The following is a 136,417-nucleotide window of genomic DNA, read 5'->3' as shown; positions in this document are numbered from 1 at the left end:
TTTTGCAATACTAATACCAACCTGCTATCAAAAGGTGTGCGGCGCAAGTCGAAATTAATTCTTTTCTAGCTCTGTAAGCCTGATAGCAGCCAATGTGTCTCAGGCAGTACTAAAGCATGCTAAAGCAAGCTCGTTACGGCAGTCAAGCATCCCGGACAACCTGTACTTAACTTCAGCCCGCGACACACTGCGGGCCGGCGAGGCGAACAGCAATTCACCGTGCGCAGCGTAAAATCTCTGTTTCCCACGAGACTGCATATAAACGCTTGTCTGGTCAATCGCTTTGGTATCTACGCGTATTCTGGCAGTGGTGTTAGAGAATCTATTCGGGGCGCTTCTGCTTTTAGAAGCATGGACTATCTGCGGGAGACCGCCGCTTGCCGGCAGCTGTGCGGGCTTCGCAAAATATGCAAGTTTTTCACGAGTTATCACCAACAGGTTGTGATTTCGAAAAGCGCTTAAATTGGACGCGGATTACTTGACTTGCACTTGCATCCTGCTCCCCACGAGACGGCGTAGCGGAGGCTCGCAACACTGTCCCGCGAAAACTACGTTCCCCACGTACTATCACCTTTTGTGAAGCAGCACAAATTCAAGGCGAAAAGTGTCCTTTTAGAGTGTAGTTGCAACTAAAAGACACGCTCTTCTTGGATGACAGATCACGTACCATTCACTCACTTCGTCTCCCTCGTTTACCGGCTTCTGAACACTTAGCTCTTTAACTAACGAAACCTCTGAGCGGGTGATCTGAAGGCGTCACACCAGATGCTCTTCAATGTGTGACCCTAGAAAGTCATTAAAGAGAATCATGTGGAAGACAATCAGAATTTGATCATACCCACGTACGCTTCAGCTGGCCAGAGCCTTCGTTCGCATCAAATCGCCAGTCTGCTTCGCTATCCATGAAGCTGATGTGGCAAGATAAGCTAAAGCTCTACGGCTTAAATTTTGAGTTATGCTAGTAAAAAATTATGGAACCAGATAACGCTGTCCGCTCGCGGGCAAGCTTGATATTTCCTCAGGAAGTGCCCTTCAGGAACTGCCTTCGAAAGTTCCTAGTCGGTGCTCGCGCATTATGATAGCAGTCTAAATCGCTGAAGCGCTGTCTGTTTCACACTGACAAGAGCGCCAACCGTAAAAGCAGAAGCACATACAACGCACGCGCCTAAACTTGGCGGAATAGGTAGAACACGGCTGAAGGTGCTGAAATTGCACGCACCTACGTGTGCCGAACCGCCGAAGTCTTTTGACAAAGGCCGAGTAGCGTGAATCTTAAATTCACGTTTATTCGCTGATAATGCGAAGCCAAGTTGGTGCGCTATAAGTTTTGGTGACACTAGCAAATATGGAAGACCGTAATGGAGAAGCATTCGATATCAACAGGAAGTGAACGCCTTCTAGGACTGATATTTTTAACCATGTTAGCTTCTGGGCATTTTCTCAAGTTCCCTTACAGAAGTGGCATCCTCCCCTATGGGTATTACTCTGATTTTACTTTGACAAAAGAGCTAATTCAACGGTTTCTCACAGAGGGATACCCCATGAAATGTTCGATTTTTTTTTACACGTCTTTATAAATAGACGCCGGAAACGCCCATCAGAAGGTAGAGTACCAGAATTGCATGCTGCCCAAGATATCTCTCTAATTCAATGTGCAGCATCAGAGTTGATTCGATGAAAAATGCACGCAAATGAAACAAATCAGATGAATTAGCAAACGTTCTGACAAAGGCGCAAGACAACTGATGGTGCTTCAGCACTCAGAGACAGACAGGCTACAGCCCTTTGCTCTCGACTCTGAACTTTGCGGTACGGGAGGTAAGGTAGTTCTGTGCGTTCATATCAGAGTTATTTTTTGTGTATGTCCGGTATTTGTAGAAATCTTCAAATGTAGGGTACGGCAGATATAGACTACAAACGCAGAGTTCTAATCAGTATTGGACTCAATCACAGAAACTGGCTTCCAACTCCCCTAACAGCAATGCGCAACGCAGCTTGAGCACGCTTTTAGACACTTCGTGAAGCATAGAGGAAAAGTGTCCGTAGAGCACCTTAGGCCTTGATTTTGAGCGTTCACGGAGGTCAGAGCCTGAGAACAGCTGGAAAGCGGCTGGAGGTTGGAACATTTGAACAGTGCTTACATCAACCAAAACGGTGAAATTTTGAGCCTATTGTTAAATTACTTTTGCCTGTAGCGAATTTTTGCTGCGTACAAGAGTATGGGTGTGCACGTAAGCAGCATCTAAAACTCAGAAAGATGAAGTCTTGTCAGCGAAGCGCGTGTGTTCGATCTTTCTTACACTTACACCCTGTAGAAACGCTTATTTGCAGTTTATAAATGGTAGGAAGAACGAGACCAAAAATGCTATGGGCTGGCAGAAATGGCTGGACGCAACTGAAATAGGGTCATTCAATGCCATACAGGCAAGAAGACAATATGTTAATTACCCCCGGGTGTTTTCGAAAGACGTTTGCAGCGGTGTTGGCCTTGTATTAATGTCGCAGAATCCTACGACTAACTTGTATGAACCAAGGCACGGGGCTAGGAGTAGTGCCCTGAAGAAGTATTTGGAGATGAACATTGAAGTACTCAGCTCATTGTGACCTAGTCTGCTTGTGACGGTGTTGTGAGACGGTTTCGTTTCAGGTACTGTCTTCTGTGAAGCAGGTGGCCCCATTTTGTACTTGCGAAATCATAGAAGAAGAACACTCGCCCAAGCGGTATGCCTATTCCTTTGAAGAAACTTTTAGATTTGTTGTATCATGGAAGAAAGCTTCCATCGAGAATGGCCTGGGCATAGATTCAGCGTCGACACCCGTTCTGTCAGCTTTACCTATGCAGATGAGTACCACCATACATATGAAGAGCTGTTTGCTCCTTTGCGGTAAATCTGCCACTGTGGAACGATCACCCAAAAAAGAAATCGTAGCCGATTACTGCATATCAGCATCGTGGGCCATTCACTAGCATTCAACCTTCAGTAGTGCTTGCATCTGGCGGGCAGTCCCACGGTTCATTTGGACTTAGCAAAAGCCCGAACTCGGCTACAATGCAACTTCACATGCATGCCTTTAGTATTTAGGACATTTCCGTTTTCCTTGGCTTCCACAATGCGTTTCTCCTCAACGAATTCACAGTATAGCACGCTAATTTTGGATCAAAGTTATTTGGGTTGTTTATTTTTTTAATTTTTGCTAGAGCAAAAACCATGGAGTATACGAGCAAACGCAAGGGGCTCCGTCGCGATGTTAGCCTTTATTGGCAAGAGAAATGGTGGCTGTTGCTTGACGGAATGCAGTTACTTGCTATTCTGCTTGCTGCATTTCAAGCATCGCTTCCGTACGGTTGGAATACCTGGGCACAAATGCTTGCACTGTTTCTACTAGACGTACCAACTGTTTTGCGGACTCTCTCCACTACAAACGTACTTGGCCCTTATCCATTAGATGCGTTTACAAGGGGGCTCGTGCTATTGCTGCTCATTTTGCTGGTTCTCGTAGCTGCAGCAGCATGGCCTCGCGCTGTCCATGCTTATGAGCTTTATCAGCGACGCCAGGAGCTAGAAAAAATAAAGAAAGAACAGGAAGCACAAAAACTTCGCAGGCCCTCGCAAGCGCGTCCCTCTGTTACAGCCATGCTAGCGCTTTCTTTTCAACGTGAATCCTCAACGTTCGTTGCACGATGGAAGAAAGCAGCCAGCAAAATCAGGTCTGCAGGCATCACTCTTTTTTATTGTACGCTAGGCGCAGCCACAAAGTTGAGGGCGGCAGTAACCTTATTTCTTCTCCCAGCATTTCTGGCCATTGAAGTACCATTGATCTTTTGTAGTGATCAAGCTGATGTATGCGATTCTACAGGATTGTTAATACTTAGGATAATATCCTTTGTAGGTGTGATCACGCTCTTTTCACACGCTGCTGCTGTGCTGCTGCGTGACGTGAGGGCCACTGCAGTGGCTAGACAAAGTAGGCAGCAAGAAGAATACCTCAAGCAGCGGGAATTGGAGTATCTCCTGTTCATAAACGATGACTGGATGGAGATAAAGGTCTGGCTAGTGTCTTCCTTTAAAGGCGGCCCATTTCGCAGCTACTTTAGGATATGGTTATTGCTTGTAAAAGCAGCTCTGATTGTCTTGTCATCCCTTCTGGGTCAGCGTAGCGACCTTCCACCTAGTGGTCTAGGATGGCTTGTGAGCTTCTTTGTCAAGCCTGCTTCGTCTTCGGTATCTACAGTTACCACGAGCTCACTTGGAGAAGCCATCAGCCAAAACCCATTAGGACAGGAGGCAAGAACGGCAGTAGGTGCGGCGGTGGCACTGCTGTTCTGCTTCTTGTCGATCGTGCGCTCACCATTTAGATGCCGCAGCAGTAACTGTTTGCATTACATTGTATTTCTTCATTTGGGGGGCATCAGCGGTATAGCTTTGGCTGCGGCAGGATCTGGAGCTAAAGCAAATTCATTTCTTCTGTACTCTAATCAGCACCTGCTTCTCGCAGTGGTGCACGCCTGCACAGCGGGACTAATTTTAACGCTGTTTGGTTTCTGCCTGATCCGGTGCTTCGTACCAACGGAAAGCCCCTTACTTCAGCAATATGAATTGATGATCGGCTGCGGCAATGACAGCAACAAAAGCAGCAGAAATATAGCAGGCAGTAAGGTGACAGTCCTTTCTTTCTTCTACAATGTCTGGCTTACGGTCAGTTCTTTGTGGGAGGGTTCCTTACTTCAAAAGTGCTGCGGTGGCAGTCAAGATTTCTGGAGCAGTAGTGGCAGCGATAGCGTGCTCGCAATCGGCGAGAAAGAAATACAGGAAAACGATTATAGCCTTCGGCCCTTTGAGGCTCCTTGGCCTACTAGACGTCAGCATGCTCGTTTCTGGATTCGTGTAGCTCCGAGACTAATAGAGCAGCTTGCTGTTTCAAACCTGTTGGTGCAGCGCTACGCAGTAACAGCGAAACAGTTGTTACCTGTACACTTGGTAAATACAGCATTTAGAGATCTAGAAGCACTTGTTGTACAGCATATTGGAGCAATCGAAGAGAGGGACACAAGACGCAGGAGCAGAAGACGTTGCAGTAAAAAGTCTATCGAAAAACAAGAGCAGTCCTTAGAGCAGTGGCTAGAAGAACTAAGGGCCAAAACGTCGTCAGCAGAGCCAACCGAAGGCGCGGAAGAGTATACTCATAAAATTTCTGACCAAACAACAAAGGAGCCAGTCGGTAGAGCGGAGCGTCCATCACAAGATGAAGGCTATGTTTTCAAGCAACAGCCGCAAGGGAGCGAGGAGAGCTTATGGAGCGTTGACAGCGCCGCAGCAGCAGCAGCAGACAGTGCTGCAGCAGCCATGCCCCACGCTTTGGCATTCCGGCACTTGGAAAGGGCTGCACATCTTTCAACGGTGTTCGGTACCGCAAACCTAAAAGAACTGCAAAACTTGAAGACAATAATCAGAGCCATTGAATGGACAGTTGCAGAAGTGTTTGAGAAAATGTCAGGTGAGAGACACCTGAGCGCACACGTGCGGTTTTACAAAGCAGTGAAGCAATGCCATGCTTAAAGTAACTCATTTCCGCTAGAGACACCTGAGTGCACACGTGGGGTTTTACAAAGCAGTGAAGCAATGCCATGCTAAAAGTAACTCATTCAGCCGCTTCAATGCTTTACCAGAAAGCAGTGTGACGAACTTCAGGAATATATCGAGCAACTCTTAATAGCACAGCTAACATCGAAAGCAGTGTGACGCACTTCAGGAATATATCGAGCAACTCTTTCAGGCAAAGTGCATGTGTAGCTTCTGTGGTTTTCCATGTATCGTCCATGAATGCTGCTGCAAGGATTGCTCAAGGCTAGTCCAGCGGTGTTTGAGTATGTGCCTACGGTGCCTCAGCGATTCGTGCAGCTGTAGCAGCAGAGTCGATATGGCAAGACAGTGCTCCTCCTACCCCAGAAACGCAAGCGCTGCTGCGTGAATTTGCAGCTCATTTAAATAAGCGAAAACGGCAGATGGCTTTGTTACAGCCAGTCAGGGAGAGAATACTTCTAAAGCTTCTTGCTCTTAGGTTTCTTACTGACACTCCCTCACAGCGGAAAAAACGAGAAGAGGAAAAGCGGCAGCAAATGGCACAGCTGTTTGGAGAAGAAAGCAGTATCATATTCTTCGCATCGGAAGATTAGAATTTGAAGACGCCGCCAAATAGGTTGAAGCACTTCTTTGCTACACAGTTCTCAGACAGAGAATTATGTGCACTTCATCGCCTTCGGTAACTCTTGCGAAGCACGCATAAGGGTAGGCACACCTAATACTCCCCCTTCTTTCGACGCTGCAGGGCATTATGTCCTTAGTGCTAGGCAGCCGTTGTATGACGCTGCTGGAAGTCCTACTACAGAGAAAACGCAGGGAAACCAGAGTGAGTCCACCATTCTTGAGATCGCTATTATCCATTAGCGTAAAGACACCACCAGCATACCGAGCAGAAACTCGGATACAAGTATTTTATTTTCCGAGGAAGGTTCCTCTCGGCAAAGTGGCAGACAGGCGCCTTGGCGCCTCTGAATTCTATTTTTGTCTTTTATAAAGTTTCATCATGCTTTAGAATGATCATTCCCTACTCACCTATTCACTTCGACGCCCTCTGTTTAGCCTCATAGTGCCCCCGTGACCTACCACAGAATCACATAGTGACTGTTTCTCGTAAATACAACGATACCAATGTAATGACCACCTATGATAACATGCATCCAATTGACAGACTGAAAAGCGCGAAGGGAAATGTTGCATCTTCATCACGTCACTTATTGAGCGCTACGTTGCTTGGGCTGGACTGACTATTGTTGATTCCTGTCCAGCACACTTTGTCATGTGAAACTCATTCTGGGTCTTCTGCTCATAGCCTGTTCAAAAGCTCATGTTTATTGTACTAGGCATGAGAACTGCGCTAAATAAGCACAGAAACTTCGATCTTCTAGAGTGCGGACCATGGGAAAAAGCCCTGGCTCATAGTAACCGAACTTGCACGCCTTATGCACTGACGCTTGGCCCATGCCTACGGAGCTCCTGCCTATGAAAAGATAGTTAGGTTGCTGGTACTTGCAGCGTCAAACTATATATAGTGGTTTTGTTTGAACCCTAGTCATGCACATGCACTGTGAAGCATAGCTGTGGTATAGACTGTGACTATTAATATCGCATTCCTTTGCGTCACACCCCTGCACTGGCAACGCATGAAGGCACCGCGTGACCTGCATGGTTTATGCACTATCTACATGCCAAAGGGGAAAAACGTGTTGAGCATGGCTGGTTTCCTGTGTATTTGGCTTTTGCCTTTTAGTTGTCTCGGAAGAGCGCCTATCCCTGGCTTTCTTTCGTCTGAAGCACCTTAGCGTACGACGCACGTCAGTCAAAAGTCATGGATGCTGGTTTTTCCGTTGAAATCAATGCGAAAAGCGTTTCAAAGCCTCTGTTTGCGCAGTATGGCACGTTACATTGCACGAATAACCCGTGAGATATTATGCCACTTTGTTCTGGAATCCTCCTTTAAGATACTCTATTTCCACGCTGAGACGAAAAAGCAAGAATAGTTTTCTTTGATTTGATTAGCGTCCTTCAAGGCATGTGGAAGTGTATATGTCTTGCGCATTGCAGAATGCTTATTTCTTTTTTCTGATATTCCGCTCGCGCCTCGGTACGGGCACGCGACCACTCCTGTGGAGGGAAAATAGCAGAGGCTGCCTTTCCAGGAGCGAAAATGTGCAGACAATCAAGTGCGCCACACGTTTTCGGCCGATTTCGTGCTTCCTACTAAGATTCCCCCGAACCTAAAAGCGTTGTGTGACCGAATGCTGCACGCTCAGCCGACCATCAGAGGGTTTTTACCTTCGATGCGTCGTCCTTCAACCATTTCCCTCTTAAGTCAGCGTCACTTGCTTGAAGCTAGAATTCTAGTTTAGGCTCTAAAGCTAATTGATATATGGGTGCCGTTCAATGCTGTTTATAAAGGCTCTAGGAGTCAACCCACGCCAAGAAGGAGTGATCACCGTGTCTTGCTCAACACATTAATGCATCCCAACGAGTTTATATTGATCAAATGCTCGATTACGGAGCTATGCCACAGGTTTGCCAGAGAAAGCTTATTAATTTCCCCCATGATATTGTCCAGTACATTATTGCGTCATAAGTCAGCGATGCTACGGGAAGGAATGTTGCGCATACTCTTAAATCATGGAAACGTTTCACTGTACTTTTTTTCCTTGAATCACATGCCGCGCATAAATGTATCAGCTTGTTAACTGCTTAATTCGTATTGCATGGATAAGACGGCTACGCTGCTCTGTGCACGCAGTTATGAAGCACTATCAAGGCAGGCTGGCTCCCCGTGTGTGGCTTCCAGTGGCCGCACCAGCGGAAGCGCCTGCGTATGAGTCCTTTCTGTATGACTTCATCACAGCTTCAGCAATTTCCGTAATTTAGAAGTGGAAGGCTCGAGTGCTCCTCTAAAGTAGTCTTTCGTAAGTTCCAGTCGACTGACAGCCCCATTGTAGTGCATAGGCACTACAGTAGTTCCCCAGTGAGCGTAAGGTGAGCCTATAGTGACCTATTTCGTGGACACAATGTAATGCAATATTGGTGTTACGTCAGATCAACTAGGCAAGAGAGAGAGCCAACGAGTTATAAGCGTCAGTTGACTAGGAGCACCAATCAGTTAGGAGCGGCAACCGGCTAGGAAAGCCAACTGCCTATCACGGCTTTCAGGTTGACTGAGTCGACGAGATGCCAACCCACCTTGAGAGGTCAGGCGTGGAGGACAGATCCTTTCGAGTCATCTTTTCATGGAAGAATTGACTAGAAACATGACTTGAAGATAATTATGTTGATATAAGGAATGTTCGCGTGATCTGTCTGGATGCTTTTGGAAAGAAACACTTGGGCCTATACGTAGTGGTAGTGGTGAGTCCGCTGCTGCATTACACGGACACAACTATCTGTTTGTTTTCGTTTTGGACATAGCCTAGCAAATAGCACATCAGAGAAACAGTGAAGCCTACAATATGAAAAATCTTGCGCTCAGTATTTATAGGTCAGTTCCTTCATTCTTTTGGGGCCCAACAGTCAATAGTTGACCTAATGAAGAAAAGCGAATAGCTGAGCTGATCAGAATTACACTGTGGTGAAACGTACGCTAGCGCACTAGTGCTGAGGCCTATGTTTCTGGCTTTGCGGGGACCCTGAATCGCGACGGATACACATCAAGGCACCACCAAATTCAGTTTTCTTTACCTTTATGAGTTATCTAATCTTCCTACAAACTAATGCAAATACAAGCAAGAATTAGGAAGGGCCTTTGAGGCTTAGCCAAGCCGAGAGGATGCTGTGGTACTAGAATGTTCTGCGGAGCCAGCCTCAAAAGGTTGCAAAATTTGTTATTAGGGAAGTACTACTAACGAAAGCAAGTCGTTGTTGTAGGCGAGGCCGAAGGCCCTCCCCAAGCAGCTGAGCGTTTCGGTCTGGTAATATTACCGCTGAAGCCGGCTATAGTACACTGCGTTCTCAGCAGCGACTACGATGCTGCATGGCTCACAACTTGGGCGTTCTATGAAACCCTCTCTAATACCGACGCATCGGTCGCATAACGTCTGCCAATTTATTAAAAAGACCGTTTCGTTTCCAGTTCTCAAATGCACATTTCATAAAAGTCGTTCCTCATGGTTCTTGCTGTGTTGGTCCGGTGAGGTTGTGACCCGCACCGGTGCCAGTGTTGTTGGCAGCCCTTTCTAGTTTATACACGTTTTTTAGCTACCAAATTGCTTTTCTACTTCGCTAGTAAGATGTAACAGTGCTCAATCAGCGTCTCAACGTCTTGACCGCTTATAGGTCATCAGTCAGCTATCCTCTATAGGTCACCATCAAGAACTATTGTAGTGCCTGGGCACTACACCGGTTGTGGCATGTACATCAACAGACACAAGTGGGCGCTCAAGGAGAGGAGAGACAGCAACAACGTTAATGAATAAGTTCATTCAAGGGTCTATGCGGTGTTCTGAAAATCTTAGACATGTGTGTATCTTTGTAGGCTGTCAGGGTACCAGTGTACGGACAAGGCTGGGTTTAGCTTACTATTTCCGTCTGAACACAGAGAATGGTCACGAATTATCCCAAAGTGCCTGCAGTAGATTGATGAAACGTGATAGACTGGGGAATGGCAGATTACTTGAGTCTGTTTGTCTCCTTTGCTTCATATACTATTACTCCTTCTACTGCCCGCTGGAAAGACACCCCAAATCGTGAACTCGGGCTTTCCATTTTGAACACAAACATGATCTCTGCTGATTTAAATCGTGCCTCTGCTGTATATAGTCGTGCGTAGAACGCCGTATAGCTACTGTACGGAACGTATATCGAGAAGCTAGAATCAACTAGAAGGATCAAGAACGCTTTGAGGAGAGGCAAACAATATGCAGCTTATGTGAAAGCTTCTATTTCTGTGGGTGACAATGTTGGCAAATGGCGAACAAGTCCGGCACGTAGTTGTTCCCTGGCCTCTAAAATTAATATGCGCTTCAATAGTAACAATAGCTAGTAAGTAGTAATGCGTTCCTTGCACAGACACCTAGCCAGCGCGTTTTCTGCAGCGTCTTCTACCCTCACGTGCAAGAAAATGCAATATAAATTGTTGCTTTGCTTAAAAGTAGTTACATAAGCGAGACCTACGATGTCGACCTTGTGGGCATCAATCCTGTTAAATTTCTGTTTGCAACTGCTTTTTGATCATTTCCTGCCAGAATAGCCTTTGGTTTTTCATACTGAGGTTTATTATGTTCTCTCCGTATCCAGTCGCCTGAAGTTTCTTTATTTAGTGGGGCGCCAGCTTTTTGAAGTACAACTAGTTGCTGGGAAATACTGATTTGCCACAGCTCCAAGAAGAACGTTACAAAGCCCAGCTCGAGCGCTGTATAGACTTAGTCAATACAGGAGGCGATTTTCCTGTAGACGCAGCTCCCTGTTGATAACATGTTAAAAGTAAGGACCCAAATGCTGAGGCTGCTCAACCATGCGAGAGTGTGTTGTGAACAAGTAGACAAAAGACTAGTAAAAGGTAAAAGCCCAACGATATGTTGTAGCCCCATTTGAGGATGGTCGTTAAAACACTTCTGATCTTGGCTATCCGTGCATCTCTTCCTTTGGTTTGAATGTGACCTTCCGGCACGCTGGCCAGGTGATTGACAGCTCAGCCTCTGGTTTTTCAATACGTTAAAATCAAAGGTCTCTTTTTTTCGTAATTCTCTTGCTTGTTTAAACATTTCGCCTTCCCTTTTCTCTCCCAAGGCACAGCCTTTGGGAAGTGAGAGTCTAGCTCTTGCTGTGTGTGCGAATGCCTCGAAATATTTTATTTCCCAGGTCTGCAGAAATTTAGCCCTTAACATAGTGCTTGTTTTGGGAGCGGGAGCACAGAAACATGCAGCCTGTCGTCATACAGCGAAATAATATTTCCCGCGGGCCTGCAGAAACTTAGTCTTCCACAGAGTGCATGTCTCGAAAGCACAGAAAGGTGCACCCTGTCTTGTTCTTGACTGCAACGGCATTCGCACTTATTTTGCAAATGCCCTGCCTTTCCACTCCCAAAATAACACGGGCTTCTGGGGTCATGTGGGTCATACGTGTAATGTTTGCTCGGTTGACTATATCGTCCTATGGAAAGGAAAGTTAAGCGTAGCATCATCTTCTTTCTATATGATCATTTTTGACGCTAAAATGTGACTAAGAATTCAGATTAAACATTCTAAAACATGAAAATTCCATTATGTTACGAGGAGAGCTAAACGGATGCGCACTGGTCAAGGCGTTCGCCCATCTGTGTGCACGTCAGCACCGTTAGGGATCCTTGATGCGCTAATCTGTTACAGATGATCACGGAAGGATTACAGAAAAGATGTCGAGTAACCCTCGGTCTTCGAGCATTGAAGTCCTGTGAAGAGAATTGCTTAGTCTCTTTTGGAGCAGTTACTTTTAGGTCTGGTCTCAAAGCATGCTTTGTTTCTACGAAATGGCCTGGCGAGCGGTGTGCAAGGAAGGTAGAGAGTCCCTTATTTTGGTACTTAGGAGGCTTCATTGCCGCATTATTTACTCATCGGTGATCAACTGAATTCGACGAAAGTTCAGCGGTGATTAGAGCTAAAGAAATCTTGCTTATGTTGTCAAACTCCGTTGGAATAGATGCGCCGTGCCAAATTCTGTTATCAAAACTTCTCATTACTTAGCGTGCTTCGGCATAGAGGGTCATGGTATGCTGCCCCCCGAAAAAAATACATTCACAATTCCAGGATATCACAACAATAAAACTGATGACTTCTCTACCGTGAGCCACGGAACAACATTAAAGACCTTGGGCGCTGCTCAGTCATTGCATCCCTTGCGATTTTAACTGTGAGGGTAGGCGGAGCGAGATCAGTTTTTGTATTGCTTTTAGGGCCGTCTCTGACGATTTCCAGCACAAAGAAGAACCATTGAGAAATCGCCGCTGCACATAGATGTAAAACGAGGACAGTAATGGCAGGCAGTTGTACAGGCAGCCATATTCATTTACTTCACTTAAGAACGTAGGCAGTTTGCTGTCTTGTCACTCTGAGTCAAACTTCCCAAGAATGCTAAGCATGTCGTGAAAAGCCTCTGCTAAGCAAACCCAGTTTGTACACCTTTGCAGGCTATGCCTTTTACAGGTTGAGTCACTCACAATCTTAGATGTCGATGTAGCCTGGGTATGGCTTTCACGTCGTTGGCGGCTCGTCGGACACGAATGAGCTGGCTGTTGACAAGTTGAGACTGCTGGCAGCTTTGAAAGCAACAAACACGAAAGAGGCAGTAATCTAGGAATCGATGTGTTACAATCAAGTGCGACGAGATTGTTGCCAAGAGCGAAACGCGCCGATTCGCTACTGCAAATATATTATATCAAAATATCACCTCTATTTAATCTGATTCATGGTAAGTTCCTCTCAGGATGTGTATCTCTTCGATAAAAAGACTTACTACTCTGTCGTGAGAGGGGTTCAGCCGTCTGTGCCGCCTGCGCATACAGTTTTGACGATTTGTGGTCCCACGAGGATCTACAAGGTCGCAAGGGCTTTACATCCCATTTGGGTTAGCGATGAGAAAGCTCGCAAACCTTAACATCTGCGAATCGTCTCACCGCCCTTGAGGACGGTGGGACGATTCGCAAGACTTTTAGTGCTAGCTGTGGTCACGAAAACATATTTCTAACAGAGTTACTAATCTGCTCAGTGATGTTAGAGTTTCTTTAGCCTGAAGGAATGCCTGGAATAACTCTGTGAACTCTGATATTTGTCTGACTGCGCATCAGCAGCCCCTCTGATACCAGCTAGGATTCTGTACTGCATCTTCGAGCTATTGTGTGGAATCTGGATACTTAGCTTCAGTTGATCGGCAAATGCTTGGATGTTGCCAGCCCCACAGGAGGGCCCCGTTTACACGACGAGCAAATGGTGCCGCATGCTCACTTTGCTCATGAGTCCATCAATTGCCACGACTGGCGTTTTATTCCTGAGAATTGGCTTGGGGGTTTCCCGACACTGCCCGAGTTCCTTTGTCTGGAATTCCCCATCGCGTTCTTTGTGAGATGTGCACTTGACTGCGCAAGTCCGTTCATTTTTTTGTTGACGCAGCGCCTTTACGTCTTCTGAATCAAACCACTGAAGGGCTCGCTGCGAGCGTCTTGCCTTTCGCACTGCGTATTACAGCCCGCAGCACCAAAGATATATCATAACAAATGCTTTGGCCTGAAACTGATATACCAAGCGGTCTGTAAGCAAAATACCACTGGCTATCATCAAATCACCTGTGTGAGTAGGAAGGCCACATATAGGCAAGGTAGCGTTAAGAAATGTGTTGTGCACCAGAGTGCATTCAGCATCTGTTGCTGGGATTGCTGCGAAAAAGAGTCGCAATCATGCTTTTTATGCCCATGCCCAGTGCTGCTCATGCAACCAGCCATGGTTCGCGGGAAAAGACAATGGCGACACAGCGCCTCTTACTCTGCCACAGAGTTTCTCAAGAAAGCGGCTTACGCACTGCGCTGCTGATACCACGTTCAGCGAATGCTCTAGAGTAGTAGTGCTTAAATTGCCCGCAGATATGTCACTGGCTTTGCTCATGGTATGGCGGTAGCGCTAGTCTTACTAATTGGAAGGTGCTCAGGTGCCTTCTCACTTGTTTGTTCTACCGCCATGTGTCTGGTTGAGAAGTTACCATGCAAATGACCGCTCAAGGAACAGAATTTTGCTACTTACTTCCAGAAAGAGACTGTAATAGGGAACGTTGTTTCTCTGTAGATTCCAACAATTCCATTGCATCTTCTCGCGGCTGGAGTGGCGGCCTTCGGCTCGACAAAAATTTCAAACAGAGGCCGAGAGACCACTTAAACCTGGATACATTATATTTTGCAGAAAATGGGTCGCATTATTAGCGTATTTCAGATGAATATTGTAGAGGGGGGGTGCTACAACGAAGAAAGAGCCGCTGCACGTGGATTTACCGGCTCAACTCTAAGCATTTTAGTTTTTTGTCGAATTTCATTTCCACAGCACGATGCCCCTTTTCAGTGTGCATTGAACAAAAGCAACATTGACGACTGCTGGCTGCACTGACACAAGTTCGTACACAGCCAGAGTCGGTGATAATAGCAGGCCTCAGGATTCCTCGTACTTCACGACAAAATACGCCGTTGCAATTTCTGCTGCTGGGGAAAGGTCGCTTGACGACTGCAGCAGGCAGCTCCCGCCCTGATCAATAGCTTCGTCTATGAATGCAAGAACTTGAGCAAGATGCTGCAGGTTATGCTCAGCAGTCTCCTGTTGACGAGGCACAATTGAGAAAAATATTTAGAACTGATCTGTGGACACTAAAGTTATATAAGATAAAGACAGAGCTAAACGCCGACATGGCACGTCGTACAGCGAAATGCTTTCTTGGAGAAGCGGAAGAAACGTTCTTAAGCCATACCGCATCGCGCGTAGCCCTTAGGGGTTGCCACTGAATGCTAAGGCTGCGGAATGGTCGCTCCAGAAGTGAATCTCTTGCCGTCACTATTACCTGAGATGCTTGGAAGGGCTGGTGAATATGCTCATTGATAAAAACAATGTGGGATACTTTATTTGCTCTCAAAAAGCCCCTGTCAACAGCCGCAGAACTTAGAGAAAAGAACAATCCATCCTTCAGTCGGAACGGTCCAGCGAATAGTCCTTCATCTGGAGAGACCGGTTGACCGCATGTGAGAAACTCGCATATATCATCATGCTGCTCATAGCTGTCTAGCCGTTTGTGCATCGCAGGAGTCGTGGTCTGTGGAATCCTGTGCTGTCTACTGTTAATATTCACACAGGACGGCAGCTGCCGCTCCATTTGCTCGATTCGAAAGGCTTCTATTGTCTGCTTCTTCCTGAAGGCGCTTTGACAGACAAACTGGAGAGATTGACCGAGGCGATTCCTAGGTATAAAAGTAGCGTTTACTATGACATGACGAGAGCCCTAGAGACATCCACCTTTTGCTGGACTTCGATTGCGCGAAGCTCCCCAACAAGCAACCTGCTGCGTGAATTCTGGGTTTCAGGTAAAGGCATGCAACCACAGTATTGTGGTCAAGCATTAGCGCCCGGAGTTTCTACTTGGAGCTAATCATCAGAAAGCACCGCCTAACTGGGAACCGAGAGAACAATGCGGAGCAATTCCTGCACCTTAAGGCAAACACCTTTGTAGTGCTCCCTTCTTAGAAAGGTTTCACTGCAGTTGACCGAATACACTGGGAGGCAATGCATGAACTTCACGAGCGCGTGAGTGGCGAATGGCATGCGGTGACCCCCTGAGGGAGAAAGACAAAGGTGGGCAATACTGAATACTAAGTTGTTTTTACACGCATAAAGACGTGTAACTATCTTGGTTCTTGCGTAGGTTCCAACTTATTGAGGATTACTTAAAGTTCTACACCGCTTCAGCAACCTCTGTGTGAGCGAGTAGGGACTGCGTCCTCAGAGATATACTATGAAAATTCTCTTCTACTCCTCTTATGCGGAAGAAATCTCCCTGTAAAATAAACTGTGTGCTAAGTAGAAATTCCAATGTGGCGTGTAAAGACTTCACTGCAGCAGAAGCAGCCCCTCACTCGAGCACTTTCGTCGGGGGCTCTGCAAACTCGGCGAGACAGCTGTGCTTCCTACTCAATTCGCTGGAAAACCTTCTGATCGCTCTCAAAACATTTTCATTTAAATAGGCAAAATGTAGAGTTCGTCGGACATGAAGTTGGTCAGGCGAGCAACCAGTGGCGACGAATGTGTTCCAAGCAGTAATTGACGAAAGACATGTGATGGAAATCACTCCCACACGCTCGAGATCTAACACGATGCATTTCAAATAGCAAAGAAAGCAACGAAGAACTCAAGAATGCACTCGAGTTTTCTGCTGTGGTGCCCCTGACCACGCCCATTGGGCACCGCTGTCTGCAGATCTCATTTGAATCATATCAGGCAGGAACTAACAGATGTTGTCAGTTAGCAGGTTCGGTAGTTGATTGCTCTTCAAAAATGTGGCCAATTAAAGTAAGTTGTCAGGCGTAGGCTGACTCTGGAGGTAGTACATGGGCTGCGGTTGCGGCAGCTAGACATGACTGAGTAAACATGTCGCACATCTCCGCGTGCGGTCATAATATGGAATAGGGGAGCTCCAATTATTCAATTTGTCAACATTACCTGAGCTCCCAATTGGATCCTGCTAAAGTATCTCGACCGACGCTGGGGCATGGTCTAGTTTCAGCAGCCAAAAACGGAGTCGAGGTGGACACTGCACAGTCTCCCCTATGGAAAAGCAGCTTTAGAGCTTGCTGCTACGGAACTTTTGTAGGGAGCATTGCACCCTTTTGCAACAATATGTTTGCCAAACGGTACATGATGAATGCTGCTTCTCTAGAAGGTTCCTGGTGCCAGAGTTTCACGGTGGTAGAGCGACAGATATGATCCTCCCATTTTCTATGCAGAAAGGCACAGCACTCCTTACTGTCCGTGGATGGGTGAAGGTAGATGGGCTTCCACCGATTTGATATCAAGCGATGTAAAGACTGGATGAAGACTCTACTGGAGACCTCACAATCTGAGTTGAACCGAAGCGTAGAGCTACTTAACTGACGAGCAGTGTATACACACCTGTTCCAGTTAGCAGAATTTCGAGCCCCACAGCCTCCACAACGCTGGTTACTGGTGTGTTGAGGTCGACTGCCTTTTGCACAATTGGACCCTTCCAGAATGTCATTTTTCCTCCTCGCGTGACCGCTGCCCACTCCGCCTTTCTAGTTGGGGTCGGTGAAATCGCTAAAATGCAGAACGGCGGAGCGTCATGTTGAATCAGCACATGCAAACATTCAGCATTTTCTGGCTGCCATATTCGCAATGTTCTGTCAAGTGAGCCTGAAAGTGAGCGCACGTAAGATGCACTGCTGAGCCATTCGCGGCAACAGGTCAATAAGCAGCCTCACTTAGCTTTTCAGCTGCTAGATAGAAAGGATATCTGCCTACCTGATACAAGCAAGCTGTCAACAAACTTCAGTGCTGTGACGGAGTCCTGCATTTCGTGAGGAACAGCCCTCGTAGCAGCAAGGTTATGCGTGCCGCACTGCAGTGTGCACTCGAGGAGGCTGGACGTGATTCTCCGCTACAAAAGGGCGAAAAAATCGGGTTCGTTAAATATGGGCGTGAAGCTTGCCTTACAGTGTGGCCACGTAGGCGGCTGGTTGCCAATGGGTTCTCCATGGGATACCTATTTATTTCCTTTCCGTTTCCAGCTGAACACGTCACTCCACAGTAAAAATGATGTCAATTTGCGACAAATCGGTTGATAACAACCACTGAGCTACTAGTGACATGGCTAACGAATTGAAACACATTTACCTGAGAAGAAAAGCCTTTTGGAAGAACAGCTGGCAAGATACAATACCTCTCGGTCAACTTCCCCGCTGACCTTGTACAAATCCTGTTAAAATGCAAGTGTAGAAAAACTGAACGAAATTTCGACGCTCTGAGAGGCACTAGACGCAGCGTATGCATTTTGCAAAGCACCGGGGACGCTGAAACCCTCTTCTCTAGCATGCTGTTACGCGCGCCTGTGGTAGGGAAGTCTACTTTGTTCTTTACAGCGTGTCATCAGGAATCGCACAATCTGCCTCGTCACTATTCTCTCTTCCACTTCGTTGACGAGAAGAAGACAAATGTTTCCGTCATAGCCGCCGGTCAAAACGTAGAATGCTTTGCACTTTATTTGTGGTTGGAGCGCTTCACCCGACTGCCTTTCCTCGCCTTCCAATGTTTGCGCAAAATCAGGCCATGAGTCCATGCAGGCAACTGTGTTCTCATGAAGCGTCCTCCCTGAAAAGCCAAGCAGTTGCGTCGACTTTTAATCTCTAAAATTAAAGCTCACCATAGCACAGTTCGTTTCAGAAGTAAGAAGCATGCCAGCGCGCTCTTCCGTTCCTCGGGCAGAAAGGTAAGCACACTACACAGTTGCTGAATTCAATAGGGCTATCATGTGTGTCACATTCCTGCCTTTTGTATCTAGTACGGGAGTTGAGGTATCGCTGGGAAGCTGCCAGCAACGGACGGATCCATCTTCATGGCCGGTTAAGAGAGCATCAACTCCCGGAAGGTAAGTAAAACTGCCCTTGAAGCACCCACACACTGCAAGACAATCAGTAAAGCGGATGCCAGGGCGATTTAGAGAGCTTTTGCAAAGGCTCGGAGAAAGAGGCGTGGCTTGCCTCGTAACTTCGCTGTATTTGCACTGTATTGTGTTGACGGCGACCTGTCGATGAAGATCCCACCTGAGAGCACTGGCAGGAGCACTAATTTCATCCCTCAATCTATGAAGGGACTTACATGAATGGCTCTTCTGCTAATAGTAGAGAGTCTGGATACAATTGGACTGTGCCAACTGGCCTGTTCCGCTCACTGAACACTTACAGCCGAAACGTTTGATCTGTTGCCAGTGAAAGCAAAAAATGCGTCTCTGCGATGGGTACCCAAAGTAAATGAGACACGGAACCTGAAAGTGCATGCAATGCGGCAAAAGTACGGAGTCTGTGGAAGGAAGAGGCCTTTCCACAGTAAACAGCAGCATGTTTAGCAGTAACACCATCTCCGCAAACGCTGTGATGTGACAGTCACATACCTTCATGTCCGCACATCGCTAAGTTCTCAGTCGTTAGCTTCGCTTGAACGACAAAGAAGGAGTGAGTAGATACGACAACTATTTCCTCGGTTTCTGGCCACATGCCACTTTCATAATTGCAGCGCCAGCATACGCTTTTGCCCAAGAACAAGAGAATAGCACAAAACTGACTTGGAGAGGAGGTTATCGTCTCTTACTTGGGTCAACGGATATGTGAAGAATCCTGTGCTGACAGATTTTCTCTGCGGCAACCCTTTCTTTAGAGTAGATGTTGAAATAGCTAAGGGTGCCTGAGTCGTCCCCAGCAAGGAGGAGGCTTTGCTTAGCATCCCACGCGATAGCAGAAAATGACGCACCTTGAGGGTTTGTCTGCTTCCACCACACCTGCCCTACAAAAGGATCAACAACAGCTAAACCAGCGTCACTTCCTGCAGTGACTACGACAGACTCCAAAGGAAGCGAATAAACAAGTCGAGTGCATAAGGTATGTATATGCATCTTCCGATGAATACGGAAGATTTCGCGGCACCACCCAAGAGGCCGTGTTGCTGTTAACTGGCCCGCAAACAAATCGTCGGACTCTGGCTCTGTGGAGGAGCCACCGCCTTCTAGTAAAAGTAGGTAGCCATCCGTAGACGCAGCGTAAACGCGCACTTTGTCTCCAGCCCATTTTGCCGTTATGCTCCCAAACCAAGAGAGCGACAGTGCCGTAACGCCCTTGTTCCCAGCTGAGCACAAAACTGCAAATAATCTGAAATTTAATTGGATAGCCTGTTCGCTAATCCGAACAGAAGGTGCCAGATATGAGCGGACTGACATGTAGAAGCAGGTCCGCTTTGCATCTTCTGTGCCAACGTGAAAGCAGGTTTCTTTTTCACCGTAACGTCAACATTCCAGAAAAGCAACGAGCCATCCGTTGAGGACGATATCAAGTATGGCATGCACAGGCTTAGAGAAACAACTGTGCCGCCGTGACCTGCAACAATTCTGATGCAGTTCACGCTTTTTCTACTTATGCTCCATATCCGAATTGTCCGATCTGCTGAACCACTGAGAAGCCAAGGGTCTGCAGTCTCACAACTTTTAACAGCCCACTCGCCTTCAGGAAGGCTCCACGAAGCCTCAGGCTCTGTATTTAACACAATCTGCAAGCAGTGCACAGCTCCACTATGCTCGCGAAGCTTCTCCACAGGTAATGACTTTTGTGGGGTGCTGCCGATGCTGGAATGGAAGTAGAGGATCACCCCGGATGCCAAACCGACGAATGCTAGATTTAGCTTAACAGAACACGCAACTGCAGTAATCTCATTTAGCGAGTCGGCTCTAGACCGACTAGTCCTAGGAAGTAAGGCGAAATCCTCGTGAACGAACGTTTTCACCACAGCAAATGAAATTTCGAAGGTATCGTTACGCGGCTTCTCCAGTGTAGCCCCGCTGATGCGTTCAAGGGCTGAATTGCATTCCAGTCTACCTTGTTGCATTGGGAAAGTCGAGCGCCTTGAGCCGGCTCGGTAACGCTGACCGGCGGGCTGCATTCCTTCCCACGTTTCTTGCAGGCGGAAACGAAGGCTCGGGTAGTGGAGCAACAGTAGCCCGGAGGTTTTGACGGCTACAATTATCGTGTTTCTTTCGTCTCTAGGGACGAAAACTTGGCTGCTTGCAGACAATTAGCTCATTTGTGGGAAGGGAAAGGAGCAACAGAATCCAAGACGGCTGAGTCTAAACATTGGCAGCCGCAGTACGAAGCGGCTACTTCCTCTATACGTGATGCGTGAAGCCAGATAGACGGCTTGCAACGCCCCCGCTGCCCTGACAAGATTGTAATGAAGGACTTGTCCAGAAGTCTTTGACGGCGGCATGGGTTTCAACAGCGGGCTGCTTTGAGCATGGAGAATTTCTCACTCAGTGATCCTTTGTGGGATGCAGAGAACGCTGTTATTATGGCAATGAGGGAAGTTCGATGATGGGCAGCTCAAGATTTGCAGTTCCCTCAGGCCACCCGTTCTTTCCCTATACACCGCACCATGACAGGCCATCCAGAATCCTCCCAAATCACTCCAGAAACTGCTAAAAAGTCAGGGACGAGAAATTCTGTAGAGCATGGTGGTTCAGTACGATGCATGGCAGATGCCGGTCTTCCTTGTGGTTAGTGGTGCAGCACCCACAAGGACTGCTTCTTCTCGCTCGCCCAAAGCTTCGGCAAGGCGTACAAATGCAAGTTTTAAAAAGACTGCCACATGATTACTTTATATTAGCAGCAGTGTAGCTTCTCTATGACACTCTTGTACGTTGCACACAGTGTGGCTCCACGAGCCGAACTGTTCGCCGCCGACAAGCAATGCTGTCTGCGCAGCTAGTAGTGCCCCACAATTAGTTCGCTGCTAAACTTGATGCGATCAAATGGACCAAATTTATATATTAATTATGCCGATTCAATGCAACGATGGCGCTCTTAGACTCGCGCTTATTGGTTGTGACATCATCCACCATGACCCTCAATGGAACAGCAAATTACTAGAATAGGGAGATCGTCTGAAATCTCGCAGTACAGATCCATAGCTTGTCCCATATGGCCACAGCTGAGTGATTCAAAAACAAATTTTGTGGAAAGATCGGTAGGAGCGCACTAAGATGCGAGCACTTGAAAGTGAGTTTACCACCTGGGGGGCAAAATGTTTTCTCGCGTTGAAGTGAGGCAGACTGAAGTCGGCAAAACACTGGCATATAATGTCTAGATAGATTTTGATTTTAGGGAACAAAGGGACTCGCATTTTGACTGAACACGCTGGGTAAATGGCAGGCGAATACAGCAAATTCCATTGGCCAGTTTGCTGGACATCGATGAGTCCGACAGTGTCCGCCAACTCGTCTTCAAGAGCACATCCAGAGCACACGATTTTTCTGTGCACATGCCTACAGCGATACTTACAGCAGACCCCATTACTTGTGCTTCTGGCAGGTGCACTGTAACTTCTGTTTCTGGCCGCACCAGTCATGCTAGTGACAGCTCACCCGACGACTCAGCAGTGTGAATGCTTGTTAAATTCCACCTTTGCATTCTTCTTAATGCTTTTTCTTCAGTGCATGGAACTTGACAGCCTCTTCGATTTGCAGATCTTACTCACTAGCTAGCCTGCCCTTGAGCAAGCGTCCCCACATCGTTGCCAACACTGCATGCGAGTCTCACCTGTCTGCCCAATACGGCTAGCCACACCGTCGCAGCTACACTGTTTTGGGAGTTTTTCTACGTTACTTCAGAGAAAACGTCCCTACTGAGAGTCGTAATGCAGTGTCTGTATTACAAATGCCTACAGTTACAGTTACGTATGCCTGTTTAGCGCCTCTCCCGAGTCTGGCCCTTCTATCCTCGTTTGACTGAGTCTGCCATTGCCTATGATTGGCCATGGGCTTACCACACTGAATTCTTTGGGTAAAAATGCACCTGGTATTAGTCGGAGATATTCCCACAGCTCAGTGTTTTGAGAGAGCATATCATAGGCCGCCAGAATTGTGAAAGCACATTGTAGCAAGTTTTGCGGGCTTTGCTATGGAATTAGATCTTTATTGAATGCAACTAACTTCCTAGCGTGCGTGCTTCTCTATAGTTTAATTCCATGTCCGATTGCTTTCTACTTGATCTTCACGAATAAACGCGCCGTTGTCCTAGAAGCCTTACAGAGTTCTGCTTGGAGGATAGGGGCCAGCGGTGAGGAACCGAGTAAAACATTGTCTATTCCACGTGCTAATCTCCGAGCCAGGTGTAGGGATAACGTATTGTCCGCAAGTATTTCTTGCGAATACAATGCTAAATTGAGATGCGAATTTTTTGGAGGGGCCGAATTTGCCCGCGAAAATGAGAAGCATCTCTGCCTGGGCTTTGAGTCAGAGAGAGAAATATTATGGCTTATGGGTACGACAGTGGATGCTTCCATTTTATGAAAAACGCACGCCTTTTTTTTATTAATATTGCAAAGGCTTTGCGTCCTGTCTTGTGAGGCAATCGTTCACTAGAAGGAATGAAACTAATGACGAGGGAATCGAGTGGCCACGTCCACGTGCACAGTTCTCGTCGTGTTATAGCACCAAGCCCTGCTCTGCCTTGTAGCTAATAATATGCAGTTTCCTCAGCTGTGGCTGAGCCAAATTTTCTGGAATGCCGCTGAGGCTATTTCAAGCAAACACCAGTAATGGTGCTCAGCTAGTAGTTAAGCTTCCAGGAAGCCGACTCCCCAGCGACAGCTCTTTCTTGAACAGCGAAGAATTATATTTCTAAAATTGACTCATTCCTCCTAACATGAAGGAATGGTGGTGGCCACCGGAGTAGTTTGTGTGTATGCCTTTGGAGTGGCGCAGTTTTGATTGGGCGCACTTGCCTGAGTGCATACTAACCCTGAGTATGTACTCACGTGAGCTGTGTTAATCTTTTCCGTATCACCATTGAATACAGATGCGTTCAAGTACGCTCTTTGAAGGCAATACCTGCGCCCTCGTTCACGCTTGAGTACCTGTTGGCTTTACCGTTTCAGAGTGATGCTATGATGGCGAAACAAGAGATGCCTCTCCCTGCAGCACACTCCGCCAGATACATCGTATCCAAACAATATAAGCTAGTGACAAAAAACTGGAGGAATGACAATGCGTTTGGGAATCTTGATTGCAACACTAGAGAAGTGGCCGCAAGCCTCTGTAATGGACATTGCAAGCCATTAATGAGCCTGAGTGCACTGCTATTTCCTACAAATCTTGCGATTCTGGGGCACACCCCAGTAGAAAAGAAAGTAGCTGCTGACAGTAAAAAGCTTCGCATCAGTACTCACCTCTTGGGCCGGTGCAGCAGCGTGAATGGCGCTGTTTCCGAGAGGTGACCCGCGGAGCCATATGCAGATGCATCAAGTCGAAGGTTCGTGAACTCTCGATAGCACGCTGGGATAACGTAAGTAAAGCATTGGGTTTTGTTAGATGATTCTCATAAGTTTTGTTCCGGGCTGCCACTCAACATAAGTACAAAGCTAGGCAAGATAATTTCTATCATGCTGAATTCTTGAATTTTTCGGCGATACATTCAGGTGCATAAAGCTGGTGACCTCAAGGAAAACGAAGAGTTCATCCCCGATCACGGCTTAGTGAAAGTGCGGCAGAGGGTCCTGGGTGTGTGATAACGCAGCGTCTATTTCCCTCAATCTTTCAACTTCACTGGGATTTGAGTTGTCAAGCACCGAGGGAGACAACTGCTGCTCTGGAACGCCCACCCACATGCTGTGGCCCTCGAAAAGCGGAAACTGCCTGGTCATAATGTCCCGTTCTGCCAAACAATGTGCATATTCAGGGTCAACGAAGGCATGCATGCATGAAGAGAGCTATAAGGAGACGCTAAACATAATTTCGAGTCCTTATAAGCCATGTGAATATTCAATAGCAGCGAAAAGAGAGTGAGGGCAGCGTTAGCAACGCAGAGTAAGAGAAAAATCTGAAGCTCTGCCAAAAAGTCAAAGATTAAACGCAATAACAGTCTTCCTTAGCATCATTGTTGATGCTGTCTTTATTCCTTCGATGAACAATGCCCGTGCTTAGATCATTCTACAGATTGAGCCTTTGTGACTGCGGCCTTCGTCTAACGGGAAACTTCTTCATCGTTCCGAACTACGTAATTTTTTGACCACACAAGGCAATCGTTTATAGAAGGGCCCCTCATACATATACCTTGAATGGCCAGGACTGACCCACACAATGGACTTTCTTTAATTATTAGGAAGCCCTGGCTAACATTGCTTTTCGCGTTCCTCGTCTCCACCAACGCCATAATCTGCAGATAAGAAAAAGCAATTGATTAACTTTTCTGAATAGCACCCAACCTCTGGGTGCTACTAGAATGCTTTTTAGACACTTCTTAGTCACGCTGCACTTTGCTTGCCAACAACGTTCGCTCGGTAGATCGAAGATGCAACCCAGGGCCTTATTACGTTGAAGTAAGATTGGCAGGCCTTCACAGCACACGAAGTGCTCCAAATGTTCAATAGCTACTTACGCAGAGCAGTAACCAAGCTGAAGGTAACAGCAGCATCAAGCACGAGCAGCAAATAGAGGCTGCAGGCAGAAGCAGGAGCACGCAGCAGGCGTGTCAAGCAGCAAATAACAGCTACAGCAGAAAGCAGCAGTAGTGCACCCAAATGAAGGCCGGTTAGACGTGAAATGATTAGAAGACCTCAAAGAAAAACGGCCCGTTTGATGTCCAGTGTCTTCCATACAAAGTTATCTATGCACTGCAAATAACCAATGTCGCAACTGGATGTGTATGCTCGCACTGAGCTGCCACTTGTGGGTATTCCATACTGCTACGGCATGAAAATTGCTTGTCCGGAGACGATCTGACAACAGGCCTGCCTGTTGATCAGTTGCAACTTTACTATGATGCACGCTGAATAGAGTGAGGATCCCAGGATCGACTGTTCAGGAGTTTGTAGCAGCATGTGTTGCCCAAGAGCCGCTGAGAAGGGTAATCACGCACATTCATTTCCATCATAGCCGGGACTCACCACAAGCGTTCTTTCTAAAAAGCTGCTCCTTTGTTTCACTGGCTACTGAAGCGGTTAGATATCGCATAGCATCTATCCAAAAGCCGCGCTACGCGATTCATTACGCCTAGGTTTCACAGCGCTGTTTGCTGGCAATCCTGTGTGAAGGCCCAAATGGAACTCAAGCCCGGCACATGCACAAGAAACAGATACTTACTATTTTTCAGTGGAAGAAAAAGTTTTCCAGACATGCGTGGCTTCAGCTCTCACTGTGATGGATCGTGCCATGGGGTCACTTCCCGCCAGTCCCACAGGCAGTCTTGCTGCTTTCAAGACTGGTCACTGTGCCATAACACCACGCTACAAAAGCACTACAATTTTCTTGGAACTATATATTCGAGGCTTTTCAAAAAGGAAAGGACCCCTATGGGCTTTATGCATGTTGCTCTTAACACAAAGTTTTCATAAAAGAAGGCCTGAGGTCAGAACGCCGACTTTCCGTATTCCTGAGGATTTGGGGCTGATGCCTGCAGAAATCCTTACAATATCAAATAATTGCCTTTCCGCTCCCTACGCCGAACACACAAGGCCAACGTATTACAGGAGCGGCGACAGACGAGCGCCGAGCAGAGGTGATTTAGAACGCAATGCCGAGCGCTGATTCTGCGCGAAAAAGATGACGGCCGGAGCAGACGGGGAGGGCCATGAAGCTCTTTTAAATGGAGTTGGACAGGGAGAAGATGGGAACGATGCGGCCGACCTTCCTGCCAGCGATGGAGAAGTAATGCCTTCTGCAGCCACGCATGCAGCTGAAGGTAAGAATTACAGAAGAACCGCATGGCGGAATTCCTTGAATATCATCTATAGGATCACCCACAATTGTCACGTGTATGACTTGAATTAGCTGGGATGAAGGCACAAGGCGATGCAGGCTCGGCGTTCAAATTGATGCTGCAGACGAAGGACCACAATTGCATACTAGTTCGGCAGGGCAAGCACATGATTCAACTTTGAAACAGGAAAGAAGCTCAGAAAGAGGAACTGTAGGGCTAATAAGTGACAATGAGGATATTGAGCTCGCCGCCGTGGTTGGAGCAAACGGACAGCAACACGCTGTTCGCGGAGACCAGATTGAAGCTGCTGCTTCTCACAACATGAAGAGGGCAAAATTTGATGGTGTTCTGTCAAGCGAAAAAGCCATGGTTGCAGAAAATGCAGCATCAAAGGGGGAACAATTGCAACTAAGCACACAAGCACAATCACCGCACGGCCCATTGACAACGGCGGCAAAGGAAGAGCAACCACAGGCAGCACATGACATTGAAGGAGAAGCGGGTACTGGCAACACAGAAGACTGTGCACAAAGTGTAGACTCTCGTTGTAGGAAGGATTTGGATCGTTCGCAAGAGTATGCTGTTCCATTCGGTACTACCGCAGGCACCTTTACGAGTTTCAAAAATACCTCCGCTGTAGCGCTTGCATCAGAAGCTGCAGCTGCTTTGCTCTCTGCTGCAACGGAAAACGCTGTCGCAGCAATAGAGACAGGATGGAAGCCAAGTAGAGCACCGGAAGGACTTACATTAACGCCGGACAGACGAACCCAGAATGCTGGCGAGCCATGCAGTGCTTCTGCAAACCCTTCCTCCCTCGAGATTTTTGTGGAGGAGCGACGATTTCCAGATGCAACGAAACTCAACGACTTGCCTGCCGGTCTGCCTAGCGCAGAAAAGGGTGTGCCTGCAAGCGAAGAGGAGAAAGCTGAACTGCCTGCATTTGCTGATGAGGAGAACGTTGCGTTGTACAACGAGATAAGGGAGAAGCAGCAGCTCTTGTCTCAACGAGGGACAGATATCGGGCAGAAAGCTGAGCGGATAATGCTCATGCAGCAACATTTGCAGCAGTTGAAAGTTGAGGCACTAGATCTAGAAAAACTCGCTGCCGCAAAAGAAGCACACATAAGCAGTGACAAACGCATGGAGGGAATAGCGATCCGACAGGCCAGCAAGCTGAAGAGCGAGATACAGCACCAGCAGCAGCACCAACTGCAGCTCCAGGCTCGGCTTACAGGACTTCAGATCGAGATATCTAGAGGCCAGGAACAAATTGATTGCTTCAAGTTGCAAATGAAGTGGAATGAGGAAGAGCTAGCCCAGTGGCGTTCTGCTGCACACCAAAAAGAAGTAAGAAGCACGTCCCCAGGAGAAGCACACTTCTTGTTTTAGACACGGTGACTGGGCACAAGATGATTAGGGAATCGTGCTTCCGACCCCTTGAAAATGAATGATTGCAGTGCAGGGGAATAGTGGCTAGAGCTACACCTCTAGAACAAAGACGCGCTGTGCCCTTTCCAGCCTGCGCAAGCCTCCAACTTTCTAGTTTGTTCCCGTGCAGCTATCGATGAAGCCTTGTGGCTTGCTGCGTTGTGTAACCTTTCCTGGTGCTACTTGCTAAAAATTTGGAGCAAAGACGTTGATTTCTACTGATGGCCTTGAGCTGATCATGCACTGTTCAGGAGGACCTAGCGTGCATAGCCGAATTCAAGAAAAAAGACGATATGAGGGCTGCAAAGCTGATGGCCCAGACGGAAAAGATATCTGTCGAGGTGGCTGAGGCGAAAAAGCGTCTGAAGGAGGAGCAGACTGCCGCCCGTGCGGCAAGGGCAGAATTGCAGCGCTCATTAGAATATTTTGCGGAGCAGCAGAAAGACAGAGCACTTCTGATTGCTCAAGGGTGAGGCGATGGAGCATCTGTATAGGGCCACATTCACTTTCGAGCATCCGTGCAGCGCAATATAATCTGTTTAACAGGCAACAGATCGGGGGAACTGTAAGACATTTTGTTGTAAATTTTGGATTTGTTGCTTTCTTTTTGGGCCAGAGAAGCAACGATGGAAGAGATGTGGAGGAGTGATGCCCGGATTGCACGATCAACGCACTCATTTGAGGAGACTCAAAGAAGGCTGACACAACAGATGGAGAAGCTAAGTAGGATTTACAACTCTGTAACCTTTCCACGCGCCTGCACAGCGTCGTAGGAGTGAGCACGCGATGCCCCCAAATTTGGGGCATCTTTTTTGTATTGCTCGTTGATAACATAACGCTCAGCCTTCATTGCCAACCATGAATTCAATGCTGGTATGTGAGCAGTGGCTGCCAGGGGCTTCGCGACGAGGCAGCAGAACCAGAACAAAAGTCTCCTGGGAGAAGTAACCAGTTTGGAGCAACAGCTGGCATTGTGCAGGTCGAACTATGCAAGCGCAGCGATGGCGGTTGGCCAACTGACGGAAGAGGTTAGCGTTGATAAAGAATACACACATTTCTAGGTACATCCCAGGCTAATTCCCCCCCACAGGTATCCGCTGTCAGGCAGAAAATGAGGGATCGAGTATAGTGTGAACAACCTTCATTTCATCAATAATAGAGTGCTTTGGCAGCCTCTAGATAAAGGCTCTGGCCATGACTTAATGGTTGCTGCCCCAAGGCACTCGTGGCGGACGAACAGAGTTCTGCTATTCTTTGAAAACAAAGCATATGAAGAAACGGACCGTGTATGAGCTGCAATGTAGCAGGAAAGCGAACACTGATTTGGACTTTGTTTCTAGGTCGCCGGCCTGAGAGGGCAACTATCTGCTGCATCAACTAGGGGGAAGACAGCTAAAGTACAACTAGTCGAGCTTCATGAAAGCCTCGCTGATCAAAAGCAGCGCCTAGAAGTTGCGAATAAGAAGAAAGAGGCAGCAGAGAAAAAGTTGGCAAAAGAGCAGGAAAACGTTCGATCTGCTGGGGAGGCAGGGGAGGCCAGAGAGGCTTTTCACGCTCAGGTAGCTGCAAGACTACAGAAGTTGCAGCAGAGGGTCAAGGCAAGCAGAGATACCCATTTTGGAGTTGCGCAGAAGCTTGCGGAGGAGAAGGCAGCACTGAAGATGCAACGAGGTGCCTTGAGCAGCTCCAAAAGCGCTTTGAAAAGTCTCCATGTGAGATTTGGACCGTCTAGCAGATACTCCTTTCTTTAGGACTAGAAAGACGAATCCTTTCTTCTGGGATCGGTAGATTAGCACCCTGATATGCGCAACGCATTTGGCGCACGCGGAAAATATTTGACGGTTGCCTCGTACAAAGATGGTAGTTCTGCAGAGACCTTGTCTGTTTGTACGCATTAGATTCCTATCGCGTGCCGTTGTATGTGCTTAAGAGCCTAGCATGATCTATTTGCAAGCGCTGCTGCCCACTACGCTTCCCGCTTCAGGCCCAGCTCCAGCAGCACGAGGCGGAGAAAAGCAGACAACAAGAATTGCTGTACTCTATCGATTTTCAGTGCCAAGCAATGCAGAGAAAAGTCTCTCGTGTCTCAGGATACAAAACTGCAGCAGAAACCAAAGCTCTACAGAAGCAGATAAAGGAACTGCAAGCTGTAGGGAACCGCCCCATTCAGCATTTGCCCTTTATACCTAGCTCATGGCTGACATGTCTGCTCCTCACGCCACCAGCCCGCCGGAATTGGCTTTTCAGTCATGTGGTGTTTTATAATTAGGAGCTAGCGATTCAGCAAGAAGAACATTCGATGCTTTCCACACAAGTTAGACACCTTGACAGTGAACTAAGGTGGGACTGCTTTGGTCTGGGCAAACTATATTCCACACCACCACAGTTGACGGTGTGCAGCTGGCTACATCGTTTTAGTGTCATTAATCCTACTGGCATTTCGCTCCATGTGGATCTGCCAGGAAAGCGTATCAATCTTTCGCGAAGGCCGATGAGGAGGATAGTCGCTGCGCAAACAGCGTTGGAGACATCCGCCTGGCTTGCGCATCACTTGACCGAGAACTGCAAACTGTTATCAAGGAAAAAGAAGAACTGGTTCTTGCAGAATCTCTGAGGAAGCTTGAGGTGAGGCTACGCTTTGGAGGATAGGCTGTGTAAACAAGCTTTGCAACACGTGATACGACACAGCCAACCATAAAGTGCTCGAATTTTCTGGGATCGAACGTCGGTGGAATGGGGAAACAGAATGACATGCCTTTGCGTGCCTTTTCACTGTTATGTGCTGCCATCGTAAGGTCGCACGGCTTCATGAGGAGCTGCAGGCGTGTGCTGATGAATCTTTAGAAGCCGAAAACAGAAAACTGCAGCAACAACTCCATGGGCAGGAAACCCTCGCTGCAATGGACGCGGAATTAGATGGCGCTAGAGGACAGCTGGTGGGCTGTTAGCGCACAAGCAATCATTAAGCGCGGGGCCAACGAAATTCGGGCCCGTATTCTTCATCATGACAGGCCATTAGTTTGTTTAAGTCAAAACTACTACACGCCCTAAAAAAGGCGTCTCCACTTTAAAGTAAAAACCGCCCTATTGGTTGTAACTGAATAAAAATTTATATTACATTTTCTACCGGTGTATCTATATCAGTTCCGGTCATCTAACTGATCAGCTTTGAACATTTAACTTAGAGCGCATGCAACACTCTCGCCTTTTGCCTGAACAATATTTGTAGATCTGTCAATTCTTTAATTGCTCTTCTCTGCCTAGTGCAGTGACAATCTGATTTCACTGATTTTCTCTCACTGAAGAAAAACATTGCAATGTCCTCAACATCCTCCCCGTGAAACGGCCAGCAGCGACGCTGATCCGTTCCCCTATCACTGCAGTCTTGAATTCCTTCAACATTTCTACGCAGAGAGCAGCTGAGGAGGAGAGGCGGAGAATAGCAAGGGAAGCAGCAGAGCGAAGGTCGAAGATCTCCGCTCTTGAAGCAAGATACGAAAACCTTGTGCAGGTGAATGCGTAGACGGATTTACTTCTGCTACTAATGTGGGTGTTGCTCAATTCATGAAGCAGTACGCAGAGTTGCGCCATAAGATGCTCCACAGTTGGCTTTGTTGACGCCAATATTCTGCCAGCAGCTTCAGCCGACTGAGCACCACCATTAAACTTGTCAACAAATTATGGTATGTTCGTTGTTTGTCTCGACCTCCAGAGCGGCCAAACAACAGATGGTGGAGGCCACTCCCAGGCATACTACGTCATCCGTGTTGGGCAGGTATCTTCAGAAAGCTTTATAGCCCATTGAAGCTTTGCTCAGCTTGCTCACATTAGCCCCAGTAGAATCAGTAACCGGCATACCAGGCCTGGCTTGCTGCCTTGCAGCCGTAGACTCTCAAAGAGAAAAGGAAAAATGTGACTGATTTGGAGATTGTTCTTAGGGCCTTGGTGGCTGTGTACACCGTACAGGAACGCGAGGAATTGCAAAGAAAGGGTGCGGAGTTACACCGCAGGCTGCAGAACGCTACATCCGAGGTACAAGGCCTTGAGGCTTCGCTTAGGGATGTATCTCTCTCTAACGGCCGCCTGCGCACGAAACTCCAACAAGAAAGCAGAATTCTTAGCGTTTTACAGGAGAAGAAAGCGGAAAAAGAGGGAGCTTTGTTCTTCAGGAATCACGTAGTTTTCGCGCAACAGCAGCAGATCGGCGTTCTAAAGGATTCTCTCGAAAGAGAGCAGCGTTGTCTCCACCAGACGAAACAGATACATCAAGGGGTTATCGAAAAATTACGGGTGTGTTATGCTTTCTGGACAAACAGAAACCTGTGATGCCTGGAATAGCGGAAATATTGGCAGTAGCATCCTTGAAATAAGAAGGCGACCCTAAGTCTATGAAGCCATGCAGTAAATACAGCGCTTGTAGCTGGCTGGTGCTGCAGGAAGCAGATGAGAAAATGAGAAGCCTAGAGAAAGAGCGTCTCACTGTTGATGAGAAGCTGAGGCGGTCGCAACAACTGAGGCAGAAGCTGCAGGCTAGCATACAGAAGCGCCGACTAGCCGCCGATAAGACAGACCAATCCACAGATTCGATTCACGGAGGCGAATTTTGCAATGCAGAAATCCACTTTCATGCTGAATGCCTTAAAGGCATGCTGCAGAGCTTATACCGGACCATGGGGTAAGAAAGAGGACTGTGCCTAGCAGACTGGGCAGTGCATGCAATGAGCAACACGGAATGCGCGATGTTCAACAGTTGACGGAATGCTCGACTCACTCATGGAGCGTGCACACAGCTAAAGCGTACGGAGTCCAGCTGGTGCTCTCTACTTTCGCTTAGAGTCATAAGCATGTACCTAGCTCCTCATGCAAAAAGAGATACTCACTGGTTCCATGATGTTTCTGCTGAGTACATCCTGGCTGTAACTTAAAGGACTCTTGCTCGCTTTTCAGACCAGCTCTCAAATCCCAGCCGGAAATATTGGAAACTCTGAAACGGGCTTTAGGCAAGGGTGAGGATAATAAATGGTTTACTACTTGTCGTGACTCAACATTGCACTTTCCGGCTGTTTCACTGCACAACAACATTTAGCATTAGCCCCATTAGCCCCCGCATTTCTTCTCAGCGTCACTAAAAAGCATCAATTCCCCTTCACTTCTAGCGGTATTTCTAAGGTGCCATGCCATGTTCATACATTCGAGTGAGCCACTTGAAACACCACCATGGACGGCAAACGGTTGCACAAGCATAACTGCAAATAGAGAGCCAATAATCTGTGTGGCGAGCTGCAGGGCCCGCAGTTTCTTTTTTGCATCGTTCGCTCCCCGACGAAAAGATTCCATCAAGTGACACCATCTGAGCAACGAAAGGCAAGCAATTGCGTCTGCATTCTGCGGAGAACCTTGGTCACTGCACGAGCACAACTTGTACTGTTTGAGCACAAAAGTTGACCCTCATTCTTTGGTGAATGCAGCCCATATCTTCCTCTCCGCAGTATTCAGTTGGAGTGGCTGTGGTGCGGCACTGAATGCGTGTACTCTTCCGCCTGCATACCACACTGCCTGCCGGCAAGCAGCATTCTCCAATGAACTAAAAGAGCTTTACGCCGTAGGGTGGACGAAACTGTAGGCTTTCCGCCGGTCAATAAAAAGTTGTTTCGGATGGAGGCCTCGCTACTTGAGTAGACAACAGAGCAACCAGCATGCATGCCATCGTATCACCTTGTCGAACTAATGAAATGGGCGAGAGGAAGTCACTGTACCGGTAGTTACGTTAGCGTTGTCCTGGCCAGTAGTGTGAGCCGCTTCAAGTGGTGCTACTGTAGAGACTGTGAAGCGTTTGCCTGACTGCTCTGGCCTTGTTCATGCATGGAGTTCCATTGCCGCGGCACGCGTGTCAGTTTTGTAGGCCCCCAAACCATCAGAGCACAGCTTTGCAATCTACGTTTCTTATACGCTTTGTGAGCTGGCAAGTTTGCTCGTTGATAGAACGAGTTGGCAGCCCTCAGCTCATAGCACTTTGTGGTGAGGCGCTTCTGGAAACCCGAGGCAGCCCTGGATACTCACAGCAGAGAATGCCTACAGCAGTCAAAGAGGGTGTGTGACTGCAAACTCCACAATCCGTTATTCTAAGTGTACAGTGCAAATGTGCCTGCAAAGACCAACTTGGCGGGCGTATACTGTGCAGCAAATTTTTCGGAAACTGAATAATCTGGATGGACCCTAGGACATCTCTACATCTGCCCCTGTTTGTACTGATAGTACTGCGACACGCCGCATTGAGGAAGCAATGCTTTCGATTGAATATCCTGCATAGGAAGGCAGACCAGTAACAATGATTCTGAATTGTTTTTACCGGTCTACCTTCTTGAGTGCAAGCGCGCCGGCGTTCTGACCAGCTGGAAGTATCTGTTGCGTTTCTGACTAGAACACTTCTGAAGGGCACCTTCGAGTGCTGCACTGGACTCTAGCTGCGCGTGACTACACGCCGAAGAGACTAAAATGCACAAGTACTCCTCGGTGGTCTCGAGTGTGGTTAACAGAGGAGCGCAAAAGGTCCAAGGCGAGGCAATTCGAGCATATTTTCTTGCATTCGGTCAACTGACCAAGCCATCGATACAGTATGTAGTGCTTGTTTACCAGAGGTGAATTGAAAGCAAATCAAAGTAAACAGCCTTGATATTTTGCTCATGTGGAGCTGCACTTCATGAAATGCTTAGCCACCTGGCTAAAGTGACCTGCAAGATCAGCACAAAGGGGCTTCACTAAAGTTTTTGGTCTTATGAGGGGATTCTTATGTTTAATCAAACGAGATGAATACTCCACGACACCGCGCACTCGTTGGTAATTCCGCGTGACACGCACGAGACCGTCAGGCTGTCTATTTGAACAATTTAAAGAAGTTTTACAAGAGAAGACTTGAGGGAATTATATTTTCCTGCTAAGAGGTCCGAGCCCAGTGTGTGGTGCTTTTACCAGCCTATTGATGGAGGAATCAGCATTCACTAATATTGCTAGAGGAGGGACACCGTGACATACCTTCCTTGTAGAGTGATGTCTCCTGCATGCATCTTTTCTTGGTAAGCGAATAGACTGCAAACCACTAAGCCTGCCTTCAGCATCCGCTGAACTGGACTGCACAAACAAAGTGCGGGGAAGCAGGGGAATTTGAAGAGCATGCAGGCAGGCACTCCGCAGTGCACTAGCCGATTGCAAGTCCCATAACTGCATAACGGAGAATACAAATTAGCAAATATAGCTCGATGGTCATAGTAGCAGTCAGAATAAGACATCGAGACTGTTAGTTACTACCTACCACGGTGTGAGGTCACCTCCGCTCACTCGCTTGAGAAATTTCCTGTGCTGTTTCCGCGCATTAAAAAGGAATTTCACAAAATTAACGTATAAAATGCTGCCTTTAAAAACAAATTAAGATTTCCAATCAACATTTTACTCGTTTCACCAGTAGGAAGCTGCTTCTGCCGTTCACTGCTAGGGCGTAGGGCCAGGATCTAGTCCAGCTGTTAGAAAGCCACACGTTGAAGATCAGATACTTACCAAAGGAGATAAAGTACCAATGAAATCAACTACTTAACAACTGTGAATTGTGTACGTCTGCTCATCTAGAGTACCCAGTAGACTGGCATACCTTCTTATTCCACGCCTCAGCACGTTCAGACTGCAGTGAACATTGTGCGACGTCCTCATAAATGCCACACAAAACATTCAACTTCTAGTCACGGTACTAAGAATACGCGTGTATACCTGCATCATGCTCAGAGCACCGAGCCAATCACAAGGGGCCTAGAAATCTTGTTGCCCTTGCAGCCCTCACCTAGCCCGAAGTGCTTCTCTTCATACGCAAAACGTGCTTCCGAGTGAGTGCTCGAGCACTGCGGTATTTTTCTGGAATGAAATGCTACGCAACACTCCCATTCAGCAGCAATGACTAATTCCCTCCCCTGCTGGCGGCCTTCTTTGCTGCTGTCATGCGGCTCAAATGCAGAAGCCTTCTCCTGTTTCTCTGACGGCTGCATCTGCGAACTCTCTGGGGAACATCTGCGCGTCACAGACTCCCAGGGACAAACAGAATACATTAAACTTGGCGGTAATCTCGCGACGGACGCCGAAGAACCAACGGGCGCACACCAATGTGTATTTGTGTCTTGCACTAGTTATGATACAAGCAAACTTCTGGCAGTGGGCGCCTCTGGCATCGAGGGAGAGGTCCTGCTCCTTCAGCTCTCTTGCATTCCACCAAAGCGCATTTGGAGGCAGAGAATAACGGCTGCAAGCCCAGTGGAAATCGTTTCTCTCGATTTTTCACCGTGCGGCGGCCGGCTGTTTTGCTTATCGTCGACTTTGGAGCAAGCCAGCGGCCAACAAGGACACGTTATCACAACCCATCATGTCAATGTTCTAAATGCATCAGATGGGTCGATACAGGCTTGCCACACGCTGCAGTGGGACGACTTCGCCTCCTTCCCGAAGAGGGTGCTCGCTGCAAGTGGAACTGCCTTCGCTGTACTTTCAGAGACAAATCTAGCTACCCTGCAGCTGGTTGATAGTCCAGAATGCCGGTTTATTACAAGTGGAAATCTGTTGCCACAAATGTCTGGTGCCGCTGCTGGCTTGGAGAAAAATGTAACACTTTGCGGAGCATGTTGGGTAGCTGCTGGCAAAAAGGAGACTGATGACAACAATTGTAGTAATTTCCTGTTTCTCGCCTTCAGCAACAAGGTATTCCTAGCAATCGGAGTGAGATGTAAAGACCCTGGGGCCCCTTTTCTGGCATGGATCTCTAGTTCACAGGAAAAGTACGTTTCATTAGCAACTGAGAATGAAACAGGCGTGTTATTTGGCTTGACAGACTCGTCTGTCCTCCATACCTACAAAATTAATGAAAGATTAGCAGAAGCCCTTTCACAGAATGCTGAAGTAAGCGAACCGACTCATGGGAGAGTTGAGAAAAACCTAGCTAGTAGCAACACAGGACCCTATAGTTTAGTATTACTCGTTGCAGTGCAGCAAATTCAACTTGTTATCGGCGTTCACAGCTGAAGAAAGCTACCAGACTGTCGTTGTGACAGCATGTGCTAGAATATGTGGGCACGGCTGGAATGCAGGAAAGCAGGGCGAAAGAGCTAAGGTTCCACCTCGCCCAACTACAGCAGGACCACGATACCCCATCTCTAACTGCGGCTAAGGGGAGAAGCCAAATTTCCACCCCTGACAGTGGCAGTTTTGGGCCGCTAGTAGTACTGCAGCATCAAATCAGAATTGAGATTCCGATGTCAAAAGGCTCGCGTGAAGGAACAACTTTAAGCAAGTGAGTTGGCCAAAAGTAGATGCAGCGCACCACTTCATGGCTGGCATTGTCTTTTCCTCCTGGTATCTTTGTCCCTTTGAGCTGGTACTGATAGTGTTCCAGAAGAAACTGTCTCAGATTACGAATCATAGGGCTTATTCGAAAGGAGACGTCCCTTATGTCAATTGGCAGAAAGCTCTTGAACACCGCCTGCTAATCGGGTTTGAGTTGTCGCCTTTGCTAAGTGGCAATCTTAGTGGCCCCCGGTTCTCCTGATTATGGTGCCTCATGAGCTTAGGGCACTGGGGTCCCTCCGACTGCCAAGCAGTCGCAAAAGCGAGTTGGCCCCTCTTCTTATCTCCGATACTGCAGGCTGCGTGTGGAATCTAAGCAAAGAGAGCTGCATACAAGTAAGGCTATTACTATCCACACTTATGCAGCACTTCAATAGCACCAGAAGCTGCTTGCCTGCCGTTTGCTCACCTGCGGACCGATCAGATGCTGGCTATCTCCTTATCATGAAGTAGACGGGTAGATGAGGCAATAAAAATCAAATTTTCGTTTCGTTACTGGCCGTTCGCACACGATTAATTTAATGTTCTGTCTCTTCAGACCGACGTAGACAAAACATGGGGAGATGTTCAAGTAAGCGAGAAAGATCCCGCTGTGGATGATTCGGATGGCGAAGACCGAAAGTGAGGAGACACATGTATTCAACGAAAGCATCATTGCTGTTTGCTAGAACCACAGTAAATAAGACTGATCTGTTGAATGGGATAATTTGCGCCTAATCTGCAGTGATACGGCTTCCATGCTTGCACTTGCCGGCACCTCTTTCGGTGGAGTTGTCGGTTTGACACTCACTGTTGACGGCTGCGCTCCCCATCAAACGCTTCTGCGCCTTACTACTGCTCATGCCTCTGGAAGAATCATGTAAGCAATATCTGGGCAAGGAGACATCCGTACTTCCCAGACACAGAGAGGCTTGCACTTATGCTTGCTGCTGGTGGCCACATCAATGGATCAAGATACACACATCTCATGCATAAATTGTGGGCTCCTTCCATGCACTCCTTGGATATTTGAGGAGCAATAGGGCAAGAACTCATTGTTGTAGTCATACGGTCTATTGAGCGTTCCCACAGAATGCATTTACTTGCAATACAAGGGATGCAAGCGCAACTGTGTGTGATAATGTGGCGTCGTAGGGAGTGGCTGGTTTCTGTGGAGAAAACGGGAAACTGCATGAAAGTTTCCCCAACGCTACAGCACTCCTCCATTATTCAGCAATCCATCAGCTGCCTAGGATACATGATGGATTTTGAGACAGGAAATGAAGGAAACCTAGAGGAGCTGCACGAAAATCAATGCCTTCTGGGCCTTGTTGGTGGGTCTGTCGTCTGGCTGGAAAATGGCAGCACCAGACCAGTCTGCCGGTACGCTCGGTATTATGGTACTACTGCAGCAGATGCTTACGAAACAGTGAATTAATGCCGTTGTATTGAGTATTCCAGGCACATAGAAATGCTTATGCAAGTACAGGACCGAACAAACACAAAAATGAGCAACATGGATCGCCCAGAGTCAACATAATCGCTAGACGTGGAGACAAGCTCCGCTACTTTGCTGGTGCAGGTTTTCAAGTGGTACAATCAAGTGCATTGTAGGGGTCAAGATCAAGGGAATGCCGTCATTGGCTCCTTCATCAAGCTGCATGCACTCTACTGAAGTAGCTGATGGGGGCGGAGATACTGCCTGGGCTGCAGTTTCTTCCAGTGGCGAGGTTGCCTTCTTTCTGGGGCCAGAACGCACTGAAACGAACACCCCTACGACAGTTCTAAAGAGGCTTTTCCTTTCGTCCTGGCTAGACGGGAACACTGCAGACGTATCGCGCATCCTATGTAGCGAAAAAAGGCCTTAAGCGCAGGCTCTGGAACTTCGCATTCGATAGTTACCACCGAAAGCTAGCAGCAGAAAACAATTGTTGTTTGCCTTGCCTGTTTGTCGATTGCAGTCACCGCTAATCAAGGGACATGTGCCTCCCGCTACTCTTCGTATTCCAGAGAATGGAGGCTGCTGGGTAAAAAGGGGAGTTGAAATATGGAGAGAATTTCAGCAGGAACAAGAGCAGCCGACAAGTTTTGCGGGAACCATTATTGGAGTATTTTCTGTTGCATTCTCAACAGCAAGCTTTGGGGCCCCAGTTAGTGGCATCGCCTTGTTCATCCCCCGGGTTGACAGCGAAGAGCTTGCATCATTTCCGCAGGTACGCTTGAGGGAAAATGCATATCATTCGTGCCACTGTGCAACAGTCCCCTGAAAGAAAGTCCCCACAAATAGTACTTTCGGCTTGTTGTCTCTATGGAAGCTGCTACGATTAAAACAACATAAGTGCTATTTTTCACGTATGTTGTTTCAATCGTAGCAACTTCAAGTATGAAACAGTTTTGGCCAGATACTGGCAAGCAACGACACGGGCTGTGCTCAGAGGCTTGGTTTGGGAGTATTTGAAAGGCTCACCGCTGGCGGTTGGATATTTGTGCGCTATTATACCTCTCCATTTTGTTAATTGCAGATTCGCTGCACGCGGCTTAGCATGGCACCACTCTGTATAGCAAGCGAAGGCTCCTTTCTGGCTGCTGGCACTGCATCTGGAGGGGTTGTACTCTTTCACTTGCGAGACGTGTTCGGTGAATCCTGTAGCGGTGCAAGGGCATTCGTGGCTGCTCCAGCTATCACGCCCCTTACATACGTGTCCATTGGCTGCCTTCCGATACAGCGGGTGCGACTGTTGTGCGACATAAGCGAGACAACAAGGGAGCCCGCAAAAGAGAAACATTTTGCTACTGCAGAAAGACCCATTCTGGTGCTTGCGCTTCAAGCGGATGGGCAATTCTTGAGGACGCTGCTTCAACCTGAATTGCTGAGAAGCTCTGCTTCGCGTTCGCTACTAGTAGACAAAAATGCGCAGTACAAAACGCTGGCGAACAAGTGCAACGTTTGTGCAGTAGCCCCGTGTATCACTTCATGGGGAGTTCACCACGCACGATTATCTCTGACCGTCGCAACTGCAAAGGGGCAGGTGGCTGTGGCTACCTTAAGGGAACCAGGCTTGTTCCAGCTTTGGGTGCTTGAGAAGTGCATAGGAAAATTAGAGCCACATGCATGTAGTGACGAGACAGAGCAAGTGACTTCCTTTAGAGTTGAATTTTCTTGGTAAGGTGGCAGCCTTCTGTAGAAGCACTGTCGGCTGTCCTACCCCGTGCCTTACACGGAGCAGATTCACATTTATTTTCGCTACCCAATCCTACATAAATGACAGTACAGCATTACGTGACTCTGAATGCTTGTGCATGCAGTTCAACTTCCTCCAACAGAGCCTCTCCAGAAGGCAAGCTTCTCCAGGATCTCGACGATTTGAAAGAAGCTCATGACGATCCATCTAGTTCACAGTTATTGCCGAAGAAGTCTCGCTTGTATACGTCTCGTCGCTTATCTGCGGCCCCTGATGTGCAAGTACAGATGGAGGCTATTATGCGCGAAAAGCAAGCCATTCAAGAAGAGCTACAGACTTTAGTTGAAAGAGTGACAGTGAGAACACTCCGACATGCATGACAATGGCATTTGCCTCTAGCAACGTCCATCTGCTCTCCCAAAAGGTGTGGAAATGAAACTTTGTTTTGATTTTCCGAGGCGCAAGTATGAACGTGTGGCTGCTTTAGGGCTCGGAGGCTCTTCGCAGTCTGGAAACTGAGGCGGCGAACGTGGACGCCAGTGTCCGCATGATTGTCAACCAACAAGCTATCGCAACTCAAATGGAAAAGCAGCAGCAGCTGCTGCTGCTTCAACACGCATTTTTTGCATTTCACCGCAGCTTGGTGCAGCATTTGCAAGCCTCGATCCTCACTGCTCCCAAGGAGCTCGCTGTTCCTGCGGAGAAACCCGGTAGCGTGATTACTGAGAAGAGCTACCTCCGCTTCCGTCAGCGACCCAGAGATACTATCCTAGAGACAAAGTTTATCTTCTTGAGGAAAGTTTCATGAGCCTAGCTGTCCTCATGAAACGCAGTTTAGGAGCCCTGCATATAGTAGACCAGTGCAGCACAAAACGCTCATACACTGACAGCGCACAAGGAGCCTGCATGGTTGCTATGTTGATGACGCATTTCAGGAAACTACAGCTCAAGGAAGACGAATGGCTAAGACAATTGCTTCCTTCCCATGAATCAATGCTGCAGATGCAACAGGAAGATCTTGCACCTCCTATAGGCGGCTTCGGCAAAAGTGCACAACGCTACTTGGCTTTTTACCATTCATTAGAACAAACTCAAGGTCAGAACCGAATAAACTGCATCGGCTGCGGCTGTGATAAGTGGCTCACCTATGGGAAGAAGCTATTGGGCTCCATTTAGAGGAGCAAAACCCAGGCCAACGCACATCCCGTGCGTTAAAGCGAAAGCCCATGCCTGTTGCCCCAACCGGCGTGCAGACTGTAGCGAGGCTACAAAACCTTCTGTAGAAAGCGCAGTTGCGCCTCAAACGACCCCTGATGGAGCAGGGACAGCGAGCCGCCGGCAAGTGATTTACTCCCAGGAGCCCCTCAAATGTTTAAGCGGGCTATTGAAGATGCCATTTTTGATTGCAACCAATGCCTCACGTCGCATCCAATTCTGGGTTTTGCGCGCGATATTGGCTGAGGTAGGCGAAACGTGCAAAATATTCTAACTCAGCGGAAGCTCTAGATAACAAAATTCGCTACTTTAGCCAATTCAGCGCCTTCGGCGCGCTTGCATTTACGCATGGTAAGAAGAGCTTTGCGAGTGCTTTACTTTCTTCTTGAGATGTACCCATTGAGGTAATGTTCACTAAGACTTGCGCTGCCGGTTACTCAATCACCTGCTTTTGCAGCTCCAAAATTCTTTCAACCGGCGACTAGAGGAGTGTAGTAGCATCGTTCTTCGAAAAATAGACAAAATGCAGCAGTTAGCTACGAAGGCGAGGGAATGCGCAGCCCACATAGGAGAGGCCAATGACCAGTCAGGCCCAGAATTGTCAGTACCCTTGACTGAGGATACAGTAAAGGATCTAGTAAGCGAAAAACGACTTGCTGACTGTGGAGCCGAGCCTATCCCTACATCACATGACCGGAAGTGTAGTTCGTGTTTTCTGCTGAGTATACGCGTCATTATTATCCGGCATTTAGGCAAGCGCACTGGTTGGAGCTCCAAAAACTGCAGATATGCCAGGACTGACGAAAGGAGATCAAGGAACATTGCTGCCTGGTGAAGCAGTCCATCCGACAGACGAAGCTGCCCAGAGAGCTCTTCAAAGAATGATGGGAGGGAAGTTGAAGGCCGAAGACGCACTCAGTGCCCTTGAACTGCAAGCTGACAAATGGTAAGTATTAGAGGCGCTCACAGAAAACAATGTTGCGGCATGAAATAACATAGAAGATAATATGCGCTGTATTCTTGCAAGCCCTTCATGACCAACGAGGTATATCCAACGAAACATTGGCTGAAATTAGATTTGTCCAATTCCACTGCTGCAACAGGGAGGCATGGATGAGAAGTGTTACCCCTGGGGCGATGACAGACGCTCAGGCCGCCAAATATGCAGCTTACCAAGAACAACTGACTGCTCTAAAGGAAAAACAGGGCGCCCTCAAGGAAAAAATTCAAGGAGAGTTAAAAAAAATGAGGTAGGACAGTAAGCCAAAGTGCACACAAATGTCCTTACAGTGACCAAGAAGGAAGAACATCAAACGGTAACATTTTACGGGCTGCGTTTCAACGTTTGGCAATGAGGAAAAACGGTGGACAGAGACAATGTCTCACGCGGGGGATAACCATGCCAGCAGGCAATAAAAATGAAGTAGATTAGGAGGTGGAAGATGCTATTACACATTGCATGGACGTCTGAAAAGCGGCAAGCGACATAGAAAAAGCGTGTTAATTTCCTTTACAGGGACGAGCTTACCTCCACTGCAGCCCAGCTTCGCGCCGACCTTCTCAATCTGAAGGACTGGAAGTAAGACAAAGTTTTGAAGTGCAGATTTGTGCGGCAACACAGCTTTTCAATGAGGCTGGGAACCTCGATGTTACAGAGAAAAACCTCCGCCCTCGGGAGAAAGTAGCCACGTGCACATCGATTTAAATTTGTTTTAGGTGATTCAACAGCCACTGAAAGAAGAGCCCAATTACATGCCTGAGACCAATGTTTCGCACATTAGAAAGGTTTCTTGTCAGGCCAGTAGCGTCGAGGCTTTTTATGCTTCATTCCCGCAACGTGCCATCACCTGGTGGCCTCTCCATCCAACGAAAACAAGCAGTGCTCTAGATTTCCTCTCAGCCAGGCTGTACTGCGGCGCATTCATGTGTTCGCAATAAGCTAGTGCATTGCTATCCTATCCTATTGATTGCACTTGGTAGGCGGGTGTATGAAGAAGAGCTCCTACTCACTGAGTTAGCTAGTGCCCGTCTCACGGACAGCATTGCACAGGAGACCGCAAACGAAACGGCTGAAGCAGAGATTCAGTCAAGGCTTGAGAACTCTACAGCACAGGTACAGCAGCTACATCAAGAGCTTCAAAAGCAGCAGGGTTCATGTTGGCTTCTAGACGATGAGCGCGCCGCAGCACAACACGACCAAAAAACTAAAGGAACTGCACTTCTTGCAGCTCTTGGGCTCGTACATGTTCCATCTGAGACCCTCGCCGCTGTCAATAAGAAGCTTAATGATGCGTGAGGCAGTGGACTTCTAAATTCTATATTTGTATCTCTCAGTCGTTTTTAATTTCTACCTTTCAGCGTCTCCTGTATAGGTTCTAGGGGCTCACTAATAAGAACTGCCCCGGAAGCGAAATGCTCTGTGCGATTCCACTGTAGAGCAGCAATGGATGAAACGCAGCGTCTACGCAAGCCAGCGGAAACACAGGAAGAGCCAGAGCAGGCTCTTCGGAGAGAATGCGCAGCATTGAGTTATCGCCTCGACACTGCAACAGATGCTCTAAAGGTGAGAAGGCGCATGGTATCAGAGTCACATGGTGAAGAGGAGTGGCGTCTCAGGAAAAAGACAGATGTAACCCTGTTAACATGGTGCAGCACCTCATTCATGCCAGCATATTCCTCCGTAGAGTAGATTTCGTTTGTCACAGGCGGAGCTTTCTGCTAGCCCAGATACGTCGCTCTGCAAGGTCTTAGAAGCTTCGCGTGACTCAGTCTTCGCCCAGCAGCGGTTGTTTCTTGCCACGGAGGCTGCAGATGCCGAGCAGCGCAAACTAACTTCAATTAAACAGGTGCGTGACTCCAAAACGGAACAGCGAAGATGATAAAAACAGGTATTTCTAAGTTGAGATTCCTTTCGCAAGCATTAGGTAGAATATCATCTGTTGCAAAATGCGCAAAAATTTGTACCGCAGAGGCTAGAGGAGCACCAGGCAGCAGAAACAGCACTGCGTCTCCAGCTGAACATTTCCTCCGAAGCCCTCGAGCAATCGCGATTAGATGTCGATTTGCTACTGCGAATTAAAAGAGGCACTGTCGGAGAGCTTCCTGATGCAGTTGCACCACTGCATGAGCCGTTTGACTTCTCTGATTCATGCCTTGTTAGCCAGGAAGCAGTAGATGCCTACAAGCAAGATATTATCTCCGGGGGGCGGCAGAAGCTAAAGCTGCTTGAAGCCATGAAAGTCAGGCACAAACCAAACGCTCATTCGTCAGTCGATGGGACTAAGAGATACACATGTGGATCTTTGTGAAGTCGACGCATCATTCTCGTTGGATGCACATTGGTGCAGGCACTCCGCCGGCAAGTAGAGTCTCTGCAATGGCGAACAAGGCTACTGGAACTAGAGGCAATAGATGTGTCTGAGAGAACAAAAGATGTTCATCTACTACGCATTACTAGAAGCATGCAGCGAATTTTGCAAATGCCAGGTAGGCTGCAATGCAAAATTCACGATGGCGGTGTCTTGTGACACAAAAGCTCAGGCTAATGCTCTTGGGTATCACTTGCTAGCTTACACAGCAAGAGAATAGGACAGCAAAGGCTGGTAAACACGACTAATTCAATCGGAAGAATAAAAGTTTTGTTCACAGGAACCTGGTTCAGGTTAGTATATTTGGCTAGGTCAGGATTTCGGCAACGAAACTGCTCAGTGCTTCGGCCAAGCCGTTAGTTTTGCTTATAGGTTTTTTTTTTCTCAGGAGGAAGTATATCAACTGCGCGAGCAAGGAACTCTAATAAAGAGCAAAGCGTGTCTGCAGCTGGCCCAAGTAGCCAAAGCTGGGCTTCTCAGGTGCCTGCTGATGCCCTGAAAGATACCCAAAAAGGTGACAACGAGGTTGAGTCACTGGAAGAGGCGAAGGTGAAGCTGAAGAAAAAGATGGCAGCGGTGCTAGCCGAAATAAAGCAACGGGTACGCCAACAGGCTTAGCTTTTCGCTTTCGTTTTGGATAGCAATGGCACAAATTCGCTTCGTAGTGCTGCCACTGGCCGCAGAAACTGAAGGCGCGTACAGGAGAAGCATGAAATTAAGCGAATTAGACAGTCCATCCGGCCAAGAATAATAAGAAAAATAAATCCTTTCTGGTGCAATGGGCAGCTATTAGGTAACTGCCGCTCTGCAGGAAACCGCTATAAAGCGAATGGAGGGGCAGCTGCAGCGTGTCGAGCAAAACCGAGATTTTAAGCAGCGTGTTGTAGTTCTACGCCGTGCCCAGGATCACCAGTCCAACTTGCGTGAGTCCAACGCGACATTTGCCAGGCTTCAGAAAAACCATTCATTTGTTCAAAGCTACCAGCTGGTCCTGGATTTATCTGCACACAAAATTTGTTGCGTGTTGAGCAGCCTGGGGCCCAACTTTGGCTACAGTGCGTAGTCCATTACTATGCTCAGGCGCTGCCGGAAAAATGCGAGCTCTTACGTGGGAGCCAGCAGACCAAATACGAGTTTTGTCTCGAATGCAAGCTCGAATACTGGAAAAGGAGGAGCTGATAAACTCCCTCAAGGCAGAGCTAAATAGATTAAGGGAACGAAACGTCATATTTTATCAGGATGCACCAGAAATTGGCCCCCTTTCGCATAAACCAGGCCCTGAAAGGTAGACCCCGGGCATAAGAGAGGCAGATGCGAGGGCCTGTGGATCTTTTAGAGCCTTAAGCTCACCTGAAAAACTCCAGGTCCACTATCTGGTGTTATCTCTCACGCTTTTTATTCGCTTGAGAGGGTGCAGCATTCTGCAGCATTGAACTATAACACTGCACAAGAAAAAGGCTCCGCGACCTTATGATGTTGCAAGAAGCAAACGTGCTTCTGTGTAGCGGGCGACTCAACGATATGGGAAAATCCGAGCCCAAAGAAAGCTAGTTGGTATTGTTGAGATGCGTGGAAGCAGCGGAATATGCACTGAAAAGAGCTGCTGAGCATCCAGTCCAGCTTTTGATCCAAAATAATATTAGATTTATTCTGGTCCTTGAGAAGCCCCGGCAATAGCCCTCATTCTGCTAGTGCTATGCTAAAGCGTAGTGTACTCATTTCGAGGCCAATTATGTGCTGTTTTCCTAAATAAGACGATGACCTTGCAATGAACACCGAAGCACGTGCACAAAATAATGAGCTCTGGGGTAAACAACACAGCCAGGAAAACAAAGCCAAAAGTGGCGCAGCTCAGATACCTACAGTGTGAATGCCGACCTCCCTCGAATGCCTTCAAAAGCAAAACAAAGCATGAATAATAATCTTGTGCTACTTACAGCTTGCACCTCGGCGCGCAACAAATATCTTAAACTCTCGTATTCATATACAGCGCCTCTTGCAGCCACGATTCTACAGATATCAAAAAACACGAAGCAGCAAAGGTGGCGTCGACCTTAGGTCACCAAAAGCAGGTGGTTGCTCCAAACACTATGGCTAGCATGCACTTGACTAGTAGACCCAAAGATCCGCAAGCAGACACAAACATTCGGCATAGTGAATCATGCTTCGGGGAGATCTTTAGTACATTGTTCTGGAACTCCCGGCTGAGGCAGCTACGGCAGCTACCCCTGAAAAGTACAGCATGCAACGGGTAAGAACTTACCAGAGAAATAGGAGATGTACGGGCGTTCCTTGAGGAAAGCGAAACTAAGCCGATACTAAATATGGAAAGGGAATACGAACAGCTAGTCCTTATCATCTCTCGGGGAACGTAAACTGCCTTCGCAACTGACATAAAAATTGGAAAAAAATTTGCTCTTGCCAGCTGCCACTGCACTGGCTCCCAACCCGCGCCGTCGCTCTCACTGGAGTAATGATCATGGCATGATGGAGAAGGCTCAGCACGCTAACCGATTCGGAGAATCGTGGCCACCGCGACCTAATCCTAAAGCCGCAATGCTTTCAGTTTGGATTATCTCAAACCATTTACACAAAGGTGCCACACATTGGAAGCCACAGCTCTGCAGTCACACTTGGTCCTTTCCACTGCACAGGGCAAATTCTTTCAAGAGACGGTTGCTCGGACGTGTGGTCCCATCAGGAGTTCTGTGCTGGTGTGCTACCATGTTGCGGTAACATGGCGTCCCGCCCTCGCTCTCACCAGAGGAAATGGAGAGGTCATGATAGAGAAAGCTCAGCACGATATCCAGTTCGGTGAACCGCGGCCACTGCGAGCTAGCCCTAAAGCCCGAGTGCTTCGAGTTCGGATCATGTCTCAGAATTTACATGGAAGTGCTACACTATGGAAGCTACAACTCCGCAGTCATAGTTAGTCCCTTCCATTTCACATGAGAAAACTCTTTCAAAAGTCGGTTGCTCGGAGATGTTGTCCCATCAGAAGCTCTGTGCTGGTATGCTACTATGCTGCGCGAATATGGTAACTTCACGAGCCCCACTTTTCGATCCATCCACATGCAGAGCACATGCCTTGGTACTTCATATGACAAAACGGTTCTTGTAGACAAGTGGGATACTTTGCATTGAGTTCCTGGTATAAGACTGCTCTTCATTGAGACGATCTTAATTCGGTGACCCCAGTCGCTCCATGGTGAGCTGATCTCTTTCTAGCGTAGTCATCCACCTAGCCCCAAGTATACTACTTTAAAACGAGAAGTATGAATTACGTTTACAGAGTAAGCTTTAACATTTTGGGCCACCTGCAGCGCACTTTTTTTTGGAGGCAGCCAGGGAACACTCGCGCACAAGCGTGAGGCCCACACAGTGTGTAAACATTCAGGGCTGGCGGAGTTCTATATTAACCCAATCCAATGGATTTTTACGCAATGAAACTTTTAGAAAGGCTTTTTATTGTGAGTCACAGCAGCTGAATGAGCAGCCCACTGTTATTTGTTATTTGGCAGCAGCGCCCACCCAGGGAGCTCCTCCACCCAGAAACGGACCTGCTATCAGGGAGATTTCCATGTCAAGTTTTATTCTTTTTTCATTAGGTCAACGTTTCTAGCGTTGTTGAGCTTGTCAATGTAGGCCTAGATGGAAATTTAGTGACTTTAGGAGTCGCCCCAGTAGTGTCAGGGGTTCGGGCAGGACCCCACGCAATGAAAATAGTGCTGTTGAATACACTCGCCAAACTTGTGGTATTCACTGTTAAAGCTGATCAAGATATGTAACTCACTTTTCTCACTGTCGTGCTTCGCTTGAGGACTCAGGTGCTGCCTAGTGCTACGTAAAGAAGGCACGTTCCCGCGCCGCAGTTAACCAGAAAAACAGTAAGCTAGTTAAGTCCCATATTAGGACTTGCATCCTTGAGCAACAGGCTTCTCTCGGCTTGCTCCGAGTGCACTTAGCTATCAAAATCCCCATAGGAGGGAATGTCCTAGAACTTTGCCCCCTACAGTATCGAGGAACCCGATGTACACAGTAACTGCTTCCTTGCGTTTTGGTTGTTTTCTAGCCTGCCAATGCAAGAAGCTCCTCCTGCTGCTCCATTGGTGGACGTCAACCAAAATTCGCAAATAATATCCCTGAGTCCTGGCAGTGGTATTTCCAGGAGAACACCACCTGCCACACTTTTTTGTTACCCGCAGTCTGGATGTGAGACCAGGCAACGCTAGGCAGACCTTAAGCCAAATTTGCTGCAGCATCTTTATTGAAGGGTGTCGAAGGCTGGATCAGAATGACGCAGGAAGAGCCTGAGAGTCAGACTTCGGCGCCACTTGAGGATAGGCAAAAGGGCGCAAGCACCCTCAATTGTGTAGCGGAAAATCCTAGAGGAATACCAGAGGAGGGAAGCTTCACTACTCCAGATGACTACTGGTCTTTGGCAGCAACAGAATACCTAGCTCGGTGGCTCATTGCTCAAATTCAGTTGCCTGGCTTCGTGGCAGATGAAGACTGGACACCGGACCACACGAAGGAATTCGCGAAATTTTGCAACTCTAAAGAGCGGCAGCGTTGGTTTTTGTGGATGAGCAGGCGCCCTCGCCCACCTCTTCCTAGAGGTAGCGAGGAAGATGGATCTACGGCTGAAAGGTGGGGTCTCTCGCGGCTTATGTTCAGCGATGAACTTCCTGTACATTGCGCTGGCCCTATGCTGCAGCACGGCGGTGTGCAGCAGGAAAGTGCAAGTGCACTCGTGTTCGTCAGTAAGCGGGATGCTTCAAAGGTGAAACGAGACGCTCCGGAGGAGCAACTGCTATGTGTCTCGTTCCACGGTGGCGTTCTTGAAGGCGTGGTCGCATTTATTCGTGGGGTGTACATACCCGTTCTTGGACAAAATCACGCATGGCCGCAAAGTTTTAAGAAGGAAGTCTTGAAAAGAGTAAGATGAAATACTGGTATCGCACAATGGCTGCAAGCAAATAGTAGGACAAGTATTAATGCATTTGCTGGAAAAATGACAGAATAATGACTTGAATAATGCAAGGAACAAATCACTACATGAGCTGTGCTCGCAGCTGAGTAACTATGTTAGCCGAATGACGGACATAGTTCATCGTGCCCAGGGCTGCGCAACGCTTGTCCTCCCACTTGAAGACCTAACAGATGTCGCTGCATGCCTGCGTGATCGTGACCTTGTTCAACGCCTGGAGGCACTGGCAGCATCGTGGACACGGCAGGTGAAGGAAACATTGGCGCTCCAGGTGCATCTATAGTCAGGTCGTCCCATTAGTGGTTTTCTTTCGCGTAGGCACGCCATATCCCGAGTAGCGTAGTTGCTTGCGCCTTTTAGCTTTCCAAACTCCCAGCTGAGCCTCAGAGAGCGTTCTGTAATCAATCTCCTTTTTCTCAGGAGGGATCAGAGGGAGCGATCGACTCAGGGCATCTCGGGGAAATCCAGAGGTGGACTGAGTATGCACAGAATTTGAGCTCACTCTTAAGACAGTTTCAGGAGCCATCACTCCAATCCGCCCTCAAGATACTCGACGCTGCGAAGTCGGCATACGTCATGCAGTTCCAGTATGTGCCCTGAAGGACCTGCCATTAGCATTCCATTAGAACGATTCTGCAATGCAGCCAACATACGTATGCCGTTATCTTCAAGAATTTTACGTGCTTGTCTCTGCAGAGCTGTCCAACAAGAGGTGCTTGCAGCTGCAAGTCAAGCTGCCGAAAATTTGAAGTTCTTGGAGGTGCTGCGGGGACCATGCCAGGCTTTACGAGAAGCGGAGTCCCACCAAATACCTGCAGCAGCGACGAAGCTGCTCATGGCGGTCCGAATAGTTGCTACACATAGCAAGTATTATACGACTCCAGACAGAATTGGTGGTAACCAGGAAGGCCCTTCTAATTTGCACAACAGAATCCTTTAACTAATCCTGACGCGTTTAGAACTTCGTGATTTACTCTTTGCTAAGGTTGAGGCGCTATAGACTAATAATCTGAAAAAGCTCAGTTCTGTTAGTGCGCCCACCGGCTTTCTTCAGGACTTTTGCGTAACATCGCTGGCGAAGTTATTCGGCGTGGGCAAGCCTCAGTAAATGTCGATTCTATGTGGGTAGGAGACGTGGAAGAGCCAATGAAGAGCCTGCAAAACGCCGTCCAATGCGGCCTTGCTCTCAACAAAATTTTCAGTCACCTCTCTGCATTAATCAAGGCTGAAGGGAGGGCTTCGTGCTGTTGGGAGTTCGCAGATGGCGCTGCATTCGCCGAGGTAAGTTAACTGGCCTCAAGCTCTCCAAAGGGCTGATGCGGCGAGAGTACCGTGAAAGAGATCGCCACATTGTTCGGTGATATTCTGGGCACTTACTGCCTTCTAAATCTGCATTGTAGAACAATGCGGAGGCCCAGCTCAGTGTGCTGACAGGCTGGGTGTTTGCTGCTCTGTGAATCTGCATTGTAGAGCGATGCCTTCGTGCAGCGATGTAGTGACCTTCTAGATGTCTGCCAGGCCCAGCTTCAATTCCATCCCTCTTATCAGGCAAAGCAACAGGAGGAGAGAGACAGCATTCAGGAGGGATATTATAGTGTCGCTCCGCAACAAAATACCCTCTCATGTAACCTCCCATTCTTTGGCGCCTTCCAAACGGAAGCTCTTCGCAGCAGCATACGCGACTTGCAAGAAGCTTTTGGTAAAACCCTTTCAAGGTTGCGTGCAATGGGACGTAACGTCCTTCAAGTGAAGGCTACAAACTGGCACACTGAATACGCTCTTTTCAAAGAACAGGTTAGATAACATCCTATTTTTGACGCTTGGCCTGCGTCTGCGGGCGGGTAGCCGCATTAGTGAGCAGCGGCATGTAGATATGAAGCTAGGCTTGACTGGGAACGACCTTTGATATTTCTGTTACGAAGGGTCTTGTCCCCTCATGCATAATATTAGGTTCGCGACCAGGAATGCATGTACACAAATGTTATTGCGACTGCTTTTAAGAGAGTCGCTACCGTTGAGGAAGCATGTGAGATCTACGACGGGTTCAAACTTCTCGCCAAAAGGCCAAAAGTTCAAAGATTTTTGGAAAAAAAGGCAGGAGACGTATGGAAACTTTTTTCGCAGGCAAGAATTTGCTGCGTTTGTAACTTCGAAATGTTGCCAATCAAATTGCTTGGGGGTTTAGCTTGGTTTACCTGAACAGAAGCGCAATACTGGTTTGGCCACATCGAACTAGTAAACAAGGTTGACTTTTTTCGCCTGCTCTGCTAGTTTATGGATGCGTTCATTGCAGTCATTATTAGCCATCAAAAGACAGTTCGATAATCTGAAGAAATATAGGGCTCCGTTTCTGCTGACTAAGCTACTCCATCCTAGCAAGGCAGGAGCTGCACTTTGGTGCCGAGGAGCAGCTATTCATATCCAGAGACAGCTGCACGCTCTCCGAAGTATAGCTCTACCCGCTGATGGAAAGGAAGCAGAACAAACTCTCGAACTCTTCGAAAATGTAGCGGCGTTGCTGCATGTGCGCATACTCACTGCCGCACGCTAATTATGTGGTTGAGCCGACTTGGGACTAACTGAATACATGCGTTTCATGGAAAGCTGCCTTCTTCAACATAGTTTACTTGTTGAAGCACTGTTGATGGGGCTCTGCAGAATTTTATCGAAAAGTCATTTCAGGAATGGCTACAAGACCTTGATACACTGATGCCCTCCGGTCAGGCCAGTCAAACATCTGACCTCCCACAGTTTGGCTGCGACATATGCATCCTTACCAAATCAAGAGGTCAGTATTTCCACTGCCACAGCGTATTCAGTGCCGCCCAAAAAACGTCCGGATGACCATCCGAAGCGAAACAGCACCGGGTACACGGAGGCATCATCGATGATGCATCCATGTACCACTTGCCTTAGCATTGCTGATGCGTACGGATTCAACAAATTCTGACCTGTGTAATTCTACAGGTGGCTGGCTAGAACTTAATTTTGACAAGCGGCTGCACAGTATCCTGCAAGAAGCTCGATTTTGGCAGATCCTGCAAGACCAAACCATCCGCCTTCCGTTTGCTGTTCTCGAGCTTTTGAGGCATCAGGACCGTTTGTTTCTTCTTCAGCAACATGTTTTAAGAATCGTGAAGGCCTATAATACAATACTTGAAAGTTTAGCGGCAAGCGCTATACTGAAATAAATTGCAAATACGTCATACATTTTTAGTTCCCGATGCTGAAAACTTTCATGGAGCTTCAACGAGCTCATGGATAAGTTATTTAATGAGTGGGATGGAGCAACTTGTGCTTCTTCGGACTTCTGAAGGTCCACTTAATTGGCATTGCATGCTCTCAGCCCGAGGAACGACGATTATTTCAACAACACATTTCTGCGCTCGATAGAAAGATATCCCCGGGAATTCAGAAGCTGACGTGGAATTCTAAGGTAATGACATTTAATTAGGGACACCTACACGCTTCCGAAATGAGTTTGCACGTGTTCCCGCTTCAATGGCCGACAAAACGACATAAGGCAGACGAACAAAGTGCTTTCGTGCTTTCTCGAATAGGGTATCAAGGAGTTTTTCGTGCGTGGCGCCTGGAGGGATTGCCAAGGAGTCTGGGAATCAGTGAACCGATTCCACCATGCAAAGGCGGCGATTACTAGCTTTATAGAGGCAGCAGCCCGTTCCAGGATCATAGAGGTTGACAAAAAGAATACGCGAGAACTTGGAGGGTTCCTTTGCCAACAAGCGGAGACGCAGAGATCTGCTCTACTGACTTTGAGAGACTATCACAGCAGAATCGTGGAGACTATTCAAGCCACTGAAGAGGTGCATTTAGTAAAGTCTGTGATGTGGCGAACTTGTGCAGTGCCGAAGAAGTGGTAAAAGGCCGCATTAGCTCTACTCACTGCTACACTATGATTTAGAACGCCACATAACCTACATCTGCATGTTTCAACCTAGCCTACAGCTGTGTATGACGCGCAGCTATTCAAGGAGCAGAATAAAGACATCCAGAAGGAATGGACCTCATTTGTTGAAAAAATAGACGTTGAATGGAGAGAGGCATTACGAAGAGTTGTTCGATCCTCTTTGCAGGTAAGATGGAGCTTCCGAAAGGCTGCCTTATCTTCGGGCTTACGGCAGACAAACCCACGGCTTCTACGCCATGCACTTAAGCTAAATATCTCCGTACTTTAGTCGCTGAAAAGTAGGGAAAAGGCAGCGAATATGCAGCTCGCAGCAAGGGCTGGTGAAGCAGGTGCTCAACAGACTCAGCAAAAATGCAGTTTGTTTGATTTTTGCCGTAGGAACTTGCGACAGCACTGTACCCGAAGGAAAGCAAGCGTAATTCCATCGATGCATCTCCGCTGTTGAGAGTTTTTGCCGTGCTGCATACCGATAAGGGAGTTGAAGGTGGAAACATAATGGCATTCGACCCACCGATGGAAGAGCTGAAAAAAACAATTATGGGAGTTTGCTTCGATGCGGTTCATGTAATCAGCCAGCTACCCAAGATATGCGAAGCTCTCGAACCAGTGTGAGCGGGGAAAGCTCAAACACAATCAATAGCCCGACAAATAATGCAAACGGAACAAATGCTATTCACATCCGGATATTCCCACTTTTATTTGCTGTGCCTTTACAGAGACTCATGTAAGGCTTCGACTATGCCCTCAACGCCAAACAGGTTGTGTTGTGCCCTAGCCGTTGAAAGCAATATACAAACACTCGAACGATTCATCCACAGCTGCCGTAGTTCGTGTACCGCTGTGTTTCTTCTTGATTGAGAAATTGAGTAGGGCCAAGTTGAATAACTTTTGCATGCGAGTGGAATGAAATCGTTGTTGTTTAACTTTGAGCTCCCCAGCCTCTAGAGTGCGGTACAGGTGAGAAGGAATCGCACACGAAGACCGAAGGCTGGTATCCTGCACTGGCGACAGACGAAGAATGCGAAAAGTTAACATCACAGGTGCCAATTGGAAATGCATAGGAAATGCGTACAGGCTCTTGGAATGCTTGGGTTGGCGTACACAAGGAAGCCTTTCGTTGCGCATCTCTTATTTCAGGTGTCACGCTGTATAGGGAGTGCATCACACAAGCTTCTTGAGCGTTTAAAGTGGTGGAGTACGAATTATTCGTGCCTTCTTGGAGAAACAGCAGAAGCCCTAAGCGTCCTGCTTCACAGCACACAACAGCCATTACACGTAGTCGTTTCCTCAATTCAGGAATACGGAGAGTATCAAAGTGACATACAGCAGGAAGAATCGAAGGTGAGCACGCTAGCAAATGTAGGGCACATATTTATATGCCAGAAAGCGACTGCGTACTCACGCTTCTTGAGTTTCACCAGCCAATATGATTTCTGGAAATACGTGCCGTGTTGTGCACGAATCCGCAGACGGTTATTTGCTTCCTAGAAACCGACTTCACACAATTAAAGCAATCTTTGCTGGGACATTGCTCCATGAAGCAAACAGCCCTGACTGTTTATTTGCATGACAGCGCAAGAAAGGAGCAAAACGCGATCTTCGACTACATTGAGTGTAGGTGGTTATAGAAGCCTGAGATGTTTTGCTACAGCTATAAATGGGAAAAACCTCTCCTCGGAGACTTCTTAATATGTGGATAAGTTAGGTGTTTGCATTTTAGAGCGGAGTGTGTGGTTCAGCGAACACCCAAATTCTGCAGCGAGTTCCTACTAATACTGAAGAGATAAGAAGCCAAGTTGAGCTGTGCAGTCTGTGCAAAGAAAAGTTGCCAGAATTACGCGGCAGAATAAAGCCTCTTCAAGAGCAATTTTCTACTCTTCGAGAGCTTCGAGGTATAAGTTAAGGACATTGAATCAGACACAGAATGCAAATCTTTGAAATTGCTCGGATTCAAATAAAGTCGAATGCCTTGACTACAGTACACAGCTTTCTCTACAGTTTTGCGTATTCTGTAGCTTCGCCACATTCCTCAGCCCTCTCATTGTGCTTTACTGGCTCAACCCTTACTGACACAGATAAAACGTTATTTGCGCTACGCTCAGTTCATGTGCCTGAAGAAGAAGCGGCGAAGCTGGAAAAGCTTGCGCCAGCAATTGACGGCTTCCAGGCAGCACTAGACGCTGCAGAGAGCATGCTTATCCGGTAGGTTTGCCACAAGGTTGAATAGCAGTCCTGCAAAGTTCTGATGAAATGAAAGACGCACGAGCTTCTTGTATATTTTAAGTGTGTATGCATGAGCAAAGTGCTTCTCTGCCCAAACGTATAACGTGTGAAACGATTGATTCTGTTTGAATACGTGCACGGTGTTTTCTTTTTGTCCTTCTTTTCCTACTTTAGGACCAAGAAGGCCATGAAAATTGATGCCGAGATGCTTGTCACCTCCCTAGCTCGCAGGACATCAGACCTCTTTAAACAATTTATGATCTCCGCGCCATTTGACGGATCAAGTTTCAAATTTGAGGCCGCCACAGCATTCGGGATTCTAGAGGGGTTCAAGGCCGACCTGAATAAGCTTGCTGCTTCCAGGGAGGAGCTTTCACCGATTCTTGAGTTTTTCGGGATTGAGTACCACAGCAACCGGGACCTGGAACAGATGGAAAGTGATATCGACAAGTTGTGGGACGTGTGGTCGCTGAAGGTAAGTGCCTTTGCCCTATATTAGGCACACAGTAATTCACTAGCACTACAGGAAAAAAAGCACCTCTACGAAGAATGTAGTTGTGTACTCAAGAGTACGATGCCATGGCATTGTGCTCCTCAGAACGACTGGGACGAAGCATGGGAGTCAATGAGCTCCAAACCCTTTTATTCATTAAATGTTCCGGAGATTTATGCACAAGGCGACGCGTTTTTTAACCGTCTATTTAAAATCAAAGAGGGCAGGGATTGGCCTATTTGGAGAAGGATTCAGCATGAGCTAGAGCAAGTGATACAGGCATTGCCTCTCGTGACCAATCTCTTAGACCCTGTGAGCACTCTGCATAATCAACTTGTTTTTCTTGACACAAGCTGCTTGAGCCATTTTTAAATGTGGGGACCACGTTCCTCTGGGTTCTAGTGCGCAAAAGGTAAACTTCTGAAATAACGTACACAGCAGCAAGTACAGCGCCTAACAAGGGCAAAAATGCATCACTTGTTCAGGCAATTCGAGATCGTCACTGGGATCGGATCAAGGCGGAAGTAGCCGAAGGATTTGACCAGCGTTCGCGGGAGTTCACTTTGAAGTCTGTGTTTCATTTGGAGCTTCTGCGTCGTTCTGGTATGTGTTACGCGCCCCTCCTGTTATTGTAAGCAACGCGCTTGACGCAATTCAACAAATCGCTGGCTTGATGGCACAAGCAAAACCTATGCGTAATCTTTTACAGATTTGGTCTCCCGTTTGACTGAAGAAGCAAGAAAGGAATTCAAGATCGAGGCGGCACTCAATGAAATTATATCTGTGTGGAGCTCATTGGAGCTGAAAATTGTGCCATACAAGACTAACATGCTTCGGGTCGAAACAGACGAAGACCTTCTGTCTACGCTAGAGGAGCATTTGCTGAGCCTTTCAACCATTAAGAACGACCAGTTTCATGTCCCCTTCAAAGATATCGTAACCTATTGGGAGTCTACTCTTTCAGTCATAGCGGAACTTTTGGAGCTGTTGCAACAGGTGCAAAGACAATGGGCGTACCTTGAAAATGTCTTTCGAGGTAGGGGGACAAAAATGGAGCCTTTAAAAGTGCCCTTTGACTCATTGCTGTGGACAAGAAAAGCATTTTTGCCTCTGTGTCTACGAGATGACAGGTTCTGAAGACATCCGCATACTGCTGCCCCAGGAAGCGACGCTATTCGATAGAACAGATAGGCTCTTTTTTTACACGCTGTTGAATTTTCAGCAGGCTTCCACACTGGTCAATGCTTGCAGCCAACCAAACATAAAGGAGGAACTCCGTCTTATGAATGATGATTTAGAAGCTATCCAAAAGTCTCTCGATGATTACCTGGAGAGGAAAAGGTTCGTTTGATGAGATCTGACGCCCTCTGTGCTCATGTTGTTTCTTCGCATAACACACTTTCTAATATTTTTTATTTTCTGTTTTCCAGGGGCTCTTCATATTTTCTTTCACAATGGTTCAGCATGGTGTCTGGATCTTGATTAAGAATTTTCCATGGCACATGTTGCAGTCTATTGTGTCTTTCGTTTGCAGACAGGAATTCCCTCGATTCTATTTCGTTTCTAATTCTGACATGCTTGAAATATTGGGTGATGCGAGGGACCCCGAGAAGGCTCAGAATTACATCAAAAAGTGTTTCCAAGGAATAAAATCCCTTGATCTTGTGGCACCCGGTAGGGCAGTACGGTAGTGCAATCGACCTCAGAAGGCAGCTACAAAGCATTTGCTTCCATTGATCAGGAATGCAAGTCCTTTGTTTTCTACTACACTGAGCGAGGATTCACACGGCCTGTGGAACCACTGCAGGAAGACGTGGAAACAAATGCTGGGAAGCAGATGGCTTTACATCGTGTGAAGGAGAGAGACTCAAGCTTGTTCCAAGACCGATATCTGTTGAAGGGGGTGTAGAACAATGGCTAAACAAGGTACGGGTAATTCTAATAAGTAGCACACATCCAGGGAGGCCTCGCATGATCGGTAATTTTCCACGATTTGTGGAAAATTTCATGGTCCCACTGTGAAAGCTCTGCTCAGCTTACACGCTCAATGCACGACACTTTAAAAAAACAGCTAGTAGCTGTACATCAGCAAAGCATGGCGCATGGAAGCAAGAAGGACAAGTGGATCAAAGATAACTGTTTCCAGCTGGTCATTACGTCTTGCCAAATCACTTGGTGAGACAGCTAACGTGTTGTTTCGAGCACACACATTGCATTTTTAAATATTTACCGTAGCGGTAGATGAGGGCTCAGGGAATTTTCTACTTTTCCTCAAACCTAATTGCTCCATTAGGACCATGGAGACAGAGAGTGCACTCCGCCGGCTCAGCAAGGGCAACAAATTCGCTCTGAAAACTTTAAAGCGCCACCAGTCGAAGCAGTTATTTCATCTGGCAGAGCTTCTGAAGAAAGCAGGAAATGACAGAGACCGAATGAAACTGAAGGCGCTTGTGACTGTTGAAGTGCACAACCGCGACGTGCATGTACGACCTTAACAATTAGATCTTCTAAACCAGTATGATGAGAACTACTTTTTGGTCTACGCAGCGAGCACTGCAGGAGATCTTTTAAATGCTCACTGCTCTGCTGTTCATCCAGGAAAAATTGATTCAAAGCCGTTGTGACAGTGAACACCACTTTTTGTGGACTTCACAACTTAGACTGGAGCTACGGGAGGATATTTCTGAGGCTGAAAGAAGTAAAAGCCTCACGAAACAGGCGCAGATTCTTAGCTTTTTAATGGGGTTAATATGGCCTTGGCTCTGTTTGTTTGACCAGTGACGCATGGTGCACATCGTCGCCAGCGATCTGCATTTTTTCATGCAGGCGGCAATCCGGCATCCTTCAACCAAACAGGCTTTTCGGGCACGCTCCTGTGCCAGGGCCTCCAAACAGAAACAGTGACACCCTACGGCTACGAGTATCAAGGAATTTACAGTCGGCTGGTCATAACCCCTCTCACAGACCAATGCTTTATGGCCCTTACATTCGCCTTACACTGCAGATTGGGCGGATCATGCCAGGGCCCTGCAGGCACCGGTACGCTAATGCTGCAGCATTATAGGATCGGCTGAAAAAACTGCTTGCCACTGCGTCTATTTCTACAGAAAATCGTTAAACTTCTTAAAATGGTTTTCGTGTGCCGAATACTAAATACTAAAAATTCTGTATTTAATTTTGGCTCTTTCTCTCAGGAAAGACTGAAACAGTAAAGGACCTTGGAAAAACACTGGCAAAATTTGTTATTGTTTTCAACTGCTCGGACGCACTTGATTACTTGTCTCTGGGCCGAATCTTTAGTGGGCTGGCCCAAAGCGGCGCTTGGTGCTGCTTTGACGAGTTTAACCGAATAGGCCTGGAGGTTCTCTCCGTAGTTGCACAGCAAATATCGACTATTCAGAACGCGTTAAGGCAAGTGCTTCATGCGACGCAGCTTGAGATACACAATGGCATGTGCGGCGCGTGACCCTCTCGCTATATGGTGTTCTTGCACTCGTTCAGGGAAATACCGCCGGATGAGCACGTGCAACGCAAGTTCTTTTTTGAGGGACAGAGGGTCCGCCTGGATACTGGCTGTGCTATATTTAGCACAATGAATCCAGGCTACAGGGGCAGAGCAGACCTGCCTGACAACTTGAAAAGCCTATTCCGCCCCGTTGCCATGATGAGCCCAGACGTTGCACTAATATGTGAAATTTTACTAATGTCAGAAGGATTTGAGGTCAGTAGCAGGACGTTCTGAGGAATCAGATGCTTGGGCGTTATGCTAAAGCACATTTGATGAGGGTTTTTCCTGAGGTGGTGATGTTCCTCTGACTCTGCAGAATGCCCGATCACTGTCGCGGAAAGCTACTGCTCTCTTTCAATTATTGACACAACAGCTAAGCAAGCAAGACCACTACGACTTTGGACTTCGTCCAATTCGTGCAGCGCTGCAGAGGGCTGGAGAAGTCAAGCGTCAGGCGGATGAAAGCATGACGGAGCAGGCTGTCATGATTTTGGCCATCCTTGACATGGTTGTCCCTAAAACTGTTCCAGAAGACTTGGAAATTTTGTTTTCTCTTGTTAAGGATCTATTCCCTGAAAATGATATTGTTGAAGTAAGTCTCGTATAAGAATGCGTATTCTTTTCACCGGGAAACTCCTCGCAAGATCAGCAACCGTGTTGTGCTTCTTTTACAGAGAGAATCAGAAGTTCTCCGGGAAGCTATTGAGTTGGCAGTAGAGAGGAACGGGTGGACCAGAGTGGAGAGTCAAATGACCAAGGCGCAGCAGTTATTTCAATGCATGCACAGTCGACACGGAAACATGCTTGTTGGCAGTACTCTGTCTGGCAAATCCACAGTGATGTCCATTCTAGAGCAAGCTTTGAACTACCTCAGTACTCGAGGTCAGCTCGTGTTTTCTTTAGCGAGGATTGCATGGCGTCGAAGTGCATTCGTCTGAACTGCAGTTTGTCGTTTAACTCCAGCTGCAAAAGCGAATATGAGGAACAGACAATCGTTTGTGGCTAGTAAGAACAGTTGGCAAGTTTCGAGGGAATGCCTGCGTCAATTACAGGACCAGAGTATCCCAGAGTCAAAAAATGCGTTGTCAATCCCAAGTCACTTGACGGCTCAGAACTCTACGGCGGGTTTAGCTCCACTACACGCGAGTGGACCGATGGAGTATTTTCAGCATTGCTTCGAACATGCTGCAACGAAGTGCAGCTACAAAGCAGATGCAGTAGATGGGTTGTACTTGATGGACCAGTTGACACGACGTGGGTAGAAAGCATGAATTCACTTCTTGATGACAGCAAAACATTGACGCTGACGAACGGAGATAGAATTGAGCTGCATCCCCAGGTAAGCCTGAATAAGTTATCTTGTAGATGTTGATGTCAGGATACTGGAACGATGTGTTGCACAGTGCAGCTCCTTCGGACGTCTGGAAATGGACTTTTTAGGTGTCGTTGCTTTTCGAAGTTGAAAACTTGTCGGCTGCGTCTCCATCGACCGTTAGTCGGGTAGGCATACTCTTTATGGATCCTGCAATGCTAGGTAGGCAACATATTCTGTGAGTGCGGCCCGTCCCAAGAGTAAAATGACAGTTCAAGAATCTTAGAATTCAGCATAAGCATACTAGTACCCAATAGCCTAGTCGAAGCCAAGGTGTGTGAATATATATGTCCCTTTAGGCTGGGCCCCGTATGTGGACGCATGGATAGCCAAACAATACGGCGTAGACGAGTCAGCTCAATATTTGCGATCTCTCTTCGACAAGTATCTCCCAAAAGTGCAGCAGGTAAACATCCCCAATGCGCCTATGCTTATCAGAATCAATTGAAGGTGTTCCAGACAGTGCAGCTTCATATCCTAGCTTTTTCTCCCCTCAAAACATTTTACTCGGTAGATATGATCCAACGTAACCAGGAGTCACAGATTCGCGTGCAGTTCTTTGTGATGTATGTTACGTCTTATAGGCAGTCCACGAAGGTGAACAAGTCGTGAAATTATCGAAAGTTGGGGCTGTTTTATCACTCTGCCGACTGTTCGAAATAGTTGCTTGCCAACCAACTGTGAATGTCAAGGTAGGCACTCATGACAGTATGACGCCTGACTAAGTTAGAATTTGTTTATGAGCTAGGCAGCTTTTTGAATCAAAGACACTGCAGCAGTTCTCTGTCAAAGGCCCGTATCGGCTGCAAGAGTCTCTCTGTAAATATTCAGAGTCACGGATCACAGCCCCTTTTGGAGAAAATCTTCCTTTTTGCACTTGTCTGGACTGTGGGAGCAGCTATGACATCAAGCAGCAGGTCGCACATTGATTCAACAATTCGTCAGATTAGCAACAGCTTTCCGCCATCGCATACCGTGTATGACTACGCCCTGAGTGTTGAAAAGGGAGAGTGGACGCTATGGGAGGACCGAGTGCCTTCGCCGTACAGGTAGCGCAAAACGAGTGGCAAACACTCTAAAGGCATATTTCAGAGACGCTAACTGATACTGCGACTGTGCCTTAAAGAAGTTGCATGAGTCGTCTCTTGCAGTTTTCTGTTTGGAGCAAAAACGCGGAGCAGTTGGCTGGTGAGCAGTTCATGCTGCGTTCGCAAACGCACTTCCCCCCGAACAAACGACTTGCATGTGGTTTCAGGCCGCTAGATGGCATGCCATTTCACCGGATATTCGTTCCAACGGCTGATATTGTTTGTCACGCTTTCCTCCTAGGTGGTCTTATGCGACACAAAGCTCACTCTCTTGTAGTTGGGAGCCGTGGTTGCGGCAAAACTTCTTGTATTTTAAAAGCCGTTCTAAACGACCTACCTGACAGCGTCTACACAACAACAACGCTAACCTTTTCATCACAGACCTCTTCAAAGGAAGCACAGGAGGTACGCCATTCAATATGTCAGACGCCAACAGCGGCTAAGACCAAAGTACAATAGGCATCTCCCATGTCATTTCCAATTGCTGCTGCATTTGCGGCTCACGCAGGGCTTCGAAAACAAACTAGAAAAACGGGTGAAGGGAAAATGGGGACCACCTGGGAAGAAAATACTGGTTTGTTTCATCGACGACCTGGACATGCCAAGACCAGATCAATTTGGTTCCCAACCCCCCCTTGAGCTTCTAAGACACTTTATCGACTACGGCAGCTGGTAGGAAAAAAACATCAGTAGATATTCCCATTGTTTTCTTAGTTGAGTCACATGACATATTGCCATTAGCTTGTTATTTAGCATGCTTCCAAAGTAGCCTTCTGACATGTGGTCGCTTTCAGGTATGACCGGAGCCGGCAGTCATTGAAGGTCGTTCTTGACATGCAAGTCATAGCAGCCATGAGATCCTCTGAAGGCGGTCGCTCTACAATAGCTCCCCGGTTGCTATCGCGCTTCAATACTATTGCATTTTTAGAGCCCTCATTGCCGCGCCTCAGCCGTATCTACCAAACGTTGGTTTTACACAAGTTTTCTGATTTCAAAGAAGTAAGAATCAGTATGCTATACAGCGTGGTTTTGCTTTTCTGTGTAAGATCTGCTTGCAGTCACATTGTACTTCTGTCTTGCTGCCTGCCGCAGGACGTGAGGAGCGCTGCAGAGAATATCGCCGCCGCAACTGTGGCACTGCACCAAGCAGTCCGCCAAAGCTTTAGACCGAAACCTGAGAAACCGCACTACCTTTTCAGCATGCGGGACACGTCAAAAGTCGTTCACGGCCTCTACCAGGCTGACCATCGATGCATTGAGGATAGAGATGCTCTCCTTAAGCTATGGTACGGGCTTTCAGGTGAAGCTAATATAGGATGAACAACAGGCCGCAAAAATACGCCGATTCAAAGGCGTAGACTGATCAATCATGCAGTCACCAGCATTCCTTTTTGGGCGTTGTACAAAGGTATCATGAGTGTCAGCGTGTCTACCAAGACCGCTTAGCATCTGTTGAAGATGTAGACCATTTTATAGAAGTCCTGGACAATGTTCTTGAGAAGACGTTCCAAATACGTACAAAGGATTTGACAAAGGATAGAGGCGTCCTATTTAGTCACCTGCGTGCAGAGCAGTCTGGGGCCTTAGCATTAGGTGGGTACGAGGAAGTGCAGGATCGCCAGGCGTTGAGAGCCAGCCTTCAACTAAAGCTGAAGGAGATCAACGCAATAAGCAAGACCGGGACACTCCACTTGGTTCTCTTTAGGTGAGAACTTTGTCGAAGGTGCTGTATTTGGCAGTATGCATGCTTTTTGCATCCACAGATGCAACTAGGCCGGAATATCCTGTCAACATCTATATGCAGCGTGCCTCACACAGCACAAGCGCCTCGCCTATTTTGGGGGCTAAGGCTACTTCCAGCGTGCGTTTGTCCTGAGAGTGTCTTTGCAGGGAGGCAGTTGAGCACTGCTGCAGAATTCACAGGGTGCTTTGTATGCCCAGAGGCCACATGCTGCTGGTTGGGGTTGGAGGCAGTGGAAGGCAATCGCTAGCCATGCTTGCTACAAAGCTCCTGGACTTTAGCCTGTGGCAGGTCCGAGTGGCGAAAAACTTTACCATTTGTGAATTCAAAGAAGATTTAAAGCAGCAAATATTAAAAGCAGGTGCGCCGAATATTTGAAGAATGCCTTGGCACAATGCTTGCATGAAAACCACGGGGGTCCAGACGCGATCTCGAAACCGCGTCTGTAACGTTTGACCGCAGGTATAGACGGCAGCCGGACTAGTATACTGTTGACTGACAAAGAGCTCAAGACTGACGCATTTTCAGACTGCCTGAACAGCCTTCTAGCTGCTGGGCATGTTCCAGGAATGCTGGATTCCGAAAGCGTCGGGATGCTGCTAAAAGACCTCCATGCTGCAGCTGAAGCTGCAAAAGTTTCAGTACAGCCTGATGCGATTGTCGAATTTTTCTTGTCACGCGTCAAGGAAAATATTCGCGTACTGCTTTGTGTTAGCCCAATTGGGAGCAAGCTAAGGGACTACTGCCGGTAAGGAACAAGTAGCAGACGTCAGGAACGCATGTCATAGGCCTGCAGGTGACACCATATCATGGACGTGTATGATTGCGTGCCTTTGGACAAGTAATTATTTCATGATGGAATGCCTTAAAAACGTTGTTGCACAAATAAATTCAGGATGTTTCCGGCATTCATAAATGAAACGACAATCGACTGGTTCTTCACCTGGCCCCAAGATGCATTGGAGGAGGTGGCAGCAACCTTCCTGGAAAATGCGGATATGGACGGCCCAACTCGTGAAGCGGTTGCAAAAGCGAGCAGCTGTGTTCACATGGATGCTATCAGTGAAGCTGAAGCCTTTTGGAGAGAGGCAAAGCGCACCAGTTATATAACGCCTACGAAGTTTTTACGACTCGTTAGTGTAAGGCTTCCGAAATTTCCAAACGCTCGCGAAATCCAGCTTGCGTTTACATGGACTTATGCTTAAGACAAGTGTACATGGGTTTCTCTGTGGTTTAGGGCTATCGATGCATGCTGAAGGAAAAACGAGATGGAGTTCACGAAAAGATGAACAAACTGTCAACCGGTTTAGGCAAGCTAGTAGAGGCCCGATATCAGGTAGAGGCAATGAATGAGGAGCTCGAGGCCAAAAAGGAAGATGTCGCAAAAAAGCAGCGGGAGTGTGACGAACTGATGGTGGTCATTGTCGAGAAGCGCACGCTGGCGGATGAACAAATGAAGCAGGTATCAAGATACTTTTCCGCCTTTGCTGAGTGCCTATTACGCCAAGAATTTTGAATGAATCCCATACAAAATATGGCGCCATGAAAAATATGACCAGACTGTCGCAGCTATGTAATGCGGCATGCAGGTTGAAGCAGACAGCGCCAGAATTCAAACGGAAGAAGTGGAGACGAAGCTCCTTTCAGAGGAAGCTAGGCGAGACCTTGACAAAGCAATGCCAGCGCTAGAAGCAGCAATAGATGCTCTTGAGAAACTTGACAAGAAATCAGTTGCCGAAGTCAAGGCATATACAAAGCCACCAGGTCCTTATATTCAAATGTGGCTTCCGTGTGATTGGTTGGCCACTGTGTGTAGCTAGCTTGGCCTGCTTGGCGTTCGTGGCAGGTTGTAGCTAAAACTGTGCGGTGTTTTTGCAGAACTCGTAGTCAAAACAATGGCGGCTGTTATGACAGTTATGGAAAAGCCGCCTTCTTGGTCTCAAGCAAAAGTTGAACTGAATGATCCCAGTTTCTTGACAAGAGTTAAAAACTTTGACAAAGACTCAATCACAAATGCAACGTTGAAAAAGATCGAAAAATTCACAAAAGACCCTTCGTTTGCGCCACCAAACGTTCAGAAAGTTTCTCGTGCTGCTGGAGCCTTGTGTTTGTGGGTCCATGCCATGCAAATGTACGCGGAAGTCTACAGGGACGTTGAGCCAAAACGCCTGAAGCTTCGCCTTGCAGAAGAGGAGCTTGAAAAGAAACAAACAGATCTACGGCTGGCTCGCGGCAGGTAAGCACAGCAGCACGCAGGCGCCAGGTACCAGCTTAGAGCCAGAGCGAAATGCAGAAATTACGTAGAAGTCTGGGAGTTCCTTTGCAGGTTGGAGGACATACAAAAACGGCTTGAGGAGCTGAATAAGCAGTACGACGAGAGCCTTCGTAATAAGGGCGAGCTCAACAATTCGGCAGAGGAGTTACGAGTGAAGCTTGAAAGAGCAGAAAGCCTTATTACTGGCTTGGCAGACGAAAGAGATCGATGGGAGCTATCTTTGGAGAGCCATAGGGACAAACTCGACAATATTCCGGGAGATGCTCTTCTTGGAGCAGCCTTCATGTCGTACGCTGGCCCTTTTACGTCTCCCTATAGATCTCATCTTGTAAGTTTGAAAGAAAGTTGTAACCCTGCAATCAACCGTTTTACTCGATTTCCTATCCACGGAATAGCAGAGAAGTAAACGTGCATTAAGAGGAAAGCTGAAGAGATGATTTTGCGGCACAGCCTGCTTACCGACCGTACACTTCAGGTAAAGGAGCTCTGGATGCGCAAACTGCAAGATTTGAATATCCCCTGCAGCGCAGATTTCGATTTCACCGATTTTCTTGTCACTGCTGTGGAAGTTCGTCAGTGGCAGTTGGATGGGCTTCCGACGGATCCTTTTTCCGCCGAAAATGGTGCTTTAATAACGAAGGCTTCAAAATGGCCTCTTATTATTGACCCTCAAAGCCAAGCTAATCGGTGGATTAGAAAGTTAAAGTCTCCAGATATCACGGTAAAAAATCAAAAAAAAAAAGAATGTAAAACTACTTGCTTCACTTATCAGTATAGAGGTATCCAGAAGAGCTGCTAAACACGCTTGACAAGCTCCAGCTTTTGCATGTATTTCCTTTGGTTCAGGTTGTTGACCCTGAATCGAAGTCACTAATGCGGGTTCTTCACCTTTCGGTGCAAACCGGGCACTCCGTATTGCTGGAGCGCCTGCAGACTCAAATAGATCCATCACTCGAGCCCATTATTACCAAGAATGTTGTTGAAGTTAACGGAAACCATTTTGTTCGCATTGGTATGCCGATGTAAAGCCTTCATATCTCCCTATGATCTGTTTCGTTGCGTGAATGATGAAGGGCTTGCGCGCTGCGTTCTAACGTGTTGCAGGGGACCAGCTTGTGCCTTACAATGATAAGTTTTCTCTCTGGATGACAACCAAAATTGGAAATCCTCAATTTCCCCCAGAGATCGAGGCAGAAGTCACATTAATCAACTTCGTCATCATGCAGGATGGCTTGACTGAACAACTTCTGGTTAGCTGATAGAAAGAACTTTTAGATCGCATCAAATTTTGGTTTACTCTCCTATTCATGGATAAACGAAGGTGAAACAAGTGAAAACAAGAGTAGACAGATCTGACGTGATGATGGCTCCTACTTGCACGGGTTGAAGGGATTGAAAAGGAGAAAGAGGAACTTCCTTCTATACTAGTGCTGTTCTCTCGCTGTGAAACAAGGCTCTGTTTTCTTCTTTAAAAAAACAAGCAAAAGCTCAAAGCTGCTTTTTAAAATTCAGGGAATTGTTGTAATGAAAGAAGAGCCAAGCCTGGAAGCACACAAGCATGCACTGGTTTTGAAACTTGCTGAAGGCCGGAAGCGTTTGCAAGACATCGAGGATCAAATTCTCAAGCTTTTAACTGCGGCAAGAGGCTACCTTCTAGATGATATGGAGCTTATCCGAGTGCTGCAAGTGAGTACAAGCGCAGCAAAGCCCCAATGGATTTGTTCCGCGAAGACAACACAACTCACAATGAAAACCAATGGAATGCAGCGCAGTATCACTAGGGCTAAATAGCAATACTCCAGAAAGAGTGAGCATGCATTTCAGGATTCAAAACGCGTTGCAGGGGATGTCACCTCACAAATTGAAGTGTCAGAGCGCACCATGAAGAAAATCGATCAAGCACGGGAAGCATACCGGTAGGAAGTCAAAAAGCGATTTCACAGGTGGACTAAGGCGTAAAAACATCGTTTGCCGAATCTTCGAAATGGCAATTCTTTTAAGCACAATTAGCAGATAAGGCATAGGGCCACATATTGCCTTGGTGCGCACTGTCTGTAGACCCTGCGGCCATCGTGCTTCAGTTCTGTATTTCGTCTTGCAAGATCTAGCACTAGCGGACTCTATGTATCAATTTTCGCTAGACGCCTATGAAGACTTGTTTATGGAGTCAATCACACGAGCGATGGAATCAAACGCAGTGGCAGCGTCAGCAGAGGAACATGTCATTGCACTGAATGCAGATCATACGCTTGCAATATACAGGTACGGGGGTTGCTAACTGAGCGAACTTGCATCCTTTTATATCACAGTAAAACGTACATGCTTGTGGCGTTGCTTTGTTCTCATTTTTTGGTGTCAACTAGGCACGCAAGACAGGGTGTTTTTGAGCGTCACAAGCCCCTTTTAAGCCTGCACCTGTGTGCAAGCATCCTCCTTGCTGAAGACCAGATTAACCGTCACGAGTACGCTTTTCTTTTCACGCGTGGTGGTCTTCACGATGCGGCCACATCTATTCCTAACCCCGACCCAGAGTGGATTGCGCCGGCGGCGTGGCAGCTTATTTGCAAGGCTGGTCAGCTAGAAGCATTCCAAGGCTTGCAGAGCTCTATAGAGCAAAATCTACGGTATGCTAAATAGATGTTTGTCCCCAGCCTTGACAATCTTGGGACTTTTCCATGCAATGTGAAAACTTCATTTGTAAGATTGTTTATTGCGTTCCATTTGATGTCTCGCTGAAAGCTTCTACCAATGCATACAGGCGGCATTTGGTGCAGGGAGTGGCGCCGATGGTTCGGATCTTCCGAACCTGAGCGGCTAGCTCTGCCTGGTGAATGGCAAACTCGACTAGACGGCCTCCAGCGGCTCGTTGTTATTAGGTGCCTACGTCCTGACCGTATAATCCCTGCTTCATCGCGATTTGTTGCTGAGGCCATGGATTTCAAGTTCGTTGAATCGGCTCCTTTAGATTGGGAAGAACTATACGCGTCATCGAAAAACTCAGTTCCACTGCTTTTTATCGTGTCTGGAGTAGACCCTGTCGGACAGCTGATGACATTTGCTGCTTCGAAAAACACCACCGTACGCATAAGCTATAGCTCTTGATACCAGTGGCAAAGTGTCGTTTTAGTTTTAGCAGCTCGTGAGCTGTTCAGACCTAGTGCATAGGACCTCTGCGCACCTAAGTCCTGGACTTAGTGCTCGTGCCATGAACAGGTTGTTTCCGTTGCACTGGGTCAAGGTCAGTCATCAAGAGCAGAGCAGGTTATTCGTGACGGCGCGCGCCATGGGTTTTGGGTCTTTTTGGCGAACTGCCACCTTGCCCTTTCCTGGCTTCCAACACTAGAAAAATTAGCTGAAGAAATTCTGGAGGCTCAGCTCCATAAAGACTTCAGGCTATGGCTCAGCTCGGAGCCTACAACGCATTTTCCCATTGCTCTTTTGCAAAGGTACCGTATCAATTTTCAACGTCATTTTTTTTGGGAAGTTCTTTACAAAAGCGAGTTGATTTCGGGATACTCAGCTATGCTGTTTCTTGTAGTTGCCATAGTTCTTGTGCAGTTCGGTCACACAGGTCGACGAAAATAACAATCGAAAGACCACGTGGCCTCAAAGCAAATCTCCAGCGCCTGTTGCAGCAGCGCACTGATGAGGATATGCATCGCGTGGCTGGCGGCGACGAGCGCTATAGGCGGCTCTTTTTTTCTTTGTGTTGGATGCATTCAATATTAGTGGAAAGGGGAAAGTTCCACAATGTTGGGTGGAGTACACCTGCCAGTTTCAGCGACAGTGACTTCTTCGTCGGAGACAGCCTTCTTGCCACCTACTGCGAACAGGTAAGCAACTGACATCCATATGCAGACATGCATGGGACGCCTTTATCGTTCTGTACTTGCAGACGCTGTATCTGTGAGCTTCGCCTGGCAATGTGTGGTGCAGTGGCCAGGCGAACTCCCGTGGGAGGCAATACGTTTCCGAATAGCTGGAGCTTGTTATGGTGGACGCCTGACTGATGAAAGAGATATGAGGTTGCTGCGGTTGTACTGTAACGACTGCTTTAATCAGCAAGTGCTTTCGAGTGATTTTAGGTTCCAAGGGCTTCCGCAGTATCCTATGCCTGAAAACACCTCTTTAGTATGCTAACGCACATTTTCGCCCCGAAGTCTCCACACTTTTTGGGGCTCGTCTTTGGTTAATCTGATACACAGTTCACTCAGTTACTTTTTGCCAGCAATTCTTGGTATTTAAGTGCGGATTCCTACAGACTGGCCTGCGGCAATATGTTCGTGAACTACCTGCAGTAGATCCCCCTGAACTCTTCGGTCAACATGTGAACGCGGAGATCCAGTCCCAAATAGAAGAGGCAGAAGAACTATTTTCCACGCTTTTAAGTATGCAGCTTCCTGGATCTGATATCAACGAGACAGGGAGTCCAGAATCGCGAGAATCCAGGGTATGCAGACTCCGAAGACACTAACAGGCAACAGTTCCTTAAGCTTCAAAGCCTGCAGTTTCTACTGGAAAGGATTTAATTGCTCGGTGGAAATCACACGCTGAAATAGCATATCAAATGGCGGATCTATGTTTCGTGCTGCGCGTAGGTGCTTCGGTGCTGCGATCATCTCGAGCAAATTCTTCCCCACCGTCTTGATATTGCTCAGTTACAACAAGAAGGACCTGAAGATTCTTCACCGCTTCGAATTGTAATGCTTCAGGAGGCGCAGCGCCTTAATAGGCTTGTAGCGTGCGTAAGAGACATGATTCAACATCTAAGAAAGGCTGTTGCAGGGATTCAGGTGATGACCGAGGATATTGAGAGTTTAGAGTATTCTCTGCTGAACGGGCAAGTTCCAAAATGTTGGAACTTTGCTTTCCCTTCTGCGAAACCCCTAACATCATGGTCGCTTGATCTTTCCGCTCGAGTGGACCAAATTAAGAAGTGGGGTCTTGTAAGCCGATGCTTCTAATATTATTTTTCCCATCCTTGGATCATCTTCGAGGTGTTTGAGCTCTACAAGAGATCTCGCGTAGGCTGGAAGGGAACAAAAGGCATCCCAAGGTTTTAGCTGAACACATTTTATTGCCTTGTTCGGTGTGTGACACGCTTTTAGGAGAGCCAACCGAAAGTTTTCTGGTTGGGCGGCTTCACTTATCCGGGGGCGTTCTTGACAGCGTTGTTGCAGCAGTTCGCAAGGAGAAACTCAACTTCAATCGACTCTATTAGTTTCGAATTTGTAGCACAGGTACATTTTTTCGATGTTGATTAAGCAGGAGCAAGGCTTCAAGATAGGGATATTAGCAAAGCGGAAGCTGCATTTTCATTGAAAAGCCCTGTGGCACACGACCATTAGGAAGTAGGGAATCGCTAGGATTAATTGATGGCATGGACGGATTGACAGTTGCTTTCAGACTACTTATGATGAGAATGTGATTTCGGCAACGCCTCGAGATGGAGCATACGTGAAGCGGATGTATCTTGAAGGAGCTTCGTGGAACCTTGAAGGCATGTCTCTGAAGGAGCCGGAGCCTATGCAACTGACGTACGAAATGCCCATTGTGCACTTCAAGCCGGTTGTACGCAGGCGCCCCTCTTCTGATGCGCTTTACATGTGCCCCATTTACCAGTACCCTTGCCGCTCAGGGGACGGTGAGAGGCCATCCCTAGTTACAATGCAAGAAATACGCAGCGGCTCTCAGGACCCTTCCTTCTGGATCAAGCTAGGCACCGCAATCTTGCTATCTACCGCCTTGTAGCTTCAACTACTTGAATTACATTTTTGCCCTTTTCTTGTAAATTAGTGTAAGTGGCATTAGTTTGATAGGTAGATTAGTGCCTGTCACCTACTCGTACCTTACAGGCTTCACATAAATTTTTCTGGAGGCTTGCAAGTCTGAATACGTTACTGAAATATCAGACTGAACTAGCTCCAGAAAACCTAGGCGGTACGTGATCTGCCCTTTAACTTGTCAGGCATGGTGATACATCAGTAGACAGGCACGCCTGTTCATGACAGCCTTTATAAAAAGCATAGTTGTCTTCCTGTGGCGACATTTCCACAGAAGTAAATAATAAATAGGCCCTTCTTGCCTTTAAATAAGGCATCGCTGCATGCTGTATCTTCTGAAGCATGTGCTGCGCTCTAGTGCACATCCAGGGTGCAGAGTGCTACGCTGCACCAACATGCACCTGGAATTGCACTAGTAGTAAGCCTATATGAGCCTGCATATTTGTCAACAGCCTGACCCTCTGCAACCCGCCAATGTAGGGATGCTACTTACCGAAACCTCAGTATTAGGGTTTTTCCTCGCAGTAAGTAGCCTGTGAAAAGTCTTTCTGTAATGCTACGAGCTCTGGGACTGCAGGACAGAAGGAGTGGCGCCTGCCGCGCGTCGTACGCGTAGGAGTCTTGTGACTTTCTTACTTTGTTGCCTTTCTCCAAGTGCATTTTGCCAAGAGGCATAAAAATATTTGTGCCGCAGCATATTTACCGCGAAGCTTTCACAGCTTTGGTGCAGGAAACATGATGTAGTCTTCTGCATGCCAGCAAAACAGAACAAAGCGTCCCGTATCGAATGAGCGCACCACGCTCTGGCATTATATCGGGTAGACCGGTGCTACAAGCCTATGGGTGTTTCCTGCTGTAGTGGTGTTTAGGCTTTGATGGCCAGCCGTTGATTCATTGACGATACTGCGCAACAGTTATCGTGTTACAGGCTTTGGAGCATGGCTGGAATTGAAGAATTGTGGGAATAGGATTTTAGCATTTGAAAACAAGGCAGAAGGATGTGCTATATTGCCGAGTAAAAATTAAAAGTGCAGCGGCCAAGTCTTTACTGGTAGCTTGTAGCTTCACGCTGTTCCATTCGCTAAGCAGGGAAGCCTTCAACTTTTCCCCCTCCATGACTCTGTTTGGGTCCCTAAGCGCGGCAATGGAAAAGCTAGTGTATGCATACAACGTACAGCGAGCAAATGTGGTGTATGCTGGAAGTCGTTTATATGCTGCGCATAGCACAGGATTTCGTTGCTCTGGAGCAAAATAAGACAGGCGAGGGTCTCGCTATGCACTCGTCTTGCCAACGAAATATTCACAGAAAAGGTAAAAAGCTTTGTTTATATTCAAGGGAAAAAATTATTTAGTCCTTATGAACAGGTGAAAGGCTGAGTTCGGGGAGTTTTCTGCTTCTCACTTCGGCGAGTATTTTGAGCCGTGGTTACTCTGTTTCAGAAGTTGACGATTCAACGCCCAGATTGTAAACCAGGAACATAAATGGCCGGAATGAATAGCGTTGGCTGTTTAATAATAAAAATAATGTACTTCTTAACTCTGCAAGACAGAAACAGCTGACCTAATCCCTTTTCTGAATGCCAGCAGGTGACCCCGAGGCCGAAAGATCAGCGAAATGCGGCCGTGCTCAAGACACTAGTCCCGCACAGGGAGCACATAGGGGCATTCAGTACCAAAATCGATCATTTTCTTTATTAAATAGTGCTTGGTTCGGCATTTGCCCAAGGCCCATCCAATTTCAAGGACACTTAACCGTGTATAGATCCCTCTCGGGATGTGGCTGTATCCAAAGCACCTGGTGGTTCTCTCCATATACACCCCGTGCGATACGCCCATTATTTGTGTACATATGTTCTAAAAGATAAAGGCTATTCACAACTCTAAAGCTTTTTCAGTGTGAAACTTTCCCGCAGCTTTCCAGTGCCACCAAAGTATATGGTTGAGCACTGCTTCGGACGGCACGATCCTTGCCCCATGACTTGACAGCCTTCCAAAATAAAATGGTTGCTTGGGTGTCTGAACTCTGCCGCATGAGAGACGTGTCGATACTAGTCAGCTGCCAGCCTCTTCCATCCTAGCTTTCTCTGGCAAATCACAGCAGCTCGATTGATGGAGGTTGGTTTGAACCTGTTAAGATGTAAAGAAAAGCCTTCGGAGCTAGCAGTGTTACTTTAACCTGAGCTGCCTTTCTGGCGGCAGAAGGGCTGAGTAATCTCAGGGGACATCAACCGCTTCCAGCCTCAACGACACTGGATACAAGCCGTGCAAGTGACTGGTGTGGCAGTATTAGGCTCATAGCATTTGGTCTGCAGTGGGTTTCTTTGGAAACTAAAAGTGTAGAGAGGGCAAAAATGGACGCATTGAGGCTGGTCGAGCCCCCAATGAGGACAACTCATATTGGCGGCCAGGATTCATCAAGGCAGCAGGTGCTTATCGTGGACAGAAACACGCTGGCCTGTGTTACAAACACACAGTTAATACTATACAAAATAGGTTTTTTTCCTCCCACGTGTGAGGAACATCTCCTCACACCTTCAAACGCCCCATGCCTTAGGGACCCGTATGTGCTGCATTCTTCAAACGCATTCGAAGATGATGGCGGTATATCAGCGGTGGCAATAGACAACGACCATGAGCTCATAGCTATCTGTGGGCGGAGTATCGGCAAGCCTGCAAGTAAGCAGTCTCTCAATGCCTGGGTATGGCTACGCACCACGTCCGAGTTGGTCGGCGGCTTCAGGCCGTCTTGAAGACCGTACAGAAATAATGTATTCTAGCTTCAAGAATATGCCACATATCAGAAGATACCAGCTTCTCTGTTTACTTAGCTATTAGAATGTGAGATACACTTAAGTAAAAATGCTACTGGGTTGCGCCACCTCCGTCTACGCCTCGCATTTCTGCTGCGGCGTTGCGCTTTCTTGTGAAAAATTGCAGATATCTATATATATTCATCAAGCACATTTGAGCTCGTACAGCTTTTTAAGGCATTTGCTGAGCGCGGATTCTCCGCCGCGGCCTTTCGTGGGAAGTTTGCTTTAACTGGCAATGATGTGGGCGTCTCGATAGGAGGGTGCAACCCGGAGACGCGCGATGCAAATAGGGAGCTTGAGATATCGGATAAGAAAGCAGCGAGCGAGGAAACTCTACAGGCCTCTATGGAGCAAGATGCATACCGCGAGATTAGTGTGATAGGGTCTTCCACTCTGAAGCTCAAAATAGAAGAAACGTCGGACGGAAACATGCCAAAGGATGAGCTGGTTGATCCCGAGCAAGTACCGCTGCTTGCTGTGGTCGGGTGGGAAGGAGATGAGGGGGAAGTCGCTTCGCTTTCCACCTCTTACCTCACACTTTGGAACGTTTCTACAGCGTCCCCATTCCTTCGCTTAAACACTCCCGCGTTGCAAGTGCTGGACCTACAATGGTATGAAGTTTGGTGCGGGCGGCCGCTTCTCTTCTTCTACGCAGGAGCTCTACTAAGTGCAGTTGTATCTCGGAGGCTTTTAGCATTTTACATATGATTATATCACAACCGTGGGTTTACATGAGATGCGAACAGGTCAACTTTCTTCGCTTACCAATTAACGACTTCAGGATCACGTCATATTCGCCTTTGGACAGCTGTACAAACTTTCACTGGTCTTAAACTCAAGGTCAGATTCACCCTGTTGCAAAAGCCATCTGTTCAAAAACGTAACAAATTAAACTCGATGCTTCTTAGATAGGGTTCTCAAGTCAAAAATGCCGCTTCATCTTTTCGTGCTCAAATTCAACGAGATATTCTCTCTGAAAATCTGCTAGATACATATGTAGGCTTTAGCTTGCATATTGTACTTCCATTTCAGGGGCGGACTTGTAGGTTTGGACAACTGAGTGTTTCAGATATCCGCAGCTTTGTGGAAATCACGGAACAAATGCTGTTGTCCGGATCCGATTCGGGCAACCTGCTTCTGTGGGAGGTGAGACAGCATGCAAGCTATTTGTATGCTTTCGAGTAACTCTGTTAGGATTGCTCGGGACCGAAAAGACCATTTGACTCTGCGAAAAGCCCCCCGTCGCGCTGCTACGAAACGAAGGAGAAATGCTTTCCTGCCCTTGCAATGATTGAATAAAGAGGAATAGAGAATTGCGTATGCTGTGAATGGTGGAGTCCTGCAGGATGGCGATATCAAGGCAGAAATGCTAGAGCTGTTGCCTGGAGCTATCAATCCATATCGGAGAAGCTCTAGCACTTCACGAGAACGCATGGATGAAGTATCGTCGCAACGAGGGCCCTCTGGAACAGGGCGTAGTCGTAATAATCTTCGAAGCTCCGTGCGTTCTGGGCGCAAAAGCTCTTCCGCTGTTGTGTCGGACGCTTCCAATGGGCAAGACGGGGTCCACAACGCAACGGAGCCTCCCATCAAACATTTACCGTCATGCCATCGGGGAGCCATTAATACCGTATTCAGAGATCCAAGGAATGCAAGTCACGTAGTCTCCGCTGGCGATGACGGGCAGATGAAATGGTACATGACGAAATTCATTCCAATAGAGATGCTTGTATATTCTTTGCACTTCAGAAGCTGTGAAACGGTACATGATGAAATTCATTCCATTAGATATGCTTGTATATTCTTTGCACTCCAGAAGCTGTGTCATTACAGAAATGTTACAAGCAGCTAGCCTGAATATTTTGTGGAAGCCCGCTGCAGGTGGGACATCCAAGCCATCCTTGAAGCAGTCAATGACATGGCCGAAGAAACGAAAATTGCAGTCCCCGTGATAAAGAGCTTCGCGATGCCTGGATACGCACCAATCAAGAAGGTCCTGCCACATCAGTAGGTCAAATTAAGACATGCCTACTGTTCTCTAGTATATTTATTGCGCTCACCACAGTGCCGTTTTTCCTAGCCGTTTGGAATTGGGAAGAGGTGCGCTCCCTGCAAAGGTTAGAGCTTCCACTTGAACAAAATTACCAAGTTTTGTGGGGTGTATATGAAACCAGGGACGCTTCTAGCCCTTTCTGGCTAGTGGTTGCTGATTGTGGTACTACATGGCTGTTTTCTCCCCAGCTTGATAGTTTAGTCAAGGTAGGGTTCAAGAGAGGCTCCTTGCATGCGGTCTCAGTCGTTGCTGTTTACACTATTGGCAAAGTATACATGCGCTGTCTCTGGAAAATTAACACTGCTGAACGCTGTCTAAAGGGGTCTTTTGTTTTCGTTTTACGAGGTCCTTGATTTCCATGCTGGAAGCATTCTGATGGCAATGGAAGTAGCTGATGAGTTTGCAGATGCTAAAGCGGGTATGCTCTGCGCATAATAAGGATGCCTATAAGCAGTTTTCATGCATGAGCCAACCAGAAACTGTTTGTCATTGATTTTTAATAACACAAGAGGGGCAAGAAGAGGGCGAAATTGCTCATGACTCGTCAAACATTTTGCTGGTCACTCGCACGATGAGAACGCGAGCTGTCATGTTCGCCTACAACACACAGCGTAATATTGTGCTTTAAAGAGTTCATGACGACTTGCAGACTTACTAACCATTGGAGATGACGGTTCAGCACGTACCTGGAAAAGCCCGCCCTGTCACATGGCACTGACCTGCAGGTAGGTTCTTCGATTCCTTCGTCACAGACCGAGAAGCCGGGCAACTTACTGAAAAATAACACACGACCATAATGTTGGTTTCTCGGAAGGGGCGAAATTTTTTTGTCAATATAGGAGGTATTCTAGTCGCATCAGATGCGTCGCGCTAATGCCGGTGACAAAAGATGCAAGATCTCCTTGTGCTTTGCTTGGCTTTTCTGACGGAGTTGTTCGGATGTCCGAGTTTTCTAAAAACGGATCACAGCTAGTGATGGCTGTTAAAACGCATGCGTGCGCCGTGGAGCACTTGGCTGTCGACCCAACAGGTACAAATACACTTGTGAGAATACCATGCAACAGTTCTCTTCAGATTCTGCTGTTCTTAGCAGGCGCAAGACACTAGCGGCTTAATTGCTTGAAGCAAGCAGTGCGATTCCTCTTTGCCAAAGCTTTCTTGCAAGATTTGCTCAGGCCAGCTCCTCGCAGTGGTGGGAGAAGACGGCCTAGTGTTGTTGCTTAAACTTCAACAGTCTTATCAGGTGGAGATGGAAAAACACAAAAGTGGAGATATGGCGACTTTGAACGGTGTTGAGAGAAGTTGGCAGGTTGAGCCTCTTGGTTTTACGAAGACGCCATCCACTTTGACGAAATTAATCTGGGAACGCCCATTATTGCTGCTCGGCGTAGCAACTGATGCAGCTCTGTTGGCATTGACTGGGCTTGACAAACTTACTGCGGGGGCAGGGTGCGAAAGAGCTGTCCAATGTGGTGATACGGGGCTTGCGGGTGTGAAAAAGAATGTGACCACAGCAGAGAAGGCGATTTCTACAGGGGAACAGAGGAACAGGCGAGAAGCTGACGACGGGAACTCAGACTCTAGTGCGCAAGTGGAACCGCTGGAAGAAGATAGTCATTTAAATGGAGGGACCCCCAGAAATTTAGTTCGGCGCCCCTCAGAAAAAGCAGCCTCGCCGACTGCAGGGGACCCGCTAGACCTGACTCAAGTTCTTTTTTTCAGGCAAGGCCACCAGCGTGTTAAGTCGGCTACGCATCACTTTTGCCTCAGTGCACTCATCGAGTTTAAGTTGTATGATTTCCCCGTGGTGAATATTGCCGACACTTCCAAAGGCTTCCTGAACCTACTGGATGTATTTCCAACTACGCAGGCGCATTGAGTTGAAAATATCAGCTGCAGCCTTACGGAGCTTGGTTCCAGAAGGTGAAGACTCACCAGATCAGGAGGAATTCAGCGGTAGCGATAGCGAGTCGGAACTGGCTTGTGAACGTGAGCCGGATTTTCGTGCAATTACTAATCAAACTAGAAATATGATGAATTCCTCAAGTGGAAGCCTTGAAGAACAGGCCGCAGCAGCGGATGAGACCCGGCGCGTCCTCGCAGCAACGATGAAACAGCAGCAACGCCGTCGTGCGGCGGCTGCAGCAGCTGCAGCTGCAACAGCTCGGCTTACCGCAATAACAACCTCCTGCTTGGAATGTTGCACAGATGCAACGGACCTACTGACCTGGAAAATCAGTAGCAATCAAACAGACAGAAACGTCGCTTCTCCTAATGCTGACAACGAAAGGTGGACCGCCGATAATGCTTTTCTCTTATTTTCCGGTACTTCGAATATGAGGAACGGTATATGGTGCACTCCGATACACACATTATTGGAGTTAGCCGAAAGTCCGACGTCCTCTACCTCCTCGGCAACAAACACGGCTGTCCGTCCGTTAATCTCACTCTACAATGCTCTCCAACAGCCCACGAAGACAAATTACAGTTCTTGCGAGTTTCAGGGGCCTCATATCACTCAACTAGTGGCACTTCCTGAGGAAGGACTGCTTGTGGCTGGCACATCAGACGGAAGAGTGCTGCTTTTTCCCGCTGACACACTGAAGGCTTGTGCAGTGGTGAGGGCTCGTTAGTTGTGTATGCCGACTGAACATCAGAGATGTAAAGTCACGTTGATCCAGAATAACTCCAGCTTTCAAAAACAAATAGCACCAGTTGTGAATGAAGAAAGTGGACAAAGAAGAAGCAATCGTAAATGAAGAATTTTTTTGAAGCTTGTATGTAAAATCATGTGGCCTTTTCCAGGCTAGGGTTTTCGACAGTCATGTTGGGGTCGTCACAAACATTCTCCTGAGGCCAGTGCAGCGCACAAAACAGTGGGCACTAGTTGCTGCAGCCCAGAGCGGAGCGTGGTGGAGGTGCGAATTTGACCTTGGAAGTGTACGTCTTCTCTGCAAGAATTCGCAAGACTACGAAAAAGAGCTCGAGATAGCTAAAGCTGAAAAGGCGAAGGCGGAACGTGTGGAGGCACAGCAGGCACTTCGAAGTGGACCAGCGCAGCAGCAGGCAGAAAAGCACCAGCAGCAGCAGCAATTCCTTCGCCGCTTGCTCATGCCAGATGCAACTTTGTGTGACGATGAGGTTGACGCGGAAGCTACTGCAGCTTCGAGGGGGACAAGCGCTAAGTGCGTCATCATAAGAAAAGTAGCCTTTCTTTATCTTCTTTTTTGGTGTTCAGCCGCGCTGCACCGGTTTAAAGTTGAGTCAAGTAGCACAACGCTTTGCGCATTATAAATAACAAGGGTTTATATATTTTATGCGCGGAAGCGAAACTATCATCTTCATGGCTTACCTTTTGAGACTGAGCAGGAAGACTACAGAGCCAAAGACGCCATGCCCGCTTCTCGTACCGCTGGGGATCTCAGATATGCCAGATACCAATGATACCACATCAAGGTCCGCAGAAATTGCAGAAGCAGAGCACTCAAATGCGCTGGACGCTATACAAGACATAATGGGTTCTCAAGTGCCCACGATTATGGTACGCTTGAGTACTGAACAATTACGGACGCACGAGGCTGCTCTGGCTGCACTTCTCAAGTCACAAATAAAATATTGCTTATGAACAAAGGGCACCTCTGCGCTAATCAGCAATATCAGCGAGGCCGCCTGTAATGTATGGCGAAGAGACGTAAAATGCTGGACCAAAGCTTGTGCAACTCTGCCGATGTAAACAGGAGAAGCAAAGGCTGCAGAGGCAGGAAGAAGCTGATTTTGAGGCTCAGGCTGTAAAGCAACAGGAGAAGTCTAGACTACAGGACATCACACAACGGTTTCAGGCACGCCCACCTCTTTTACGAGCAGCCTCTGGTGGCCGTCAGCGTAGCTGCACCTAAACAACCAAATCCCATCGTAGCACCTCCAGGGGCAACATGCGGACTCAGGGAAATATGTGCAGCTTAAAGCTAAATTGCCTTACTTCCATGTGCCTTGATATAAGTAGCAGGCATTAGTTCGCCGTTGATTTAAGTATAGTTTCGGTGAGGAACAATCCTTCTGCATACAAGGAAAGTTTGTAAGCTCACGAAGCAGACCCGGCCGGTCCTTGCGCTACTTCTGGAGTCCCACAGAGCTTGATAACTCGAGTGAAGAATTTACCTCGTGTCAATTCTCAAGAACTGTTGATGGAGCTTGTAATACGAGGAGACTTGCTGCAGATTGATGAGTTTGAAGCAGCCAAGTCCATAAAGACAGTGGAGCGCAAAATAGAAAGTGCAAGGGAACAGCACCAAACCCTCATAAATACTTTGACAGTATGACTTTAGCCACACGTGCCACTCACCCGCTACTCACAGGCAGCAGCAGAGATTTTACTCGTTGCAGCATGTAGCTTTGCGGCACCCCCAAGGAAGGCCACCTGGCACCAGTGTTACCTGTTGCCGCAGCTCCACCTGCAGATGCTCGGCAAGCTATCCTCATAGTTTGCGTCAAGCTCATGCCTTTACGCCCTGATATGTACAGTTGATGAGTGCATTAAAAGCGCTTGGCTTTTGCAGCGACTTTTTGATGGAGCGTTGGAGACTTTTGCGGCAGCTGGCATCCTCGAAAATCTTTGTGTTTATTCGTTTCCCACAGACCAAACTCCTCTTGTGCGTTAGTTCAAGGATTAGCTAAACAGCGCTAAGCCGCACGTTGAATACTAACTGAGGTTGGGCCAGTCCATTTTTGGCATACCTCCAAGCATTGCCGCGAATACACAATGCCCGGTCATGGACAAACTAGACTGTCACTGTTCGTAGCGTTTGTTTCTTTTGCCTGTATTGCATTTTCTCAGGACACCCAGCAGTTACAAACAGCAGAAGAGGAGCAGTCAACGACACAGGGCGCAAAGAATATTCAAACAGTGCTGGAGGCCGCAAGAGAGCAAGAGCTCAGACGCCTGCTGCTACCCGAGCTGCCAGTATTGTCCCAGACTCCCTGTATGCAGACAGCACACACATCTATCCTCATTTATTTCAAAGGACTTAGGTCGGCTGTTTTATTCTTAGACGTTTTACCAAGACATTTTATCGATGATACATACGCTATTTTTGCGCTTGCAGCTTCCAGCAGACGTCCAACAGCAGATTCAGAGGCACTTAAGGCTGTGAAGGTTCAAGGAATGCAAATACCCATAATTTGCAACGGGCCTGGTACCCTCGTTGCACTTTCTCTACAACCTGAAACTTCCACTAAAACTGCAGGTAAGCACACTGAAATTAGAACTCCCCTCGCTGTTGCGGTGACTCTCCATTGTGTGTCCTCCGCTTGCTTTGGAGGATTCTCAAGTACAGCTTCTATTATCAGGGAATTTTGCCATATGCAATAACAGGAACTATGCCTTGGAGTGATGCACGAAGGCGACGTGTGGAAGAGATGGCAATGCTACTAAGAGCGCAGCCAAAGGAGGATTTTACGGATCCTCGAGATGAATGCCGCATCGCGGAAACAATTAAGAGTTTGAATGCGTACAACCTAACTAACTCTGGAAGCGTTACTGAGGCCTCATTGTAAGAAAACTAGGTAACGAAGTAAAACTTTTTGTAGCAGGGTGTAAGGCAGACAGTACTCTTTATATTTGACTGAACTACACCGTGCGATGGCAAAATTGCAACTGAATGATAGTACATAAGTAGAGTCAAGAAAACGACTTACGGCATCATGTTAGGCGAAATTCGCTTACAGGGCCATGGCTTCACGAAAACGGCAACAAATCGTGGAACTTAGGAAGTGGGCATCAGAGAAAGCTGCTTCATTTAATCGGCGTGTTGCCGTGCTGTCGCAAATGCGCGAGGAGCTCCTCAGGCTATCCTACAGTGTCTTGCACGGAGTGAAAGAGGCTTTGCAGGCAGCTAAGCTGGAGAATTCTCCCGTGTTTTTCCAAGCTAAGGCTTTAGTTCAGGTGGTAGAGAAAGCTATTGCTCAAGAACGATCCAACGAGTCACTATGGATCATCAACAAAGCACAACTAATGTAAGTGCTCGTCACTGTTGGAGCACAGAGGCGTGCCTGCTTCACGTTTCGCTGTCCAGGTATCTTCTTGTGTGGCACAGCGATTCGTTAGAAGGACGACTTCAAGATCTGAAAAACAGCGGGGCGCTGTTCGAGACAGATGCCACGAAGGCAGAGTGTGACGAACTGATTGCTGCACTTGCTGAGGCCCGTCGGCGTCCCGACGGCTTCGCTATCTCATTCGAACACTTGCGTCAAACTGCGTTAGCACCAATTTTCGAATCAAAGAAAGCCAAGCTCGAAGCACATGCCTACGGCTTTGTTGTGTCTGATGCAAAGCTCAATACAAATACAGGTGGAAGTGGTATTAGCAGCAAGGAGTCCAATCTCAGGAAGCAGCTTATGAGCCTCATAGACATCCTCAGGGAATGCGAATTGGCCCAAAACTTCAGTACCGACACAGCATACACTTTGCAAGAATATTCGATGAGCTACGAGCCATACTACATAGATAAATCAACCAACCCCCAGTCATGGCCTTCAGAGAAGAACAGCTGGGCAGCACTTCAGCGTATGCAGGTCCAACATCAAGCGGGCGGATCCATTGAGACAGTATGCCTAGCCAAAGCAGTTATCAGCCTAGCCCAAACTCAGCTTACATCAGGGTGAAACGAATGGTGGAATATAGGTCAGTTGCAAAACGCGGCTTACAGGCTTGGCACGAAATTGCTGTATTTGTACCTGTAGGTCAAGTACGCTCTCTCAGCATTCGACAACGAGCTCCGCGGGCTGCTGAAGGACCGGACAGCGATAAACCAGCAGCTGCTACTTGCTCGCCTAAAGCAGTTAGTACGTCTCCATTCATTTTGTTTGTGTGAAGGCTGCTCTGCCCCAAAAGTCTTCATTCACAGCTTATGCAGCCAAAGCGAAAGCGCAGGTTCTTCCAGCAGACACTCGATGAAGCTATCGCACTCTTTTCTCAGGAGCAGTTCCAAGAGTTGTCAGTTATTGAGTCAATGGAGGCCCGATGTGTGAAGCTCCAGCAAGACCTCTCAACCGAACGGGACGAATGTCAACAGGTGGAAGGTCGCCTTGAAAGTCTTGATGCCTCAATAACTGAAAGGAAACAGGCGATAGAGAGCTGTCACGTGAGTTCATGAGACTACTACATTAAAGTCGGAGCGTGACTCATTGATATGCAACGTATCATGTGAGGCTTAAAAGTTAACTGCATGGCTAGAAATGACTCAGTAGTCATACAACGCGGAAACATCAAAACTGCTGGCTATCGCGCCTCGTGTGTATGCAGGCGACAGAAGTAGACATCCGCCGACGGGTGGCAGAGGCAGTTGGACCCCGCAATCCACAGCAAGCGGCCCTAATGCAAATTTTCGAACGCAACGTACCACTTTTTCACAGCTGCCGAAATTTTCCAACTTAATAACTAATTAATTGTTCGTGTGTTGCATAGCTATCTTGTGCTTTTTCGGTACTGCATTACGGCGCCAGCACAGCTCCCTCTTCACGTTGCGGTACTTGCACGCCACGCCCACTTTCCACGTCTCCTCCGCAGGTGATGCATAGAAGTGCCAAGCCACCTGCGGGCTCATCTGGAGGAGATGCGGAGTCCAGCGACCTTGAAGGTGTGGACCCTGCAATTTCAGCCATCTTCTTTGCACCTTGCTCGCAAAAACGCCCTTTGTGGGCTGTACTCAAAGGGGAGCTGAACGCCAAACCTAGCGCTTTTATAGAGCTTCTGAAGAAACCAAAAAAGCTATTAGGGACTTAAGTGAGGAATACAACGCGCGCAACGGTTACGTTGCGAATGCAGACGAGGTAGATGAGGCAGAGCCCTTGCAGGGGGACTCTGCGGATGTTGAAGAAGATGTTTGCCCTTTGGGGTGCGACATGGCAGTGTACGAGGCAATTTTGGAGCTACGGTGAGCTTCTTAAGCTTTTATTGCACTAAGTAGTAGTTTCTTTGAAGGTCTTTTGGCTAACGGGAGCCGTCCACTGTAGGCCTAAATGGTATAGGGACCTCAAAACGGCAAACGACTCTTCGATTGCAACCCTTCACCGGGAGCTGGATGAGCTGAAGAGGGTACGTTCAGTTCTACAAATCAAACTTCCACTTCCTTGCATCGAAACAAATAGTAATACTGTTGATGCGCATTAGCTGAAAATAGCGGAAATCCCTCAGTCACGAGACTCGGGCTGGGGCGCATACTTAATCGCAACTTATGAGCCACTACTTGGCACTTCCTGCATAGAAAGACGAAACTGCGAAGTTCTAGGGGCGTACATACATGCAAGCTTGAGCATCAATGAACAGAAGGCAAGTTCATCCTCGACTGAGCTGCGCAGCGTTTCTTTCGATGATGTTTTGCCACCCTAAGGAATACACAAAAGTCCAGGCGCTTCAAAAACAGCACGCATTGCGCTACAAATCCGCTGAGACTGCCATCCACAAGTTCCTTAGGGAACTTCAAAGCTCTCTCAACGAGCTGAATACTATAGTTCCGCTCCGCGCATCCCAGGTACCACACGCTGAACGTTGGCAGTGATTCACAAGAACAGTCTTTCCTTGTATTGTCCTGTATGCGCATAACAGTGTGTGTACTTCCAGCACATACTGCTCTACTGCCGTATTAGTACATTTGCAGGAATGTTTCTTAGTCGGTTACCGGCCCTTCTCTTATGCGCGTCGATGGTTTGTGCAAAAAGGGACAAACCAAAAAAGTCTCTACATAAAGTAGTCTGTATGAGTGTTCTTATATGCGACTGTCAGATTCGTTGCTTATCGAATATTGCGGATACATGGCAGCTACCAGACCAGCTAGAAAATGCCGTGCTCTTTAGCTACGAGGGATTCGCCGCTCTGGGACAGCAGTAGGCGGTATCCGCTTCGCCATATATAAAGAATAGGCCCCCGCTGCAGTGGAAGAGCATGAAACCCTTCCAACTTCGCCTTGTGAGCAGAACAATCAGGAGCAATTCTTACATAATCATGAGCCGTGATATTCTCTGCGGAACCTCTCTGCAGAGTAGAAGAGCTCGAGAGGGAAACAGCGGTCGTCGCGGACGATCTCAAGCAGCTTAGGCGCCTATCTGTAATGGCCCAGAAAGAAAATAAACAGGCGCGTGCCTCCAAACACCGTAGTTTCTTTTGCTTTCCCACAGCGACTGTGCATTGAAACCGCCCGAAGAACTTAACAGGCTCAATTGATAAGCTGCACACGAAATTCAATCGCGCATCCTGTACAGGAGGGCCGCCCTTTCCTACGTCTAGCTTGCTATGTATATGCAGAATACGCAACGTCTTTCATCTCTTCGGGAGACGTTTAAAGCTGTGGAGCTTGTAAGATTTGGCGTATCGCTTACCCTAGAGCAGGTTGAAGCTGCTGCCCAAATTGCAGGTCAGGCTGACAGTCGAGGTCGCAGTGAACCCATAAAGCCGGCTTTCGAGAAAGACATCGAAGTAGTGGCCGCCAAACAGGTATGAGGTAAACTAGCGGCCGCGCGCAGGCAGCCCATACAAGGCTTCTACGTCGCGAACACTCTACACCCTTACAGTACAATTGCTGACTCTTCTGAATTTCAGCAACTGTATCGCGTAGAACCTGCTTAGATTCTGTAGCAGCGTGCAGCCAACCACAGAAATAGATTCGATCGATGTTAAATTCCGACTTGTACTAAATTTCCTGCCGTAGGCAGAGCTACGAGAACAGCAACGGCAGTACACGAAGCTCAAGCAACTGCTCCAGGATACAACTAAGCGTCAAACTGATCTGCTGCGCCGTTTCGCCCTCGCCAGAGAGAGCGACTGCTTACTGTCCCAGCAGCTACAAGGGGGGAAGCGCCACAGAGTAAGTGACAATTCGCAGACAGAAACACTCATTTGCTCAATGGTGGGTGAACAGCCTTGAGGGGCGGAAGGCTGCAACATGCGGACCTTTCTCCGCTAAAGCTTTCACTACAAAACACTCTTTTGTGGCGTCAGAACACAAATGACGACGGTGCATTTGCTAGGAGGCGCCTAAACGAACTGGAACGCCTTAAGCAAAAACTTAGCGTCCGGGAAAGTGAACTTCAAAATCTCCAGGAACTTCTCTTACGAATCAGGACCAAAGGCAAGTTGGTACTGAGTACTACCACTTTACACTTCCTAGGCTGCATTATGGATACCTGTGCACCTAAAAATCAAGATTTCGCAGACACTAGTGTGGCTCGCAAGAATACCGCTCAATTCTGCCATTTCGCTCCATTTGTACATGGGATAGGTGTGCACGTGGAGCACTCCATACTCTGGCGCCGAGATACGGCCTTCCTACAAAAGTGACGCAAATAATTTTACCGACAAGGAGCTCGGTTCAAGCCTTAACGACGCGTGAAGTGCTAGGTGACGGCGCTCTGGTGATATTTCTGAAGAACGATGCACGTGCACCTTGGCTAAACACGTGGTGCCGTTATTTCAAAAATACTTGAAGTATCTATGTATGTGAAGGAGTGCTCCAGCTTTTCCCGCATAACCGTAGCCCCGCAGAGCAGCTGCCACGTCAATTCCATAGCCAGTCAACGCATGGAACAAGGCAACTAAAAACAGAATCTGGGGACTACAGGCAACTTCACTCCTTTAAGATTCGAGAAAACGCATGTTCTAAAGCCAATGCCTTTCCCCGACGCTGCAGAGCGATCCCTTGTTCTCCTCCCGCAGTTTCCATTGAATTTATAGGCTACGCATCAAACCCAACTCATATCCCAACTACTTGCATCATTTTTAGCAAGGTTACGCGGGTAAACAGAAAAAATGTTCGAGAAGGTGGAAATAATCATGCGTGGCATAATCCATCCATGATGCTCAACAGAAAAGCCAATAGCCGTCTCAAGTATGCCGCTCCGAAACACGAAGTTCCCTTCACATGCGACACCATGGAGAGCTTGGCCCCGGGGGAACAAAAAGCTGGGTTATGAACTGCAGGTTCCATGCAATTTCCGTGTGGATCGAGAAGCGGGTTCGACTGGCTGTCCCCTGCTATTCAGTTGGGTCTTAAAGATACCTGCTTCCAGCGCGCCTTTTAAATATAACATTGCAGTGTGAAAAATGTTTCTCTTAGTTGAAAACAAGCAAGCTGTGACACCCAAAACAGCTAGCCTAGGTGAAACCCGTGGCCCCCTCGGTTCACACTGAGCTGCTGCCAGTGTGTGATTTATATGTTCATTCAAAATGTTTTTCTCAAACTCCTCAACACTGTTTCTTCATCTAAAAACGAAACAGATTCAATGATTCAGCCGTGCACGGGCGCCGCCCGCACAATGCATGCAAAGACCACCGCAGGGGCTTCCTTTACAGGTGAAGTACACAGACCCGTACTGATTTCAGCATTTTTAGACGTATGCTCTGTACTCTTCGCCAAAAGTAAACTGCTAACGTATATTGCTTTATTTTGAAAGATATGATGGGTAGCGTGGAGAAACTTGAGGATGTTCAAGGTGCCTCAAAGTTGCACAACATAGAGAAGAGATGATTCATTCGCTTCCATGAGAACCACATAGAGGGAAACTTGCACGGCACCGCAAGGACATAACAGAGGCAGGTTTCAAATTAATAGAGTCTGATTCACTTGAGAATGTCGCACCAAAAGACCTAGGCTCCCTGAATTGCGTTGCTGACGTCGTAAGCTCTGCTCTGCGGCGGTAGGGCAAACTCATTTTGCATCAAATTGAATAGTGCTACCATGCTGCAATTTTGCGCAAAGTAATATACATCAGCAAATCGAGCAGCATACAATGCCCGCAAAGTTTGTCAGATCTCCCCACAGTGTGTAACATCCAGACCCCGATTGTATTCGGTAGCTGCTAGAAGTACGGTGGTCCTTACGACTTAAGAGAAAGATGGCAAGAAACAGCAACGACCCGCACCAGCAAGTGGAGGATTCATCCTGCTTATTTTTGCCCCTCAGCAGTCGCTTCCCTGCGAAGGCGGCAGAAGAACTGATGAAGAGCCTGCTTGAGTCCAGGCTGAAAGGGGAAACATACTCAGCTGATCAGGCTTGTCAGCTCTCAAAGAATCTGGCAATTTCATTGCGAGATGCTCTTACTGCCCTTTTGAGACCGAAATACAGGATATGTATCACAGTTGACCTGGGGGAAGACTGCGGCCAAGGTGTTCGAGTTGGCTGTCGCTGCTTGTGGGATAAGAAGACAGACTCATTCGCCAGTGCGGTTTATAGAGATACAGCGTTCTTCTGCGTTGCCACTGCCTATGCCGTGTATCATTACTAAACTTCAATTATCTGCACTCTGCCCACAAGAAAGCAATGACATATTGAGAGCCGTTGGGACAATCAAGTTGATCAAGCGAGGAGTACAGAATCAAAGGCCCAAGAATGCTGAGCTTCCGTATCTGAGCGCTACTGCTTCTCGTATTCACACATTGACGACGCGCAAATTGAATTTTCTGTCCATTGCAGGCAGCAAGAAACAGTGGAAATCCCTTGGCTTTTTCTCCGTGTACAACAAGTAGAAATCATGGTTTATTATGTGTTCTACCGTACTTCACAGTCGAGCAACAGTGCACCTTCTAAGCGTCACTACATCAGCTTTGGGTGATTCATTTTCATCAGGGATAAGCTTGCTGCATTCTTCAAAATTGTAATCAGCTGACTGATGGCGTGCTACAGCTGCCTCTTTGATGACTGCATCTGCACAGTATTATTCGACTCTACAGAAGCGCACATAAGAGAGCGTAGCCCTAATAGTAGTGCTCTTCCGTTCATTCCTGGCAAAGAGCTCGAACAAAACCTGCAAGGCTGTGCTCGCCTTTCAAATATTTCTTTGCTACTGCGCATCTGAAAGCTCCCTTCGGCTGCCTGTCAGCTTGCTGATGCAGTGCGACCCGTCAAAGTAACTTCCCTTTTTGTAGCACGAAAATTTGCTGGACGTGCTCAAGGTGTTGTGTAAATGGGATCTGGCTTAGCCAACACTTTGTGTGACTCTCGTGGTGCCACCTTGCTGGCTTGATGCACTCAAAGCTTACATTCACCCAATGTAGCTAGCAAACTTATTTCAAAATCGGATTGCATTAGTTGCCTCTCAGCTAGAATTAGATGTTCCATGCCAATCCGTTTCGTTCTTCCTTTTGCGTTGCCTGTTGAAAGGGATGTCTCATGGCAGTCACGTGGGGGGCTCTTTAGAAATTTCCCGTTGCACTTTCAGTTGTAAGACATTATGGCCTCGGCAGATATAGATAGAGTTGAAGGACTAGAAGTGTCTTTAGTGAGCTATCACCTTTGTCGAACCCTCTTCACTTCACCACCTGCTCCACGCTGAGCTTGTGGTCAGGAAGCCCGAGTAGCCTTGCTGCAAGTTGCACTCGCAACTTGGGAAGGACGTGCACAATGAACTCGCAGTGTGAACGCTATAGTATTTGGCAGCAATGGTTGGCCCGGATCTAACACGTCAGCGAACGTGTACCTGCAGTAACGCGTCTCAAGTGACTCCTCCGTTTGCAATATTGTGGCCCGCAGATTTTTTGACAGTCCTGCGTCACAGTCATTATCTACTTTGGTCAGCTTTGTTTTTTATAGTGCACAGTTATTTAAGTAGTGCAGACTCATTCAAGTATTCAAGCATGCAAGTGTGCAGCAACCAACATTTACTAGTAATATTTTGGCTGAAACTGGCGAGCAAAAGTACACTTTCCAGCATACAGGCAGGCCGGTAGTCACTCTCAAGAGCTTCGCACAAGTTGCCAGATACAACAACCACTTACTTCAAAATGGAAATCTCACCGAGCTGCTATTCACCTGGAAAATTAGTAGATGGGTACACACGTGTGGGCATGGTGAGGTGTCTCCACGTAGGCAAATTTGCGCCCCTGCATCCACACTGCAACAAACTCGTAGTGTTGTTTTGACGGCTTTTTTGCACTTGCAGTGGCGGACTAATCTGGTGATGCAAGTTTTAGCTTGCGCTCCCGATTACTCTCGTATTGTACTCCGTGCCTTTCCTTCCAGTGTGCTACTGCCTTGCATCTGGAGCTGCCAAAGGAACACTGATACCAGGAGCTGTGCTGGTGCGCTGACCTTTCATCTGATAGCGCTTTTATGCCTGAGTTGAAGGAGCTCCACCGTCAGTTTGGGCAGGCAACCTAGACACCTCTACAGAAAATGAGGCTAAGCAGTCGTAGTACGGTTTCAACAAATACGGAAAGTGTCAAAGGCTAAAACTATCCTTGGTGAACTAATTCCTTTGCCGTAGCTCCCCCATTTCACAATCCTGCTCTGCGCTGTGCTTGCGGTCAGGAAGCCTGAGTGACCTTCTTGACATTGTAGTGTTCGATCCGACAGCGTACTTGATATGACGCAATCAGTGCCATTATATAGCGTGGTTTTTATTTTACATTCTAATTTCTACACAAAAAACTATGGATTAGGTGGAGGCTGGCCTAGCTGGATGGTGTCCACTGGTGGAGCGTGTCTTGGACCCCTCAGTGTGTCTCCCACATGGCGTCGCAGGGCAAGAGGTCATAAGAGACAAAAGTTGAATCCGGTTTTAATTTACAGTTTTTTTTAATTGCTAAGGCATGCATATGACAACTTCAGAGCGGCTGCCCTGCAGTTCCAGTCTCGCAGCCTGTGCATGCCAATATTTCACTTTGACTCCTAGTTGCAAGTTACTTGTTAACTATCAGAGGCTGGCGAGAAGGCGCAGCAAAAGCAGCAGCACTGTGTAAATACAGGACCTACATAGGGCAAGAAGGAATACCTAGCGAAGAAGATAAACGAAAGTATCACCAAAACAATAGTCCTAGTATTGTGGTTCAAATGTGCAGCATGAGGGTCTCGTTCGAGGGAATGAGCAAAGCAAAAAATACAGACAGGAGCTGAGGAATCACCTATACGAATTTCTTTTCTGCGTGAAGACGAAAGACCACAGGGACTAGTGTGCACCAAAGTGTCCTCGGATCTGAGAGGACGTGGATGTGCTTTTGTGGGCCAGCAGTTTATTCATTTACTCCCAATCACATGGTGCTTTCGTCCTCTACTGATTTGCCTGTCGAGCGTCTGGGCAGAAAGAAACATTGCTCATTTCCGAACAGTTAAATTTGTTGACGATGCTACGAGAACAGCTTAACCGCTTTGAACGTGTCAAGATGTTCCAAGGGCACGTCTGGCACACCAAAACACTCCGCAGATTGTCAAAATGTCAACTGCTGCTGCTTGGATGCTTGCTCGTTCTACCGTGTGCAGAACCAGATGTGCTCGGAGCAGGAAATGCTGCGCAGGATTATCTCGCGCAGCAACAGCAACAGTCTTTGGCCTTTTTGTCGGACGATGCGAGACACATTGGGGAGCAAAAACCGGTTTCAGCAAATGCCAAGGACAGTTTAGCAAGCGTGGATGACCAAAGAGGCATTGTCCCGGGAATGAACGGGAAAGACAACCACGATAAAATTAGTGTAACAACTAGTGACGAAAGAGCGGAGCTTTCCGTCAAAGTTCATCAAATCCAACTACACGAAGGTGGGACTCATTGGGTGGAATTGATAGTGGAGGCACTAGGACCAGACGGAAAAATCAACAAAGCATACAATGGTGGGGTGGCTGCATCCCTGATTTTAGTTGATGAGTACACCAAGCCAGTAGACTCCCAACAAGTACCTCTCGAGGATTCAGCGAATACTGGAACTGAGAGGGCGGTTCATTTAGAATCAAGCCTCGCCACTGAGGGTATGTTTTAGCACGCGGAACTTTCTTGCACCAACACATATGCTGCAGAGTAGAAAACATATCGCAGAGCCTCATGGCTCTCGTTTTTCTCCTTACAAGACGTCCCTTCCTTGACATACACTGTACAAATGCAGCTCCGCAGGGGGCATTCAACGTCTGGAGCTCGTATGCACTGTGCTGATGCTTTACAGGAGTAGCTGCTTTACTGTTTAGCCCTCCCGTCGATGGCACCTACAGGTTTAGCATCAGTTGCGGGGGCTGTGAGCGCACACTGAGAACAGAGAAACGCCAATTCGCAGCAGGCACGCGAGCGTCTCTTAGGGTTGTATCCCAGCCTTCAGGAGCAGTCAGCGGAGCAGTATTGGAGCACCAGCCCGAAGTCCAGTTGGAAGACCTAGACGGACGGCCAATACGCATAAAGAGCACTATTGTAGCTAATATTATCCCTATCGACTTAAATGGCAAGGGAGGCAGTAAGTGGGCATTGATTATTGCGACGCTCGAGCAGCGTTTCCCTCTCCCTAAAATTGCCGCTTGCACACCATGTTTCCGTACCAAAAGGAAACGAGCATACATTCTGCATTTAATTCGCTACTTCTTGCAGCTGCCTTGGCATCATGGACGGTGGAAACAGACGAACTTGGTTACGCAAGACTTCATGACATACGCGTGTCTCGGGCTGGGCAGCACGTGATTCAATTCGTGACTACACTGTGGCAGGATACCCGCCTAGAGGTGCTCTCGGCCCCGTTTGAAATTGTTCCTGGCCCTGCAGTGTCAGCGGTCTTTTCCCTAAAACCACCTCCCAGGGTGCTTTTGCATGAACCCTTCAGTGCTGTGGCGACTTTGGTGGATTTGGAAGGCAATGAGACTGCGAACGCACCCAAACTTCGGAGAGCAGGCGATCACGTGGAAGTTCACCTTATTGCTCTTAATGACGCTGGCCAGAAAGTTCCTTTGTATGGCCAGACTAGCCGGGTTTGGGGAGGAGGAAAATTAGCCTTCGAAGGTCTCTGGTTTTCTGAGCCTGGAGCAGTCCTACTTAAGGCAAGCCCAGTCAAGGAATTAGTTTCAAAATCAACACTGCTGCCGCAATGCCTGTTCACTTTGAGCACCAGGGATGCGTAACGGTGAACCGAGTGAGCTTGGCCCCATCAGTTTTACGCTGGGGCGTTTTGACCTTTGCCGGCGTATTTTGCGCCCTCACATGGCTCGTGTTATTTTTAGGCAACTTGCACCCTTTGTGTCAAAGACACATCCGACTCGTCAGCTAGCGTCCAAGCGGTTTCAGCTTCAAGGCTACAATTTCAGCCTTTGCCTCTACTACTAGAGCGTCGCGCCACACAAGGCAATGAAAATGAACTGCCTTCCCGTGAACACTGGGGGCAACTAAAAGTTTCTCTGAAAGCAGAAAACTGGAACTTTGGGGCTCCTCAAAAGCCTGTTCTGGTCGAAGTCAAGAGTGTTGCTCTCTTGGATCCTTTGGGAGGGTTGATCCAGGAAGATGGTGCACAGTACCTAAGGATTGAGCCAACCAGCTTATTGTTTTCGGTAGAGGAAGCAACAGATGTCAAAACATTTTACCTCCAGGTAAGCAAACACAGTTTCTCTTTAAACTGTGAGCTTCAACGCTGAGCGGACGAGCAGTGAGCAGTGGACATCACCTTAGTGTGTGCGTCGGCGTGAACCTGCTTTCTTGCAGCCATTGAGCCCTGGTTTGGTTGTTGGCAGTAAGGGCTTGTCACAGCCTGGGTCATCTATAAACATTGCGGCCTTTTCTGTAACGTTTGACGTTGTTTCTGACGACCCGTCTTGGTCAGCGAGTACTGTAGAATTTGATCTTCCTTCTCCAGCACTTCTTCACGGAGTGCAGTCATTGTTTTTTGCTGGGCCGAAGTCCCTAACAGTGTACGCGATGGATAGCGATACGTATGAGCTAATGGCCGGCTTTCCGCAGCAGCAACTTGTTCGAGAGGGGGAAGAGGTGAACAGCGCTTTGACAAGTGATATCACAGAACGGCCATCGCGGTAGACTGGTCACTTGCCTAGAATGTACAGGGCTGAATGGGCTTTGCACGCAATAGCATTTTTCTTGAAAGCAAGGCCCAAACAAGAGCATTATGGATATTGGAATCAATCAATAACAAGTTGCTGTGAAATGACCTAATGCTCAGATATCTTACACACTGCGGCTGTCTGCTCGTCCGCGCGAAAATGAGGAAATCACAATTCACATTTCCGGCGATCAAGGCAACAGCATTTCTGTAAAACCCGCAGTGCTGCATTTTGATGCAAACAACTGGAAGCAAGAGCAAGTAGTGGTGCTCAAGGTAGAGCAAGACAACATTGCTCCACCTGCGGTAAGTCTTCGCAAGAGACTTGCTCAATCAGATTTCTTGCGTGCATCTTAATGCACTATCAGAACGTTGCCAATACGGACTTGTCGAAATGGTTTCTTTCTCTATATCTTAAAATTAACGCAGAATGAGCATCCGTTGGAAGGAAGCATTTCTGGAGACGTCATTCGAGAGTTGGCATTGCGTCATGACATTTTTAGTAGCGAAGAAGCCAACACGTGGAGCATGCGCGGTGGCACAGAAGTGATATTTTCAGTGTGGGATGACGACATTGCGGGAGTACGGTAATATGAGTGCCAAAATGTCGCATGCAGTTCTGTTCATGAACCACTCCAAACCTCTTCGCTCAATTAGAAAAATGTGTAATTAGACTAGAACCTCATAAGCCAAGCAAACCGTTCTGCTCTCAGGTTGAGTGGGGAACAAATCCACACTATCTCATCGCAACCGAACAATTTAACTTGTCATTCCGGCTGAGATCTCAGCCGCTCGCCAATGTCAGCCTGCAGCTGCATTGTGACGGCACCGAAATCATATCGCAAACAAAGCATGTTTACGATTTTGAAGATATGCCGAACATAGATACTTTTGACGAAGACGAAAAACTTGGCCAAATTTTCGTGGAAACTGCTCACTGGCAGGCCGAGTACAGCTTCATACTGCGCATTCTTAACATATCGGAAACGCACAATGCTTCTTTGGCTTACAGTGGTACGCACATTGACACCAGTGCTAGACACGGATTCCTTCGCATGCTCCGTCCTTCCTCCTTTTTATAGCCATACTAACAGCACCATCACTGTAGACGACCTCCATAATAGTTGGATTCTTCGGCGATGTACTGATGGCATTTTCTCAGGGGAAGGCTACGAAGTATTTCAGAGCGTATGCAGTTTGAGGGCTTCTTCGGATGACGCCAACTACAATACAGGTGACGCTCCCGCAAAAGCACAGCGCTATATTCTTCTATATTTAATAGTTTGCAATGCTGTTATTCTTGCTACGCTACTCCGTTCGTGGAAAGCAATTTTTCCTTCAATTTAAAACATATCATCCGTGGAATCCTATAAGACAACTGCAAGTGCAGTTTCCGCTCAGAAAGGATGGCTTTAAGTCAGCGCCATTTACTAGCAGCGCGTGGCTTTGAAATTCCTCTGTCCATCAACATTATTCGCCACCAAGATGCAGCGAGCGAATCCGTCGGTGACGTGGCGGCTACTGCTTTCTATAGTACTTGCATTGGAGCCCATTATATACGGTGCGTGTTTGTATTGAATGACGTCCCCTTTTCAGCAGTCGTTGAAGGCCTATCCTCAAAAGCTCTTGCTTGGGATATTTCACCATGAGAGCACCATGGCTTGGCGACTGTGCTGATGCAGCGCAAGCACACAGGGAATTGAATGCTTGCCATGCCCACCGGGGTACGAATGTTCCGACCCTAGAAAGCCTCCTAACCCTTGCCGCGAGGGTTTCATGTCGCTGGGTGGTTTCACCACCTGCGTGCCGTGTCCCGAAGGTAAGTAGAGCTCTCATGAAGCAGCAGCCATATTCAAGAAGACAACTGCATGGCTTCGCCTGCTAAGCTGGCATCGCAAACGAATAGGTAAAGATGCGACCTAAGCTCGGCTCACAGCTGCCTTGCAAATGTCTGTGCTACCACATAGGCTTTGCATGCCCAGAAGGGACAGCTGTTCCAAAGCAGCTTAAGCCGGGGTTCTATCGCAGTACCGGTAGGAGCAGTGAAGGCCTCCCTACAAGCGTAAATGCCATCAAGCCTTGCCCCGAAGGATTTTACTGTACCGGAGGCTCAAAGTTGCCGGTTCCTTGCTTGCCTGGCTATGTCAGTGGAGAAGGCTCAAGTGAATGCCTTCCTTGCCCTACAGGCTATATGTGCAAGACTAGCCGAGCCGCTGATGTAGAGGTCAGGCACCGCTTTTGCGGATACCCCAAACAGTTTGTGACAGTTTTGAAGTAATGCTCTACGGGGGCCAGAAAACACGCCTGTAAGATTTCTGGTGCACTCGGCAACGTGACGGAATCGGAACAGGTTTGCTGGCTGTTGTTTCTTTCTGCATTGACAGCCTTGCCCAAAGGGTTCATATAGCCTGAAAGGCGAAGTGGCGTGCCGCCTTTGTCCTGCGGGGTTTGCATGCACCTCGTTCCTCCAATCTACTATGATGGAACCAGAAAATGGCGAGATTACCTCAAGCCAACAGAGCAACAATGCAAACATAAAATTCAGGCAGAACGAAGGCAACTCTTTACGTCTTGCCACCGCCAGTGATTCCGACCATGGCTTCCTCGACGAAAGCGTTGTAGAGTTGCTACTCCCCTGCAAATTGGGATATTATTCGAACGAAGTGAGGTGGAAGCAGCACTTTGTAAGGTAGCAACAACACATGCTTGCGCTCCTAGAAGGCTCACCACTCCACTTCAAGCAAGTTTGTGAAAATGAGCGTTTACTATAGGGTGAAGCCGACTGTACACCCTGCGGCGGAGCAGTGGCATGCCCGTCGCCTTCAACTAAAGAGCACTGCTTCACGCCATTTACTGTGGCGCTTCCTGATGATCCAACAGAATGCGTACCTTGCCCGGCAGGTACTTCACCGTATCCACTTCATTCCAAGATGTGCCGCTGTGTTGTCGCTTATATGGTTCGCGATAAGTTATACCCTGTTTTGGCAGTGGGAGAGCTGTATACTTTTCGAGCAAGCGCTGGTCCAGATGACTCATTGAAATGTGAATTCTTCCATTGCACGGCTGTGTAGGATTTCGAAAATTCTTCTGTATGAGCGTTCAGCTGCTCCCAGTTTCCTTTGCCTGTAAGTTAGGCCAATGACGCAAGTATGAATATTTCGCTGCACTATGCATTGCCGGCGCAGGTTACTCTTGCCAGAATGGAATCTTGGAGAAGTGCCCAGACTTTCACTACTCAAGAGTTGGCGACGGATTGTGCCGCTTGTGCAAAGGCGGTTATCTCTGTACAGGTGGCGCAACAGCCCCTGACGAAGGCGATTTGGTGCCTATAGGGTATGCAAATCGGGAGCCTCTGCTGATGTCCGATTTCTGAGCAAACATAGCATTTCTTTCACGAATATCCTGCTTAGGAACATTAACCTGTCCTGACGGGTTGCAGGCAGTGCATTCGAAGCTTTCAGCCTGCATGCAGGTGCCATGTCGAGGCCTTCTCAGGTACTACCGCTCAGAGCATGATGCGGAAGCTTATCCTTGTCCTGCGGGCACTCTAGGGCTTATGCCTGGTGCCACTAGCCACAAAAACTGTTCCCCTTGTCCTGCTGGATACATTTGCAAGATGACAGATGAAGGGGGGAAGTATCTGAGATCTTCTGCAGAGCCTTGCCCCGCTGGCCATATTTGCCTACGAGATGCCGTCGCATGTCCCGCTCGTACGCACCTAATAAGGCAGCATTTACTTGAGCAATTTCGTTTTGCTTCACCCCGCCTAGCTTTTGTTCCAAGTGGACCCTATGGTTACGCCCAAATTCCTAACGCTCTAGCTGACACTGTTGTTTTGGAGAGTATCACTTGGTAAACAAATTACAAATATATCTCGCACTATTTTGCAGATTACTACCAGGCAGTACAGGGATCAACTGCCACTGAGTGTGAACCATGCCCCGCGGGGACTTATACCAAAACCACCGGTTCCGCTTCCTGTGAAACCTGTGAAAAGTGGTTCTACTGCCCTCGCGGTGTCGGTCCTTTGCCGTGTCGCTACAGCTCTGTAGAAAGCCCTGCGGGTGGTGAGTTACACAAGGCCACCTTATCAGCTGATACAAGCTTCTAGACACTCTTTCCGAAGAACTAAATGGCTTCGCAGTCACTACAGTGTACCGGAATACTGACATGCTGACGACTCGATTTTCTATTGCTTAACTCAGCTAAGAGACTAGACCAGTGCTCACGACGAGCTGGAGAATTTGTTGTCTACAAGGATGAAGGCTACAAGGCTACAGCATACTGCGCCGAGGGAACTGTGCATCCAGATGATGCAAAGAAAAATACTTCAGCTGCTAATGGACTGTTCAGCTTGGAGGGATACGGCAGCTGCATGAGCTGCCCAGCCGGATATACTTGTGAAGGGGATCTATTCCCAGACCCTGTCCCATAGTAAGAGCTTGCCCGCAATTCCTCCTTCTTCCCAATTTTGTCAAGATGAATATAAGCTTCTCTATCTCATTCTTCATCTATGCCTAGCATTATTGTCATGGTGTCCTGCTGGCTGCGTAGCTGTGGTGTCGGGTATTACTGCCCAAGAGGATCTTCCCTCAGGACAAAAATCCCTTGCCCTCCAGGCACTGTAGGCGATTCGGAAAGAACACAATTTTACTCATTTTGCCCCAACTGCCCAGCTGGATATGTAAGCTCTGGAGAGAATTAGATGATATTTCTTTCGAAATGTAGACCTATTTGCCGCCCTTGCACCTCGACAGCAATAGCTGGACATCACCAACTACTTCTAACGTCCAGTGAGTTGTTCGACTCAGGCTTGCTCAAGTCAAGGAAGGGTTTCATGCCCTGCTGGCTACTACTGCCCTGAAGGTATCCTGCTGCCTTTGTCTAACAGAAAAAGCTGTGCATCATGTCCCTACTAGTTAAGGTAGCAAGTGTGTTGATACACAACGCCTTGAAGGCGAACTGCGGTTCCGCTTGCTAATTGATTGTGGTATGTTCAAGGATCATGGAGCGAATATCTTCTCCCCTGCCCAGCCGGAACAGTTTCATCCACTGTAAATGCCTCAGCAGAAACTTCTTGTATAGCCACACTTGGAGGAACATGGTCACCTCCAGGAACATCCGTTGCAAAACTGTGTGGCTATGGAAATTATTGCCCTGAAGGGAGCAAAGAGCCGATTCCCTGTCCAAGAAAGACCCGCTCAACATTGATTAGTGGAGTCAGTAGCTAGCACGTAGTTTCTTCGCACCCATAACAACTTAGGAACTTGTCGAGAAGTAAAATCTTCTGTAACCTACATTTTACAAAGAAGGAAACAAGACTCAGTAACTGCTCCTCCTGCGCTGCCCCTGTGCGTAACAGCTGCTGAATAGTTGCGTAGCTTGCAATTCCTCGAAAGTCTGCCCAGAAGGATCTACTAAGGAGTATAGCTGCCCAACGGGTATGAAGGAACATTAGTCAATTTCAGACTTCTACTCAAGTGCTTTGCAGCAGAAGTGTTCTTCTCCGCTCAAGCTTATATGTTCGGTCATTCAGTGTCAGGCAGCACTGCCACTATCGCAGACTACGGCTCTCACGTGAAACCTGCGATTGTGCTTAACAGGGTGGTATTACGATTCAAGTAGTGACCAGTGCATCATCTGCTCTTTGGGATATACGTGCGCAAGTGGGAAGCCGGTTGCGTGCCCTATTGGCACCTATGGAGCCTTCCTGCCGCAGAGTGAATCCCGAGGTTGCGAATCCTGCCCGGAAGTGAGCCCTTAATTCACCCAGTTCACGTAACATCCGCTGCGTCGAAGCACCGCGTGGAAAACGTTAGACTTCAGCAATGAAGCATGGGCTCTTGCATCACTCTTTTCACTGAACAGATGTGGAAGCTTCTTGCGCAGACTTCTCAGGTTCTTCTATGATCTTGGCACATTATTTTGTCTGCCGAAAGTTTTCCGGTGCTTCCTTGAGAATTATTGCACTTGTGGTTTACTATATATCAGGGCTATTACTGCGACACCACAGCGATGATCTCAGCCTCGGCGAAACCGTGCACTGCTGGTTTTACTTGTCCGACTTCAGGCCTTCGTACGCAATCATGTGCTTGAGAAATCTCCTGCTAGAGCGTTAGCGCAGTGGCCATCCTCCTGAATTTAGCTCTAGCACTTTGCGCATTGTTTGTCAGAGCCATTAGTGCATGTGGATGCGAATGTGAATGTCTTTTTCCTTTTTATTTCAGCGAGAATATCCGCTAATACAATGAAGAATGATAATTTGTGAGGCTGGGGCTCTTGGCTTTTCCTTATGTGCCCAGAGAGACCTATAAATAAATGCCCTGCGGGGTCGTACTGCCCTTTGGGAACAGCGTTAGCAAAGGGTACTCCATGCCCAGCGGGAACCTGGAGTGATGCAGAGGGACTTGTGTCTGCGTCTCAATGCAAACCTGTTAAAGCAGGAAGATTCTCTTATGAGGGAGAGACAAGTGAAGATGGAAGCGGGCCATGTGCCAAGGTTCGGCCGATGCCATTGCCGCACGTTGCGAATCACTGCAAAAGTAGTTCATATGCAATATCCAGCAATCTTCAGATTTTTCGTACTTATAAGCAGAGGTACAGAACTCTCTTGTATTGTCTATGCAGGGGTTCTACTGTCCAGAACGATCAACGACATCAATGGCTGTGGCATGCCCTCCAGGGTGAGTGTAACTTCAGCCTTTGTGTCCACAAAACATGCATTTGAAATGCAATCCGTCAGTAGTAGGCCTTCTGGGTGAATTAAGGGCGTTGCTGTCAATAAGACATTCCAAAAATCAGCAATTTTTGTAACTCTTTGACTTTGTTCGCTCGTGTGATCGTTTGCTGCGCATGCATGCAGAACATACAGTGAGAATGAAGGAGGTGCTTCACTTGAAGACTGCTTGCCCTGTCCAGGGGGGAAAGACTGCAGCACTAGTGGGACGTCAGAGCTCCGGGACTGTCCAATTTCTTATTACTGCCCTGAAGGATCCTCGAGGGTCATTCCTTGCCCTGTCGGGACTTACAGGTAGGACCATGGTTGGGGAGACTGCTTTATGAAAGAAGCCCTTTTTGACCTCGTGTTCGCTAAAACTTTGCCAGTAGGCTCTTTAGTGCATATCATTAAACTGTAAAATGTATGCGCAGCGATCAGCCAGGCCTCGTCTCGGAAGATCAATGCACCAAGTGCCCCCCAGGGAAATTTTGCAGCATGGCCAGCTCCTCAGCTCCATCTGGCAACTGTGAGCCTGGTTTTGTGTGCTACGGCGGAGCAACAATAGCAACACCTACTGATGGAATCACAGGTTAGGCTAACAGCGGTGTATGAAGCCCCTCAACCTTTGGGAAAAGCCACTGTGATCGATGCGTGGCATTCATCCCTTCAAATATTTTTGTAGTTACGCCAGTTCTACCAAAGACCTTTGACCTAATTAATGCTGTAAGACTACCAAGCACTGTCTCCACAAGAATGCGCTGCCGCATCATCCTTTTGTGCTAGTATTTGAACTGTCCCAGGAGCGCAGTGCCCCAGTGGAGGCTATTGTCCTGCTGGAGCTGAAAGAGTGACCCCGTGCCCTGCTGGGTATTACAATTCACGACCTGGAGCGGGGTCCCCCTCTGATTGCCTTGAATGCCCTCCTGGCTTATACTGTGACGGCACAGTGGTTAGCGACGGGGGCATTACGGGCCCGTGCAAAGAGGGCTACTACTGCGAGGCAGGCTCAGCAACGGCAACAGCCAATGAAGCCCCCAAGGGTTCATATGCTCCAGAAGGAAGCAGTACCTATCTTCTTTGCAACCCAGGGACATTCCAGAACGAAACTGGCAGTGCAGCCTGCTTGCCGTGTTTAGCAGGAACGTTCTGCCAGAGATTGGTGAGTCCTAGACACTTGAATGGCCTCCTGCGGCGCCCTTGAACTACTCAGAGGATATTCCAGCGCCTTCCGAGAGGCGGATCAACAATTCCCTTTTCTAATTACGGTGTGGCATTTGTTTGGGACAAAATGTAAAGAAAGCCGCTTTGTTCCCACCAAAATAGTTCTTTTGTCCAATGTCTTTTGTATATTGTCGATGATGCACAAATAATTGCCGTTCAGGGCGAATTTAGTGGAATGCAGCGTTAAACTCCTACGAAATATATCCGATGGAGACTTGGACTTTTCAGCGTTCGTTATGCTGCGATCAAGCGATCATGTTTGTTAACAACCGTACGTGTTTTCCAGGGTATGACAGAGGGGACGGAGTGCCCAGAAGCATCATACTGCCCTGCAGGAAGTTCAAGCCCGAAACTGTGTCCACCAGGAACATTTTCCAACAAGAAGAACTTGCAATCAGATTCTGAATGCACGCTTTGCACTGAAGGAATGTATTGTGGAGACTATGGCCTTAAAGAACCATCTGGGAAATGCCAGGCAGGATTTTACTGTGGAGGTGGCAGTGCCTCGTCGGCTCCACAGGTTGGTGTTCATCGTTGCTAGCACTTACCACCAGCCTATAAGCAGCCCGGACGTGCAATGGTCTGGTATTTACTCCAAAAGGTGTTTCCGTAATCTGACGCATCTATCTGCAGGAAACTTCCGGGAATAATCAAGTCTGCCCAGCAGGATATTACTGTCCCGCCGGATCTTCCAAGCCTACGCCATGCCCAATTGGAACATATTCCCCTTCTAAACAGGCAACCAGTGAAGCAATGTGCCTACCTTGTGATCCTGGAATGTGCGTTTTACTGAATATGTCCATAAAAAAAGAAGCTACAGTCGCCAGTGCCTTGCCGGCTGCCTGGTTCTTGGCTGTGTAACTACCATAATTCTGGTTGCGTTGTGACATAGGACATGTTCCGAAACTGGACAGTCTGCACCAAAAGAGCGCTGCCCCGGCGGATCGTACTGCCCAGCCGGTACAAAGGCGCACAACAGAGAAACCACGCAACCAATAGTCCCCAGAGCCTTTTGAAGACTAGTAAAGTGTAGAAAAAAACTGGCGTCTTTCGTTGAACAGAAAGCAGTTGCTGGTGGGTTGTGTACTTCAGGAGGCAGCCCAACACCTTGCACAAAAGGCCACGAATGTCCTGATGGATCTGCTGCACCGACTCCCTGCAAGCCGGTGAGAACAAGCAACGGCGCTGAGGGAACTAGACTGTTCGTCACAAGTGGGATATGCTGATTGTATGACCCGCTTCTCTAAACTGTGGTATTCAGGGAACGTACGCAGCCACGACGGGGCTTGCTGAGTGCAAAGAGTGTCCGGAAGGCTTCTTCTGCAGTGATGCAAGCAAAGAGCCGACGGACAGCGAAAAATGCCCTGCTGGATATTTCTGCCCCAAGGGCACTGCGTCTTCCGACGAAAATGCCTGCCCACAGGGTACGATTTTTCTAAGAGACATCGCTTTGCTATGGCTGGTCAGCGACTAAACAATTCGGAAAACTTTGCAGCTCTACCACGGAACATCGATAAAAAGACTTACAAAATTCGCATTTTGTATTCAAACAGGTGGTCCCAAAAGTTCAAGCAAGTAAAAAATAATCGCTGCGCCCCGGTTATTACCTTTCTCCTGTGGCATTTATTGACAGGCACATTCAACACTGAACAAGGCGCAACATCTCTAGATGCTTGCAAGCCTTGCACAGCTGGTAAATATTGTACGGGTCCAGGTTCCTCTGTGGAATCTGGAAGCATTGAAGGAGGATACTACAGTACGAGTGGCGCAATATCTCCCAAACCAGTCGCAGGTAAAAACTGAAGCTTCTCGATAGTGTGTCAACGCGTAGCATTTGTGGCTTCGCTGTGGCTTTACCGGAGTGACACAGGAACACTTATTCTGGGAATTATTTTTGTCAATCAGAGTGCAGGCTACTGGCAGCCGTTCTCGGTGTGCAGACCACACCGTGTCCAGGATTCGAAACCCCGATAAGCACTTTCTCTGAAGCTGCAAGCACATGCCTAAAAAGTGAAGACTGCCAAGGGGTGGTCGAGACAACCGAAAGTACATTTTTCCTGAGGTGAGAATCAACCTACCTCCTTCCCCTACTGTGCATTCGCACACAAGTTTGCGTGAAGCGGTTGCTAAAAGGCCACATATAGGGAGATCTTGCAGTCCTTCTAGATTGATTCCCTAGCTGAAAATTCCGTTGCTCGTTGCAATTTCGCCATCAAGATCAAACCGCTTCGTGAACAGAGCTATGCCCAATATTGCGGCATCAGAAAATTCACACAAAGGTTCAGCTCCTAACTCTTTGGCACTGCTGCTCTTACAGGTGCGGAGACTATAGCAGGTCTTCCACTGAGAAAGACAACTTTTTCTATCCGAAGCATTGCACCATCGCGGGCATTTGCGAACCAGGAACATACTGTCCAGAAGGATCCACAGAGCCCAAAACGTGCCCACAAGGGCAATACTGCGCGGCTTACGGCCTCGCAAGCCCTTCTGGAAACTGTGAGGCAGGGTACCTCTGTCCAGAAGGTCAGTCAAGTTTTCGATTCACTTGGACACTCATGCACTTTATGAGACGACGCACAAGTGTCTAACGCAGGCTTGTGATTGAGAAGCTACTTCAAATAAAATTCTCCTCCGGCTTTCTTTGCGACAGGCTCCTCAAGTCCACATCCTGTCTCAGCTCTGTGCACCCCAGGGCATTACTGCCCAGAAAACGCAACCGCAGCCCAGCCTTGCCCACAAGGAAAAATTCTAAGTGGCTCGTGAGCTGCACACTGCATAAACAAACAAGGGTCTGCCTGCGGAAAGCGGGCTTAGGCCTTCTCGTGTAGAAGAAGATGGTGTGTGCGCTCTTGCTTTTGCAGTGGTGGCTCCTCAGACAAAGACTGCTTACCATGCCCAGCTGGATTCTTTTGCGACAAGGAGGGACTTTCCGACCCAGCAGGCCCTTGTCCAGCAGGTGAGTTTGCTGCCTGATTTCGAAATGGTTTCTGGGGCATAATCGTCATGCGGTGACTTGGCAAGCCGAACATTGCATTATTAGGTGGAATTGCCGTGTGTGGTATATGCGGCTCCAAACTAAATTTTTTCAAGCCAAAATGCCTTCACGGGAACCCAATAATATGGCTAATGATCTCTGCCTAAAGCTGAACACTCCTCTTCTGACAAACGTCGCTCGTTCCACCATTATAGTGACAAAGTCCGGGATGCTGCTCAACTCAGGAAAATTTTGCCCTGAGGGTACCGCAAGCCCGAATGATGCTCAGGAGTGCACTGCTGGCCATATGTGCCCTGAAGGCAGCGCATCTCCTATGCTATGCCCTCAGGGCACCAAACAGCCAAGCACAGGGCAAGCAAACTGCATCGAATGTACAGTTGGTACGATTAATACTTCGGCATTCAGAACCCTGGCAGCAGCGGGAGAAAAGCTGAGTCAGGGGAAAATGAAGGCTGTTTCGATGGCATTAATCGTATAGATGTACAAAAAATGCCCCCACAACATAACCAGGCTACAGGAAGATGCGCTCTGTCCAGAAATGTTTCGTGAGGCTTTTTTCAGGAGAGATTTGCGGTGGGGGCAGTGTAGAGGGTTTAGAATGCCCAGCTGGCTTCACCTGCCCAGAGGGTACAGTCGTCCAAACATCATTTCCCTGTCCTGTCGGGACATACTCGGAAGAAGCCAATAATTGCCTTACTTGCCCAGAAGGATTTTACTGCGATACTCCAGGAGCCACGGCACCTGCAGGAAAGTGCAAGCCGGGTGAGCACAGGAAAACGTGCAAGAATCACGCTTTGCTCTTTACGCCAGCCTTCAAGCTATTATTTTGGTTGCTGCAAAATTTGCCATTTCTTCGTGCACCTTCAGGCTATTATTGCCCTCCCGGAACTATGTGGCAAGAGCCGACAACATTCTGCAAGCACGGACAGTTTTGCCCCCCTGGATCGAATGCTCCTCAAGACTGCCCAGCGAATCATTTCTGCAATACTGTTAAGCTTGGAGAGCCTTCGGGTCCATGCAGAGGTGGTTTCATTTGCAGTGCGAGGTGCACGACCCCCCGACCGACCGAAGAACAGAACGGCTCAGCATGTGAAGAAAACATGACCGGAAGGCCGTGTAGCAAAGGCCATTACTGCCCTAGGCGTGAGCTGGAAGAGCTCTATGACTGATTTGATTTTGCTCGGAAGGCAAGAGTTGGTCAGTACATCAACGAAACACTGTAAAAATGCATGTTATACAAAATAAATGTGTCTCGGTTATATTGCAGCTGAGTCTCCCCTGGTGGCGGGAACAGGTTTTCCGGGCAGTGGCGGCGATGGACTTCCTGGACCAGAGGCACTCCTAATGCTTCCTACGAATGCTGTTATGGATTCAAGTACAGGCGATATTTACATTGCAGACTACGGTAATTACGCCGTGAAGGTAGTCCACGGAGACACAGGTATGCGGAAGGCGACCAAAGACCTTGTCAACCAGTAAAATGTTCAACTTTTGGCATCCAGCTCTTGATAGGCTCAGAAGTCCACTTTTTGGCTGGCAGGTAACATCGAGACACTTGTTTCCGCGTCATCCGTAAGTGGAACACTCAGCTGGATCCGGACTTTTGGCCCCGTAGGCCTTGCTTTCTGTTCGACTACGAAGAAGCTGTATATCTCTTACCCGGGTTAGTTCTTGTTCTTGCAGCCGGCGTGTTGCTTCTCCTTTCATATGCAGTGGCATCTCATTTCGTGCCCAAGGTGGACTAATCAAACAAAAACATTGTGTAGCTCTATGATATTCTGCAGGTAGAAACGCCATTCTCGAGCACGATGTAACATCTCGCTCTTCCACGTTGGTGAGCGAAGTAAGCACTGATCTCTCGAAGCCACTGGGTCTGGAGACTGATGAGGATTGCAACAGTCTCTACATTGCAGACAGTGCTAATCACCGTGTGCTCAAGTATGCCTTCGGTGCAACTCCAGCCATTACAACCGTTATTGGAACAGGCACACCAGGTGTGTTTATCCCTCCCTGCACAGGAAAACAGCATGGCCTGCGTTTGCCTCATTAAATCTTCAAGTGGTAACTTCTAGGCTGTGCTGCCGCTGGTTTTAGGGGAAAGTGATTCGAGTGCAACCGCCACCTCCTTCCAGATTAACTCGCCTTCTGCTGTGGCATTAAATAGCGATATTCTCTATGTCGTGGATTCCGGAAATAAACGTGTAAGTTTTAGTCGAACTTTAGAGATTCTCGGCCGTAAATGATAAGTTCAAAGGCAAATACTGTTGGGCACCTGAACAAACGCCTGCGCCGGTCTCGTTTCCGTCCCACAACGTGAAAGAGGCAACGTTCCAGTGAATTGGGTGTTTCGGTTAATAGGTTTTGGCAGTGAATCTGGTAGATCAGTCTGTCGAGATATTTGGTGGAAGCGCAGCAGACCCCTCCTCAATTACCTTTGAACGGCCAGTGTCGGCAGCTATTGCACAAGCAGAGGTACGTAAAGAACCTGAACCAAGCCTTACCATTATGCGGCTTATTACTTCAAAGATGCGGATATATGAGTCTGAAGATGTGCCTGAGGCGCAGGATGGCGAAGTACTGGTCGTTGCTGATGCCGCTTCTCGAGCGTGAGTTAAACGAGCAGGCCACGATGATGACAGAGTCAAAGAATTTCGGTTGGCCCACGCATGCACTGTACTAAACTTTACAAAATATTCTAGCTATTCATGGCTTGTTTGGGTTTTTTGAAGCTTGAGCAAGATTGACCTTCAAACAAAGACTGCAACACTGCTTGTGGATTACACCGCCTGGAGGTCTTTCGTGGTAGAGGAGGCAGAAACAAGCATTGCCGCGACAGGATTGGAACACGCATTTTATGGCGTCAGTAGCTTTTTTGGGGTAAGGCCAACCAGCGCCCCGGTGGGAATTTCGATGTACAGTCATCGATGTTACGCATAGATAATTATCCGGCGGTGTTTACGGACGAATGCGTGTGGTATTCTAGAGGGACAAAAAACGAACGGGCGTGCTTCTGGCTGACAGCTATTCCCACCGCATTCGCCGAGTTGAGCTTGAAACAGATCTTTATTCAAATCCTGCTGTGACTGAAATCCCTTGCCCTGTTGGTACGATCCGGATCAGCGGTCCTAACTTTTGGGCCTTCATTGCGACCTGGATGTTACATGAACACACTGTAGCTCAGCGGCACATCTTCTCAGTGCAAGCCTTCTATGGCTCACTTGTTTTCCTTTGCAGGAACATACCTACCATACACTGGAGCAGCCTCAGAGGATGACTGTATGAAATGCCCCTTTGGGATGTACTGCAGTGCCACCGGACTCAGTGAACCAGAAGGACCTTGCAACGAGGGTTACTACTGCCCACAAGGGTCGACTTCTCCAACGCAAGAGAAGTGCCAGGCAGGCAATTTCTGCTCCTCCCATTCAGGTGCCACAAACATTCAAATGCATTTAACCATTATACCAGCAGGCTGATGTACGACACGTACACGGTGCTGCCGACCCTCTGTACGAAAACTATGATGCTCTTGGGATTGTGGTGGACTTTCATTTATTTACAGGTTCAATTACTATTGTAACAACACGCAGTCGTACGAGCCGCCTACCATTGCTACGCGACGCTACAACTGACTTGGAAAGGTCTGATAATGCTGAAAGAGGTGTTTCGGGCTGGTTTAGGCGTCTTCCCAGCACTGCTCACTGCAACAAATCGAAGAAATGCCGAACTCGATTCGCGGAGGGACAAGAAGAGGAGAATGTTTTCTTAATTGATTTGGATGAGCCCAAGGATTTACTTGGCATTGACATCCACCTCGAGGGAAACAAAAGCGCTGCGGTCAGATGATATTTTCAGCGAGTTCTCTTCTAAGACCATTACAAAAGGGGCAATTTGCATCCACAAGCTTGCATTTAACATTTACAGGGAAAAAAGCCTCGATTTGGCGGCAAAGCGCATCACTTGCGTGCTTAGCTAGGGTGGTTTCGTCCTGTGTAGTTTTGTCAGCCATTGAAACCCAACAGCTTATTCTCTGATGAGACGCAGGCACTGCTTGGAGTGGACATAAGGCAAGAAAAAACATGTTTTACTGCATGCGGGACTGGAAGGCCAGCGTGGTCCAGGATGCATGCTTTTACCTCTGCGAAGACACGCCTTCCCTTTCGCAACAGAGCACAACAAGCAATTAGAGTGTCCAGTAGTGCGGAGGATCTGAAAGGAATAAAGTCCATCTTGCTACGCTTTGCGGCTGGAACGCAACCTACCAGGGCTTCAGTTTCACTAGCTACTACCGCGACAAGAGGTGTGAACAATGTGAACATTCATCAACATTGGCGACAATCATGATACTTTTGCTGCTAGTCTAAAACGTGCAGATTGAGAAGCTGTAAAACGTTAATTGCTAATTGCATGCTGTTGGAAATACCGTCACCTCGCTGCAAGCGAATCATGCAATTACTTCTCGCGATGTGGGGGACCTTGGGAAGCAGAAATCAACGGGTGAACTTTCTTATATTACCACTGCCTCTCACCGGAATCGATACTGAACGGGAATGCAGCTTTTTACTTGTGCTCCTCTCCTAGGCCCCGTTGCGCAAAAGCAATGTCCGCCGGGGACGTATCAGCCAAACGAGGGAGCAACGGGTTGCGAAGCGTGCCCGGCCGGGTCCTACTGTGATGAATTCGGTCTTGCAAAGGCAAAAGAATGTCCCGCTGGCTTTCTTTGCCCTGAGGGCTCGATCACAGGCACATCTCACTACTGCAAAATTGGCTCAATATCTACACAAGCAGGAGCTTCGACGGAAGAATCCTGCGTGCCCTGCGAAGCGGGCAAGTTCTGTGGAGAAGTAGGAGCTATAAAGGAGACAGGGGAATGCGCAGCCGTAAGTAACAGTCACACACCACGAGAAGTGGCGCTGCAGCTTCTGCTGACTAGTTATAATTGTCTGTTTATTGCCTTTCAGTAGATGTATGGTGCGGCTTTCAATTTGATTTAGGGTCACTACTGCAAAGCAGGGTCGTGGACCGCCACACCAGTGGTTGGCATGGTACATCCAGACACTGGCGAAGTATCTGACATTGGGGATATCTGCCCTAAAAACCACTATTGCCCCGCTGGGGCTTCTACTCCGACTCCATGCCCTGCGTAAGCTCAGTCACGCTGGACCCTGTGGTGTTCGTCACTCCTCATTTTTAATTAAAGAATGCGCCTCAAAACATTCGTATGCTTTTAATCCCTCCATCTGCAAATTAAACGTTTCACTGAGCTCGTGAGCGCAATGTCCGCGTGGTGGCACCTCACAGCGAGTACAATGACATTTCTACTCTGCTGGGCAAGTTGCATGTACACTACTTATGAAAACCTTGCATGGCACTTAGGGAAAGGGAAAAGCGCGTGCTGCAATGCACACTTTATGCAGCATCATATGAAGCGCCAGTCCACTTTGTACGCGCCTTGTCTGCAGAGGAACCTTCTCACAGACATCGGGAGTAACGTCGCTTGACGGTTGTTTCAAATGCTCTCCAGGATTTGCATGCATCAGCGAGGGTGTGCAGGTTCCATGTGGGGAGGGCTACGTTTGTCTCGAAGGCTCAAATACGACCACCCCCACAGACAACGTTATGGGTTACGCATGTCCACCAGGCAGTTACTGTGCTGAAGGCTCTTTCGCGGAGAAGGTGAATCTAATGATACGCGAACAGCAGTTTGCGCTAGCGGCTGGCTATGTTTTGTAGCTTATTGCCCAAAGCAATATGTGAGATTATCTAAATAAAATCTGTTTACGTAACAAAAATACTTTTTGAGCTGGTTTTTAGGCTGCTCATTAGTTTGCGCAATCTTCGCGGATTTCGTCTATTCCTTCTGCAAGCGAATCGAAAATTTAGTCCGCCATTCCCTTTCGAATTTGATTTCATTGTTGTGCTCCTCAGCTGTGTCCAGCTGGCACATTTAGCCTTCAAGGCCAAGCTTCCTGCACACCATGCAGCGCCGGCAAGTACTGCTTTGATCCAGGAAACCCAAATGATGGTGAGCCGTGCCCAGCGGGACATTATTGCGGGGAACAAACTATAGTACCACAGCCGTGCCCCCCTGGAACCTTTCAAGACGAGACGGGACAAACCTCATGCAAGCCGTGCTCACGGGGGAAGTACTGCCCTAGCTACAGGGCAACGGGACCCGCCGGAAATTGCTATGAAGGAACTATCTGCGTAGAAGGTGCCACACACCCTCGCGTCACCGACCTTGTATACAGCTTTGAGGACGAAGTAAATGGACTCTGCCCAGCAGGCCACTTTTGTGAAGAAGGAGCACTGAAGCCAGAACCCTGTCCAGAAGGGGAATACCAGGTATGATACTGTGATCGTTGGAGCCAAGGCCTGTCGGCGAGTGCTACCAGCGGTTGGCTTTAGCACGTCGTTCCTTTCCTTCATGGTCATTGTCGGTCCTGGCTAGCATGCTTTGGGTTGCTGCAGGACAAAGCCGGAGCCAAGTCCTGCATAAAATGCCCAGAGGGGAAGTACTGCGCTGGAACAGGAAATACAGCTCCTACAGGAAACTGCGCTCCCGGATACGTTTGCTACAAAGGGTCAACGAGTAGGGAGCCCCAAGATGATACTACAGGCGCCATCTGCCCCAAAGGCATGTTTTGCGAAGAGGGAGCAACACACCCTACACCATGCGCACCAGGCACATACACTAATGCAACAGGTCAACACACCTGTCTACCCTGCCCAGAAGGGTTTTACTGCGATAAGGCAGGAGAGGATCCAAAAAAGTGCCCGGAAAAGAAAGTAAATTTTGCTATGCAGCTGTGTGAAACCTAAGGAACTTATGAAGAGAGCAACGAGGCCAAGCAAATGACCCAGGCCAGCAGCTTGCAAACTAAAGAGCATTTCGCGTGCGCTTTCAAGATTCTCACAGAAGTTGTATTGGATGTGAACGTGGGCTGCAGGTGTGCGCTGAAGGTAGCGCTCGGCCGGGCTTGTGCCCGCTTGGCTCAATCCCAAACACAGAGGCTGATGCTGTCGACGTCTGTGTTCCATGCCCACAAGGCAAGTATTGCAGAGGAGCAGTCGTTGCAGGAGACTGCCTTCCAGGGTATGTTTTTGTTTGAAGAAGCACTGAACTTTCCAGTGGCCATGACTCCTAGCGCTTTTAGTCGGCTCAAAAGGGTTAAGGTTTGTGAAGTAGGAATGACAGTGGTCTCTGCGAACTTGCTTGCACAGGTTTTTCTGCGGCCTAGGTAACTGGGTACCGAACCCGTGGATGGAACAAGCTCAAAATGACCCATTTGTACCAGAGAGCGCTATAGCGGCAGGTGGAGTTACATTGTTGACTTTGGACAACTGGGAAACTGTAAAGACAACCGGTTATGGGGGTATTCCTTGTCCGGCAGGGCATTACTGCCCAGCAGGTGCCTCAGAACCCAAACCGTGTCCCACTGGGAGCGTCAGGCAGGAGACCCTGGGCCGGTGGGAGGCTGACTGCTCTCTCTGTCCAAGAGGGTAGGGTAGACTGTCCCCGAGTCTTACACTTTTAAATACAGATCCTTTGAACCAGGCATTCTAGTCGTCTACACGCTGAATCACACCTCCAGTATATTACGTATTAGTAATTCTACTCACTCTAACTTTGCTTGAACTCACTCTGTATGACTATTCAGGTACTATTGCCCTGATCTCTCACTGGTCCCTGAGCCTTGCCCAGCTGGTCACTTCTGTCCTTTAGGATCTTCAGCGCCACGACCGTGTCTAGGAGGCACCTACAACCCGCACCTTGAAGGCTCCAGCACATCGTCATGCCTCACATGCCTACCAGGATATTTGTGTCCTGGTGAAGGGAATGAAGAACTTGCAGTTGAGAATCAATGTCCTACTGGCCATTACTGCTTAGAAGGAAGTCAGCAAGGAATTCCGTGCCCACCTGGGACGTATGGAGATCTGCCTGGACTATCAAGCGAAGAAGGCTGCACAGCTTGTCCAGGCAAGTGCTGACTGGAGCCCCTCCGTATTGTCATAAGTTGATGGTGATTCTTCATCGAAAGCATACTCTTTATCATGTGCTATACGCGTGAGAGTACGTGCCCGAGAGTTCATTCGCTGCTAGGCCTATATTCTAAAGAGAAGATTACCATGAGAGGCATTCTTCAACGATAAACGCGCCGAATAATAACTTTCTTTTTCTAGGAAGAACTCTACCAACTTTCTCTTGGGGACCCAGACATTTTGTTTCGCGTTCGCACCATTCTGGACCGTTGTTTGGATGTCTCGATGCGCAGCTGGGAAATTTTGTCCCGTGGAAGGTCTATCCGAGCCTGGAGATGTATGCCCAGAAGGGCATTACTGCCCATCAGGAACGGCCGTCCCACGGAAGTGCTTACAAGGGACGTGGTGCCCTGAAGGAAGCGGAGAGCCGCAACAGTGCCCTCCTGGCGCCATATGCCCAGTTGGATCAGCCATTCCTCAGCAATGTCCAGAGGGCTATTACTGCCCTCATGACCAATCTTTCCCCGTCGCGTGCCCTGCTGGCTACAAAGGCTCTGATGATAGATCTGACACAAGTTCACTAGAAACTGGGTGCAGCTTATGCCCGCCGGTAAAGCCATCAGCCTTCCTTTTTTACGCACGTCGACCCACGGCTAGGCAGCGTGTAGCCCTTTCGAAAGACAAATGAGACCATGGAAACCTCGACAAAGAAGTAGTGCGTAGCTTCTTTTGTTGCTCTGTTCAGGGCACATATTCAAGCGAACCGGGTATGACGGAGTGCACAATGTGCACTCCAGGATATGTGTGTCTAGAAGGTTGCAGCTCCAGGTGAGGAGAAAAATCACTATGCAGATGCACTGCCTACAACCATTCAACCCTGCCGCCCTGACGGTCAACACTTTAGGTTTTCAGCAGGTGCCAACTCAAGTGTGAAGATAAGGTCAGGATCATAGTAGTTGAGGGAAAACAGTAGAAGACTTGCATGATGGACATGCTTGCAGCACCCCGACAGACAAGGACAAGGACAAAGGTTATCGGTGTACCCCTGGAACATATTGCCCTGCAGGGTCCAGTAGTGAACAGATGTGTCCTGTAGGAACTTATGGGCTTCAAACTGCCGCAACAGGCATTGACGCATGTGCTCCTTGCCCAGTAAGCAGTATGGCTTCAGACTATCACGTGGAAGCAGAAAGGCATTGAAACTCTCCTGAAATGAAGGTTTACAGAGGCGAACCAACGCTCACGGCATGCCTTCTATGCTGCAGTTAGGGACATACAATGATTTGGAGGGCCAAACAGGCTGCGTGCTGTGCGGAGCCACGGCAACGTCCAATTCAAACAGTACATCCTGCACTTGCAAGGGGACGAACAGGGCATTTCAGCTAGCTGATAGGTCATGCGTCTGCCTATCAGGATTTCATTATAAGCAAGGGAATGTAGACCTCAGCGATCAAGATGGAGTGGAGCCTTGTCAGCAGACGGTTAGCCAGGAATCACCTGCAAGAATGCCCAAAGGCACCGGCTTGCTACTGGGTCTCTTTCACACGCAAAAGGCTGCGCTTCTCCCAATTGTGTTGCCGTCCTTCTCCGTCGTATCGTCTTATGAAAAATGTTTATTCAAAGCATGCTTGTCCTCACTCTGGCTTGTTGTTCAGCTTTACGACCACTGCAACGCGGACTCATCTCGAGACGCAACTGGCGCATGTGTATCCCCAGAAAAGGTCTGCTCTGATCAATGCGGGCCTGCTGGCGGATCTTTCAGCACAATTTCAGGTTTGTGCTCCTGCAGCGGCGAAAAGTCTCTTGATGAAGTCTGCGACGAAGCGTGCAGAGAAACACGCCCTCAGCTGATCCTGAAGGAATCTACATTAATCATAGACAATCCTGAAACGAGTGATGGTGATAAGGAGTTCGACCTAAATGATCTCATTGAGCACACCGGGCTTGCTACTGGCTCTTACGACTGCACTGAGACTCAAGGCTGCACTGTTCGGATGTTTGATACAACGCTAGGTAGGCATCATGCATGAAGCGTTTCTTGCTGTTTTGTTTTCATCTAAACTTACTAGCATGCTTTAGCTGCAGGACCTCGATTGTGCATTTAACATCTGCTTGCCTCTCGGTTCATGAAGACGTGGATCTTCTGCTATAGACAATCCCCTTCAGCCTCCGGCTCTGCAGCTGCCAGCACTTATGCGTGTGAATTTGTGGGGGCATGCCTCAGCGAAAATGACAGGTCTCGTGGGTGTTCCGCAAAGCTTCGTCGACGAATTAACTGAGCGATTACAAGACTATGGCATCGTGCCCGAAGCGCCGGACAGTAATGCTTCTCAGGCAATTGAAACACGCCGCTTATCTGATGCTATAGACTTCGGCTATTTTGGAGTGTCCGACCCGGTCCAGTGCCTGCCACTCGGCTCAACTGTGGCATGGCACATTCGCCCGAGTCCCAATCCCATTTATCCAGTGTACCTTCGAAATAACTTACTCAATACAAACAAGCAATTCGACTACGGGGCCTTCAGGTGAGGGGGATTTTACTTGTCTGCTGATGGGAAATCCTAAACGTCCAACGCTTCCGACCTTTCATCTGAGACTACGTTAAGCTGAACGCTTGCTGAGCTTTTGGTTCACAGGGACCTTGATACTGACATGAAAGGAGGAGAACAGAGAGTTCTTTTCATATTCACGTTCAAGGAGCCAGGGCTTTACGTATTTGGTCTTAATACTGACCCGAACAAAATCATGGTCTTGCGTGTCATGGAGGCTAGGCGCCTCTGCAGGGATTCTGCGCTGCTACCCCAATTGAGGACTGCTGAGACTTTAGCTGCAGTCACAGCACGGCTCCCGAGCACCGTTGAAACAGCTGCGTGGACGCTGTTTGTGATAGTTGTTGTGGGAATCATTGTGGTGGCTGTACTTGTATTTCTTGCTGCCTGGACATTTAAACACCAGAAGCTGGAGAGCCTCGAAGCAGATCCAAAATCAAAATACAATCAGCCGCCACCCAAACATACTTCAGAGTGAGCTGTGGTTCGGTAGTAACAGTCTGTTGATGCACTCAATTCTAGAATCAGAGCTCCATCACGTGTAAACTCGGAGCTTAATCACGATTTCAACGACTGAGGCATGCGAGCAGGAAGGATGAGCGTGCAGAAGTTGAAGAACTTGTACTTCAAACCCAGGCAAAGGTTCCCTTGGAGGAGGATCCTGGAGTTTTGAGAGCAAGACGTGCTTTAGCGAAAAAGCTGGAAACACAAGACCCCAGGTTATTTGTTGCCGTTCTAAATTTGACGAAGCAAATTAAACAAGACGCCGAGGAACGTTGCACGCGCATAGTGGCTGAACGCAGTGAAGGCCTGTCACAGCTTTTAGACCTGACGCGAAAGTTAAGGCAAGAGCTCGCAGACCAACTACATGATGCAGCCGCCTCAGAAGTAAGTGCTTCGCTAATATGGTTTTAGATAAAAGAAACCATCCACTGGATTACGTATTACCGAAAAGAGACGGGGTTCATTCTAAACAAGCACCTTTGACTTTTGCAAAAATTTTAAAACTTGACCCTACTACGCAGTGGGCCATCCTTGACAAACCTCCTAACTATGGTGGCAGGGCTGTTCAATTTTTTCTTTTTGCTATGTATTATCAGATTTGGGGCAAAGAAAATGACGAGGAACGTGAAGAGATTCTTTCTACATTGCTTAGCCTTTTAAGACTGAGAAGGAGAGACCTTGTCAACAAGCTTGCGCTTGCGGAAAAGGAGCATGAGGAGGTTCGTTTTGAGACGTACAGAAGTGACTTCGACAAACTCGTAGTAGCGATTTCTCCTGAACACCTAATGAAGGCCTAACTGAAGGCCTAATGGTACACACGCTGGCTCTTTGCAGGAAGCAGCCCTAAAGGAGAAAGAAGAGCAGCTCCTTCTCTTGCGGTCACGGACTGACTCCTTAATTTCGAGTACGATTCTTCCAGCCGTTGGTGAAAAGGGACAGGTGCAAATGTCATCAATTAAGCTTTCAGTGGAAGCGCAAATCGAAGGTCTTCTTGAAGAATTCAGGAAGGCTCGAGCCGATGCAGACGACGACATGCCTTCAATAATAGAGCTCTACAAGGCTAGGATGAAAACAATTCTCGAGGAAGTAAGGCTCTCTGCTTGCCCTACATACATATTGACTGCACAATTGAAATGGCACAGAAGCTCACACTGCCACCGATTTGCTCGTCCAAGCCTACACACACGCTCCTTTTGTGTCGTCACCCGCAGGCACAAGGTGAAACAAAACTCGCATTCAAGAACATGCTTTCTGCAGACATCGAGGAACGAGTAAGAAATGGAGTAACCCTCCTCAGCTCCCATGTACAGCTGCTCGAGGTCATGGCATCTGGTAGTAGTGTGGCATCTTATGTAGTTGCTTTTCTTTGCTCGCAGCTTATGACAGGCAGTCTACAGCTAGACCTAAACGAAGCAAAGAACAATTTAAGAGGATGTGAAGATGACGCTGACGAGCGAAAGGCTCTTGGGGCATACCGCATTGTGGGTCACTTTCTTGGTTTTGTTGCCACTATGTAAAGCCGGCGTTTCTCTAAAACTAGGCAGTTAGATCGCAGTTCTAAGTAAGTAACGCTTCATCAGACATGTGACGTGCTTGCGTGTACGGGGCGCAGCTCGCAGGAGCTGCATGGAAACTGACAATTTTCACTACTGTCATAGAGCAGGAAATCGCAGCGGCGACCCAAGCCGTCAATAAAGCTGTCTCTGAAGCTAAGGAAGCGGTGGAAGTAAACAAGACAAGCCCTGCAGAAGCAGCAGATTCGTTGAAAGCTGCAGTGGTATCATGCCTCAAGGTGAGCGTAAAAGGCCACTTTCATTACTCCAGCATTTACAGGCTACGGAAGCGCTTTATTTGTGCACAAGGCCAAAGCTTAAAGACCTAGGTGGCTCTCTGCTGCTCGATTGGAACTTGCAAAATCAGGACGGACGATCAAGGATAGAAGAGGCTGGAGAGGGAGCCGAGCAAGCCATTGCTTCTGCGGAAGCCCAGGCTGTGTCACAGTGCCAATCTTGGGGCGATGAGTACGAATCAACCTTGAGGGATATGTATGATGTACGTTTTGGAAGATTCGTATGAAGATGGATCCTTCCTGCTTCATACGAAGAATGCGCCTCCAGCAAGTACACGTAGAGGGGCACAACGAAAACGACAGTTTCCCACTTGCCGCTAACGCATTTGATGGTTAAATAGTTCTGATTTCTGTGGCCTTAGGCATTGATTGAGGCACAAAGTAATGCAATAAATTCCACATTTGCTACTGAGACAAGGCTTCTCACAACCTCTATGCAGACTACAAAGAATCAAATTTTGGAACAAACCCGAAACCGGTACAAAGAATCGCCGTTGCTCACTGTTCTTTCCAGAGGATCACAGTTCGTTGTTTTTGGTGTACTGTATCTTAACTGTAAAGTTTGCATCTGATAGAAAATGGAGGTGACAAATGGCTGTTCTTAGGTATAGCAAGATTGACGCCCTGAGGTGCTCCACCACCTTGGAAGAATTGCAGGTGACACTTGATGCAAGCATTTCCGAGACAAGCCGCCAGACGAGGCAACAGCTAATTGATGATGCTGTGAGAAAGGTGGGCCGCACAGTGGATACCTACAGAGTTCCCGCATTTCGACTTTGTTGTGGCTTGCAAGCAGCACAAGGCTCATTTCAGGCACCTACGTTAGCCACTGGGAGACTAGAACTTTTCTTTTTTTGCAGCATTATTCCTCCTTGCATCAGTTTGGTTGCAGCCTACGCACAGATTACGGTGATCACAGTGTTAGTGGAGGAGTAGGGCTTCTAGAAGTGACGATTCTCCGGAGTGTGCTGTCCTGACTTGCTTTTACTTCAACAGGTCTCGAACGAAGTGAACCACCTTCGAGATGAAGAATTGGAGTCAACAGCATCTACACTTAGTCGAATCATAGCTACAAGGACAGAGTGCTTTCACAAGAGGCAGTCTGCGTTCAAGTCTCGCAAGCTCCTGATGCTTCAGTGGCAACAAGAGTTTGCGGCACAGTATGTATCGATGCAGGCGCAGGCTGCGGTTGCCTTGCTCCGCCGGGGACTTCGCATCCTCTCAGACCAGCTGAAAGTAAAGCAGCTGCACATTACAGAGTCTTTTGCAGCACCAGCCTTTAGTTCTGCATACCTCAGAATCACTTGAAGCTCCTGCTTTGTTCCTAATGCTTGGTCAAGTGGCCTCCAGCTGATGCCCCAGACATACTTTACCTTCGAAATGCAGCTTTTTCACAATCTTCGATATGCCACAGGCTGCCAAGGCATATGAAGGAGCCGTCTTCACAGGAGTGGCCAATTACGGAGTGGACATGGCTGTATGCTATTCAATGAAATCAGCCTAGGCGATGCAGTGATGTCCCGGTGCAGTCGCCCGAGCTGCTTGCGTCAATATATGGATAGCAAAGCTATTGGTGTTCTGGTGGTGTGCGCTTTGCAATTCAGACATTTATCAAAGAAAACAAGAAGGACGTCAGCGAATTGGCGGCTCTGCAGGAAGGGCTTAGGACGCAGCAAAGTGCAGCGCTGACTAAATTACGACAGCAGTTGCTCGCCTGCCTGCGAAACCAGAGGAAGGCGGCGGCAGATGAGCTCTGGGATCTGGAGCAGCGTGAACGAAACAGGATAAGCGAGGACCTTGAAGAGCAAACGACGCAACTTCAGGAGGCCTGCGCTAAATTAGAAGAGTAGGGTAAAGATAAGTGTCAAAATTGCACTGATACCTTTGCAAGCCACGAGCACTGACACTTTTGCCGCTTAATACCATTGGCGGAAGCACAACCACTCTGCTCATTGTAGATAACTCGGATGTAATTTGAACGGTTCTGAATTGCGCAGAGCAATCACGAAAGAAGAAGCAGCTCGAGACGAGTACGACAAAGCCATACTAAATATGAGACAACAGAATCAGAGAGGGATGATGCAGCTGGATGCCATTCAATCTCTATCTGATTTCAAGCAAAAGCTATTAAGCAAGATTAATGCATCATTTTTGTCACAGGCCGAAGAGGTAGGATAAGATTCCCTGCATCCGATTTACCATATGTGCACACCTCTCCCAATACTGGCAGTGCCAGCGCCTAGCATTCTTCATTCTCTCTAATAGCAATGCCAAGGATGTGGCTTTTTGCTAATTTTTGAAAAAGTGGCCATCAGCATTGTGGGACTCAGGCGAGGAACAAAGGCATCGACGACCCCAGCGTAGATGAGAGGCTTCTGGTAAGGAATAGTGCGCGCTTTGTAGATGTCTGCGTTTCTTGTGTTTCGGCCACAATGCTGCAAGGAGCACTTTTTGCATACTGACCCTTTGGTGGAAGAGATGTGCAGTTCACCATTTGCGGCGTGGAGCTTTGCTAGCCCCTTTTCAGCCTTCAGCTGCAGAGGCCGTAAAGGCCAGAGATGAACTGTTGCTGGTGCTGCTTCTCTGCTGTGCGGCGACCCTCAGCAAGAATGGAAAAACGCAACTGCTGAGTTGGAGCCATTCATCAACCGTGAGAAGGAGATGTTCAGGCGCTACGCTGATTCGGCTAGCAAGACACAAAAGGAGAATGCCCTCAAAGCATTCGAGGAGTCCAGAGAAAGCCGGCGGAGTCAGGCGGCCCTCACAAGATCGTTGGTGAGTCGCTAGTAAAAATTGAAGCAAAAATTCGGAGAAAAATGAAAAAGAATGCGCTTTGGGCTTCAAAGCCGTTGCCTCATTATTAGATTAATACTGTGGGAACTTAGGCGCACCTTGATTCAAGCAGTTCCCCTCCACGTTGAGCGCACAACTTAATGGCATGCAGGGATACAACACGCCTCCTCCACAATGCAGGCGTCTGTTGTCTTATCTGTTGCTGTTCCTCTTTCTTCAAAGCCCTCACATGCATCATGTGGCATGAGAGCCTGTTTGGGCGCTGCCCTGCTAGCGGGTTCAGCTCTGTTCATGCCTGATATTTGATGCAGGAGCAAGCTGAAGAGGAGGGAGATGAAGAGCTCCGGCGCAAACGCTACGCATTGGGAACGCGCGAAGTTCAGCGGATTGTCTGGCATATTTGTGCACTTCTGTCTTCCGGGAAGCGTGGCTCATCGGAAATTGAAGGGCTGCACCTCATCGTCCCGGAGGATAAAATTGAGGAAACAGTCAACGAGCTGCAGCAGCAGTTGCGCCGTCGTCGCCAGAGGCACCTGGAGTACTGCTTGGCACAACGCAGCATCATGGAAGGAAGTTCAAAAACCGAGCTCGCCATTCTTCAGACCGAATCACTTTTGGGGCTATCGGACCTCACAGATACCGCTGAAGGAATCAGCAGGTGAGTCTCGTTGAAGTGAGTCTGAGAGGCAACTGAGCTGCCAACTGCTTTGCTCCGCTGTAGTCCTGAGATGGGCCCATCGCATATGTCTGCAGCGAGTTCTCTTACTTCAGGGGTTCCGCAATGGTGAACGCAGCCGACGCGTCAGGCGAAATTTTGGAAGTCATAAAGGAGGCCCAGAAGAAGCTCGATGAGGCCCTGGTTGAAATTCAGAAAGAGCAAGAGGTGAAGTGATGAAGTTTACTAGGATTGCTGGAAGCACATGTTAAATTCTTCAGTGCGACTTGAGCTTTTAAATCTGGCATAGATGGCAAGTGCTGAAGTGCTGCCGATCAATCGATTTGCTGCCTTCAGGAGGCAGAAGAACGTGAGAGAGTCGAGCAAGAGGAGGCAATATCCCGACGCAAAATGGCCCACGAGCTAGCAAAACAAAAGCTCAATGAGGAACACGCAGCGAAACTGGCTGAAGCTCCTGAGGACATAAGAGAGCAGCTAATCAAAGGTACAATGAGGATTACAGTTCCTGTGGGAAGAAACTCGTACCCTGCAAGTGGTAAATAATTTCTTGCAGAAGAGTCTGGACCAAATAAGTATAAGCTTTACGGGTTCGACTGAATGAAGTCTGGTTCTGCGCCGCAGAGCATGAAGCTGCGCTTAGCCAAATGGAAGCTGCACTCCAGTCAGATTTAGAAGCACAGGAAAAGGAAACCCAGCGCAGGCTTGAGGAACGTCGTCAGCGTTTGCAGAAAAAGCGGCAACAAGCGGAAGAAGAAAAGCAAAAAGCCATCGACGCAGCCAAGGCCGAGCTTGAGGCTAAAATAGCGGTTGAAGCAAAACAGGTGAGAAATAGGAATCCCTTAACCTGTAATCAGGAACAACAAATCCGTCCTCGCGTGGAAACGCACGAGTAGTTTGGCGCTGAGCTGGTCATGGCTCTTCCTGCAGAAAGAAGATGCAGCAGAGTTGGAAGAACTGCAACGTTTAATCAACGAGAGCACCAACGCCGCTGCTGTTGCCGAGGTGGGCAAGCAGCACTGCCTGTTTTTCTCAGCAACCCTTTCAGAAACACTGCAGAGCTGGAAGAAGGTCGAATTGCTCAACTTGGTCAGAATGAAGTTTCAAAAGAAGAGCTTTGGGTGTTGTTGCAGCTACTAGCTCGGAAGCATAACAAAGAGTCTTCTGCACTCCTTCAAGAGCTCTCTCTGAAGAAGGCAGAAGCAATTAGTGCACTGACTGAAAACTTTTGGAAGGAAAAGGGCGGGAGAACGTACGTAGAGGCACAACGGCCTAGTGTTTTCCGTTGAGCTAGTCCTCTTTTTCTGTTGAGAACTAGACATGCAAATGGTCACTAGCTTTCTGTTTTGGATCTCTTTCAGAGTTGATGGGCGGCCTGATGATGTGCAAGAACTTTACAAGGTGAGACCTGCTACACGAAGAAAGTTGCAAACGTAACATAGATCCGTTTTACAAGCCAGTGCATGGAGGGAAACAAGTGAATCAAGGAAAGAATGTCTGCCCATACTACACTGAATCCTGAATTTTGGAAGCAAGGCCTTTTTATGAGATATTCATTTACCTTCAGGCCGAGTTGCAGGAAAAACTGTTGACAGAAACACAGGCGGTAAGAACCGTTCTCCGACATCTGACTCTGTCAAGCAGGCATTTTGATGCATCAACATTAATTTTGGGATGGGTTCTACTAGATTAACTTTTATAAAGAATGCTTCAAATTTTCAAGCATATCGCTCGCTCCCTAATGGTCTCTAGAAGCATCGATCGGAGAAATGCCCTTGTGGCTAATAAACTGGGTTGTGTCGATTTCAGATGGATGATCGCATAACGCTTCAGCTGCAGGAACTGCAGCATCGACAGGTTACAGAATTGGATGAGTCGATGAAACAAATGGAACGCAGAGCAAAGCTGCAGAGGGAAAATGAGGCGGTCGGTTGGAGCACTAACGAGAGAAAACAAATTCACGATTTGGAATTGCCAAGTTGAAGGCTTGGCCAGTTATGCTACTGCTGGCTCCTTGGTATCAAGGCGAAGTAGTCCGGTGTTTTGGGCCAGTAACGTTATAAGCTGCTTTAAGTTGCCATGTTTGTTAACCACGTGCTGCGCTCAGCAACGTCTGACCGAAGAAGAGCAATACGCTCAGTTGAAAAAAGAAGCTGACGCTGCAGCAGCCGAGGAAGTTGGAGCGATTGAACAGCGCATGAAGGAAGAGCAGGAGAAGATTCTGAAAGAAATGGAGGCAAAAAGGAATGCGTATGACAAGATGCTGGACAAGCTGAAGCACCGCAAAGAATTAGAAGAGAGGCGTGAGGCGCTGCGCCAAGATCAACAGCAACGGCTCAAGGCAGAGGGAAAAGGCGGCGGCTTGCAGTCACTCATGGAGCAGTACGAAGAACACAGAAAGCTGCTTGAAGAAGCATTAGCCGAAGAAGCTGAAAGACAACACAAAAAGGCAAGAGAACGGATCCTTCTTCGGCAAGTTGAGCGAACAGAGAGACTGCACCAGAAGCGCGCTGTAGAGAAGCAACGGTTCCTCCTGAACCAAGAAGAAATCAAGCGGCAAGAACTGGCACTTGTGAGGGCCTCTATGCACTTAGACTGCGCACAAAATCTCACATCAAGGACTTTGGGTGGACGAGATAGGTCTAATCAACTTATAATTTGCGAAAACTCCCCAATGCGCCGTGTAGCCCACTCCCGGAGTCCTGAATTTGCTGCTAAAGCAATCAGTTTTTGCTTTTCTTTTGCTGCCGCTGCTATTTTGTTTCTTGCAACTATAGAACAACGCACGAGCAGGCGCGCAGAGCAGAAGGAACTTGGTGGAAACTTTGAATCAACAAGAGCTGAAGAGAAGGTATACTTACGCTTTCACGACAACAAGCTAGTAGCCACTTTGAATGCTGAATATTGAAGCAACATAACTAGTGATTTCAGAGATTCATTTAATAATTTCCAAATGTAAGCATGATAGCTGAGGCTGACGAGCTGCGCTTTGGCCGGCTCGAGCTTTCCGTGATTCGCAACGTCCGCAAAAGCGAAGGCGAAATGTGCACTGGTTTGCAGAATGGAGTTCGCCCATCGGCTGGAGGAAGAGAAGCACTGGGCTCCGATCTGGAGAGAAATAGTGGAGGAAGAGCAGAACGCGGGCACCTTTGATGCTTGGGACCTTGACGACGAGCAAGTTACATGTGCGTTTCTGCGGAGTTCAACCCCATTGCGAAAGAACAAAGCTCAAAAGCAGACTCTGTTGCAGCAAATTGTTGTTTGTCAAGCAAAGTAAAAGGAGAAATTCATGACATTTCTTCGCTTTCAACTATTTTGCGTGCAGTTGCCGGGCAGTTTGCCACGAACTTGTTGCACACGGAGCGGATGCTGCAGAGTGAAGCTTCTTACATGCGGAAGTTGATTGGAGGCTTCCAGCAATTAAGCGACGTCATATCTTTGATCAAGGCGGCCCCAGAAGACGGCGAAGAGGACGGCCAGAAGAGGGGCAGCAGCAAAGCGTCCAGCAGTAGCGGCAGCAGCAGCAGCAGCAGCTCTTCGAGTGCAGCGGAAAGCTCAGAAAGCACAGAGAGCGACAACTCCGGCTCTAGCAGCGAAGAAAGCAGCTCAGAATCGGAAAGCGACGACAATGAATCTGACTCTGAAAAGGCGTCATCTTCAAGTTCAAGCGAAGAGGAGTCCAGCAGCCCTGCAGCTTCCTCCAGCAGCGATGAGGCTTCATCTTCTCCAGATAGCAGCAGCAGCAGCTCGAGCAGCTCCGGCGGCAGCAGCGACGACAGCAGCAAAAACGAGAGCTCCAGCAGCTCAGAAGACGAGAGCAGCTGAGCTGATGTTTAGTCAAATCGTCAGACAAGCTCGCCTGCTGCTTCTTGCCGCCATTCCCTGTTCACTTGTCCAAGAAGATCATCTCCAGCTCACAGTTTCCCCCTGCTTCAGTTCGCTGTCCTTTGATCTTGCTGCTTATGCCCAAGAGGCGGCGGGAACAGATTTGTGCCTTGGCCGTGGGTTCGCCTGCGAGGCCGTTTTGCTTCAGGCTCTCACTGCAGCAGTGCTGCAGGATGCCTTCCGATTTGCAGCTCTTTACCTTCACCAGCAAGCCAGGCACTCGCTTCAGACTCTTAATTTGAATGTGTTTTGAGCAGCTCTGGTGGTTATGCGTGCACACGGACTTAAGCGAATCCTGGTGTAGGCGGGTACAGAAAATATTTCAAAGTAGTGAAGACAAGCACATATGCTGCACAACGAATATATATATATATATATACATAGTGCCACTCCAGAAGTGTAACACCGCAGTAAACTGCAAGAATAAGCTGAAGTTTGAAGGCATAGGCTACTTTAGACCCTAAGCTTCACTTTCTGAGCTAGTCTCTGAAGTAGCGGCCAGCCACAGAAGCACTATGGTAGGGTAATAGAGTCAGAACTCAAATTGTTGCGCGTTTGTTGGGGCTAAATGTATTTCCAGATGAAACGGAAGCATTTTGTGTGTCGAAAAACGTCTTTTCACTTCTCAGAATGGGAGCATTCCCCGTGTTCAACAAGACTGACCATTCCACGCAAGAAACGTGTGGGCCATTTGGCGTGGCTGTTCTGAAGCCCATAGACAACTTCGCATTCCCTTTTTAGCTGCTGAGGACTCCAGCTTTGGTAGCCGCAGCTGCCCAACTTCAATAGTCAGTGAAGAGTAGCCCAGATATTTGAAGCCGTCAATGTTCTAGTTGTGTTGAGACAATTCTGCACTGCCTAACTAGCAAGGGCCGGACACCGAGGTGTCTACAGTGGCTCAGCCTATCAACAAACGCCTGCATGCACTTATTTTAGTGCCTGCAAATCTAAAATGAACACCAGCCACACTTTGGGGACTAGGATTCAACAGCAGCAAGAGCTGTTTACGTGTTCCCGCTGCCCCAGCCGTGGGAGCTGTTCGGTATATGGTGATTGAGCTAAAAGCCAAGCTATAGGCCTTTCTATTTATTAGAAAACTGGAAATGTGCGGCATTTGGCGAACTTAATTTTAAGGGAACTAACGGCCAGCAAGCCGTTGCATAGTGCAGAAAAGTGCGCGATCACAGACGCCCCGGAGCAGCGCAGGAACCTCGTGCGATATCTGAAATGGGGTGTCTATACGCGTTGTTAGCCGCTGTAACATTTAAAAGTAGTTCCAAATGCTACTATAGACTTTGTTATTTGAAAAATGTAGGATAGATCAGCACGGAAATGGATTCAGTAGCGGGACAAGCGGAGTGTGCACAAAACCGGAGGAACAGCTCGCCCGCAACACCCCTCGTTGCCACTCTCCAGAAGAAAGAATTTCGGATTTTCAAGAAACAAAGACTGAAAATAATGCAAGAGAAAGCCTTTGGCGCACAACCGGCGAGCTCCAGTGCTGGCGTGTTACTTGGCCCCGAGCTCCCACCAGCCCTACCGATCTGGGCGAGAGTGGCCAGAGCTTCAAAGCAGCTTTCGGAGGCCTTTCCAGCCTTACCTTTTCGGAATTGCGGAAATTTCAGGTTAATGTGAGCTGTCTAGTGCTGGAAGTGATGGCGGGGCGCCAGTAGCTGCTGCGGGAGCAGCAGAACCCCGGTGAAACACCCACAGCCACCAGTGTGCAGATCTTCGCAAAGGACTCAGTTTCGCGCGGAAGAAGCCAAGTTTGGGCTGTTAAGTTCGCGCCAGACTTGCTGGCTTTCGCCTGCGGCGCACCGCTGCAAGAAGATGGCGCTGCAGGAGTTCACCGTCGACCTCATTCAACAAGTCATACCCTTTCGTTCCCCCAACCCCCTCGAAGACCCCCGGGAGCACCGGCTCCGCCTGGTACGGCTTTTCCGTTCTACGCAGGCCAAACTGGAGTCAAAGCGAAGCAGCTAGCTGCCCGCGAGTACCCCTTCTGGCCGCTGGCCAGCCCGAGACTAGCAGCTACGAACACTAAGTGCTACAGGGGTGCTCTCAGCCGCTAAAGTTTCGAATCTGCAGCGGATCAAGCAGCAGCAAGACTCGCTAAAAGCTGCGCAGATGGTCTGCTGCAGTTGCTGCAGCTGAGGGCGCGCGGAGCTGCTGCTGCAGCGCCTTTGTGCTGCAGGTCGAGCGGCTGGGCGGCGGCACCTACGGCGATGTGTACCGCGCCGTGGAGGAGCCGGAAGACGGCGTGGGAGGCGGCGAGACTTTCGCAGTTAAATATTATGTTGACGAAACGCGAACTGCAACAGAAGACGGATTGGGCTGCACGACGATTCGCGAGCTTTCCACGATTTCCGTAAGCCGAGTCGTGCGCGGGCGTTCGGGTGTACGTACAGCTCCGCCGCCGCGAGATCGCACCGCCGCGCGTCACTTTTGTTTTTCTGCGTTTTCAGTCCTGCGGCACCCACCCGAACTTGGTTCGCATGCGGTATCTTTTTGTAGATCAGCTTCCGCGTTTGGTGGAAAACATTAATCAGCAGCGAATTCAGTGGGCGCGGCAGCAGCACGCGGCTGCGGACCGCGAAAGCCAGGAGCAGCTGCGGCGGGACCTGCAGACGCAGCTCGCGCAGGAGGAGTTGAAACCCACGCAGGTCTTCGTCTTCGCCGCCTACGAACTCTGCGAAGGAGGCGATCTCAAGAAACTTCTTGCCAAACAAAGAGAAAATAAACCTTCTTCGAGCGTTTCGCCCGAGTGGGGGCTGCCGCTGCGCCACGCCAAACTTCTTGCATTTCAACTTCTGAACGGACTGGCGTTTCTGCACAACGAGAAAGTGCGGCGCCGCCGCCAGCAGCAGCCGCGCCGGCAGCGCAGAAAAGCAAATATAATATAAATTTGAAATTAATTGTTTTTTAATTGCAAAATAATTCATTTCCACCGGAAAAGTGCAAACTTGCAAATGCGCCGCCGCCGCTGTCTGCACTGCCGCACTCGCGGCGCGTCTTGAGCCCGTTTCGCTGTTCATCTGTACAACTCTCATTTATATGTGCAAATATGCGCAATTTGCATTTATATATTTGTATATACTTGCAGCTGGCCTCCAGTTTTCTTTTATTTCTTCAAATGACTTCTTTTTGCTTTCTTCCCAGCTCTGCCACCGAGACCTCAAGCCCGACAACTTGATGTTGACTTCCGAAAACGAAAACTGCGTCCTCAAGATCGGCGACTTGGGGCTCTGCAGGAGTTTCCGAGCGAACGCAGGTGGGGCTTTGCTGCGCGCATGCACCTTTTGCTGCTGCTGCTGCTGCTGCTGCTGCTGCTGCTGCTGTTGCTGCGGCTGCGCCGGCGCGTCTGGGCAGACTGGGTGTGTTAGTGTCTGCGGCTCTTTTTTGCTGCTGCAAGCTGCAGCAGCTTTTGCTGAGTTTGCGTCTCTTGTGAAGCAGCTGGACTTGCCTGAGGGTCCAGAAGCAGCAGCAAATTGTTTTTTTTTGTTTTTTGCTGCTGCAGGAGAAATAACTCCCACTGTCTGCACCATTTACTACCGGCCGCTGGAGGTGCTGCTGGGCCGCATGAAGGGCGACGGCGAGGGCGGCAGCGAGGTGGGTGTGGCAGTCTCGAGTCCGTGCTGCTGCTGCTGCAGCAGCATGCTGCTGCAGCAGCAGCTGCTGCTGCAGCAGCTGTAGCAGCATGCTGCTGCAGCAGCTGCTGCTGCAGCGGAGCAGCAGGACTTAGTGGAGTTTTTGCGTGATTTTGGGGAGTTTCGGCGCGTTTTCCGCGCTGCTGCTGCTGCCGCTGCTGCCGCTGCTGCCGCTGCTGCTGCTGCTGCTGCTGCTGCTGCTGCTGCTGCTGCTGCTGCATGCAAAAGCTTCGCAAAGATGCAAAGAAACCCCAAGACCGCGGCTGCTGCAGGACCCCGGCGCGCACTACGGGCTGGGCGCAGACATCTGGGGCGCTGGCTGCATCATTGCAGAAATGTTTCGCGGCATTCCTTTGTTCAAAGGAACTCAAGAATTCGAAGTTTTAATTCGAGTCACCAAAATCCTCGGAACTCCCACTGAGGCCGAGTGGACCAACTGCACTGCGTCCGTTTAGGGTTTAGGGTTTAGGGTTTGGGGTTTGGGGTTAGGGTTTGGGGTTAGGGTTTGGGGTTTGGGGTTTGGGGTTTAGGGTTTGGGGTTTAGGGTTTAGGGTTTGGGGTTTAGGGTTTGGGGTGTGGGTTTTGGCGCGGGGCGGGGGAGCGGTTTTCGGCCTCCGCGCGAGGGTTTAGGGTTTGGGGTTCAGCGGTGGCGGCTGGGGGTTAGGGGTTAGGGTTTAGGGTTTGGGGTTGGGTAGTCGCGGGAGGGTTTTACAAGGTGTTGACGCGCGAGGGTTTAGGGTTTGGCTGCTTGAGGGTTTAGGGTTTGTTTGCGCGAGGGTTTAGGGTTTGTTTGCTTGAGGGTTTAGGGTTTGTTTGCTTGAGGGTTTAGGGTTTATTTGCTTGAGGGTTTAGGGTTTGTTTGCTTGAGGGTTTAGGGTTTGTTTGCTTGAGGGTTTAGGGTTTGTTTGCGTGAGGGTTTCGGGTTTGGGGCCGCTTAGCGGAGCCAGCGCGTTCCGGCTCCGGCGGGCTGCGCGGCGGGGCGCCAGCCCTTAGGCTTTAGGCTTTAGGGTTTAGGGTTCAGGGTTTAGGGTTTAGGGTTTAGGGTTTAGGGTTTAGGGTTTAGGGTTTGCGCAGGCTGCAGCACTACCCCTTCGGGAACCGGGGGGAAAGCCACTACTTCAGCGAACACGACAAAAGGGCGAACTTAAATGCAGTTCTTTTCGGCAAGTTGGACCTCGATGGTTTGGACTTGTTGTCGAGAATGCTGGACTACAACCCCCACACGCGGATTTCCGCGCAGGAGGCCCTCAGCCACCAGTGGTCAAACCCTAAGCCCTAAACCCTAAACCCTAAACCCTAAACCCTAGCGCGAGCCCAGCCCCGCGCCGCCCCGCAACCCGCAAGCAACACCCCTCTAACCCTAAACCCTCAACGCACACGCAACCCTCCACACGCCTTAAGCCCTAAACCCTCAACACGCCCTAAACCCTAAACCCTCAACACGCCCTAAACCCTAAACCCTCGACACGCTGTAAACCCTAAACCCTCGACACGCCCTAAACCCTAAACCCTCGACACGCCCTAAACCCTCAACACGCCCTACTACCAAACAACAAACCCTAAACCCTAGTTAGGCTCCCAGCGCTGCCTAGGTGTTCCCCAAACCCTAAACCCTAGCAAGGCCCTCAAACCTAGCCAAGCACCAAGCACGCCTAAACCCTAAACCCTAGCCCAACCCTAAACCCTAGCCCAGCCCTTCTCACTCCTAGGAAGCCTAAAACCCTGCGCAAACCCTCTCGAAACCCTAAACCCTCGTGAGGCGCCCGCGCCGCGAACCCTCGCCTAACCCCGCCCCCGCTGCTGCTGCAACCGCCCCCGCTGCTGCTGCTGCTGCTGCTGCTGCTGCTGCTGCTGCTGCTGCTCAGGTTCACCGATGTTTCCTTCGGACTGCTGGACGGGCTGGGGGTTTACAACTGGTTTGTAGATGTTTTGAAGTTTCGACTTGGCGAGAAAACGTTTGCTGCGATGGAGCGACACACTCCCGGGTGTCTGTACACCTCAAAAATTGCACACATTCTTTGCCAAAGAGGATACCGAGGAGCAGCAGTTCAAAGAATCGACAGAGTTTTTGCGGAGATCGGGGGTTTCCAGGAGCCCGAGCAGAGCCACCACTGGAAGCAAGGCACGCGACTGCTGCTGCTGCTGCTGCTGCTGCTGCTGCTGCGGCTGCTGCTGCTGCTGCTGCTGCTGCTGCTGCTGCTGCTGCTGCTGCTGCTGCTGCTGCTGCTGCGGGGGCGGCGGTGGGTGGTTGTGCGGCGGCTGCTGCTGCTGTGGCGGCGAAGGCGGCCGCGGGGGGTTCGGCTGCTGCCGCGGCTGCTGCTGCTGGTCATGCTGCTGCTGCTGCTGGTCATGCTGCTGCTGCTGCTGTTGCTGCTGCTGCGGAGGATGCTCTGGGGAGGGGCGTGCTGCTGCTGTCTTGCGAGGACTGCTGCTGTTGCGCAAGTGCTGCTGCAGTGCTGCTGCTGCGCCCACGGCTACCTGCTTCTGTTGCTGCTGCTGCAGCCAGCAGCCTCGCCGCTCTCCCGCTAAATCCGATCCCCTCCTCGCTGCTGCTGCTGCTGCTGCTGCTGCTGCTGCTGCTGCTGCTTCTCAGTGGTTTGTGCAGAGAAGCTCGCAAGGGCCCGGAGGCAGCGAAAGCAGGCCAAAGAGCAACAAGAGAACTCAGGGGCCCCCACTGCAGCAGCACCTTCTATGGAGGCCCCTCTGGGGGCCCCTGTGGGGGCCCCCGCGGGGAGGGGCCCCGGGGGGCCCCCTGGGGGGGCCCCCAAGGGGGCCCCCGGGGGGCCCCCGCCCCAGGGCGAACAAGAAAATACCCCCAATAGGCCCAACAGCAACTTGCGGGGGGCCCCCTACCCTGCTAGCCGGGGGGCCCCCCTTTGTGGATGTGAAGAGGGTTTAGTTTGTGCTGCGAGGCCCATGAGGAGGGCCCCCCACTCTGTGGGGGGTGGCGGGGCGGACAGCAGCAGCAGCAGCAGCAGCTGCAGCAGCAGCTGCTGCAGCAGCAGCAGCAAAGCCAGCTGGGCCGCCAACAACCAAGGCATATCTTCACTACTCTTTTCAAATCTGCCTGCTGCAGAGGGCCCGGGGGGCCCCTACAGTCTACCTGGGGGGCCCCTGGGGTGCATGGGGGGCCCCCCGGGGGGGGCCCCTCAGGGGGTGGGGGGCCCCCCGGGGGGGGGCCCCCAAGCAGAGGAAAGTCCCCTAGCCGTTGATTGCAACTCGATTGCTGCTGCTATTGTGCGGGCCTCTCAAGGCCTGCAGCCGCTATCTGCTGCTGCTGCTGCTGCTGCTGCAGCAGCAGAAAGCAAGGCGCCCATACACCCCAACTGACAAACTTCTGCTGCTGCTGCTTATTTTTTCTTTAGCTCTAACCCAGCCTAGCGAGGCAACGCCAAACCAACAAATGTGAATTATACACGATGCTAGCTAGCTAGCTAGCTAGCTAGCTAGCTAGCTAGCTAGCTACCTAGCTAGCCAGCCAGCTAGCCAAAGACTTCAGCTTGCTCGTCAACCTACTAGCTAGCTAGCCAGCTCGCTAGCTAGCCAGCTCGCTAGCTAGCCAACCAGCCGGCTAGCTAGCTAGGCATATGAGAGTCTAGCTTGCTCCGCAGCTAACTCGTTAGCTAGCTGGCTAGCTAGCTAGCTAGCTAGCCAGCTAGCTGGCTAGCTAGCCAAGCCCCCCAACGCAGCCTCTATAGCTCCCCTCGCTGCATTATTTTTTTAAATGTTAATTTTCAAAAGGCTAAACTTGAGTTGGGAAATATCCAGGAAGAGGCGCCTCGCTGTCTGTACAGTTCAAATTAGTCCGCGTGAGCTGCGGTGTACAGACAGCTCACGCGGGCCTCACACTTGCATTTACTTTCCTGTCGACATTTATATGTGCATTTATATTCACATTTCATTTATATTTAATTTATATTGCATTTATATTTGCATTTTATTTATATTTATACTTATATTCATTTAAATTTGCTCCAAAGTAAATGCCTGGGGCCCCGTAGACGCGAAGCCTTTGCACATTCATTTGCAGTTTCGGGTGTACGTACACCCCGTCAGTCCGCAAAAGTCAAATAAGAAATGAAGCTGCAAATACACTTTTATAAAGACAACACAATCCAACATAACTCATCCAAAGAAATGCGGCAAAGAGCAGAAAACCTATTCAGGCTGAGAGCCTAGCTAGCCACCCAGCCAGCCAGCCAGCTAGCTAGCTAGCTAGCTAGCTAGCTCACTGGTTAACTAGTAGCGAGACATGGGCGTTTGGCCTGCCCACTAGCTCGCCGGCTAAGTAGCTAGCTAGCTAGCTAGCTAGCTAGCTAGCTCCAATTGGAGGGCGCCCACACGAGGCATACGGGAGCCTAGCTAGCCTGCACAGCTAGCTAGGCAGCCCCAAAAGGGGGCGGCAGCTAGCTAGCAAGCTAGCTAGCTTGAAAGCAGCCAGCTAGCTAGTCCGCCAGCCAGCCAGCTAGCCAGCAATGAGCACAGCTAGCTGGCTAGTAGCTAGCTAGCTAGCCAGCTAGCTAGCCAGCTAGCTAGCCAGCTAGCTAGCTGGTTGGCTAGCTAGCTAGCTGGCTGGCTAGCTAGCTAGCTGGCTAGCTAGCTAGCTAGCTAGCTGGCTGGCTAGCTAGCTAGCTGGCTAGCTAGCTAGCTAGCTAGCTAGCCAGCTCACTGCGGCTTTTGTTTGGCTGCATCGGCCACGCCTTTGGCGGGGCGGTTTCTTTTGTTGATGATGTGTTTGTAAACGAAAAGACAAATAAAAAGAAGAGAAAAAGAAAATAAATAAACAGCATCTCCTGCGCCGTGGCGCTCGAGGGCCTCAGCAGCAGCAGCAAGCCGCTGCGCTGCTGCCAGCTGCTGCAGCAGGGCCGGCGGCGAGAGGTAGCAGCAGCAGCAAATGTAGAGACACACCGGCGCCCACAGGTACTGCAGCAGCAGCAGCAGCAGCAGCAGCAGCACAGACACTCCCGCCCCGACAGGTACTGCAGCAGCAGCAGCTGCTGCTGCAGCGGCAGCAGCAACAGCAGCGAGAACAGCAGCATCATCAGCAGAGAAGCAGCAGCAGCAAAACAGCAGCAACCCAGCTGCAGCAGCATGAACATTATCAGCAGCAAAACAGCAGCAGCTAAACAGCAGCAGAAAAACGGCAGAAAACAGCAGCAGCAGCAGCAAATCACCGACAGCAGCAGCAGCAGCAAGACAGCAGCAGCAGCAGCAGCAAATCAGTGACTGGGGCGCTTCTCTCAACTGGCTTTCCAGGGAGCAGCAAATGCATTTAATTAAAGCTTTATAATTATTTAATTAAATAAAATAAAATAAAATAAAATAAATAATTTAAATAATTTAAATAATTTAAATTAAATTAATTTAAAAAACTCACCAACAGCGAACGCACATGCAGCTTCAGGCGGGCGGCGATGAGCTCCAAACACAAAAGAGAAAAGAAAATAATTTGAAGACCCAAAGGGGGTTTAAAGAAGAAACTCTGAAGAAAAAACAAACAAATAAATTATTTATTTTTATTTATTTAATTTAAATCATTTTAAAATATTATTTATTCCTATTTTCCGAGAAAAAAGCAAAGAAAACCAGCAGCAGCAGCAGCAGCAGCAGCAGCAGCAGCAGCAGCAGAAGCAGCAGCAGCAGCAGCAGCAGCAGCAGCAGCAGATTTCGTACAGCGGCGAAGAAACAAACGCCAGGCAGGAACCGCGGCAGGTGCTCGCGAGACATCAGCTTTATCACAAGCCTACACGCAAACCCTAAACCCTAAACCCTAAACCCTAAACCCTAAACCCTAATTCCAAGCCCTAAAACCCTAAACCCTAGAACCGATAAAGGGCTAAACCACAAGAAGCGGTTCCCCGAAAAGAGAGATCCGAGGGCAACCCAAACCCCAAACCCTAAACCCCAAACCCTAATCCCCAAAACCCTAATCCCCAAACCCTAAACCCGAAACCCTAAATCGCAAACCCTAAACCCTAAACCCTAAACCCTAAACTCTAAACCCTAAACCCTAGCTGACTTCGCGGACTGGACGAATGAAAAGGCCACGGACAAAGCAAGGGCGCAGACGCCGACTGTGATTTGCTGCTGCTGCTGCTGCAGGAAGGTGCTGCCAAGAGCCTCAGCAACTGCTGCAGCAGCAGCAGCAGCAGCAGCAGCAGCAGCAGCAAGCCAGGGCCCCACCCACGGCAGCAAAGCCAAACCCTCACAAAGCGGCAGCGAAAACAAAAAAGGGTTTGCTGCACTCAGCAGCAGCAAACCCGGAATCACCAGCAAGTTCAGCTCATCCACCTGCACCACAAACCCTAAACCCTAAACCCTAAACCCTAAACCCTAAACCCTAAACCCTAAAAGCGCAAAACTCCGCTTGAGCGCCCTCCTGCCGGCCCTCCCCCAGCTACCCCCAACCCCCACCAAACCCCGAACCCGTTGGGGGTTGGGGTTTGGGGTTTGG

The 136,417-nt window shown here is 48.5% G+C and overlaps 29 protein-coding genes across 29 annotated transcripts; 27 read left to right on the top strand and 2 right to left on the bottom strand.

The window, feature by feature from the left end:
* Positions 1–3,365: 3,365 nt before the first annotated feature.
* On the top strand, positions 3,366–6,175 carry ENH_00024630 (hypothetical protein, conserved; the record flags this gene model as incomplete). Its single annotated transcript, XM_013579628.1, has 2 exons — positions 3,366–5,496; positions 5,889–6,175. 2 exons carry the CDS (start codon positions 3,366–3,368, stop codon positions 6,173–6,175), a joined length of 2,418 nt encoding a protein of 805 aa, XP_013435082.1.
* A 7,104-nt stretch (positions 6,176–13,279) lies between these two features.
* Positions 13,280–14,164, bottom strand: ENH_00024620 (hypothetical protein, conserved; the record flags this gene model as incomplete). Its single annotated transcript, XM_013579627.1, is given in 4 exon segments — positions 13,280–13,477; positions 13,481–13,737; positions 13,849–13,938; positions 14,137–14,164. Coding segments are annotated over 4 exon segments (573 nt in total).
* A 12,238-nt stretch (positions 14,165–26,402) lies between these two features.
* On the top strand, positions 26,403–32,912 carry ENH_00024610 (hypothetical protein, conserved; the record flags this gene model as incomplete). Its single annotated transcript, XM_013579626.1, has 14 exons — positions 26,403–26,541; positions 26,684–27,906; positions 28,239–28,456; positions 28,604–28,710; positions 28,873–29,015; positions 29,328–29,699; positions 29,972–30,136; positions 30,257–30,327; positions 30,450–30,612; positions 31,400–31,498; positions 31,700–31,762; positions 31,954–32,277; positions 32,424–32,662; positions 32,822–32,912. The coding sequence occupies 14 exons, from the start codon at positions 26,403–26,405 to the stop codon at positions 32,910–32,912; spliced, it is 3,417 nt and encodes a 1,138-aa protein (XP_013435080.1).
* Positions 32,913–35,925: 3,013 nt separating this feature from the next.
* ENH_00024600 (hypothetical protein, conserved) lies at positions 35,926–37,041 on the top strand (the record flags this gene model as incomplete). Its single annotated transcript, XM_013579625.1, has 1 exon — positions 35,926–37,041. The coding sequence occupies one exon, from the start codon at positions 35,926–35,928 to the stop codon at positions 37,039–37,041; it is 1,116 nt and encodes a 371-aa protein (XP_013435079.1).
* A 525-nt stretch (positions 37,042–37,566) lies between these two features.
* ENH_00024590 (hypothetical protein, conserved) lies at positions 37,567–41,331 on the top strand (the record flags this gene model as incomplete). Its single annotated transcript, XM_013579624.1, has 9 exons — positions 37,567–37,698; positions 37,901–37,983; positions 38,087–38,221; positions 38,497–38,724; positions 38,924–39,173; positions 39,303–39,554; positions 39,864–40,504; positions 40,648–40,879; positions 41,011–41,331. The coding sequence occupies 9 exons, from the start codon at positions 37,567–37,569 to the stop codon at positions 41,329–41,331; spliced, it is 2,274 nt and encodes a 757-aa protein (XP_013435078.1).
* Positions 41,332–42,526: 1,195 nt separating this feature from the next.
* ENH_00024580 (hypothetical protein, conserved) lies at positions 42,527–44,034 on the top strand (the record flags this gene model as incomplete). Its single annotated transcript, XM_013579623.1, has 4 exons — positions 42,527–42,684; positions 42,842–42,988; positions 43,255–43,317; positions 43,719–44,034. The coding sequence occupies 4 exons, from the start codon at positions 42,527–42,529 to the stop codon at positions 44,032–44,034; spliced, it is 684 nt and encodes a 227-aa protein (XP_013435077.1).
* Positions 44,035–45,248: 1,214 nt separating this feature from the next.
* ENH_00024570 (hypothetical protein, conserved) lies at positions 45,249–45,724 on the top strand (the record flags this gene model as incomplete). Its single annotated transcript, XM_013579622.1, has 2 exons — positions 45,249–45,292; positions 45,502–45,724. 2 exons carry the CDS (start codon positions 45,249–45,251, stop codon positions 45,722–45,724), a joined length of 267 nt encoding a protein of 88 aa, XP_013435076.1.
* A 10,224-nt stretch (positions 45,725–55,948) lies between these two features.
* Positions 55,949–58,649, top strand: ENH_00024560 (hypothetical protein; the record flags this gene model as incomplete). Its single annotated transcript, XM_013579621.1, is given in 8 exon segments — positions 55,949–56,226; positions 56,422–56,722; positions 56,846–57,052; positions 57,226–57,343; positions 57,450–57,776; positions 57,871–58,081; positions 58,275–58,414; positions 58,432–58,649. 8 exon segments carry the CDS (start codon positions 55,949–55,951, stop codon positions 58,647–58,649), a joined length of 1,800 nt encoding a protein of 599 aa, XP_013435075.1.
* Positions 58,650–59,037: 388 nt separating this feature from the next.
* Positions 59,038–60,206, top strand: ENH_00024550 ('Dynein heavy chain 1, axonemal', related; the record flags this gene model as incomplete). The annotated part of the gene is made up of 4 exons (XM_013579620.1): positions 59,038–59,223; positions 59,339–59,438; positions 59,567–59,779; positions 59,935–60,206. The coding sequence occupies 4 exons, from the start codon at positions 59,038–59,040 to the stop codon at positions 60,204–60,206; spliced, it is 771 nt and encodes a 256-aa protein (XP_013435074.1).
* Positions 60,207–60,332: 126 nt separating this feature from the next.
* On the top strand, positions 60,333–61,186 carry ENH_00024540 (hypothetical protein, conserved; the record flags this gene model as incomplete). The annotated part of the gene is made up of 3 exons (XM_013579619.1): positions 60,333–60,461; positions 60,565–60,840; positions 60,923–61,186. The coding sequence occupies 3 exons, from the start codon at positions 60,333–60,335 to the stop codon at positions 61,184–61,186; spliced, it is 669 nt and encodes a 222-aa protein (XP_013435073.1).
* A 95-nt stretch (positions 61,187–61,281) lies between these two features.
* ENH_00024530 (Dynein heavy chain 2, axonemal, related) lies at positions 61,282–68,644 on the top strand (the record flags this gene model as incomplete). The annotated part of the gene is made up of 20 exons (XM_013579618.1): positions 61,282–61,587; positions 61,689–61,782; positions 61,920–62,026; positions 62,205–62,312; positions 62,452–62,669; positions 62,876–63,113; positions 63,217–63,380; positions 63,503–63,707; positions 63,801–63,994; positions 64,117–64,413; positions 64,599–64,810; positions 64,912–65,197; positions 65,345–65,588; positions 65,687–65,911; positions 66,039–66,213; positions 67,150–67,445; positions 67,571–67,736; positions 67,829–67,974; positions 68,237–68,410; positions 68,549–68,644. The coding sequence occupies 20 exons, from the start codon at positions 61,282–61,284 to the stop codon at positions 68,642–68,644; spliced, it is 3,951 nt and encodes a 1,316-aa protein (XP_013435072.1).
* Positions 68,645–72,190: 3,546 nt separating this feature from the next.
* ENH_00024520 (hypothetical protein, conserved) lies at positions 72,191–72,475 on the top strand (the record flags this gene model as incomplete). The annotated part of the gene is made up of 1 exon (XM_013579617.1): positions 72,191–72,475. One exon carries the CDS (start codon positions 72,191–72,193, stop codon positions 72,473–72,475), a length of 285 nt encoding a protein of 94 aa, XP_013435071.1.
* A 2,383-nt stretch (positions 72,476–74,858) lies between these two features.
* ENH_00024510 (WD domain-containing protein, putative) lies at positions 74,859–76,028 on the top strand (the record flags this gene model as incomplete). The annotated part of the gene is made up of 2 exons (XM_013579616.1): positions 74,859–75,183; positions 75,445–76,028. The coding sequence occupies 2 exons, from the start codon at positions 74,859–74,861 to the stop codon at positions 76,026–76,028; spliced, it is 909 nt and encodes a 302-aa protein (XP_013435070.1).
* A 7,073-nt stretch (positions 76,029–83,101) lies between these two features.
* ENH_00024500 (hypothetical protein) lies at positions 83,102–85,308 on the top strand (the record flags this gene model as incomplete). Its single annotated transcript, XM_013579615.1, has 6 exons — positions 83,102–83,385; positions 83,445–83,976; positions 84,112–84,213; positions 84,285–84,512; positions 84,938–85,065; positions 85,116–85,308. 6 exons carry the CDS (start codon positions 83,102–83,104, stop codon positions 85,306–85,308), a joined length of 1,467 nt encoding a protein of 488 aa, XP_013435069.1.
* A 3,948-nt stretch (positions 85,309–89,256) lies between these two features.
* Positions 89,257–89,646, top strand: ENH_00024490 (hypothetical protein, conserved; the record flags this gene model as incomplete). Its single annotated transcript, XM_013579614.1, has 1 exon — positions 89,257–89,646. One exon carries the CDS (start codon positions 89,257–89,259, stop codon positions 89,644–89,646), a length of 390 nt encoding a protein of 129 aa, XP_013435068.1.
* A 2,872-nt stretch (positions 89,647–92,518) lies between these two features.
* Positions 92,519–96,496, top strand: ENH_00024480 (hypothetical protein, conserved; the record flags this gene model as incomplete). Its single annotated transcript, XM_013579613.1, has 9 exons — positions 92,519–93,095; positions 93,437–93,568; positions 93,700–94,046; positions 94,323–94,685; positions 94,798–95,079; positions 95,270–95,455; positions 95,579–95,731; positions 95,863–96,163; positions 96,312–96,496. 9 exons carry the CDS (start codon positions 92,519–92,521, stop codon positions 96,494–96,496), a joined length of 2,526 nt encoding a protein of 841 aa, XP_013435067.1.
* Positions 96,497–98,615: 2,119 nt separating this feature from the next.
* Positions 98,616–99,584, top strand: ENH_00024470 (hypothetical protein, conserved; the record flags this gene model as incomplete). Its single annotated transcript, XM_013579612.1, has 2 exons — positions 98,616–98,859; positions 99,355–99,584. 2 exons carry the CDS (start codon positions 98,616–98,618, stop codon positions 99,582–99,584), a joined length of 474 nt encoding a protein of 157 aa, XP_013435066.1.
* A 2,441-nt stretch (positions 99,585–102,025) lies between these two features.
* Positions 102,026–103,068, top strand: ENH_00024460 (hypothetical protein, conserved; the record flags this gene model as incomplete). The annotated part of the gene is made up of 3 exons (XM_013579611.1): positions 102,026–102,179; positions 102,310–102,456; positions 102,668–103,068. The coding sequence occupies 3 exons, from the start codon at positions 102,026–102,028 to the stop codon at positions 103,066–103,068; spliced, it is 702 nt and encodes a 233-aa protein (XP_013435065.1).
* A 3,115-nt stretch (positions 103,069–106,183) lies between these two features.
* On the top strand, positions 106,184–106,561 carry ENH_00024450 (hypothetical protein, conserved; the record flags this gene model as incomplete). Its single annotated transcript, XM_013579610.1, has 1 exon — positions 106,184–106,561. The coding sequence occupies one exon, from the start codon at positions 106,184–106,186 to the stop codon at positions 106,559–106,561; it is 378 nt and encodes a 125-aa protein (XP_013435064.1).
* Positions 106,562–106,973: 412 nt separating this feature from the next.
* ENH_00024440 (hypothetical protein, conserved) lies at positions 106,974–107,252 on the top strand (the record flags this gene model as incomplete). The annotated part of the gene is made up of 1 exon (XM_013579609.1): positions 106,974–107,252. The coding sequence occupies one exon, from the start codon at positions 106,974–106,976 to the stop codon at positions 107,250–107,252; it is 279 nt and encodes a 92-aa protein (XP_013435063.1).
* A 175-nt stretch (positions 107,253–107,427) lies between these two features.
* Positions 107,428–109,020, top strand: ENH_00024430 (hypothetical protein, conserved; the record flags this gene model as incomplete). Its single annotated transcript, XM_013579608.1, has 5 exons — positions 107,428–107,524; positions 107,868–108,077; positions 108,178–108,284; positions 108,442–108,689; positions 108,813–109,020. 5 exons carry the CDS (start codon positions 107,428–107,430, stop codon positions 109,018–109,020), a joined length of 870 nt encoding a protein of 289 aa, XP_013435062.1.
* Positions 109,021–112,348: 3,328 nt separating this feature from the next.
* ENH_00024420 (hypothetical protein, conserved) lies at positions 112,349–113,192 on the top strand (the record flags this gene model as incomplete). Its single annotated transcript, XM_013579607.1, has 3 exons — positions 112,349–112,366; positions 112,552–112,869; positions 113,031–113,192. 3 exons carry the CDS (start codon positions 112,349–112,351, stop codon positions 113,190–113,192), a joined length of 498 nt encoding a protein of 165 aa, XP_013435061.1.
* Positions 113,193–113,344: 152 nt separating this feature from the next.
* Positions 113,345–114,751, top strand: ENH_00024410 (Cast domain containing protein, related; the record flags this gene model as incomplete). The annotated part of the gene is made up of 3 exons (XM_013579606.1): positions 113,345–113,583; positions 113,742–114,055; positions 114,357–114,751. 3 exons carry the CDS (start codon positions 113,345–113,347, stop codon positions 114,749–114,751), a joined length of 948 nt encoding a protein of 315 aa, XP_013435060.1.
* A 395-nt stretch (positions 114,752–115,146) lies between these two features.
* On the top strand, positions 115,147–116,093 carry ENH_00024400 (hypothetical protein, conserved; the record flags this gene model as incomplete). Its single annotated transcript, XM_013579605.1, has 3 exons — positions 115,147–115,242; positions 115,491–115,544; positions 115,863–116,093. 3 exons carry the CDS (start codon positions 115,147–115,149, stop codon positions 116,091–116,093), a joined length of 381 nt encoding a protein of 126 aa, XP_013435059.1.
* Positions 116,094–116,292: 199 nt separating this feature from the next.
* ENH_00024390 (hypothetical protein) lies at positions 116,293–124,414 on the top strand (the record flags this gene model as incomplete). Its single annotated transcript, XM_013579604.1, is given in 21 exon segments — positions 116,293–116,588; positions 116,700–117,086; positions 117,203–117,500; positions 117,713–117,874; positions 117,951–118,202; positions 118,328–118,597; positions 118,729–118,908; positions 119,962–120,201; positions 120,570–120,811; positions 120,963–121,134; positions 121,296–121,343; positions 121,570–121,740; positions 122,070–122,416; positions 122,530–122,641; positions 122,771–122,918; positions 123,056–123,255; positions 123,362–123,436; positions 123,468–123,527; positions 123,532–123,683; positions 123,793–123,832; positions 124,241–124,414. Coding segments are annotated over 21 exon segments (4,026 nt in total).
* On the top strand, positions 124,350–125,339 carry ENH_00024380 (hypothetical protein, conserved; the record flags this gene model as incomplete). Its single annotated transcript, XM_013579603.1, has 1 exon — positions 124,350–125,339. The coding sequence occupies one exon, from the start codon at positions 124,350–124,352 to the stop codon at positions 125,337–125,339; it is 990 nt and encodes a 329-aa protein (XP_013435057.1).
* A 153-nt stretch (positions 125,340–125,492) lies between these two features.
* On the top strand, positions 125,493–126,256 carry ENH_00024370 (hypothetical protein, conserved; the record flags this gene model as incomplete). Its single annotated transcript, XM_013579602.1, has 2 exons — positions 125,493–125,616; positions 125,757–126,256. 2 exons carry the CDS (start codon positions 125,493–125,495, stop codon positions 126,254–126,256), a joined length of 624 nt encoding a protein of 207 aa, XP_013435056.1.
* Positions 126,257–128,146: 1,890 nt separating this feature from the next.
* Positions 128,147–131,111, top strand: ENH_00024360 (CMGC kinase, putative; the record flags this gene model as incomplete). Its single annotated transcript, XM_013579601.1, has 6 exons — positions 128,147–128,245; positions 128,511–128,684; positions 128,782–129,159; positions 129,476–129,587; positions 129,834–129,929; positions 131,038–131,111. The coding sequence occupies 6 exons, from the start codon at positions 128,147–128,149 to the stop codon at positions 131,109–131,111; spliced, it is 933 nt and encodes a 310-aa protein (XP_013435055.1).
* Positions 131,112–131,745: 634 nt separating this feature from the next.
* ENH_00024350 (CDP-alcohol phosphatidyltransferase domain-containing protein, putative) lies at positions 131,746–136,254 on the bottom strand (the record flags this gene model as incomplete). The annotated part of the gene is made up of 5 exons (XM_013579600.1): positions 131,746–131,952; positions 132,076–132,459; positions 135,341–135,445; positions 135,637–135,706; positions 135,983–136,254. Coding segments are annotated over 5 exons (1,038 nt in total), but the record flags the coding sequence as incomplete, so codon positions are not given.
* Between the last annotated feature and the right edge of the window lie 163 nt (positions 136,255–136,417).

The sequence above is a fragment of the Eimeria necatrix genome, genomic scaffold (genome assembly GCF_000499385.1).
Source record: "Eimeria necatrix Houghton genomic scaffold, Enh_scaff18, whole genome shotgun sequence".
Taxonomy (NCBI): Eukaryota; Apicomplexa; class Conoidasida; order Eucoccidiorida; family Eimeriidae; genus Eimeria; species Eimeria necatrix.
This window is presented reverse-complemented; position numbering and strand designations above follow the sequence as displayed.